The sequence below is a fragment of the Pyrus communis genome, chromosome 6 (assembly GCF_041283825.1).
Source record: "Pyrus communis isolate YQ-2024b chromosome 6, ASM4128382v1, whole genome shotgun sequence".
Lineage (NCBI taxonomy): Eukaryota > Viridiplantae > Streptophyta > Magnoliopsida > Rosales > Rosaceae > Pyrus > Pyrus communis.
The window spans coordinates 2017812-2151035 of record NC_142570.1 but is presented as its reverse complement, the minus strand read 5'-3'; the positions used below and the strand labels follow the sequence as shown (position 1 = coordinate 2151035).

General features: G+C 37.9%; 24 protein-coding genes, 1 non-coding gene and 1 pseudogene across 40 annotated transcripts; 13 read left to right on the top strand and 13 right to left on the bottom strand.

Annotated features, from left to right (window-relative positions):
- The first annotated feature begins 2848 nt into the window (after positions 1–2848).
- TRNAL-AAG (transfer RNA leucine (anticodon AAG)) lies at positions 2849–2929 on the top strand. The gene has a single exon. It is a non-coding gene; the product is annotated as a tRNA-Leu (tRNA).
- A 3759-nt stretch (positions 2930–6688) lies between these two features.
- On the top strand, positions 6689–10862 carry LOC137710648 (rhamnogalacturonan I rhamnosyltransferase 1). Its single transcript, XM_068449728.2, has 8 exons — positions 6689–7654; positions 8215–8282; positions 8394–8482; positions 8599–8764; positions 8886–9175; positions 9255–9459; positions 9554–9711; positions 10131–10862. Exons 1-8 carry the CDS (start codon positions 7282–7284, stop codon positions 10375–10377), a joined length of 1596 nt encoding a protein of 531 aa, XP_068305829.2. The 5' UTR covers positions 6689–7281; the 3' UTR covers positions 10378–10862.
- Positions 10863–14113: 3251 nt separating this feature from the next.
- LOC137710688 (transcription factor BIM1) lies at positions 14114–19942 on the bottom strand. Of its 7 annotated transcripts, none has more exons than XM_088695362.1 (13): positions 19760–19942; positions 19583–19659; positions 18922–19320; positions 18712–18800; positions 16621–17022; positions 16428–16497; positions 16164–16315; positions 15948–16056; positions 15680–15749; positions 15484–15579; positions 14932–15398; positions 14632–14761; positions 14114–14539 (listed from the first exon to the last, which is right to left on the bottom strand). In XM_088695362.1, exons 5-13 carry the CDS (start codon positions 16976–16978, stop codon positions 14435–14437), a joined length of 1557 nt encoding a protein of 518 aa, XP_088551488.1. In that variant the 5' UTR covers positions 16979–17022; positions 18712–18800; positions 18922–19320; positions 19583–19659; positions 19760–19942; the 3' UTR covers positions 14114–14434. The 7 variants fall into 7 exon arrangements, with proteins under 7 accessions (XP_088551488.1, XP_068305888.2, XP_088551486.1 ...); XM_068449787.2 differs by having other exon boundaries at positions 18712–18789; XM_088695360.1 differs by having other exon boundaries at positions 18712–18789; positions 18922–19316.
- A 10505-nt stretch (positions 19943–30447) lies between these two features.
- LOC137711256 (uncharacterized) lies at positions 30448–34656 on the bottom strand. Of its 2 annotated transcripts, XM_068450488.2 has the most exons (4): positions 34269–34656; positions 32411–33875; positions 31655–31949; positions 30448–31429 (listed from the first exon to the last, which is right to left on the bottom strand). In XM_068450488.2, the coding sequence occupies exons 1-3, from the start codon at positions 34602–34604 to the stop codon at positions 31690–31692; spliced, it is 2061 nt and encodes a 686-aa protein (XP_068306589.2). In that variant the 5' UTR covers positions 34605–34656; the 3' UTR covers positions 30448–31429; positions 31655–31689. The 2 variants fall into 2 exon arrangements, with proteins under 2 accessions (XP_068306589.2, XP_068306588.2); XM_068450487.2 differs by lacking the exon at positions 30448–31429 and having other exon boundaries at positions 31483–31949.
- A 3396-nt stretch (positions 34657–38052) lies between these two features.
- Positions 38053–39886, top strand: UGT89B1 (UDP-glucosyl transferase 89B1). The gene has a single exon (XM_068450303.2). It carries the CDS (start codon positions 38332–38334, stop codon positions 39841–39843), a length of 1512 nt encoding a protein of 503 aa, XP_068306404.2. The 5' UTR covers positions 38053–38331; the 3' UTR covers positions 39844–39886.
- A 2969-nt stretch (positions 39887–42855) lies between these two features.
- LOC148696108 (uncharacterized) lies at positions 42856–43583 on the bottom strand. Its single transcript, XM_088696145.1, has 2 exons — positions 43437–43583; positions 42856–43254 (listed from the first exon to the last, which is right to left on the bottom strand). The coding sequence occupies exons 1-2, from the start codon at positions 43581–43583 to the stop codon at positions 43015–43017; spliced, it is 387 nt and encodes a 128-aa protein (XP_088552271.1). The 3' UTR covers positions 42856–43014.
- Positions 43584–48452: 4869 nt separating this feature from the next.
- LOC137711673 (protein ENHANCER OF LHP1 1-like) lies at positions 48453–53237 on the top strand. The gene is made up of 12 exons (XM_068450935.2): positions 48453–48811; positions 49045–50162; positions 50265–50441; positions 50585–50698; positions 51020–51124; positions 51364–51498; positions 51593–51648; positions 51728–51830; positions 51908–52024; positions 52128–52254; positions 52362–52492; positions 52594–53237. Exons 1-12 carry the CDS (start codon positions 48529–48531, stop codon positions 53026–53028), a joined length of 2901 nt encoding a protein of 966 aa, XP_068307036.2. The 5' UTR covers positions 48453–48528; the 3' UTR covers positions 53029–53237.
- A 1451-nt stretch (positions 53238–54688) lies between these two features.
- LOC137710759 (uncharacterized) lies at positions 54689–56511 on the top strand. The gene has a single exon (XM_068449883.2). It carries the CDS (start codon positions 54763–54765, stop codon positions 56203–56205), a length of 1443 nt encoding a protein of 480 aa, XP_068305984.2. The 5' UTR covers positions 54689–54762; the 3' UTR covers positions 56206–56511.
- Positions 56512–59098: 2587 nt separating this feature from the next.
- On the top strand, positions 59099–59816 carry LOC137710231 (basic leucine zipper 43-like). Its single transcript, XM_068449167.2, has one exon. It carries the CDS (start codon positions 59208–59210, stop codon positions 59670–59672), a length of 465 nt encoding a protein of 154 aa, XP_068305268.2. The 5' UTR covers positions 59099–59207; the 3' UTR covers positions 59673–59816.
- A 124-nt stretch (positions 59817–59940) lies between these two features.
- Positions 59941–62824, bottom strand: LOC137709771 (uncharacterized). The gene is made up of 5 exons (XM_068448755.2): positions 62523–62824; positions 62294–62367; positions 60459–60562; positions 60325–60379; positions 59941–60240 (listed from the first exon to the last, which is right to left on the bottom strand). The coding sequence occupies exons 1-5, from the start codon at positions 62679–62681 to the stop codon at positions 60105–60107; spliced, it is 528 nt and encodes a 175-aa protein (XP_068304856.2). The 5' UTR covers positions 62682–62824; the 3' UTR covers positions 59941–60104.
- Positions 62825–64730: 1906 nt separating this feature from the next.
- LOC137711603 (Pentatricopeptide repeat (PPR) superfamily protein) lies at positions 64731–68396 on the bottom strand. The gene has a single exon (XM_068450859.2). The coding sequence runs from the start codon at positions 68316–68318 to the stop codon at positions 65385–65387; it is 2934 nt and encodes a 977-aa protein (XP_068306960.2). The 5' UTR covers positions 68319–68396; the 3' UTR covers positions 64731–65384.
- A 662-nt stretch (positions 68397–69058) lies between these two features.
- On the top strand, positions 69059–73577 carry LOC137710706 (serine protease SPPA, chloroplastic). Its single transcript, XM_068449808.2, has 13 exons — positions 69059–69517; positions 69636–69819; positions 69976–70113; positions 70203–70373; positions 70454–70557; positions 70972–71039; positions 71180–71346; positions 72076–72145; positions 72293–72447; positions 72615–72720; positions 72813–72900; positions 73000–73143; positions 73238–73577. Exons 1-13 carry the CDS (start codon positions 69110–69112, stop codon positions 73466–73468), a joined length of 2034 nt encoding a protein of 677 aa, XP_068305909.2. The 5' UTR covers positions 69059–69109; the 3' UTR covers positions 73469–73577.
- Positions 73578–75164: 1587 nt separating this feature from the next.
- Positions 75165–76355, bottom strand: LOC137710233 (uncharacterized). Its single transcript, XM_088696183.1, has 2 exons — positions 76127–76355; positions 75165–75751 (listed from the first exon to the last, which is right to left on the bottom strand). The coding sequence occupies exons 1-2, from the start codon at positions 76317–76319 to the stop codon at positions 75387–75389; spliced, it is 558 nt and encodes a 185-aa protein (XP_088552309.1). The 5' UTR covers positions 76320–76355; the 3' UTR covers positions 75165–75386.
- Positions 76356–80334: 3979 nt separating this feature from the next.
- On the top strand, positions 80335–82899 carry LOC137711013 (ceramide synthase 1 LOH3). Its single transcript, XM_068450204.2, has 6 exons — positions 80335–80629; positions 81304–81533; positions 81661–81816; positions 81918–82103; positions 82265–82449; positions 82663–82899. The coding sequence occupies exons 1-6, from the start codon at positions 80474–80476 to the stop codon at positions 82695–82697; spliced, it is 948 nt and encodes a 315-aa protein (XP_068306305.2). The 5' UTR covers positions 80335–80473; the 3' UTR covers positions 82698–82899.
- Positions 82900–83096: 197 nt separating this feature from the next.
- LOC137711011 (uncharacterized) lies at positions 83097–86606 on the bottom strand. Its single transcript, XM_068450203.2, has 6 exons — positions 86046–86606; positions 85388–85530; positions 85103–85246; positions 84399–84584; positions 84030–84154; positions 83097–83649 (listed from the first exon to the last, which is right to left on the bottom strand). Exons 1-6 carry the CDS (start codon positions 86257–86259, stop codon positions 83424–83426), a joined length of 1038 nt encoding a protein of 345 aa, XP_068306304.2. The 5' UTR covers positions 86260–86606; the 3' UTR covers positions 83097–83423.
- A 2072-nt stretch (positions 86607–88678) lies between these two features.
- LOC137711023 (agmatine deiminase) lies at positions 88679–93313 on the bottom strand. 3 transcript variants are annotated; one of them, XM_088695359.1, is made up of 11 exons: positions 93136–93286; positions 91770–91820; positions 91565–91678; positions 91388–91477; positions 91175–91259; positions 90957–91012; positions 90778–90856; positions 90195–90329; positions 89777–90009; positions 89429–89590; positions 88679–89321 (listed from the first exon to the last, which is right to left on the bottom strand). In XM_088695359.1, exons 1-11 carry the CDS (start codon positions 93220–93222, stop codon positions 89286–89288), a joined length of 1128 nt encoding a protein of 375 aa, XP_088551485.1. In that variant the 5' UTR covers positions 93223–93286; the 3' UTR covers positions 88679–89285. The 3 variants fall into 3 exon arrangements, with proteins under 3 accessions (XP_088551485.1, XP_088551484.1, XP_068306318.2); XM_088695358.1 differs by having other exon boundaries at positions 88679–89048; positions 93136–93284; XM_068450217.2 differs by lacking the exon at positions 91770–91820 and having other exon boundaries at positions 88679–89048; positions 93136–93313.
- A 3541-nt stretch (positions 93314–96854) lies between these two features.
- Positions 96855–101105, top strand: LOC137711611 (inorganic pyrophosphatase TTM1-like). Of its 3 annotated transcripts, none has more exons than XM_088695354.1 (11): positions 96855–97213; positions 97540–97905; positions 98241–98355; positions 98467–98662; positions 98746–98859; positions 98978–99151; positions 99831–100025; positions 100224–100346; positions 100416–100528; positions 100716–100767; positions 100856–101105. In XM_088695354.1, exons 2-11 carry the CDS (start codon positions 97566–97568, stop codon positions 100892–100894), a joined length of 1461 nt encoding a protein of 486 aa, XP_088551480.1. In that variant the 5' UTR covers positions 96855–97213; positions 97540–97565; the 3' UTR covers positions 100895–101105. The 3 variants fall into 3 exon arrangements, with proteins under 3 accessions (XP_088551480.1, XP_088551479.1, XP_088551478.1); XM_088695353.1 differs by having other exon boundaries at positions 96884–97213; positions 97550–97905; positions 100644–100767; XM_088695352.1 differs by having other exon boundaries at positions 96885–97213; positions 100644–100767.
- Positions 101106–101416: 311 nt separating this feature from the next.
- On the top strand, positions 101417–106354 carry LOC137710890 (inorganic pyrophosphatase TTM1). 2 transcript variants are annotated; one of them, XM_088695351.1, is made up of 12 exons: positions 101417–101544; positions 102118–102490; positions 102795–102909; positions 103021–103216; positions 103301–103414; positions 103538–103711; positions 104431–104625; positions 104840–104962; positions 105032–105144; positions 105332–105383; positions 105472–105744; positions 105838–106354. In XM_088695351.1, the coding sequence occupies exons 2-12, from the start codon at positions 102151–102153 to the stop codon at positions 106051–106053; spliced, it is 1911 nt and encodes a 636-aa protein (XP_088551477.1). In that variant the 5' UTR covers positions 101417–101544; positions 102118–102150; the 3' UTR covers positions 106054–106354. The 2 variants fall into 2 exon arrangements, with proteins under 2 accessions (XP_088551477.1, XP_068306147.2); XM_068450046.2 differs by having other exon boundaries at positions 105260–105383.
- A 157-nt stretch (positions 106355–106511) lies between these two features.
- LOC137711273 (H/ACA ribonucleoprotein complex subunit 2-like protein) lies at positions 106512–108203 on the bottom strand. The gene is made up of 4 exons (XM_068450506.2): positions 107973–108203; positions 107764–107833; positions 107074–107179; positions 106512–106870 (listed from the first exon to the last, which is right to left on the bottom strand). The coding sequence occupies exons 1-4, from the start codon at positions 108106–108108 to the stop codon at positions 106709–106711; spliced, it is 474 nt and encodes a 157-aa protein (XP_068306607.1). The 5' UTR covers positions 108109–108203; the 3' UTR covers positions 106512–106708.
- A 146-nt stretch (positions 108204–108349) lies between these two features.
- Positions 108350–113464, top strand: LOC137710292 (phenylalanine--tRNA ligase beta subunit, cytoplasmic). Of its 2 annotated transcripts, none has more exons than XM_068449224.2 (19): positions 108350–108521; positions 108636–108691; positions 108784–108890; positions 109055–109184; positions 109273–109388; positions 109848–109914; positions 110208–110249; positions 110362–110403; positions 110609–110685; positions 110894–111020; positions 111106–111273; positions 111458–111574; positions 111663–111782; positions 111893–112102; positions 112262–112369; positions 112480–112575; positions 112661–112744; positions 112896–112982; positions 113120–113464. In XM_068449224.2, exons 1-18 carry the CDS (start codon positions 108464–108466, stop codon positions 112962–112964), a joined length of 1794 nt encoding a protein of 597 aa, XP_068305325.2. In that variant the 5' UTR covers positions 108350–108463; the 3' UTR covers positions 112965–112982; positions 113120–113464. The 2 variants fall into 2 exon arrangements, with proteins under 2 accessions (XP_068305325.2, XP_088551476.1); XM_088695350.1 differs by having other exon boundaries at positions 108356–108521; positions 112896–113011.
- Positions 113465–113711: 247 nt separating this feature from the next.
- Positions 113712–116186, bottom strand: LOC137709878 (protein MIS12 homolog). Its single transcript, XM_088696157.1, has 6 exons — positions 116163–116186; positions 115283–115402; positions 115077–115172; positions 114837–114975; positions 114216–114353; positions 113712–114109 (listed from the first exon to the last, which is right to left on the bottom strand). Exons 1-6 carry the CDS (start codon positions 116184–116186, stop codon positions 114048–114050), a joined length of 579 nt encoding a protein of 192 aa, XP_088552283.1. The 3' UTR covers positions 113712–114047.
- On the top strand, positions 116044–118770 carry LOC137710480 (plant cysteine oxidase 3). Of its 2 annotated transcripts, XM_088695356.1 has the most exons (6): positions 116066–116302; positions 117224–117375; positions 117552–117708; positions 118015–118215; positions 118317–118435; positions 118526–118770. In XM_088695356.1, exons 1-6 carry the CDS (start codon positions 116185–116187, stop codon positions 118616–118618), a joined length of 840 nt encoding a protein of 279 aa, XP_088551482.1. In that variant the 5' UTR covers positions 116066–116184; the 3' UTR covers positions 118619–118770. The 2 variants fall into 2 exon arrangements, with proteins under 2 accessions (XP_088551483.1, XP_088551482.1); XM_088695357.1 differs by having other exon boundaries at positions 116044–116302; positions 118317–118770.
- A 139-nt stretch (positions 118771–118909) lies between these two features.
- Positions 118910–121896, bottom strand: LOC137710479 (enolase 1, chloroplastic). The gene is made up of 7 exons (XM_068449511.2): positions 121295–121896; positions 120563–120870; positions 120287–120441; positions 119876–120193; positions 119633–119779; positions 119494–119544; positions 118910–119365 (listed from the first exon to the last, which is right to left on the bottom strand). Exons 1-7 carry the CDS (start codon positions 121717–121719, stop codon positions 119300–119302), a joined length of 1470 nt encoding a protein of 489 aa, XP_068305612.2. The 5' UTR covers positions 121720–121896; the 3' UTR covers positions 118910–119299.
- Positions 121897–122972: 1076 nt separating this feature from the next.
- LOC137709668 (tetraspanin-11-like) lies at positions 122973–124840 on the top strand. The gene is made up of 2 exons (XM_068448654.2): positions 122973–123604; positions 124341–124840. Exons 1-2 carry the CDS (start codon positions 123101–123103, stop codon positions 124650–124652), a joined length of 816 nt encoding a protein of 271 aa, XP_068304755.2. The 5' UTR covers positions 122973–123100; the 3' UTR covers positions 124653–124840.
- A 629-nt stretch (positions 124841–125469) lies between these two features.
- LOC137710766 (protein CHAPERONE-LIKE PROTEIN OF POR1, chloroplastic) lies at positions 125470–127943 on the bottom strand. The gene is made up of 5 exons (XM_068449888.2): positions 127708–127943; positions 127531–127622; positions 126599–126981; positions 125822–125898; positions 125470–125743 (listed from the first exon to the last, which is right to left on the bottom strand). Exons 1-5 carry the CDS (start codon positions 127764–127766, stop codon positions 125593–125595), a joined length of 762 nt encoding a protein of 253 aa, XP_068305989.1. The 5' UTR covers positions 127767–127943; the 3' UTR covers positions 125470–125592.
- A 551-nt stretch (positions 127944–128494) lies between these two features.
- On the bottom strand, positions 128495–130682 carry LOC137709750 (calcium sensing receptor, chloroplastic-like; annotated as a pseudogene). The gene is made up of 5 exons (XR_015963328.1): positions 130378–130682; positions 130074–130277; positions 129228–129355; positions 128997–129128; positions 128495–128888 (listed from the first exon to the last, which is right to left on the bottom strand). The product of XR_015963328.1 is annotated as a calcium sensing receptor, chloroplastic-like (transcript).
- Between the last annotated feature and the right edge of the window lie 2542 nt (positions 130683–133224).

Sequence of the window (133224 nt, the reverse complement as noted above, 5' to 3'; positions counted from 1 at the left end):
AGCATGACATGACATACATACACCTCACCTACTTCTTTACCCACGAGTCCATGACCTACTCAACCAATCAACCGCCTGATCTTTAATAAATAAAAATATTAAGGGATTAATTGCTTTAATAATTTTCTGGCTGAGACAATTATTAAAAGTTCAATGCAATGGCAGCTAGTTAATTAAAAATTTCCCTTATTTTCTTACTATGATGTGACAGAGATTGGAATGCATCTAACATCAAACTGTTAATATTATTTTGACCCAAATATTAAAGTTTGTACCAATAAATAACCATACATATTAATTTCGTCAAATAATTAAGGGATTATTTTGCTCATTATTTTATTTATTATTATTAAATGATTATATTTTGAATTCATCTAATAATAATAAATAAGATGATAAATATTACAATTATTGAACGGTGGTGATAAAAAATACACTCAATAATTAAAGTTCTTTTTATTCTGTATGTATAGAAAAATATTATTGGGTTGGATGGATGTCTGTCACTATGTCATATTTCAAGGTAGAAATTAAGGACGTTAGGGATGAAAGTAATTTCGTATCCATACGTCCCCCACAGGCTATTATCTTAAGTACTATCAAACCTACGTACCAATAAATGGTTTAAATAGCATGACTAAACAAGTAAAAATGTTCTTGGGTGGATTAATTGGTAAATGTACTTTGTCCTTGGTAGATGATCTGATTGAATGCATGTTTTTTAGTTTGAAATAATCGATAGGTTGATGTTATTCATGCACTTATTTTTTACTTCTCGCACATTCTTTTCAATTTTCGAGTATCATATAAGATAAATTGAAGAAAATTAATGAACACAAATTAACAACAGAGTATAAAAAGTAAAAAAGAATATGCGAATAGTACTCCTCTAATTGATACTTATGAATGGTAAATGAATCCAAAAAGTAGCTAGGATGAATGCATGTTCGATTAGAGGATGTATGTAATTATGAATTACTAACTATTGCTCATTCTCTTTTTGTTCCTTCTACTTATTGGATTGGAATATATTGAAATAAGGGAGGTTTAATAAAACACTTTCGGTACTGTTCATTTTTAACAAAAAATCATATTTATACATTTCCCTGATACTATTCACTATACCTTTAAAAATGGCTTTTCATTAAAATGAAAGTTTTTTTGGACTTTTCGTTAGTTTTCCTTTGAAATAATCAAAACCCCTAAAGATGAAAAAAAGAAAGAGTAGAAAAAATCTCATCTGCATACGTGAATTGAACAATTACTGGGTACGGAGAGAAAAAATCCAAGGGGCTCATATGCGATGAGGGTATTTAAGTCTTTTGAAGTTCATTTTTGGCTAGATATGATACTTTTTATAAAAACTGATATTTTTGAATTTAAAGGTCAAATTTTGACTATATTTTGATAAATACTCAACAATAATTCAGATCGAATCCCCACATGAAATTAATGGCAGAATATAAAAAAATCAAGACAATAATTTAGATCGAATCCTCACATAAAACTTGGCAAAATAAAAATTCGTGCATTTAATTACAATTTCTCTCATCACAAGATAATATGTGACGTGATAAGTGTTAGCAAATACATGCAAGAGAGAAATTTTGAGAGTTTCCCTAGTAGCTATGAAACACGGTTGGATTGAGCGAAGTCAAACAAGAATAAAATATAGTGTATGTGAAGTCTCATATGTACATTAACAAAAAGTGTCTTACGAATGATGTGATCAGAGTGTCATACACAAGTGTTTCTCATAATACATCAAACAAATACTTTAGTAAAGTCTCACACCCAGTCGGATAGCGTGATAATATGAATGAATCTCATACTTTTGTAAAATGTATCGTGCAAATGATGTAATCAAAATGCATTTACACACGTTTTTCTCACTACATCAAGCAAATACGCATTCCTTAACTATTAAAGTTGCATGGCTTTTATTTTATTAATCGAGTGGTGTATTGAGCTGTGTTAGTAGCATAATGAAATTTTTTGGAATTGGATCCTCTCTGAGGCAATGCCTCGGGGTCCTACTGACCGGACAATAAGGACCGTTGGATTTTGATCGAATGGCTACAAACAGAGAGTCCCTTTAAAAGTTATAATAATTGTATTCATTAGATTAAAATCCAACGGCCCATGTTGTTCAGTCAGTAGGATCCCGAGGCATTGTTTATGAGAGCATCCAATTCCAAAAATTTCTACAAAGCTATGAAGCATGACATGATATACATACACCTCACCTACTTCTTTACCCATGAGTCCATGACCTACTCAACCAATCAACCGCCTGATCTTTAATAAATATAAATATTAAGGGATTAATTGCCTTGATAATTTTCTGGCTGAGACAATTATTAAAAGTTCAATGCAATGGCAGCTAATTAATTAAAAATTTCCCTTATTTTCTTACTATGATGTGACGGAGATTGGAATGCATCTAACATCAGACTGTTAATATTCGGAAATTCATTATTTTGACCCAAATATTAAAGTTTGTACCAATAAATAACCACACATATTAATTTCGTCAAATAATTAAGGGATTATTTTGCTCATTATTTTATTTATTATTATTAAATGATTATATTTTGAACTCATCTAATAATAATAAATAAGATGATAAATATTACAATTATTGAACGGTGATGATAAAAAATACACTCAATAATTAAAGTTCGTTTTATTCTGTATGTATAGAAAAATATTATTGGGTTGGATGGATGTCTGTCACTGTGTCATATTTCAAAGTAGAAATTAAGGACGTTAGGGATGAAAGTAATTTCGTATCCGATACGTCCCCCACAGGCTATTATCTTAAGTACTATCAAACCTACGTAACATAGTTGATATGGCCGAGTTGGTCTAAGGCGCCAGATTAAGGTTCTGGTCCGAAAGGGCGTGGGTTCAAATCCCACTGTCAACAAATGTATTTTGTGTTAAAAAAAAAAAAAAAATCAAACCTACGTACCAATAAATGGTTTAAATAGCATGACTAAACAGGTAAAAATGTTCTTGGGTGGATTAATTGGTACATGTACTTTGTCCTTGGTAGATGATCTGATTGAATGCATGTTTTTTAGTTTGAAATAATCAATAGGTTGATGTTATTTATGCACTCATTTTTTACCTCTCGTACATTTTTTTCAATTTTCGACTATCAGATAAGATAAATTGAAGATGATTAATGAACACAAATTAACAATAGAGTATAAAAGTAAAAAAGAATATGCGAATAGTACTCCTCTAATTGATACTCATGAATGGTAAATGAATCCAAAAAGTAGCTAGGATGAATGCATGTTCCATTAGAGGATGTATATAATTATGAATTACTAACTATTAAGGTTTTATTTCGAATAAAGGTATATTTTGATAAATTGATGTATGATACTGGAACGTTATCACGAGTTATAACAATTTCTCTTTTCAGCTAAATAAATTTATGGTTACAATAATGCAGTCACATTGTTTCACAAAAAAGTATGTGTAGTGCTAAAAACATTGTCACATGATATAACTTATTATTTATAATGTACCATAAAATATAAAATCATCATTCATTCTCATTATAACACATGGATTTGTAATACCACGTGATTGTATTACAATATAATATCATAATATTTCTGACATAAATTTATTACTAAATTGTTGGATATATATGTGTCATGTTGTGAATGTGAAAGATTACATTTCCTATTTAATAATCTCTATATGATTTTATTAGTGAAAGAAAATGTCAAAGTCATATAGATTGAGGTTTTAGATTGGTTTGCTAATTTTGGAAGTGGACTTGTCCCATTGGACTTTGCAAGCTTGACGTGAAGGAATGCACAAAACTTTGCCACATTATAAAATTGGAGCAATGTGCGCACCATGCCATTGCCACATCCAATTCATACATCATTTAAAAAATGGTGAGTCCACCACTCAAATGGTGGAAGAACTCGAACATGTCAACCACCTAAGAAATCTAAGTGCTAAATATATATATGGGCTCGTTTAAAGTGCTTTTAAAGTGAGCATAAGCATTTTTGATAGTTTTTTTTTTTTCAAAAGCACTTTAAGTGTTTTTTCATGATTCACTTTTGGTTTTTTTATTTTTTTATTTTTTATTTTACTAATAATTGGTTCCAAAAACATTTTTACCAAATTTGTTTTTACTCATTATGGAAGCACTTCTAAACAAATCCTATATATGTTAAATTGTAAGCTCAATAAGGTAGCTTTCTATTACTCTCTAGACAAGGAAATTTAACCACCACACTAAGCACCCATTAATTCCCATCCCACTTCTTTTATGCAACTTCATCATTGATCTAAAGACTAATGATATGTAATTTTTTTAGGGGTTGATTGTATGAGGAACTACCAAAATTTGAGATCTTATCACTTTATACAGTAGTGTGTGAGCGAGCACTAACAAATAAGTAAATTAATATGATACTGTTATTCACAATAATTCAATGATCTCGACTGTTTAAGTTTTAATCTATTGGTATATGATCGTTTTTGTTTAAGTTTTAGGTTAGTGGTATAGGATCATTTTTGTAAAAATTTCACTCGAATCATAAAATGAGTGGTTAGTGATTTAATAATGGATTAAGATTTTGAGCATTATTCCATGGATTCATGATGGTTTTGAGTGTATATTTTGATGGAAATCGACTATGCGAGGTTATGATATATTCAATGTATATGAGCTTTCTTTACCAGCCACCTTTGGGTGTTTACTGTTTTAGTCTCTGTGGATGATCTTTCTTCATAAATTGAAACCCTCTTATGTTATTTCATTTATGTACTTTTTGAGTCTATGTGGAGGATCTTTCTTCACTGCTCATTCTTTGTTTGTATAAATAGCGTTTTCTTTTTATATACCTATCATTTCTAAGACTATTTACTTTGTAATATGTCGGTTAGGACTTTGTTTTATTGATGTTCTCTATATTTGACAAAAAAAAAGTTCGTTCGAAACAACCCCACATATAGCATTTCTTCATTTCCATTGACCCATTTTATGCACATGTAATTCTATCAATTTAATATGTTACAAATTCTTTTCCTCTTAGAAAGATTCTCACACACCAACCCCAATTGGGAATTAACTAATAGATTAATCAAATACCAAATCATCTTGTTAATGTCGAATGATTCGCAGATAACTATTAAAAAAATATAAGAAACAATAAAATATATAGGAATTGTTATTAGTACTTAAAAAATCTCATTCTACACTCCAAACTTTCTATATTAGGGAATAAAAATACACCTATGAGGGATGTAGAATGAGATTTTTGAAGTGCTAATAACACTTCCCAATATATATTATATTGAACCAAATATAGCCTTCACAAATGAATTCGAATCAACCGCAAAGTTTTTTTGGGAGGAAATCAGCCCCAAAGCTTAATATTATTGCTCAAACAATTCCTATCACTAAAATAATTGTTCATTTTTCTTCAAAAGAAAAAAAAAACTGTTAATTAACTTAAATTTGTTTAGCAGTTTATTAAAATGTGAGTTAACTTTCTTTTTAAACGATAATTTAATTACAAAGAAAAGCCTCCAGGGCAATTAGATCCTATGAATGAAGTTCAATAACCATGCTCACTTCACTTGAGGAGGACGAAATTTTAAACATGATTATCTGTAGACGATTGCCCAGCAGAAGCTAAAGCATCCATAACGAAATTATCTATACTAAAGAGAGGGGATGAGCTTAGCCTCATAATGAACTAACAATAATGTAGTTCAAATTCGCCTTTGGCGAGATTCAAACTTAAGATATCTCACTTACTAGTGATGAAGAATATCATTAGACGGTAACTTTACATATGTTAATTAACTTTTTATTTTTAGGAAAATAATACTAACCTCTTTTTGGTAAAAATAAAATAAATATTTGCTTTCTAAAATGAATAAATACAAATCACTTGAAAGGCTCAAAGCATGGAGAAAATTAGATCCGCTGCGGCCTGTGGATCTCCCTTCACCAACAGTCCAACTCAACCAGGTGAGAGCGTGACAAACACGCCCAAATGGAATCCAGCCACGCTTCCCACCACCACGCAGCTGAAGTGCGCGTGAAACATCTACATCCCCCTCCACTGTACACTTGACAATGTACTTACACCCCCGTCGCATTCCGATTAGGATCGGGACCCACAGTCCCCCTCACCCATGCGTCTGTTTCGACACGTGTCCCGACACCCCCCTCGCAAGGTATCTACGTACAACCGGCCGTCTCCTCCGAAAACGACGTCGTGCCTGTCGCCGTTTACACGGCCGAACCGACACTCGGAGGGTGCAAAGCTGCTGCCACTGTACTTATCGCAAAAATACCGTCCCACGTCAGACAAACTGCAACCAACATAGTGATTAGAGCCCCCTAATCATAAAATTAAAAGCTTAAGCCTTAATTATTATTTCCGAGTGCGGGACCGGCGAGACGAGAGTTTCCAACTTCTCGCGATATATTGTCGGCGTCTTGGATGGGCGCGATCGAACCGGCGACAACGTAACCACCATCACCGTCTGATACGGAGCCACGATCCCGCCCACGACGTGTCAAGAACCGAGGGTCGGATCTGCGACACGTGTGCAGGACATAGTTGGGGTGGGGCCCGCCCGGACCGCCGTATGGCTGGCTGGAATTTATTGGAGGCTTTGGGCACTTTTAAGCAAATGTGTTAAGCACGGAAAAGCCCACTCGAACCGTCGGTGCACGTCACGCACGCCCGTCACGCGTTTTTTGTTCCTCTCTCTCTCTCTCTCTCTCTAAAATTGCTCGCACCACATCATATGATGGGATGACACCAGCACCACTGCCTGTCTTCTTCTTCTTCTTCCCTCTCTCCTCCGCCCCAATCTCTCTCGCCTCTTAAATCGCCGGCCGCCCGCGGCAAAAGCTCCGGCGACTGATCTCGCCGGAAAATTTAGACGGTGGATCTGGGAGGGGATTGCAGCTCGCATTTTGGGTTCCATTGTCCCGGGTCTGGAATTCGAGTGTCGCGGCAAAGATCGAAACTTTCGATTTTTTTTTTTTTTTTTGCTGTAATGAATTAGGGTTCTTGATGCCATTTTTGGAGGGAATCTTTGAGCGTGAGAGTTTTGGAGCAAATCTTTGAGGAATGTGGTGAGGATTTCGGGTCCGTTTTGGGGAAATCGGGTTCTCGAATCTTTGCTGGTTTCTATAAATAGCGGGGGGTCAAAAAAGGAAAGCCATTTTTTTGGATCCGGCATTGCCGAGACGCACCGTTTTGGGTCACTGCGTTGATGTTTGTAGGCGGAAGAGAGAATATACAGAGATTGATGTGCAAGGTGGAGAAGAAGGAGAGAAAGGGAGTGATGGGATTTAAGGTGTTGGGAGGCGGCGGAGGAGGAGGGGAAAAGTTAAAGAACTCGATGCTGGTCACGGCGGCGTCGTCGCCTTCGCCGTCGAGGTCGAAAATGAAGCTGTGGATGATCCGTGCGACTTCGTCGGTTTTGTTGTGGACGTGCATCGTGCAATTAACGGCTCTGGGGGATATGTGGGGTCCTAGGGTTTTGAAAGGGTGGCCTGCTTGTTTCTCTCTGGAGTCCGCCGCCGCCTCCTCCGTCTTGCAAGACAGGTTGCCTTCTCTTCCGGCCAGAGCTCTTCCGCCCAAGAGTGAGTGTGTTATTATTTTTTAATTTTCCAGGAATTTGGGGTTTTTATTTATTTATGTGGATTCTTGTATTTAATTGCTAATTACTCCAAATGGCAGTAGGGTTGTTTTGGATGATAATTTTATGATTGTTCTGCGGTTTTTTATTTTTTTTTTAAACCAACCCAAATCCTCACTTGTTGTGCGTAATGCAAACTAGTACTTGGAGAATTCTTGTGTCCCACCAAAGTTAATAGCTCAGCACCCGCTTTGGCTCCAAGAAATGAAATGCTGAAAGGTAGAAACTTGTAATTCAGAAAGCAGCTGGCTAGTTCAAAGTTAACTGATTTATACAGGCGGTTAACCGGTGTATTATGGTGATAGAGCTTGAACTACGATTGTAAATTTTCCTATGTTGATTGCGATATGGTTGAAAAGCCGATTCCTTTCCTATGGAATGTTAATTACAGTAGTCTGTAGCCTTTTAATAGCTGTCCTAACTTTGTATCTATTTATATTTTTCTTTGGTTTTGGATGCTTGTTGGATCGGCGTGTAATCTGAATTTGTTTTGTTCTCCATCAGGGGTTTATAAAAACAATGGTTACCTGATGGTATCATGCAATGGGGGACTCAATCAAATGAGAGCAGCGGTGAGTGGTTAGCAGCAGTTGACTTTGCATTTTAACAGGAATTCATCCCTGGTGATTAAGTTAGTGCATGCTTACCTGTTTCATTTTTTTCTCTTGGTGGTGGTTTTACAGATATGTGACATGGTTGCTATCGCAAGATACTTGAACGTCACTCTCATAGTCCCTGAACTCGACAAAACCTCCTTTTGGGCTGATCCCAGGTATGCCAATATAATTTCCTAACATTTTCAAGTTACTGATTTGTTTGAAACTGTAAAAGGAAGGCTAGTTTCTTCCACCCAATATTGAGAGTTCTTACCTTCTCTTGATATGACAGTGAATTCAAAGACATATTTGATGTGGATCATTTCATCACATCCTTGAGAGATGAGGTTCGCATATTGAAAGAGCTGCCTCCCAGGGTAAAGAGGAGAGTGGAGCTAGGAATGTTTTATACCATGCCACCTATTAGTTGGTCTGATATGTCTTATTATCGTAGACAGGTTAGTTGTTTGCATATTCTCTATAACTTAGCAGGAACTCTCTCTGGTGCAGCTCTTAAAACATTCATAAACCTCATCATAATTGACTGAAATAAAGTCCTTTCAAATTTGTTTCGTACAGATTCTTCCGCTGATACAAAAATACAAAGTTGTACATCTGAATAGAACTGATGCTCGACTTGCCAATAACGGACAACCTTTGGAGATTCAGAAACTTCGCTGCCGAGTTAATTTCAGTGCTCTGAGATTCACTTCTCAGATAGAGGAGTTGGGCAGAAGGGTTATCAGGCTTCTAAGGCAAAATGGTCCATTCCTTGTACTTCATCTTAGATATGAAATGGACATGTTGGCATTTTCTGGTTGTACTCAAGGTTGTAACATCGAGGAGGTGGAAGAGTTGACAAGAATGAGGTAACTTATGCTTGACACTCTATGGATAAAATTCGGTAAAAAAATTATTCTCTCTGTGATGGTTTCATTTTTTTGGCAGATATGCTTATCCCTGGTGGAAAGAGAAAATAATAAATTCTGACCTGAAAAGGAAAGATGGTTTCTGTCCTCTGACACCTGAAGAAACTGCTCTTACACTGAGTGCCCTTGACATTGACCGCGATATTCAGATTTATATCGCAGCTGGTGAAATCTATGGCGCAGAGAGGAGAATGGCAAGTCTTCGAGAGGCTTTTCCAAAATTGGTGAGTAGAAGATAGCTGAAGCCACCTATTTTGTATTTGTGTTACATTTTTTGTTTTCTGTTTTCACAAGTTGCCTTTGAATTTGTTCAAACAGGTCAGAAAAGAGACACTGTTGGAACCATCAGACCTTAGGTTCTTTCAAAACCACTCATCCCAAATGGCAGCATTGGATTATCTTGTCTCATTGGAGAGTGATATCTTCGTTCCCACATATGATGGAAACATGGCTAAAGTGGTTGAAGGCCATCGCAGGTACTTTATGCTTACAGTGTAGTTTTCATTTGTTCATAGCAGAAGTTATATGGCAAATTTTCAATGCATCTAGTGGATTTGTTTGGCTCCGATGGTTGGTTTTAAAACTTAAAACTCCACCCAGTTATTTGTCGTCCCAAATTGTCTCTTTTGAGGAGATGATCATTTGTGTACACACCTATGCACCAGTCAGACTTTGTTTTTACTGTGAAACAATTGCCAGTTTTGGAGTTTTAGTTTATCAACAGGTTCATATATTGGTATTGCTTGATATTTGTGATGAAGGGATGTATTTTTTACGTGATTTGCTTCATGCTATTTTCCTCAGATTTATTGTTACATGATCATCTGCCCTTATTTCTTGTTAATGGTGAAAAGTGTCGTCTAAAATTAAACATCGTTTGTTCATGATTCTTCAGGTTTCTTGGGTTCAAGAAGACAATCTTACTGGACAGAAGGCTTCTTGTTGATTTGATAGACCGGTACACTAGTGGGTCATTGAATTGGGATGAATTTTCATCTGCAGTAAAGGGAGCTCATGCAAATCGCATGGGGAAACCAACTAATAGGTTGATGATCCAAGACCGACCTAAAGAGGAGGACTATTTCTATGCCAACCCAGTAGAGTGTTTGCAACCATCAGATGATGAACTAAGTAGTACGTGATATACAACGTTACAAGATGTGTGACACTCATCCATGGTCTACAGTGTTGGCTGCTTTCCCGCACAGATCTGGAAGAAAAGTTGTCTACAGAGGTATGGCCATAACGAGCATTTTGTTCTGAAGAGGCGATGGAGATTGATGTAGTGAAGTAATCTTCAAGAGGAGCCCGAGAGGATGCACGTATGGTACGAGCTGTACGATGTCTTTTATCTTTTGTATAAGCCCTGAAATAATCCAACTAAATCATGTATAGAAAGCTACCCTGCCATTCAGGGTGAGAACGATCTTAAACTGCATTGTCTGTGGGGGTGGGGAAGAACATATATAGGTTTGGTTTTACTGGAACTGCAAAAAATCATCATCAAAAGGTCAAACCCCTTATTCCTTAAATTTTTTTTTTTTTGGTAATTTTTTTGTTCCTTTTAGATCAACGAAACCTATGGTATTGTGATTCTCTTAAGCATATTATATACTACATTCTGAAAGTTTTCTGCTTGCACAGATCATTGCCCTCTTACCCCCGTTTTGTAACGCCGGTCCCGGTCTGATTCAGAGAGAACGGCCACGGCCAGCCGGGATCCGATGATCATGTTCCTTTACACAAATCTCCACTAATTTACATGTTCCATAAGTGTTTTGATTTACTTGGAGATCAAGGTTCCATTTCCATGAAAATCTCATCTCACACGACCATGACAGGTCAAACATGTTTCTCTCATTACCATTTTGGTTAACAAATTTGTCCCAAAAATACTGGTTGGCGGAAGGATTTTTTGATCGGATTTGGAATTTGAGCAGAAAGAAAAGAGTATGATGGTTGGAATATTTTGATGTCAATTTAGATTTGGTTTCTTGCGGAGGGAAAGTGAATGGGGTCCTTTGGCATTCAATTATTTCTGTATAGAGAAAGGAGGTGATGCGGATAGGAGGCTAGGACAAATGAAAAAGCAGTTGATAACACTTTGGTTTTCCATGATCCCATACCACAACCACCACCACCAAAAAATGGTGTCATCATCTCACTTAATCGGAAAAAGAATTAGAGAATACCTTGTTTAACACAAAAGTGTCTTTATAATATTTCATCATTATTTGATTTAAACACTGTTACGTTGTCTTGTTTCCATTCCATAATATTATATATATATATATATATATATAGTTATACAATACAATATATAAATCATGATAGAGATGCTTGCACAAGAGTTATTCTGTGTTTTTCGTCTCTTATACAAATAATAATATTTTTATTTAGTTTCTTTGTTGAATTGTTGACGATCGTTCTCAGATTTGTACGATCCAGGAAATCCACGTACATAGTGAAGAAAGAGCTTTCTCTAGACTACCAAACCCTAAAATTCACTACTTGTGGTAGTAATTAAGGATTAATTTAATCACAGTTTAAGTTGCTTTCGCTCTACGTTACGATCACCAAGAATTAATACATGTGTTAGTTTCATGTAGGATAATATATAATACAAAAGTACTAACTAGGATATGCAGAAGCAACTTTACTTGTATTTCAAGTCAAGTAATAAAAGTGAGTGAGATATCATCATATACCCCTTGCTTGCTTGCTAGCTCATATATATTTTATATAATTTTTATAAATTACAGTTGGAATTACGATGCTCTTAGGTAATTGAAGTGAGAAATTGTGTTAAGATGATCCCTATGATGGTATTCACTCGATCCGATATTTAAACACCCGATCCAACCATTTCTTTACTAATTAAAATCTTAATTAAAGAATTTAATTGAAGAATCTCATCGATTATTGAATTTGATGTAAAATTTAAATTATTATATACGAAAATGCTAAAGGAACTCTCTTAAGAGCAAGTCCACCTCTCATTTGGAGGCTGGCACCCAAAAAAACCCACTCCATCCCACAAAATAGGACAGCCCAAAGTCCACCCCAGTCTCTAGGCCGACCCATAATGGACCGAGGGAGAAACCGGCCTATCTAACGTCATGCTGGCATCAGCGAATGCCTGATATTTTTTTTTTGCGTCAGGCGCTTGAGAAACACACGCACGTGGGCGCGCGTTGCAGACAACCAACAGATGACGAGCCCCATGCTGCAGGCGCACTAAAAGGGTGTGGGACATAGGCCACGTGGCGCATCTTCGACCGTTGGATTTCTAACGGCTAGCGTTCTGAACCATTGGATTTCTAACAGTTAAAAAATTTTGAATTTCAAACCCAACGGCTAGTCATGTAGCAACATCTGGACCGTCCGATTCCTAGATCAACGGTCCTGGATTTGAGGCCAAAAAACTTGAAATAAAAAAAAAAAGTCAGAATTCTTACTATTGGCCACGTGTCCAATTTTGGGCTGATGGATTTCAATCTTTTTCAAATCCAATGGTCCAGATTAATTAACTTAATAAAAATTGTTTTAAAATACAGAAAAATTAAAACAAAATTTATTATTATTTTCTACAAATACCTAATCATCATCTTCCACCTTACACCACATTTCAATATTTTCAACACTTTGAACCAAAGCTTTCATATATTTTTGTGTGCAAAAAATGGCTACTTGGACGGTCATTGAAGATGTTACATTGTGTGAATGCTGGGTTCAAATTACTCATGACTCGATTACGGGTAATGAGATGCAGCATCGAGAACTTTGGAGTAGAATTACTACTTTCGTATAATGACATGTGGCGTGACAAGATTAGTTAAAAATTCTATCCGAAATTAAAAATAAAATTATTTTTCTATTATTTTATAAAAAAATTTAATAATATTTTAATACGAATTGACCATACTTTAGGCCAGCTCATTTTTTAGGGGTGGAGATACATTTGACCAATTACTATTCATTGGGGTCAATTACTATTCATTTGAGTGGATTAAATGGATTTTGGGCCAATTCATTTTTTAGGGGTGAAGTTGTTCTAAAAGTGGGACTTTTCATGAACTCTCTGTCAACTCACGCTTTAATGTTAATTCCTGTATTAACATTATAAAATATTGTACAAAAAACATGAGGTGGTGAAAAATTCATGAAGAGTCCAACTTTTAAGAGAGTTCATGTAACATTTCTGCATTACATAATGCTAATACTTTCATGAAAATTTATTACATAAACTCATGGATCATGAGGTTACTTAAAATAATAAATATAGTTATTCATAACAAAGATTGGGCCCAAATCTGTTGAAGGTTAGAGGGGCTACGTTGGCATTCCTCTTGTTGAGTTGGCCCAAATAAGTTGAAGCAAAAGAGAGTCGAAGTTTCACATGTATCGACGTGAAATGATTTTCCGACACACTCCTTTTCCTTGTCCACATGTTTGCTTACTTATGTTGGTTGATTATTCTCTGATTTATTCCATCCAAAGCCCAGATGTAAATAGAGGTGTGCAAGGGAAAGAAAGGCATTGGTGAAATTCACTACCCTTCTGTATTCGACGTAATCTCGTATGCAAATTACTAATGGCGTGTACCAGGTGCCAGCCTGAGTGGTGACCGTTAAAATGTCTTATACAGATTCTAATGACGCTTAGCTTGTGCGGAAGTGTCGACATGAAGAGCAAAATAGGGCAACGGAGCTTGAGGGAGGTGGAATAGATGACCAGCTATATAATGAGATAAATACATTCTGGCGAGCACCCGTGCTGGAGTGAGTGGCTTTTTAACCGGCCCAATACAATCGGTTGCCACTTAGCCAGCACGAGAGAAGTTAACAAGAAATAAAAATTAGTCAATGTCAAGGAAAATTACAAGAAGAAAAAGCAACCTCAATTGAAAAATGCAAAAGCGGCTTCTCAGCATTAGAATGGACGCCTTAACAATAAGCGATGTTCTGTTTACACTCAAATCTCGTCTCTAAACACCAAAAACAATAAATAATATTTTGGTTGGGAAATCTATGGAATTTGGATCCCAACTTAACTAAATAAACTGTAAGTAACGAGAACTACATGTACATTGTACAATCAACCCCATACTTCATCAAAGGGGTTCCAAAAAAAAAAAAAAAAAAAGAATTAATTATATTTAAAAAATAATAATACATTAGGCTTAATTTGTCATATTAATTAGTTCCTGAATGTCTTGAGTTTCTTTTGGGCTTGTTCAGTTTCTTCACTGCTTGCAATTACAGAGTGCTTTTTTCCTAAAGTGCTTGTCGGAATCTCATTTTCCTGCAGAAGAATGCAGACAAAATTTAGCTGTGGTTGTTATACAAACTGAAATTCGATGCGTTTTATGGGACAGCTAGATGAACATGATATACCTTAATCGCGGATTTTGGTATAGGTGATCTTCTGTTTGCTCGCTTCCCTAGCTCGATTTTCACGGAGATACTGGCCTGTGACAAATCCACACCGGAACTTTGAAGGGCTTGTGTCAGCGTATTCAATAACCTGTCCAATGCCGAAATCCGCTCATGTTATTCACTCATAAATCTAGATGCATCTTCTAAGTAGAGCTTTCAGGGTTTACGGTTGGCACATTTTTGAAATAAGCTCAATAAACTCGAAACCAACATGGAAAGACCGATTGAATATGTAACTTAGAGCACAAGAAAACTCACCCTTGGGAGTAGGCACTTGAGATGTTAATTCGGCCGCCTTCAATTGTCAGCTCCTGTTCTTTTAGCTTATCCCTAGTGGCAGTACCATCAGGAGCGCACGATCTCGTCTGACATAACATAGATCGATGCTGAGATGTGTTCTCTGCATCAGATGGCAGTCTAGGTGGAATTGGAGGTACAGCAGCAGCGGCAGCACTACTCCTGACAGGAGCGAAGAAGTTCGGTTGCATTGACAAAGGAAAGGGCATCGATTTGCTTGTTATTCCAGGGTGGTGATCCACGGCTTTGAAGGTGGTTTCAGTACTTGTGTCGGATTCTACAGGGTTCTGTGCGCAGCTTCCAGGGATTGTCGGCAGGACAGAAGTAGGTTTCTCATCGAACTGTGCAGCAAACGGTAATGCAGGACCAGACACATTCATGCCTCGAGATTGATCACAGTAACTCTCCCTAAGCTTGTGATCGTTGATCTGTTTCCAGAAGAAAAACAAAGATATTAGTCTACTACTAGTTCATGGTAATGCCACAAAAGGATATAAGGGCCTGACTTCTTACCCAAGGCATCAATTTTGCTGGATCATGGTTCCATCCTTGGTATGGACCCTCGTACTTGTTTACTCGTTCCTGTAAAAACTGAATGTATTCGATAACCTGGGAAGTGAAAAGATAAAAACCCGGTCATTCAAAAATCGGAAGTGAAAGGTAAAGGAGGAGATAAATTACGACAATTAATAATTTACGTGCGGCGTACCCCTAATAAAAACGATGCCTTATCTCTCTTTTGATCACTGTGAGGAATGAGCTCTCTCAACATTTGGAATCTGCAAATAACTTTCAAGGGTCAATCTACAATAATGTTAGAAAACCTGCCAAGCAGCTGATCGTATGATTTTTATCATGTAAGAAGCTATTGCTTCGGATACATACGAAACTGGCTAAATTTTGGGATTCATCCTGGTTCTTGTAGCATTTCTTATTTCCAAAACATGAATTTTGTATTATATTGAAGAGAAACTTGCCTGTCATTTATTTTGCTTCTTCTTCGCTGCTCGGTGGCAGAATGTTTGGATCGCGGCGTGTTAGCCTTCTGATCAGAGCTCTTAACATCAACGTTTACCCTCAAATCGCCTTCAGAAACACACAAACTCTTCAGTGAAGATGAAAAAAAAAAAAAATAAAGGATAAGAATAGGGTAAAGAATTTCAAGTGAAATTTTATCTAACGAGGAGACGTACTCTTATATGTGGTGGTGGCATTGGTGGTAGTAGTAGAGGTCTCTTTTTTTAGAACAAACTCTTCTTCATCGTCAAGTTCGGCTTCCTGGGTACTACCCTTGGCGGCATACTTCATCATCTCCATGAAGCTCATGTTCTTCTGCCCAGATGACCTGTTGGCATTCCAATTATATGTATCAAAAACTGCATATATGATATCGAAATCAATAACACGGAGAGACGAAAGAAAAATAATATTAGAGTTCGAGATGGCTAGGGACTGACTGAGAACTGAAGCAGCTGCGATGATTGTTGGAAGATGACTGCGCAGGCCGCTCCGAAGAGGTCCATTGCCCTGTCAAAACCCCAGTAGCTGCCATGAGTTTCATTTCCATTTTTCGTTTCTTCTCATCACATTGGAATTTAAGGAACACAAATTATGCACCACATGCAAAAAATACAGATCAAGTTTAATTACCTCTCACGGTACCCAGGGGTCTTTCTCCCACAACATTCTCCTTCCCTCTCTTTCCCTTATTCTTTGCAGATTCTTCCCACAAAGTGAATCCACTTCCGGTGTGAGAACTACAGTTTGAGTTTTCGTCAACGTTTCTCTCGTTACTACTTGTTTGAGCGACTGTAAACACCGGCGATCCCTCTGGTTTCGGAACCCTTTGATTAAAATACGAAATGTGACTTATACTGTAAGTCCCAATCCCACCGGGGAGAATATGCTCCACGGAATTAGTCGGCTGCGCTGCCGCATGAGACGGTTGTTTTTCAGCGGTTGATATCTCAACTGAGGTTTCTTCCTTAGCAATGCATGGCTTTCCCATTCGTTCAAGTGGTCGTAAGAAATCATGTGTTTCAAGGTACCGTCCTGAAATTACATAAAACCAAAGGTAAGGTGTTGAAAATAGTGTAGCCCTAATCCAGATAAGCATTTGCAAATCTTGCTCTACTACCATATATTTTTCTCAAATTTTCTCCTAATAGGAAAATATTTGACTTTGGAAACTTCGTCATTGAATGATTATATATCATATTTGGACATAGGTAGTTGGCCGTTTCGTCATGACAATCTACTCTTTCGAGAGCTGGAAAGACTCAAAAAGACATTTCAGCCTCTCATAACCATCTTTGTATGATTCACAACACCAGTAATCGAACCATGATGGGCAATATGAAATATGGTCCTGAAATTCTTCTCAATTAACCACCGGACCACCCGGTGGTGAACATATATATTGTCAAACTTCAACATAGCCAAATTGCCTAGATTAGCTTACACACTCCATCTATCTTCAAATTCGAATCTTCATTCCCGTATTAGTTTATATTATAATAGAATATAACTCAAAATAACAAAACTGAAACATTCTGGATTCAGTTCTCATGATCCAGACAGTTTTTCAGATTCATTTCTCAGATCCAAGATTTTAAGAAAACATGTTTAAAAACTTTACGCACAAAAGATTTAATATAAAAATTAAACAAAAAACAATGAGTCGTCAACTTCACAGCCCACGTTTCATACCATGCACCTGCATCAGGCGTGGTATGCGACATGTCAAATGTCAAATCATTGCTAACTTCCATGGGTGGGTCCCATCAAGGACCCGACAACATCTCCATCTCGCGCCAATCTAAAGGTACCGATTGGTAAAGGCTAGCCCTTTCCTTTTGCGCATTTGCAGCCAATTTTAACTGTTTCAAGGCTGGCCCACCACATGCATGGCCCAGATTGTTAACAACCAGATCCACAGTTCAGTTGCGGTCACGTGCATGCATAATCGTGACCCTTTTATATTTGTCTAATTAAACAAACAAAATACGTATTTTCTCTCGCGTATTAATTTACACATGCAAATAATCGAAAAAAAAAAAAATAGAAAAATGATCTTGTGTAGGGATAAATAAATTTTTCAATAGGTCAGGAACACGTTGCGCTACATTACGTGTCATTATATAATTAGTTGAAAATATCTTTTTAAGTTTTTAATGAATTGTACTATCTATTGAAGAGGAGAAAGAAATTTGTGTTATGAAAGGTTAAGTGTTTCTTCTAGTCTTTAGTCTGTGTCATGCCTGAACTCTTTTTTTTTTTTTTTTCCAAAGTTCTGTAAGATGCAATTTTTGTTCTCAATATTCACGTTGGGTGTTAAATTGTTTGTATTTGGTTATCCGTTATACTATCTTATAGTATATTTAATAAAGCATCTAATAGTTAAAAAAAAAAAAATCAATTGTTAATAGTTATGTGAGAAGGTTAAAGCACGAGACAATAAATAATTAGCTATGCGCTTCTTAATTCGCCGCATCGAAGCAAAATAGAAAAACCATCTTGAAGAGAATTAAAGAATTTTATGTTACAACCTTGCTAATGTGACGGTATTTCGAATCTTATCGCAACTTGTCAAGTAAAAGAGCTCAAATATGCAATAATAACTAGCTTAAGATACACTACGATGGCATCTTGTTGTACCTAAATCTCGCGGTGTATACGAAGAATTATAGTTGTTTAAATATTTAAAAAATTAATATTAATATGAAAAAAAAGGAAGGGTACCTTGAGCAGGTGGTCTTGGATCTTGCTGGGCAACTGAATGAGCGTGGAGTGACAGAAAGTCATGCGTCGGTTTTCTTCCTGTACAAAAACTTTGAATTCAAGGTTAAGAATTAAAACACTTTTAATTCCCTTCCCATTTCCTAAAATTTCTTTCCAAAAAACAAAAAATTAAAAACGAAAACAAATATTTGTTTTCGAAAAATGAAATACCTTCGGTTCCGAACGGCCGAGGCTGCGGAAGCTCCATATCTGTACAGGCCGCCGAGCTGAGATATTATTTTCCCGGAAAATTTGTAATTTTAACGGAAAATTCAGTATCCAAACACTCCAAAATTCACCGGAGTTCAGTGAATTCCCGGATTAATGACACGGTGAGGTTGAAAGTTCTGTTCTTTTTTAAAAAATTCTCTCAGCTGCTTCAGCTTCACAGATTCGCGGGGAGCCTTCGAACACCTTCGAAGTTCAAAGGCACATTCGCTTTCGCTTTCAGAAGAGGAGAAGGAAAGAAAAATCCAAGCTTTGATTCGAATTTTCCGAATGCTTTTCGATATCAATTGCTTTGCTTCGCCTGCAAAGTTTCAATTTTCGGCACGAAATCGTCAGTTCTTCCTTGATTTATAATCGGAAAGCAAAAAAAAACCCATAAAATGAAAATTCCCCATATATATCAAGACGATTTGAAGCTTTCAACAATTTATAGAAGAAATCGTTCGAATCGTGTTTGCTTTCATCAGAGTAGTTTGGAATATGGTCTTTCACTGACGAAAAATAATTTTATTAAAAAATCAGGAGCTTGAGAATTACAAACCGATAACGATCCGAATAAAATTACGAAAAATTCAAATCAACCAAGGGAAGAAAAAATTCGAACCTTCAGTCTCTGCGATTTGAAAATTTCGAATTGTTACAGCAGCTTACGTAACGATTCAGCTCCAGAGTCGAATCTCACTGACGAAAAGTTCTTTGAATTCAGAGCTTGAAAAAGATCATACAGAAATGCATGAACCGAGAAAAATCGGCTCCGAAATTTCGAGCATGAAAATCTCACCTTTTCGGAAATTCTTATCAGCTCCTTCTCCTTCTTCAAATTTCAGATGACGAACAGTGCGCCGATAGTCGGTACTCTCTCTCTCTCTCTCTCTCCTCTCTTTCTCTCTCTAAAACTCCATTTCTCTCTCTCGGTGAGCTTGTGACCTCTTTGGCTGGAGATCTTTTATACAGTCTGCCATTCTTTGCTTTCTGTATTTTTATTGTTTGTTTTTGTTGTTTTCCGTTAGGTGAAACCCGCCGCTGGAATAACGACGTTACGGCGGGGTTGACGTCGTTAAGTAGTTGAAACGGAGGTTGATAGGGGTACTGTTTGATGGCCACTTGTCGCCGTTTAGTCTAACGGGCTAAGCGTTGTTTTTTAATTTTTAATTTTTAATTTATGGGTTCATTGAACTTGGATTATTTACTTTTTGGGTTGGAGTTTTTTATATTTTCGGCAATCCCGACTTTTATTTACTCTTTTTATGATTTGGCAATCCCGAGTAGTGTTCTGTCCGTTTGTCCACATACGAAAATAATCATAACTTTAATTTTCTTTTCAGAAAAGAGCATTTTTCTTTTTTAGTTATGAAAATAAAGGGTATTTTTGTTATAACTAGAAAAGAAATTTACGAATCACTTTATATTCCTATAACCATCTTCAACCCTTGACCTAAAATATAAAATTTTTAGTCAAAAAAATTTAGGTTTTAACACAGAAACAATTTTTTTGCTCCAATCCTTCTGGTCTAAAATTTTAACCCCAGATTATTAAAGAATGAATTTAGACTATTTTTTTTTTCTTAAAGTAACTTTTTTAAAATAAAAAATTATGTAGACTATCCTAATTTAATTTTATGAACATTTTAACCTTAAAATATTTAGATTCTGATAAATACTGAAAAATCACTAACCGATATTATGAAACTCGTTAAACACTATGAACAAATATGAAACAAATGAAAGATTTTTTTTAATTATTTTAACTGTTAGATTTAAATTGGACCGTTAATTTTTTTTTTTTTTTTTTACCGTTGAATTTCATCAAATTATATCTTAACCGTTGGATTCAATGAATATATAAATATAAAACTAAATAAAATATACATATAAGGTGGGCCAACCCCACTAATTCTGGGCTAAATTTGGCTTCCATTTGAGTTTTAGGTTTTAGTCCACATTTTAGCCTTGGGTTGGGTTGAGTTTTGGAGGGGAATAGAAGTGGAAATTTGAATTTTAGCCTAGGGTTGGAGAATGCCTAAGACCGATAGTTTGGCGAGTTGTTCATGACAGTAAAAATAAAGTAAGCTCAAATTATTTCTTGAAATTTTCTTCATGAAATATATTTTTTTGGATTTAGGTAGCTGGTTGTTGTACGTATCTGAGAATAATTGTCTGGATTCAAATTCATAATCTATTCTAACAAAGGATAATTGAGTGACTAGTTTCAGAAGTATACTAATCCTAGTATTGTACAAACAACAAATGTTGTGAATTCAACACCTTTTACTAACATGCATGTTTCCGCTTGCCTGAAAAAGCGAACGGGCGTGAAACTATTGAGAGGTGGTTGTGAAGAATAACATTAAGGGAGTTTATTACTGTTGCATTTTCTGACAAACAAGCTTGTGTTATATTGCGCCTGCATTCAAGGTGTCGATGCAAGAATGGTGGTTCAAATAGGTTAAGAACCGTAATTGGCATTGATGGAAATATAATTCTCCTCTTATACTTGTAGTCATGCAACATTGTACCGCAAATTTATTTTTAATCGATAAAAAATATCTTACATTTTTCAGAAAACATAATTATATATACCCAAATATACATCACAATTCATTAGATAAGTACACCGTACACCGTACATCGTCAAATGTTCTTAATTATTCTGAAATAATATTTTCACGGTATGAAACAGTGGCTGACTGTGGAGATAGGGTTAGGGCTTAATAAATCGCACGTGCACCAGGGGTTAGGGGGGGCAAAGACCAGAGAGAAAGGACAGGACTCTCTCCCTGCGTTTTTTGGGAGTTTGGAGCTCTTCACCAACCATAACTTGTGGCAGCACACGCTGATCAGAGAGAGATTTTTTAATGTGATCGAAACACAGAATAGTACGTTATATGTTACTATATAAATGATGAAATATATATGTTAAAAAATTAATAACTTGAATATTAAAATTTTCTTCAACTTATATAAAAATAAATAATATACCACTTGTGTTTCGATCATAATGAAAAATTTCTCTTGAACGGAAGGCATGCAAGTTATGCAGGACAGAACAGAAGCAAAAAATGGCCGAATCAGAAAAAGGAGAGTCACGTGATAGGGGTAAGCCGAGCGTCGACAAGGGAACAGTAGAATGTTGACCTCCGTTATCCCGAGATTTAATGCACACTTGAGTGATGATTAGTGGCACAAATCCCGATTATTTATCTAATGATATTGTTATTACTGCTACTCAGTCAGAGCTCACGAGTTTTTGAGAGAGACGGAGAGAGGATGTTGGTGGTAACGGAGGAAATGTCACGTGCCGGTCCACTCCGTCCTCGTGAGTTTCAGTCATTGATTTGGCTTTCCTGTGCCGGGAAACGCGGGACTTCTATCTGTGGGCCGTCGCATGCCACTTGCCGATGTACCCCATCCATGTTTTTTTGGTTTTCGGAGTAACTTACATGATTTACATTATATATGAGTATACCATTAATATAAAATTTGATGTCAATTATACAATATTTTGCCAAACAAAATGCTTACGTTATGAACGTAACGCCACGATAGTTGTTTATACTTGTCATATATGTCAAAGCTTTTAATAGAAGGGATCTTCATTTTTTTTAAATGAGGATTAGTTGTGGGCCCACACTACATCAAACTCTAATGATCCGAACCGTCTATTTTTCAAGTTGCACCTCTTAAATCATTATTGCAAAATATTAGTCAAATCAGAAATATTTGAGACATTTAATTGAGTTCTAAGAAATTGACGAACATTTTGTTTTATATGAAACTATGAAATTACATTGGAATAATTAAATAGGCAAATGGTTTCGAATTGAATTGAATTTTTGCAATAGTGATCTTTAAATTGAGACTTACAAAATAGACAGTTCAGATCGTTAAAGTTCAATATAGAGTGCGTCCCACAACTAATTCATATTTTCAAAAAAAAAAATGAGAATCATTTTCTTTAAAGGGCCTGCTCCTCAACATATGTCGAGATATGGGTTACATACATTCTTCATGACACCGTCATAAAGCTCAGTGCTAAAGATATTGAACAATGTGTCACTTTGTACCACGATCTAATGGTATTCTTTTTTATTGATAAATGAGAGGTTTAATGTTCGATTCTCACTAAATGCAAATTTGAACTATAATATTGATAGCACATTGTGAGGCTTAGTCCACTCCACTCGTTTAGTGCAGATAATATCGTTTGTTCAAAAAAATAAATATTGAACCACACACATATCTATTATTAGTGTATTATTATTTTTGTAAGTTGTGATAACGTTATATGATTTATACAGCCGACCACTTAGTGAAATAAAACTTTATTGTTTTTGTAAACCATGATAGCGCTCTGTGTAGATAAGTCCTCTCTCTTCTTCATCTTACACTCTAATTTTCCAAAGTTTTCTGCTTATACTTTCTATATTTTTCAGAAAATTATTACTCTACGTTTATAATCACTATAATTGTGCAATGGATGGGATTTCATCTGGAATCATCCATCTTTAAATGTTTCATTTTACAGTAATCACAAATAATTAAAGATTGTGTTCTTTAAAAATCAAATAAAATGTGTAATATGTTCTCGTGGATTCTTACTCGTCACATGTTCATGAAGAATCTTGATGTTAATTAATCAACGATTCAACAGCTTGGCATATATTAAAATTTGGAGAACATGGCTCTGAATTCACAAGTCGTACAAAAACAAAAATAAAAATTAATTGGTCGTACCATGCATGTTTCAAGTCGCGAAACTTTTATAAGTCCTGAAACTAGGCTTAAGAAATTTTTTGCACGACCTGTTAAGAACTTAAGATAACGGGTTTGACACGATTTAAAACCCGTTAAAACAACGAGTATAGCATGAAAACAACACCAACATGACAAACATGATTCATTTGCAGGGTCTAACCTAAACACAAGTCACGTGATGTATCAATTTAAGTGTTGTAATAAGTCGATTATAAGTTAGAATGTCTCATCTTTAGAACATATTAACAGAAAACAATTTAACTAATATAATAATATACATAATCGTGGTTCTGATACACTGAAAAATTCCACATTTAAATATTCCTTATTGTCATATATAGCCACCCTCCTCTCAACATATGGCACCGATGCTTCTATTCATCTAAATTATTTACAAAATAACATTTTCTGGATATATACCTCGAACCTGTCTTAATTAATTTAATATTTCTTTTAACTTGTGATTTGCCAAAATATATTGGATTTGATACATTTTTAGGGAACATGTTGTTCAGTAATAAGCCAAATGCCGTGTCAAGCAAGAATTAGATATGTTAAGTTATTTATTAATTATATGATTATGAATTGTCATGTGACGCCCACCCGAAAGCGGACCCAATAATTATAAGATGCTTGCAAACACTTGTTCTCTTCAAGTTAATTCCTTAATTATAACTAATTATTATTTAGTATTACTACCACTCATGTTTCCTAACACCATGCCATCATGTCCTAATTAGTCAAATATATTTTCATCTTTTGTTAACTATATCAAGAGGCATGGTGATGAATTAGGAGAGAAACCCGGACGCAAATATAGACTTAAAATGTAACACGACTGAAGGTTTGTCTTCAATTTGTTAATTAGCAGAGAGATGGACCAAAGGTATTGTCCTCAACTTGTTAATTACCACTTGCACAGTTCGAGAGGTATAAGATATTATCACAAAAGACTTTGGTATTAGTTGGAGTGGGGGAGGATATATTTAAACTCTTTTTCAGAGAAACGACTGATGTGAGATTTCAACATAAGGAGTGCCGGTTGTCGACTGCATGACGCACTCTCCCTCCTTCTTTGTTAGGGCTTCAGACCTTCAACGCAAGATAAACTTACACAAACAAAATTTGATTAATATATAGCAGTGTTGGAGTTTAAAATTAGTGTTCAATGCCCAATTCACATTTATGCTCCAAACTAGTGAAATCCGTTTTTTTGTTCCCTTTCATTAAAGTTATTGATGATTAACGAAGTGAAAATAGTAGATGTGTTGTATTTCTAAGACCACTAGAAGTTTTAGAAATTCCTCTTTTTTGTTTAAATTTTTTGCAGGAAACTTGAAACTTGTACTTTGTTTACATATATCAACAAGAACTAGACTCCAAAGGAAGTTCCACACGTGACCATCCCATGAATATAGGATAAAATTTTGTATGGACAAAAATTGAACCCCACATGTTGCATCACCTGCCCAAAGAGATGCAAATGCATCTAATGCTGCTATCTTATCTTACATCACCTGCGGTCCAATGTTTAGTTGATAATTGTTTTTATATTAAGCAACCCAATTAGTTAGCACATGAATTAGGTAGGGTGTGATAGATATTTATAATATAAATCATACTTGGGTGGAAGTTTACATGATGATTGACATTTCAGTTTCACACGATAATTTTGCGTATACGTACGGATCGTATATGTCATATCATATGCGATTTGTGTTGTTGTACCACGACAATAGAGGAGAAAACGTAGGTATGAGTCGTTAATCATGTTATATGTGTGACATCTCTATCATTGGTATGAGAGTCCATTTCCTTCAATCCTATGCTAGTTTCACTCGTGCGTGGGGTGTTGTAGTAAAAAAATTTTAGCAAAATTTCTCTTGTTGATAAGTACTATACTATACATCATATAATTAAACATATTAATTGAAAATTTTAGATTAAAGGGTTTTCTAGTATGTACTAGTGTATACTATACCCCGACATTTGCCACTATTCGATGATTTACTGTTGAATCCTTGAATGAAATGATTCAAGAACCACGGGAGAAAGCAACAACTAATAAAATAAGGGTATACAGTGTATTCACACACCCATTTTTACCTCTCACACATCATTGTTAATTTTTGTTCACTAATTTTCTTCAAATTATTCGATCACACGATCAGAAACTGAAAATGATGTAATAGAGATAAAACTGGGTGTGGATAGCACCACTACGCGTACAAGAAACCAAGTTGTAAATAAAAATACAGATAGGTAGATAAGGGTAATTAACACGATTAGGGTTTGGGACGATGATGGGCAGATGAGAGGGGGTAATGACTCCTGAGTGGCTCAACCGCTGCAAGGAAGATGTGACCGGAAAAGTGATGTGAGGTCGTTTTCACTTGCCGTCACAGAGGCAAAACCAGTGGCTTGGGGCCACCTGAGTTGACCCCCCACCTCACGTGCATCAGAATACCCTCGAAAGAAAGAACACCACCAACACAAACAGTAGCGCCACTGCCTTTGTTCACTTGCTTTTCTTAATTGCCTTGGCCCTTTCACCTTTTGGAATTTGGAGATGGAAGATGAGAGATGGGAGATGGACCAACCGAACTAAATCTGTCACCCTCCATCGGCTTTAATTTGGGTCCCATAATCCCCCATTAGTCTTGAACAAATCCCTAAAGTTCATGAAATATCTTCACACTTAGGGTTATACGGCATTAAAACTATTTATGTATCAAAAGTATAATTTTTTCAAATTATTATGGATTATATTTGTAATTAATTAGTGTCGGATTTCTATATAATAGGGATCGGTATAAACATACATATATTTTTTTATTATTTACACATCAATACTAGGAGTCATATATCTACATGATTTGACAAGAAAATACGATTAACAGCTCTCAATGAGAAAAAGTTTGAGGGACCCTTTGATAACCATTTTGTTTTCAGGTTTTACTTTTTTAGAAAACTGAAACCCGACTGTTGGATAACTACTTTTAGTGTTCAAAAAAATGAAAACTAAAAATCAAAAGGCGAAAACTACTTTCTTGAGTTTTTAAAGTTTGGCTTTCAGTTTCCATTTTTTTTTTTTTAAACTGAAAGTAATTACCAAATGAGTTTTCTATCCTTAGTAAGTTCTATACGATATGGCGGGGTTGATATATATGCTGAATTCTTAGGGTGCAATATTAGTTCATTTATTTTGAGATTTCTTTATAAATTAACAATTATCTATTACTAATTCAAGTGCTATAATAAATCCAACTTGAATACGAGTAATCTCGGACGTAAGCAACGAATATTAAATTGCTGTGACACAAATAATAATGTTGGTTATGTTATCCCATGAAGACCTTTAACCTATCATTGATCCTTCCGTTAAACAATTATAATACATGTCCAGATAGTGAAATTAATTATAGTAATCATATAAAATTAGAGGACCTATTACCCTAAACAATATATGATCACTTATTTGTGACCACGTCTTTATGCTAACCCTACCTCCACTAAATAACTTAAAAAAAAACAGTGATTAGAAACAACTTATAGAAAAAGTGGTTAAAGATTCCAATACATAATGACAGTACACTTGGTTCATGTACCAATTATACCGCCAATATTTTATTTATAAATTAGTTTTTTAATATAAATTTTATAGCAAGAACAAAGAAAAAATATTAGCCAAATCCAAAAGAATAGAAATCAAGATTGAAATCTCATTTTCCTATATATTAAATCGAAAGCTTTACCAATAATAGGTATGCTAATATAAAAATAAGCTAATTTTAAAAGAAAATAAAAGAAGAATCCGTGATTATGAACAAGTTTTCGATGTACTTCAACTTCGACCTCATGATGTTCTTATTCAATTTGAAAAAAGATATGCAAACTTTTGATTTAATTAATATATCATATAAGTACAGCATATTAACTCTGAACTCGTTTGGAAATGCTTTTAAAATGACTGAAAGCGCTTTAAAAAAAAATTAGATTCTAAAATCACTTGAAGTGCTTTTCATAATTCATTTACGTTTTTATTAAGAATTAGTTTTAAAACATTCATAAAAACCCTTTATATCATTTTAAAAGTAGTTCCAGACGAACTCTTTATCTTTTGCTCTCTCATTAATATTAAAGTCAAATTCATTAAACTAGAAGGGGGAGTTCAAAAAATCATGGGAAAATTGGGGGGCCTTTTGTTTATAGTAAGAGAGTGTTTCGGCGAAACATAGACATTCCCTTCTGAAGGAATCCGTTTAGGGATTAGTTAACAAATCATTTGTGCTTTGCCCCTGGCGTTTTAGGATAATTGGATTTTCCATTCCCTATTCCTCACAGCCTTTCTCACTGACATATTTGATTAAATTAATTAATATTTCTGCTTAATTAAATCATAGTATTAGGAAGCAACTAATTAGTTTTCTCCACGACTTTTACGGGCGTGGACGCGTGTCGGTATTACCGCGGAATACGCGCTCTATCACGTGATTGAAAACGTCTGCCTACCACATCGTCAGCCTCCCAAATCACGTGGCCAACTCACCCTTGCATTGTGGGTGGGCCCCCCACGCCACTATTACGCGATCCCGTTTCTTCTGTTTGAAAACAAAAAAAAAATATTGAGAAGACGGTTTTGGGATCGTCTGAAAAGCGGTTTCGGCATTCTCCTGTTAGTTGACGGCGTTAGCACTTCTCCCAAAACATGTTTTCTTAGGAAGCCATGCACAACACGATTTGGCAGAGAGATTTTTCAATGTGCTAAAAACACAAGCCGGTATATCAAGTGTCATAATACAAGTGGTTAGATTTTTTTTTTCCTTTTAATTTCCAATCACTTGAAATATAACACTTGGTATATCAAGTCGTGTTCCCATCACATTAAAAAACTTCTCATCTAGTAGGGTTGATGGAGTCTATACTGTACATAAATTTATTGTTCAATAAAAGTGACTTAGATTTACTGTTATTACTTATGAACTATTCAGAGAAACAAGCCAAGGCTCTACTTTCAACAACATCGACATTGTCTTTAACTTGGTAATTATTAGAGACACGAGCTAAAAGCCTACCTCCAACAACACTAATATTGTCAATAACTTGTTAATTACCACGTGCACAATCCTGTAGATGTGAGGTTTTATCACAAAAAACTTCAGTATTAGTTAGAGTGAGGTTAAGATATTTAAACTTTTCTTTCTTTCTTTCTTTGGCCGATGTGGGATATTTAACAAATTGTACATTATGACGCACTTCAAATTTTCATTATAACTTGGGTTAAACTTGGCACTGTAGTGATCTCGTTGTAGGGAAAAGCTATTAAGAGAACAAATTTTCTACACTTTGCAACGTCACTATAACATTCAAGACCAATAAAGTCACGCAAATGTAAAAATATGAAACATGTACACTTTATTTTATTGATATGAAATATCACGATGACGTATCGAGAATGTAAAGAAGTCATTTTTTCCCTTGGGGATATTTTTGGGCACGAGAAAACTGGGAAAGGCAGTTTTCGGTTGGTGGTGGGGAATCCTTTGTACTAGGCTTGCCCATGTGATACGCATACGTATGTTTTCGCAATGACGTGACGGGACCCCTACTCCCACTCAGCCAAAGAGAGCACGAGAACGAAACGAACGGCTAAGCACCACGCACGTGAGCAGGCCACCCCTCACGTGAGCCCATCCCCTGCCGTTCATGGTTCATCAATCCCTGCAGGCTCGTGCGGTGGGGACCCCAATCTCTCCCCACGCCTATCCCCTACTTCACCCGGCCCTTTTCTAACGCCGTCATACGCCGCCGCTACTGTCTGCTAACGTCGTTATGCTGGCGAAATACCTAATCAACCCCTTGGAGTTTTGCGTGACGTCATACGAGGAAGGAGCATGGCGGCATCACGCAGTGGCTTGGGATTTCATAGGTTTGGGAGGGCTACCCTATCTTAGGGCATAGGCCTACATATCTACGGCTCTCTCTCTCTCTCTGTAACACTGTTGGGTACGTGAGAGCACGTGGTAGCCGGTGGCGGGGTCCCTCTCTTTCTCGTGACGGTGTCACGTGGGGCCCGCGAATTACCCATCCCGGAAAAAACAAAAGAGGAAAAGGCGACAAATAGGGAGTGGGGGCATGTGCCTGCCTTTCCCGTGTGACCTGTCGTTAATGGGTTACGAAAGGGATGCGGTGGGTGACGTGGCGTGGTCACGTGGTGATTTCGCGTGTGGCTTTGCCTGGTCCTTGCGAATGCGACGCGGCCCCTGGAGAGGTGGGGGGTTTCCCCCGACAGAGTCAGATTTTTTTCGGAGCTAAACAAACTGAGCCTACGAATTAAAGAATTCAGACTGTTAAAATTTGATTTAATAATTACAATTATTATAATTTTTAAAAGGTTTCCTGTTTGTAATCGTTGGATCAAATTTCAATGGTTCAGATTCTTTGCTCAGAAAGCTCAGTTTATTTAGGTTCGAAAGGATCCGATTCCGTCCCCAACAACTGAGGGAAATAAATAAGCTTGGGATTCGCATGGAAGATCGGATGATTAGGGTTCCGAGGGTTTCGGTGTTGGGCAGCACTTGCCAGTGTTTTGAGCACATTGCGGGCTGTTGTGTGTTTGGATGTCACATGCTGCAATGCGAACCTTGATTGCCTAGTTATGAGGTTGGAAATTTGGATGGTGTTGCTACACACTCGTGATATGGGCACACTACGTGTCGATACTGACTAAGCTAGTATTCTCGACTTGTAGGAGAGAAACTTGAAAACTTCAGTACGAGCATCCAGACCGCGTGACTTGTCAACACACACCTAATCTTCGTATTTGCTTCCATCTAACTACTTTGTATTTGAGAAATTCTTGTGTACGTCAGAGAGTGGACTAGAGGAGAAACCAAGCGAACTGGAAGCTGTATGCCTCGACGCCAGGAAGAACATAGCATATTCGAACTTGACAAACTTTGAGGCCGAACAAGGAAACGAAGAGTTTCTGTTTGATATGGATTGTGAGAATGCTGGGATTCTTGATCCTTCACACGTTACGTCGAGTCGCTTCTTTGATCAGGTTTCGTATCCTTTTGGGTCTAACCGTCGAAACTTGCTCTCAAAGCAAGATGAGACTTTGGAAGAGGATGAAGATAGGGCTGAGGGAATCACTTCCCAGCCAAATTGGCATCCAACTGCTTCAAAATTGTCCATGCCCCCGAAAAGAACTGATGTGGATGGGAGAAGCCGGCTACAGCGAGCAGGTACTATCCCAGGAATCTGAAGAATGGAAATGATCAGTTACCAGCCTCAGCAAGCTTCGTGAAGGTTGCTGATATGTGCGAGGATGAATGGATTCTGTTTCTTGAAAAGTTCAGGGAGCTTCTTTACCCCACCCTTGGCAACCGAAGGTCTGCAACAATCGGGCAGAGACAGAGGCTCCGAACATCTTGCAGATTTTAACCTAATTCAACTTCTAGTCTGACATAGAAGAACGGAACCACAGAGGACAAGCTGCTATCAGTTTTCGTTAGGGAATTTGGGATTCTCTAATTTCTGCAGCATCGAAGAACGTCGTCATCAGCAGTAGAAGCAGCCTACGATATAGAAATGTAGATAGTTTCCGAATCAAGAAGATCCGGGATCAGCTGAAGTGCAGGAATAAAGATGAAATCGTGTTCTTCGTTTTCTGTTTTATGCTTGTAGCTTCCATCTGAGTATGGCAAGAAAACAGTAGTAGAAAACCAGAGAAAGTATAGACAGAAATGAGGAAAAGCAAATACAATATGGTTATATATATTCTGAAAGTAGTTTCTTTTAAGTTGGTCAGAGCAGGGCTCCCCGACTCCTTGCACCTGAGTTAAGATACTACTGCAAAATTACTCCACATTCCTGCTCTCCTATGGAATAAGATTCATCAATAAAATTTAGAAATTACTTTATTTGTGGCTGAACAGTGGCAGTTGGAACCGGTTAAGATGGAGCTTGGCTTAATTTTGCGGAACCAGCTGAACCACACAGAATAGAACTGACTACGCCTTTCACAAAACCATCAAAGCAAGCTCGACAAGAGTTTGGCATCGGACTGGGTTTGTGCGGTGGTTGAAACTGCTCAGTGTGGGGGCATTCTAAGCTAGGGAAGGAGTACATACCAGACTTTGAATGCTTTAAACCACAAGCGCCATAAATGGTATGCGTGGAAAGCCTTGCGATTTCCTTGAATGCATCAACTCCTGAAAAAACAAAAAGATTTCGAGTAAATTAGTTTACTCCTATTTCAAGTAACACGTTTGTTTCATCAAAAGGCAATCAAACAGTGAAAATGAGCCCAACTATTTCTGTTCAATTAACAATGCATTGCATTGTAAAATGCCTTTCCCTCATCGTACTCAAGTAACACAACATCGCTTTTCCCTTATCGTACTCAACATTCCATCATGCCAGCACTAGAGTCAATCAGAGACGAGAGCCAGGGTAATATCTGTCTACTATAAGAGCCAGGAAGTTGAAGGAATACTTGTCGTCAAAGTAATTCTTGGATGCTCCGGGAGTAAATATAAAAGCGGATGTCCTAAAATAGCGATAGTGTGCTTAAGTTTGTACTACCTGCCCTAGTTACTTGCAAACTATAGCATTAACCATGATACGTATATGTATATGGATCAAATATTAAACTAAGAAGTAAAAATCATACCTAATGGTTTGTCTTTGGTTAACATCTTCAAGTTCACCTTCACAACAGACGCGATTTCACTTTTGGCATCTTTTCTTGATTGGCCTTCCAAACAGCTCTCTCCCCGTCCAATATTTCTCTTCTGCGCGTCTAATTTACTGGAAGAAGTACTGATCGGTGGTTTGGCATAAAAAGAAGAAGGTGCTCCTTCATTTACTGAACAAGCAGACCTATTTTGCTCATGAATGATGTTTGCTGCAGCCTGCTTTATATGTCTAGCTGAAGGGCCTTCGCTAGGTGCGACTGCATCCTGAGGCGTAACCCTAAACTGCGTATCCTTTTCCAACTTTACAGGTTGATGTCTTATTGTTTCTTTTTCACGAGGACTGCATTTGTAGGACTCCTTTCCGGTTTTTCTCCGATCGCAGGCTCCAAGTTGTTGGCTTCTCAAAATATCAAAACTCGATGTTACATTTGTTGCTTCTTTTGAAGCACTTGACATCCTAGAAAGAAGTTTTGGGTGCTGAACGCCACTGCTGCTGCCAGTGTTTGTATGAACGTGCTGTTTCGACTTAATGTCACGTGTTCCACAACCAACTTGATTTATTGGTCGATAATACCCTGCGGAAGATGAGGATTGTGCTTGACTTGATTTACCAAAACAAGGATTTACAGTAGTTCGTTTTCTTGAATCATTTGTTGTGTTGACGGAACTGCCGCTGCACTTTTTACCAGCGTCCATTCTTGACTTTGCAATTTCCATCATTTTCCATGCTTTGTCGATATCATTTAAGCCACAGCTGTCTCGATTTCTCGGTTGTTGACCACTTGTGGAAGCTGAGGACTGTGTCTGGCCTGATCTTTCATGGATTACCACACCATTTTCAGGCTTTTGACTACTAATGCAGCCAGATTTAATTGAACTCGAAGAGAAGCTCAATGAACCACTTTGGATGGCATTCCAATTTTCACGGAGTTCTTGTACTCGAGTGCACACATAGCGACGGTGAACCAATGTTCTTGCACCTGATGCTGCAACACTTGGTAGTGTTTCTGCTGGCGTGGTAATTACTTCATCTGCGATACTGGTAGACCTGTCACGGACAACTGGAAGTGCAAAGTGGTTTGGAATTCTAGGGATTCTTGGGAGATATCTATTAGCCACTGAGCTATAACTACATGATTCTTGTACAATGTCAAAGGCCGATATATTTGGGTCGGATGGTCCTAAAAGATATTCATCGTCAGAATCAGAACTAGAATCAACATTGTCATCGTGTTCTCCCCTAATGGTAGTGCAGTCAAGGCAGAACCAATCACCTTCGGGCACGGTATTACCCAGTCCAACACAGTACGTATGAGCAGCTGAATCGCAAATATCGCAGAGCAACAGAAGATATTCATCTGCCATGCCGTGGCACACTTGACACGTAACTTCTTCGTAACGAAGAACTTGCCCAGCCATGTTACTAGATGGATGGTGAGCCTGCACATTACAACACAAGAACCAATGTGAGGGAAACATGAATTCGAAAAACGTCAAACGTTAGCAGCTGCAAACTTTAACATAAACTAGAAGTCTAGAACACAACCAATGTCAGAGAAACATAAACTACAGCACAACCAATGCGACATAAACTTAAATTTGAAAACACAAACAATGTGACAGAAACATAAATTTGAAAGAACACAGACTGATAGGAAGCTGCAAACTGTAAATTTACAACACCAACAATGTGACAGAAACACTAATCGAAAGTTAGCAAGCTGCAAACTTTAAGCACAAATTTTTTGAAATTCTAACCGTTCCAGAAAAGCCCAATTCGAAAAATACGAAACCCAGATTAGAAATACAATTAAATTGAAAAAGCATGAATACATGATCACAAGCAGGAATCTTGACGACTCGCTCGCGGGCAAAGACGCCGTCTTTCGGCGGCCGGCGAATGGTGGTGAAACTGCGGCGGCAGAGTGGGCAGCGCGACTCCTTCTTCGACCACTCCATAATGCAGAGAAAGCAGAAGTAGTGGTCGCAGCAATCGATTTCGCCTCTGATCACTTTGCCACCTTCCAGGAAGCAAATTGGGCATCGCTGAGAAGATGAATTTTCGGGTTCTTGGGGTTCGTGGGAAATTGGGTCCTCTTCGATTTTTGATTTTAGGGTTTTCCGCCGTTTGTTTGGGGGAGAAGACGGGCTGTCTGTGTCACCCGCCATTGGAGCTCTCTCTGCGCCAAATCTAAACGGAGTTGTGTTTGTTGGGGATATTCTTTATTTTGGTGGTGGAAATTCCTAAACGGGGTTGGAAAGTAAATGGGCCGGGCTTTAATCTAAGTTTTACCCAATCCACTTGAAAATTCTTGACCTATTGATTTGTTTTCTTTCCTGTTTCTTTCCACATAAGCACATGTTCACTTAAGAACATAAAACGAAGAATAGTGCTATTCACATATTCATATCTATGTCCGACAATTTTTTGTTAATTTTTTTCATTGATTTTCTTCAATTCACTCGACCCGATGGCAAAGAATTGTGAAAGGGTGTGGATACACTACCCAAAATGAATAGGAGATCTGTGGAGTTAGGAATAGGGAAAGTAAGGAAACGAAATCAATTAATAATTGATTACCCTCCTTAATTAATTTGATTCTCGATTTTCAATTATTTGAATAGTGGTAGGAGAAACTCATACTTTTCTGATTTCATGTGTGCTATAGGGCTTGTTGGGGAGTGATCTTGTGAGGACCATAATCACACTTTAGTAGAAAAACACTTCAATCTTATAGCTCATTTGAAAATGTTTTAAAAATTACTGAAAGCGTTTTTGGATAAAAAAATTTCCAACCGAGTCCTTATTCTTCACAAAACTAGTTGGAGTTTCTCAACAACCCCCCCCCCCCCCCCCCCAAAAAAAAAAAAAACAAAACACCCTAGAATTATACCATAATCACACAACAATAGAAAAACATTTTTTTTTTTGAAGTGTTTTTAAAATGATTGAAAACACTGTTAGTGAAATTTATATTGGGTTCCAAAAGCACTTTAAATATTTTTTTGGTTAAAAAAAAAAGAAAAAAAAAACCAAATATATGCTTCTTACAAGAAGCACTTGGGTTTTTACTAAATATTAGTTTCAAAAACATTTTCAACAAAAAAAGTTTCAGTCATTTTAAATACATTTCCAAATAAGCCCTTCATCATTATCACAAAAGAAATAAACAAGAATTTTATAAAATCATATGTATTACTATTAATGCATTGTATCTACGCATTGCAAATTCCTTATTCAAACATAACGTAATTTGTAGGAAGAAATTCGAGCTCAATTAGTATATATCACTTTGCCTCCTAAACCCAAATTGACTTTGGTCTACACATTTTTGTCGTTTTATTATTGTGTTTTCCTTTTCCCCAATATACTTTGTCCGTTTGAACTCACACCTTCATGCAAGGACTCAACTCCTTTCCACCACTGTAGTAAATGAACACTTACTTGTCCTTAATTTCTGTCATGAATCTTGCATGTTGTCAAAATTTTGTTGCGGAGTAGTTGGTTTCCTAGACACCAATACATCGAGCTTTCCTGGTTTGGTGAACAATAATCAACGGCGCATGAGGGTAGAGGCAGGTCAAGTTTCTCTTTGGTGGGCCAAAAATTCAATCAATTACGTGATTAATTTCACACTAATTCAACTTTATATGCAATTTTGTTTGCTTTTCAAATTAGGCAAAACAAGAACAAAGGAGGAGCCGAAAGGCCCCGTTGAAAAAATAAGTGATGGTGGAGTCGTTGCAAACTAAGAAAAACTAACCAGTGACGGAGCCATTAAGGAACTAGAATGGTCCCTAGCTGATTTCGCATTTTATTTTTCTTGCTACAGATGATGCTGATGCATATGACTCTAATACCTCATATTCTCTTTATTCCTCTTATCGCGTTGCAGTCTTCACTTCTACTTATTCTATTAATTTTTCTTTGGTTTTTACTTATATCTTAAAGATTTTCTTGCTTACTCTTTACCTCGTATTCAGGTTTTTGGATTTGTGCAATGTTTTTAGTTATCTTTATTGAATTTAGAGTCTTTCTATTTTTATGCAAATTACGCCAATCTCTAATGTTCTGAGTTCAAATTACCTAGGTTTGTGAAAGGTCTTCCTACATATCATGAAACTGACTCCGCCGCCGAAACTGACTAGTCATATGGTGTCCAAAAGATAGATCGGCTGAAACTATGAGGCCTCAATGGTGATCTTGCGTAGGACATGGGAGACCGTCACGGATGAGAGAAACCATCAGAATAAGCAATGTGGGAGAAGAAGGAAGCTTCACATAAAACAGTCCCGCTACATTCATGGGCAACAACCCCATGAACGTGAGTCTAAAAGTAGAGTGATGGTTCCAAGCTCCGTCAACGTTCAACTTTATAAGAGGGGATTGTGGGGCTAACCATGATAACGACCTCGGAGCGCGGCAGGCCCGTGAGAGGAAACTGTGGAAGATGGATTCTATTCACCTCGGCACCTCGCCAATGTTCCTCTTCTCGATTCCTCCTGTTCTTCATCTTCTCCGTTCAGAGGAAGAATCATATAAATGAAGAAAGAAAAACTTCAAGTCCCTCAGTGAGCTAGGATGGAAGTGGTGGAGGAGGCCCAATAATTGCTTCTTTTCCCCTTTTATCTGGTAGTTTTGCAGATGCTTACGAACGTGAATTATGTGACTACCAGTGTAAAAGGATAGGAGACCCATACCCCATTGGACATGTAAGAGCAAAAAGCTGATTAATTCCCACTCCTCTGCCTGTGAGCAGGTATTTTGAGACATTCAAGAAATTTGGAAGAATCTATTTGCTCAACACTCTAAAAAAATGAGAGTGATACTCAACACTCTATTTATTACGATTAGATAAATTTACATTTCAAGATATGTGTAGTGAATATACACAAATCACAAAATTTAAATTTATCTAACATACATAAGATGATGAGCATTATTATCATTTGAGCATGGTGAGAAAAATGCATCCATAAAAAAATTGCAAGAGTAAAAGAAATCATACAAAAAAAAAAAGCGTAATTAACAAAATTAATGAAAATCCATAACAAGAAATGATGATGAACTAATTGAAAAGCCCCTTAGCACTTATTAGTATTTTTCTTTACTTGTAAGTGAGAAGTCTTAGGTTTGATTGTCGCCAAAGACGAATTTGAACCACATTAATGTTATCTCATTGTGAAATTAAGCCCTCTACCTCTAATGAAGATAATATCGTTTGTTAAAAAAAATTGGCAATGACCCCCATCCCCTCTGCCTTTTGAGAAATTTTTTATTGTAATCGAAACACGAATGGTACACTATGTATTTTTATATAAGTAGGAAAAATTTTATTTTTTAAGTTATAACGTACTGCTTTCCTTCCTACCAATCCATCACCAGTCACCCCCTCTACCTTTTGAGAAATTTTTTTATTGTGACTGGAACACGAATGATACATTACGTATTTTAATATAAGTAGGGAAAATTTTATTTTTTAAGTTATTAACATTTTAACATACACATTTAACTATTTGTATAGTAACATGCAATGTACTACTCTGTATACCGATTACATTGAAAAATTACTCCTACCTTTTTGGCCTTTTCCATTCCATGCCAACCAGAATTTGCCAAAAAATTACTATTAACCAAACCTACCTCCTCACCTCCTCTCTACAACTTAAACAAAGCATTAACATTTTCTTCTCTGTATCAAATTGAATAAAAAACAAAAAATAAGAAAACTTACTATATTTCTACGTCTTAAAGAGTATCTATGCATCGATATATGGGTCCAGATCTCTCTTCCGGTCTTCCCTTCGTTGCTTTTTATAAAGAAAACCTACCTGGGTTTAACCCTAATTCAAATAATATTTTTGGAAAACCCAGCACAGATTCATCACGTCAACCATGAGTTCTGCCTCTTCAACCAAACCCCACGTCTTGGTGTTTCCATACCCAGCACAGGGTCACATGATCCCTCTCATCGACCTCACTCACCAACTCGTCAGTCGTGGACTCACCGTCACCGTCCTCGTCACCCCTAAAAACCTCCCTCTCGTCGACCCCCTCCTGTCCTCCTCCTCCTCCCAAAACCCTAATCCCATCGAAACCTTAGTCCTCCCTTTCCCTCCACACCCCTCCATCCCTGCCGGCATCGAGAACGTCAAGGATCTCCCCATCCCCTACTTCTCCGCCATGATGTGTGCCTTAGGCCAACTACACGACCCCCTCCTCCGCTGGTTCACCTCCCACCCCAACCCCCCCGTCGCCATCATCTCCGATATGTTCCTCGGCTGGACCCACCGCCTCGCAACGCAGCTGGGTATTCAGCGGCTCATATTCTCCTCCTCCGGCGCCTTTGCGCTTTCCATCGTCGACGCGCTCTGGGAACGCATGCCAAAGCGAGACGACCCAGAGGACCAAGACCAAGTTTTTGCATTTCCCCAAGTTCCTAATTCCCCGAAATACCCCTGGTGGCAGCTCTCCACCGTGTACCGCTCCTACGTGGAGGGCAACCCCGACTCGGAGTTCATCCGAGACGGATACAAAAGTAACAGGGCAAGTTGGGGACTCGTCGTCAACTCGTTCACCGAGTTGGAACGGGTTTATCTCGAGCATATCACAAAAGAGCTGGGTTACGATCGTGTGTGGGCAGTCGGACCGCTCCTCCCTCCCGACAGGGTTACAGATCACGTTGACAAGGATGACGAGTCCAGGCCCACGGAAATAAGGGGCGGATCCAGCGCAGTTTCTCTGGACCACATCAAGTTGTGGCTGGACGCGTGCGCAGAGGAGCACAAGGTGGTGTACGTGTGCTTCGGGAGTCAAGCGGTGTTGACCAACCATCAGATGGAAGCCGTCGCGTCGGGATTGGAGAAAAGCGGAGTCCGGTTTGTTTGGTCCGTCAAGGGACCCACAAAGGGACACGTGGAGGGAGATTATGGCGTAGTGCCGGCAGGGTTTGAGAATCGGACGGCAGGGAGAGGGCTGGTGATCAGAGGGTGGGCCCCGCAGGTTTTTATATTGAGTCACCGAGCCGTGGGTGCGTTCCTGACTCACTGCGGGTGGAACTCGGTTCTGGAATCGGTGGTGGCAGGCGTGCCGATGCTGGCGTGGCCAAGGGGGGCTGACCAATTTTGCAACGCTACGTTGCTCGTGGACCAGCTGAAAGTTGGGGTCAGGGTGTGCGAGGGCGCGAGTACAGTCCCTGACTCGGACGAGTTGGCACGAGTGCTGGCGGAATCGGTGAGTGGGGACTGGGCTGAGAAGGCTCGAGCCGCGGGGTTGCGGGAGGCGGCGCGTCAGGCTATAAAAGAAGGTGGGAGTTCGGTGAACGAGTTGGATCGTTTGGTATGCCAACTTTGTGCGTTGGAAATTCCGGCGAGTAGTAATTTGCAATCCATGCGAAATGGAAATTGAACGAGTATTATTTATGATAATAATAAAAAGAAATTATTACAAATTTTGCTTGTGGGTTTCCTTGTTAATTAGTGATTTTGAAATTATTGCAAATTATGGCAAAAAATATAAGAGAATTTTAACGAAAAGTTTTCGGTAATGTTCATTTTAAAGAAAAATCATATTTTTACACTAAAAAATTAATTCTGGTATTAGTCACTTGATCTTTTATTTTGTTCTTATCGTTAAAACTCAAAGTTTTTAAACTTTTTTCATTAATTTTCTTACAATATAACTTATAAATGCGGTGGTAGAGGTTGCGTTACGTCAATTTTCTGTATGGAATGTAGGGTCCAAAATTGTACATCTATTTATATGGTGATTTGGACAATTCCGAGCTAGCTAGCCTCCAGTCATATTGGCTTGGAACGTTTTGAACATTAACGTAATGTTATATGTTTCAACGTATCTGCATGATATTGCGTTATTAATTTCGACGTTAACATTCCGAAAAATGCATGCAAGGTTTTTTATGCCCACAATTGAGTAGAGGGCAAGAGATAATCAAACTTATTAAAAGACAAACTTCTCAAAGAATTATCACGTTTACGTAAAGGAACATCTCTTATTACGTTTTTTAATGGGACATTAAAAAACTTATTGAAAGACAAACTTCTCAAAAAGCTTAATAAGTTTGTCTTTTAATTTTGAAGTTTGATTGTTATTTAGTACTACGATCTATTGATATTCTTTTTCACTTGTACGTGAGAAGTCTTAGGTTTGATTGTTACAAAGGCGAATTTGAATTACATTATTACTAGCCTATTGTGAGACTAAACATATCTCATCCCTTACTGTAGATAATATCGTTTTTTTCAAAAAAAAAAAATTGAATTTTACCCATATCCCACATAATCAAACTTATTAAAAGACAAACTTCTCAAAAAATTCATAATAATTTCAAACAAAGAAAACGCTTGATGTCACACATTCTTATATCTATCTGCCACATGCGAAAGACATATATAACCATGACATTAAAATATTTTTGATTAGTCGCAAGTTGATTTTGAAATTAGTAATTTACATTTTACTTTGGTTTCTAATAATGAAAATCAATAAAATTTATCTTTGAGTTTGTCCATCGTAATGTTGGTTCTTCCATAAAAAATCTGTCAATATCGTTGTTAATTGGAGGGGTTTGTTTAATAAAAATATCTTTACAAAGGTGGTCATGTGGATGACTTAACGAGGATATTAACAAAATTTTTACGAAATGACCAAAATAATTTACTATGAACAAACTTCTTCTTGTCAAGAACCAGAATCAAAAGTTAAGTCAATCGAAAAAACCTTTGCAATTTTTTTAGTTAGATAGTACTTCTGGTGAGTGGAGATTATTTTGATTACATTTATAAAGTTAAGTCAATCGAAAAAACCTTTGCAATATTAACATGACTTAACTGTGACCACACAAATATGAGGGAATGAGAAGAGCACCCAAACAAGAGGGCAGACGATCTGCCTCCTATTTATATTACTTGATTCATTCATATATCAGCCAGCCAAATGTAGTAAATAATAGTTAACTATGTGATAAAATAAGAAAGGGTTTTTTTTTTAATTACAAATGGTCCATGAAATTGATCAAACTCATTATTTTGGTCTCTCACTTCCAAAATCAATCAATGTTGTCCTTGACATTCACTACCCTTGACATTCACTACCGCACATCAATTTGGTCATTCTGTTAAGATTATGTCAACTATTATGTGAGTTTGTATGTTGGACCCACAAATCCAATGAAATGGTGACACGTGGATTTACACAAAATAAGGGTTTTTATCGCAAATGATCCTTGACATTTATCTGACTTCTCATTTTGGTTCCTGAGTTAAAAAAATCGATAAATTTGGTCCCTAACTTTCAATACCGTACGCCAATTTAGTCCTTCTATTAAAGTTTCGTCAATATTTTTGTCCCACTAATCCAAGCATATAGTGTCACGTGGATTAACTACAAGAAACTTTTTTTTTTTAAATTTAAAACTAAAAATCAAAACTAAAAGAAAAAATAGTCATCGTCGTTTTCATTAGGGTATGCTAAAGAAAAGGAAAGCACTATGACACCACTAAAGTACTTAGCCTGCTGAACTCATTCCTCATTCTCTCTAGTCGGTTATACTCTTATCAAATTTGAATTGAATTTGGATTCGATTTTATCGAATTCAGATCGAATTTTTTTTTTTTTCAATTTGGGGTTGTGAGATGTGAGAAAAATGCCATCACGAAATACTTGTTCATTGGTTCACTCTTAAAAAATTAGTTTCTTGTACTTAATCCACATGGAGCCATATGTTGGATTAATGGGACCACATCAGCACGCAAACGAAAAATATGGATGAAATTCTAACGGAATGACTAAATTCTAACGGAATGACTAAATTCTAACGAAAAATATGGACCACATCAGGGACCAAATTTATCAATTTTTGAAATTCAAGAACCAAAATGAGGAGTTGGATCAATGTCAGGGACCATTTGCGATAAGAACCTTTATTTTGTGTATATCCACGTGTCATCATTTCATTGGATATGTGGGTCCCACATACAAACAAACTAAATAGTTGACGAAATCTTAACGAAATGACCACATTGATGTGGGGTAGTGAATGTCAGGGACGACATTGTTTGATTTTGAAAGTGAGGGATTGAAATGATGAGTTTGATCAATCTCAGGGATTATTTGTGATAAAAACCCAATAACAAATGAGAAGAAAGAATTCTTTATATTTGTTTTTATTTTATATACGAATCGATACTGAAGGATAAAGGAATTCGAATGTGAGACCTCAAGTACAATTACGTTCTTCACTAACTGAGACAAATTAACGAAGTTGATTTTGGATGGCTTGTGAAACTCGAACATTGATATAAACCTATTGCGAAGATCCATACATACAAGTATGATATATTCCAAACTTGTCTCTCTATCAAAAATGCTTACATAACCGGAAATTGTAGCCTTGAAAAAGAAAAAAAAAAAAAGCACATACAAAATAGTAGCTCTGTGGAAAACCTAGCTAAAACACGAAACAATGAAGAGTATAACAAAACTTTGTGCCCTAAAACTAAATTCAAGCCGCCGCCGGCGTCTCCACCGGCCAGTGCTCTCTAGCTCTTCGATCCTTACTTAGTTATTCTTAGGCGGATGAAGTTTTGGGACATGGTAGTCAGCATTGAAAGGTATAAAACGAGCTATTTTAACCTTCACATGACCACGACTACTTGTACTTATCAATCTACGTTCTCCATTACTTTTCAACAGTTCCTCTCTTACCATTCCCAGATTCCTTTCTGTCACTATTTTCCTCGCCAGAATTCTTGTATCTTCAACTTCTTCCACAGCAGCAGGAACGCCGTCGTAAATTTCCTGAAAACGTAGTAGTTTTTCTTAGAACTGTAAAGATGCTGAATTTGTAGGACACACACTATGCTTATAGTGATGCATTTCACTTCCTCTTCTCCCTGTGCATATTAATGGTTATTTTTGGCTTTTGAATTGATAATCAAAGGATAATCAAATGACAGAAAATAAACAAGAAGCTAGTGTACCTTTTCAACATCGACGAGGCTGCTTCTCAGCACCACTAAACGACCAGTTTCATCAGCAGCCAGCACTACTTTGCTCATAGCTATATATTGTATTAGATGTATAAAACAAAATACAGGTACAAAGGTAATTAGCTTTAAAGACGCCATTTTTAAGTTCCTATCAAACTTGAACAGCTAGAAGAACCCTAGTGATGAAAGGGAAGGTCGATATATAAAGATTGTTGGAGCAATTTTAGAAAATATGAAAAATAATAATATAATTCCTAATGATAATAATCATAAAGAAATTCACAACATCAATTATATATGAGATTAATATAAACAACTAGAGAAAAAGTTAGAATAACTGACAAACTTGGAGATTGAGGCTTGCATAAATGCAATGTCCTAAAGATAGAATTTTGCCCCTACTCTTGTGCTTGTAGTTCGGTAGGCGTCCATCTCCCAGGATTCAACAATTTATAATCCGAAGTCAAAGCACTTCAATCTTCGGACTCTGGTGAACTTTATATATTCCATATTCTCAAGACATGACTCGGAATTTGACAAACGAAGCATGAGAGAAATAAAGTGGGGAAACCCTATTTCTCAAGAGTAAAAATTAACTCTAATTTTCTATATTTATTACCAATGGTTTCATGGGTTTATATAGAATCCAATTTCTACTTATCAAAGAGATGTAACTTTTCATCTATAAGTATACATCACTTATCAAGGGAATACAACTAAACAACATAACCTTTCTAAGAAATTGGTTAACAATATTTTTCATTCAATTATTAAAATTATATACTATAATATATAATATATAATATATAATTTCCAACAAAGATCACCAAACCAAGGTCAAACCGTCAAAGTAGCAAAGCTACGGGCCTACGGCTAGTACCAGTCAACACTTTGCCTTTCTTTTCTCCATGATAAAATATGATTACGGAGTTTTTGACAGAGGTAGAGTTACCTGGGAAAAAGGGTCGATCTGTCTGCCGCCATGCATGCAACGAGGAGTGATAGGAGCATATTTAGGCGACTTACTTAGCTTGTTTTCGTGCATTTATGTTGTTAATTCATAGTTGTTTTAGTATTTTAAAACATTTTCGTATGTTTTTAGGTTCTAATGGCAAAGGGAGCAATAAAGTGCATTCTGAGGCTATTTGGAGCATTTTTGGGCATGGATTGGATAGCTTAACCATGGAGCAAAGAGGATGGACGAAATTGAAGACAAGAGGAGCTAGGAAAGGCTATAAATCTGGTGGAAGAAGTTCTATTCCAATGAAGATAAGGAAGAAGCAAGAAACAATGAACCTTATACAACCTTATCCAAACCTTATCTTATCCTATCCTAGAAACCTTATCCTATCCTAACTCTAACATTATCCTATTCTATCCTATCCAAATCAGATTGGGACTTAAACCTAGCTAATTAGGGGGAATAAATTACACATCTAAACACCTATTTCAGTTTCTAGAAGACTTATCCATACCAATGCCGCAAAACACCATTCCTTGTAGGTTTAGGAATCACAATCCTTTTCCTACTCTTATATCACATGTCCTAGGCCCTTTAGGATTAGGAATATGCCTTAAACACAGTTTCTAGAACACCTTATCCTATCCCTACATGTGTGCCGCACCTAGCCTTCTAGAACTCCCTAAATCCTAGCCGAAATTCCTATTCCCAATCCCACTTGATTTCTGCCTTGAATTGACCCTTTTTCAATAGGATTAGGCAATCCTTTTCCTTCACTAAGTGTGCCAAACTAGCCTATATAAGTAGCCCTTGCCGCACCAATTAGTCCACCACCCCTTCACACAACATTCATACATTCATTCATCCACCCTTTGCCGTGACCTTGCAACCACCCATCCATCATTCCCCTACTTCCACACCTCCATCCCAACCTCCATACACCACCATCAACCCTTGCCGCACCACCATACATACCTAAATCCATCCAAAACCCAGAAAATCATCCACAAACCCACCATAGACCTTGTGCCGTGACTTAGCAAGGAAAAGGAGAAGGAAGACCAAGCCTTGGGCGTTTGTGCATTCGAGTTGGAGTGTTGGACGTTTCTAGGTGTAATCCATCCTTTAATTTCAATGTTTAAATCTATGTTGCTTTGTTTTGTCATGAACATGAGAGGCTAAACTCGTTTTAGCCTAGGGATGCTTTGAAACCATGATTACAATTATAATATGAGTTGATTAAGTCCAGTTGTGATTTCATAAATTGTGAACGCAATTTACTTAACCGTTTGATGGATAACTTATTCTTGTATGTTTATTAGGGAGGCCTACTTAATTTGCATGCTTGAATTTGGGGCTAGAATATAAGGGTGTTTCACATAATCGTTACAAACTTATATTCACAAGTAGTTAAGGTTGTTTTCACAATCATGTTAAGTAAATTCCTAGCATGCGTATCATGATGTCATAGTTACAAGTGTTTTGTCAATACTTATGATTTCCATTGAACGTAATGATCTTTGACATTATCTCTATTATGATGTCATGTAGGGGACGTTTTGAAGAATGCTTTGGGTTGTTGTATGATGTCATCCAATCCACTAACTTAAGGGAAATCTGAGGGTTAATTAGTGATGTCACGGTTAATCTGGGGTGTTGAGGTTCATGGTTTATCGGAAAAACAACTGGAAATCAATTTATGTTAGAAAGTATCATGTGTGGAGAAGTATCCCTTGGCTATCCCATCATCCATTAGTTTTTCTTAAATTCGTCCAAAATCTGTTTTAAAGTTTTAAGTTACTTGTTTTCTTTTAAATTCGTCCAAAATCAAAACCCCCTTTCTTATTTGTTCCAAATATGTCCAAAAGAGTCTTTTTGAGTCTTTAGAGTCAAAACCAAGTGTATTTTTTGTCCAAATTAAGTCCTAGAGTCTAAATTGAGTCTTTTTGGTTGTTTTAAGTTGTTTTGAGTCTTTAAAGTTTGTTTTTGGTCATATAAGTTAGTAAGAGTCTTGTGAGGTCCTTTAAAGTGTTTTAAAGCATATTTTCACATCTTTGAGTCAATTTTCATTAGATTAGCAATCCCTCCTAATCCCCGGCCTAGAACGATCCCTACTTATAACTATACTACAATTGTCAAAAAGAGGTTTAATTTGAGTGCTATCTTTTATCACATTAAGGAGGTTTCTTTTCCTGGCCAACATTGGCCGCATACAAATTAAACCTAGGGTTTCCAACTTTATAGTAATTTTAATTAGTTCTAGACCCTCCTCCCCATGTGTCATTCTGTCCTGGGGTAAATTAAATTAACATGCATGGTGAAATTTGAGGTGGAGTTTGAGATGGAAGCACATGCTTCTCATTTGACCAAGTTGCAAACTTGTTGGTTTGGTACATTTTGAAGTGTGAAGAGAAGGGCAACTTGTTGGTTTGGTACATTTTGAAGTGTGAAGAGAAGGGATGAGCATTATCTCCGGATTCTCACATCTTAGCCGTTTATCGTACATCGTGTAGTCAGTTTTCGTTAGATATTATTTGTGTTTATTTTAAATAAAAAAATTAAAAATGATTTCTGACTATACCATGTACAATGAACGGCTAGGATATGAGGATCTCTAAAATCTCATAATTTGAATTTGGATGAATTCCAAAGGCTGCTTGAGCAAGTCCGCATGTGAGATTTGACTGATTTTATAAGGTTCCCCACCCCCAAAGTAGAGCCATCAACGGTAAAGAAATGGGTTCAAACTTGAAACACCATGGTATGCATGGGCGTGAAAACGTTTACATTCCCATAGATTTAGGAATTTGAGATATGTAACAGTCGGTGAATCAGTTAATGCAACAATTCATTCATCAAACTTACTTAGTACGGAATGTATTTATATTATCTGTTTTCTTAAACGGCTACGTGAACATAGAGAAATGTTAATCATTATGGGGTGGCTTAGTGGTTGGGGACGGAATTCTAGACCAATATTCTACATGTTTTGTCCTGTGTTCGATTTCTGACGCTGTTGAATCACACAATGGTGACTAGAAGAAGGCTAAAATGCCTAAATAAGTCTTCTTAGCCCTTGAAAAGTTAGAATGACGTAACGAAGCCACTAACTAGTTTCCTTTAAAAAAATAATAAATAACAAAGAAGAACGACGAAATACAAACTTTGTGATGCAAGAGTTATTTGGCTAAGAAAATCATGTCACTCTTATCTTTAATATATAACTTATATTTTTCACATTCAAGCAGTATGTGTTACTTGCTAAACTTTATAATCATGGTCACCTGTTACCAACCTTGGCCTACATATGTATCATCTTTCAACGAACACAATTATACATATTATGCATCATTATTTAATTAGACTCTAATGTATCTCAGTAACTCGTAGGAAATGCCCCAATAACCAAATCATTTTATGCAGATTATGTTCCTACCGACAGAGAGAGCTAAGACCAAAGAGAGAGGGGTTGGGTAGAGTCAAAAGATGAGGTAGTGATGGGACAAAGATTCTCTCGTGGGGATACATGGATCAATCATTTGTGTCCGTTTATCATACATCATGCGATTAGAAATAAGTTTAAATTTTAAATTGAATATAAATAGTACCTAATGAAAACTAACCTCACAATGTACGATGAACGGACACAATTAATTGATCATTCGAATCTCCACAAAGAGGTGTTTGAAATTGTGTAAAGAAAAAAAGCTTCCTTTCTTTTTTCATTTATGCAAATCAGTTTGATACATACGCAAAATTAGTCAACAAAAAACACAAAATTACTTATGCACATGTATCGAACTGTAATCCGAAAATATACTAACATTTACTTACTTTTAATAAGTCAAATATATTAGGGAGAAGAAAAAGTTGAAGAAAAAACGTCCGCATTTGGGTGGGCTGGTGGGCTTTTTACTGGGTAAGATCGAACTGAGATATTTTCTAAAGCCCATAATCAAAGCCCAAAAACAGCAAAAATCTTGAATCTTACCCGCCAAACCTAAACCCCCATTTTCCCGCCAAAACCCACACTGCCTTTTCCTCTCAATTAGTTTCTCACGCAAAATTAAACAAATCCATCGAAATCCGAATCCGAGTTTCCGTCGGTCCGCACGCAGAGCCATGAAGATCCGAACGTTGAAGCTTCGAGAGGCCCACATGCCCACGAGCAGCGGCGGCGGGCCGTCGTACTGCTCGGTGTTGTGGGACCAGAAAGCCTACCACGTGGTGACGGCCTCCTCCTCCGACCCCACAATCGCTATCCACGACTCTCTTCTGCTGTCCAGCCCTCCGAAGCTCCTCCGCCACCACCGCGATGGTGTCACGGCTCTCGCTCTCAGCCCCAACTCCACCTGCCTCGCCTCCGGCTCCGTCGACCACTCCGTCAAGCTCTACAAGTTTCCAGGTCATTTTCTCCCTTCCATTTCTCTTGATATTTGGATTTTGGGGGTTTTGCAAAAATTGGTTTTTTCGATTTGTTCGATTTTTGTTTGAATTTGATCAATGAGCAAAATTAACTTTGGTAGTTTCAATTTGATATGTGAAATTGCTGGAATTAAAAGGGGTTATTGTTAATTTCTCTGTGTTATTGCTCTCAAATGTTAATTTGTGATTAATTTTATAATTAAACTTTGTTAGGTGGAGAATTTCAGACTAATATAACCCGATTCACCCTGCCAATACGCGCCCTGGCGTTTAACAAATCCGGCACCCTATTGGCAGCTGCTGGTGATGATGAAGGCGTTAAGCTTATTAACACAGTTGATGGTTCAATTTCAAGAGTTCTCAAAGGACACAAAGGACCTGTGACCGGCTTGGGTTTCGATCCCCTCAGCGAATACTTGGCCTCTATTGATTCCACTGGGACTGTTATATATTGGGAACTTTCATCTGGGACCACATTGCATACCCTTAAAGGGGTAGCTCCTAACTCGGGTTTCGATCACTCCATCATGAATGTACTTAGCTGGAGTCCTGATGGTGACAAGTTAGCCGTGCCGGGGTTGAGAAATGATGTGGTGGTTTATGATAGAGACACAGCTGAAAAGCTGTTTTCGTTGAGAGGTGATCACACGCAGCCTATTTGTTCCTTGGCTTGGTCGCCTAACGGAAAATACATGGCTACTTCTGGTTTGGATAAGCAGGTTCTCATCTGGGATGTTGATCGGAAGCAGGACATTGACAGGCAGAACTTTGATGAGAGAATATGTTGCTTGGCGTGGAAGCCAATTGGCAATGCACTGGCTGTTATTGATTGTATGGGCAAGTATGGTGTGTGGGATTCGGTGACTCCTTCATCAATGAAGTCTCCCACTGAAGATGTTCCCAATCTACAGTCTAAGAACAGCAATGGGCTACTTTTGTTTGACGAAGAGGAGGGTCAGGAGCTTAGCACTTCTGGCAGTTTAAGTGATGTTGGTGAAGATAGTATTGGGGAATCCAAGCCACCTAGCAGGAAGAGGCCGCACAAGCACACTGCATATGAGGATGATTTGGAAGAGGATGGTTTTGATGGCTTTAGGTTGATACCAAATGTTGAGTTGGAGTCCCGTAAAAAAGCACGGCGTAAACACAGTGAAAATGCTGATAATGAGAATGAGGGAGTAAGCAACAAAATGACATCAATTAGATCGAAAATGCAGGTGGCATTCCAGCCTGGTGCTACTCCTTTGCAGCCCGGAAAAAGGCGCTTTCTGTGCTATAACATGCTTGGCTCCATAACTACAATTGAACATGATGGGTTCTCCCATATTGAGGTAACCTATGGCATAAGTCATCAAACTCTCACTCGTAAGTGTTGCTTTTGTTAGCCACGAGTGCCTTTATATTGTACTTACATTTAAGTGTGTGCGATGCAGATAGATTTTCATGATACAAGTCGAGGCCCAAGAGTTCCATCAATGAATGATCATTTTGGTTTTACAATGGCTTCACTTAATGAGAATGGAAGCGTTTTTGCAAATCCATGCAAGGGCGAAAAGCACATGAGTACTCTCATGTATCGCCCATTCAGTAGCTGGGCGAATAATAGTGAGGTTAGATTATTCCCCTTTAAAATTATGTATTCATGCTGTATTCTGGTGTGGTAAGTTATACACGCACACCTTGAATTATTTAACTGCCTACACATGGTGAATACGAGAACTTTTGTATATGCTGATGTGTGATGCAAATCCAGTGGTCTATGCGATTGGAAGGGGAAGAAGTGAAGGTTGTGGCACTTGGTACAGCTTGGGTGGCAGCAATTACGAGTCTTAACTTCCTTCGCATTTTCACTGACAGTGGTTTGCAGGTATGCTGATATACTTCAAATCTTATTTCTCTTGTAGGTTAATTAAGTTATTCTTGGGGAGTGGGATTGTTAAGTTATTTATAGCTGTCTCTTTAGCAGTGATCTCTCTACAAATTTAATACATTGTACACTAGGAACTGCTTTAGCAATGACCCTTCATATATTTAGCGTAAAACGGCCAGGAACTTGTTGGAGTGATTGAGGTTAACTATGTAAATTAGTTGATGCATCGCACTTTTGATTTGAAGTTACTCTAAATTGTTGACGGTAGTGAGCTTAGTTTCCGGAGACTTCTGTTTTTCTGAATTCATTTCATTTCAGAAACATGTTCTCTCCCTTGATGGACCTGTCGTGACCGCATCAGGCTTCAAGGATGAGCTTGCGATTGTCACTCATGCTTCTGATTGTCTCCCCTCAAATGAGCAGGTCTGATTTTCAAGTTATTATCAATATTATGTTTGTACACTGATATGTTAGGGCTTTTCTTACAGAATTCACCATTTCGATTTGAGATATGTAGATTTATAAGTCCAGAAGTGCATAAGTTTTAAATAAATTTGATCAATTATCCTCCACTCCTTCTGGCTGATGGTTTGCACTCGTTATCTGAAACTATTTTACTTTGCTGATATAAAATTGTTTTTTTTTTCTTGTGAAACATGCAGATACTTGAATTTAGAGTATTCAACATAACTAAGGGGAGCGAGCCTCTCAGAGGACGGCTGCCACTGACTCCTGGTTCACATTTAACATGGTTTGGATTTAGTGAAGAAGGGCAATTAAGCTCCTATGATTCCAAGGTATGTTCACTCTATTTTCAAGTTATTCGATTACCATGATTAAGAAACCACTTTTGAGATTGGATATGAGTCGTTTTCTTTATTCTTTCCATAGGGAGCGATGAGAGTTTTTACAAGCCAATATGGCGGCAGTTGGCTCCCACTCTTCAGGTTCAAGATTCTTCTGTTAAAGAATATATATGGAATGCTTCTCTAAACAAGAATCTATAACAAATAATCTATTATGCAGTGCTAGCAAAGAGAAGAAGTCAAATGAAAACTATTGGGTGGTTGGGTTGAATGCAAGCAAATTGTTTTGTATAGTTTGCAAAAGTCCTGACTTATACCCCCAAGTAAGGACTGCTCGCCACCTCCTTCCTCTCAGATGTTTCCCGTGTTAATATTATCTTGACCATCCTACTTTTTTCAGGTGATGCCGAAGCCAGTCCTCACTCCGCTAAATTTTTCGTTCCCTCTAGCGTCCTCTGATCTAGGTGCAGAAGCCCTTGAAAATGAGTTTATACTAAACAACATGCACCTTGTACAGGTTTGTCCTTTCACTCTGCTCACCTCATAATGTTTATGCCTGCTTTCTGCCTGTTCTACCTGCTGCTGGTGAATGCCTCGGACGCTTACATGTATGTTTACAGATTCAAAAGCAAATAGAAGAAGTGGGCGCTGCTGGTTTGGACACCACTTCACTTGACGATGAGGCTTTCAATACAGAAGCAGCTCAAGATAGATGCATCTTAAAGCTTATTGCGTCCTGCTGCAACGGTGGGTCTTTTACATTTTATTGCAACATCTGGCCTCCGAATCGGATAATCTTGGTTCTTGATTAAAATTATTAAGTGCTAATATGCTTGCTTGTGGGGCAATTTCAGGAGATAAGCTTGTGAGAGCGACTGAACTCGTGAAGCTTCTGTCCCTCGAAAAATCAGTAAGGGGTGCAATTAAGCTTGTCACTGTTCTGAAGCTCCCTAACTTGGCTGAAAGGTTCAACAGCATACTGGAGGTAAGGTTTCAAATTCCAAACTATGAGTCTGCATATTGCAAACCAATCCGGTTTCCACTTCCACCGTGCGGTTCCTTATGATCTTTCATGTCTTCTAACAGGAAAGGTTGCTCAACGAGAGTAAAAGAACCACGGAAACCACTTTCCCTACGTCAAACTGCAACGCATCTTTCATCACGGATGACATTGCAGCCGGAAAGAAAGTGATCTCTACCGAGCAAAGTAAGTTGTCAGGAAACGGCATTCCATTATCAACACCAAAACTGTCTGCTCCCTTGTTTGCCAAGAAAGCGAAAACGCAAGAACCTAAAGCTGGAACAGAGAAAACAGACGAAAAGCAAACTGCAACGGCGGATGATGATGTTGGGAAAGTAAAAACGACAGAGGCGAAAAACGCCACGGAGGTGAACAACAATGCAGGAGAGATGAAGAAGGTAGGGGAAGTGTCTGAGGTATCAAATGATCAAGAAAAAGTGAAGAAGGCAGAAGCACCACGACGAGCATCTAATCCATTCATGAAGAAATTAATTAAGTAGATTAAGTTCCTCTTAGTTCCCTAATTACAAGGAGCTTAGAGTTTGATTAGCATTAGTAGTAAAGTAATCCGACCCAGAAAACTTGTTTCAAAGTGTTATTTTTCCCTTACCTTGGCTTTTTCTATCTGCCTAGTGTGCTATGTAATTATGTTAACAAATCAAAGCTTTTAGTTTTTAATTTAGAAGTATTTGTTGATTTGCCTCTTGAATTTGTATGGAGTTGCCAATTTTCTCTCTGAACTTTAATTTTAGTTGAGTACCCCCTTAAACTTTTATAATTAGCCAATTTCTCTCTTGAACTATAATTTTAGCTGATTATCCCACTCAACTTTTATAAATGGCAAATTCCCTCCTTGGCTTTAGATTTTAAAAACTTTCATTCAAATTTTCATCCATCTAATTTTTCATCATTTTTGCCTTCATACAGGTGTAATTTGTTGTTTCTGTGATCAAGATAGAGGAAAATTAGATGAAATTTTTTAAAATCTACCATCAGGGGAGAATTTGGCTATTTATAAAAGTTCAAGGGAGAAATCAGCTAATTATAAAAGTTTAAGGGGGTAATCGGCTACAATTAAAATTCAGGATGAAATTGACCTCTCCATACAAGTTTAGATGACAAATCGACAAATTTGCTTTTAATTTATTATTTCATTTTGAATAATAAACCATAAACTAACTTTAGCTATTGGGCCTAGACCTTGTTATGGGCCTAAGAAGCAAATTAAAGTATCCGGTCCATGCCCAAAGAAAATTGCTTGTTTACCACATGATTCAAATTGTTAATTAAATGCATTGCACCAAATATTTCATAAAAAATTGAAATGATGAGCTTCACAGTTAACAATCTCTCGTGTGGGCATGTCAAACAGATGGTGTTTTGTATTGTTTTTGTATCATACTTGTTATCTTAACAAGTGATTTTGTGTAACCCTGCTATCTTAACGGGTTCTTAATAGGTGTCGACTCAATTCGTTAATGGGTCGTGATGTTTCATGCCATGTTAACTGGTAATGCAAGAAATTATCATGTCTAATGTTTAAATATGACAAACAATATCGTATTGGGTTATTAATGGGTGAACTTATAAACCCAACTCGTTAAGGGGTTCTTAACGATGACTCGACCTAACTCGTTAACAGGTTGAACTAAAAGATGTTATTTTCGTGTTAGGTTAATGGGTCGTGTAAAAAATTGTCAATTACTCTTGTTATATGCTACTCAATTTAAAGAACTTTGAGCTCACTTCTTATCAAATTTTCTTTTTTACATGATATTCTAGATTATTGTAATCTACAACGAGAGAGAGTTTCGAATTCAATCCCACTTCTTATTGTTCGATTAACCTTTATTTTTTTCTTCGAAATTAACTGAATTAACATATTATTGTAAAGTTATAAACTAACGCTATCATTTATAAAAAAAAGAAAATATTTAAATCCACTAACGTTATCGTTCATAAAATAAAAAGATTAATTTATAGTCACTTGTCAAGTTGGAAATTTTCAATTCCAAATATTGAATGTGCGAAATCAGAGAGTGACAAACAGCCAAACACATCTCCCCCTCACGTTCCGGAAAACAAAAAAGGTTAAAAAATGAGGGGTGATCTCGTCATTTCATCGTCGGCAGATGACAAACTTTTAAAACCCCAAATTTCCTACCACAGAAAATCGAAGCGCAAAAACCAGAGAGAAACGACGAAACCGAAACCCTTGAGAAAACCAAAACGACATGTCGATGGCGGAGGTCACCTTCTTCCACCTCCACGACCCAGACGACGAGCCTCCCCACCTCACCTACCGCGCCCACCGCGACTTCGACCTCGACCTCTACTTCTCCGATCCCGATTTCCCGTCCTCCGATCGCTCCCTCCGCGCTCCCCGCATCGTCACCGTCCGTGAAGATGAATCCGACGACCCCGACGGCGACATCTTCTCCCAGTACCAATCCACGGTCCACGTCATCCGCAACGACACCGTCTCGGGGGAGCCCAATTCCGCATCCAACCGGATCGACACATCCGGTTTGCTGGACCGGCGCGAGAACCAGGTCAATTTCGTCATGGATCTGTTCCAGCAGCGGGTCGAGCAGTCGTCTCAGGTAACCGCTCGCAGTCCTCTTTTGGTTTATGAAGATATTGACGAGGAGGATCGTAGTTTTGGGGTTATTGAGTCGAATTGCGATGTGGGTATGGAGGGTTTGGACCTCGATTTGAGCTTAGGGTTAGGGTCGGGATTGGATTTTGGGCATTGTTTGGATGGGGATGGGATTGATGATCCCGGGGAGGAGGATTTCTTTGTGGGGAGGAGGGTTTGTGGGTCTGAATTTGGTGAGGAAACTTCCAATTTAAGTAGGGCTGATGATGATACTTACGAGAATTGCGTGAGGCTGGTTGAGGTTGGGACCGATTCGGAGGACGATGAGAACGGGGTTATCGGGATTGATTTGAATTCCGGGGATGAGTATGGCGCGGAGGATCATGTCCATGGAGAGAATGATGGTGATATGAGCATCCCGCTACGTTGGGATTCGCTTATTTTGGAGGACCATAGGGAAAGTAATGAAGATTTCGAGTGGGAGGAAGTTGACGGAGGGGTTGATGAGAGAGAGGTCTTCACTATGTTTATTGCTCCTGACAATGAGGAATCAGGACCGGTGGCAATTTCAGTTTCGGCAATGATGGCACAAGAAGAGGAAGTTAGTGTGGAGAGATATGAGCATTCGGAAAGTTTGGAATGGGAAGTTTTGTTGAATTCCAATACTTGGGACATTAATCCAGATGTTGCACCTTATCCAGACGATGACTATATTCACACTGCAGAATATGATTTGTTGTTTGGTCAATTCTCTGAGAACGAGAATGTGACAACAGGCAGGCCTCCGGCTGCCAACGCTGTGGTTGAAAGTCTCCCATCCGTAGTTTTAACTCAGGAGGATGTGGAAAAGGGAAATGCACTCTGTGCTGTTTGCAAGGATGAGATGAAATCGGGGGAACAAGCAAAGCAGCTACCTTGCACACATCGGTACCATGGTGACTGCATTGTGCCGTGGCTACGCATAAGGAACACCTGTCCTGTTTGTCGACATGAATTGCCCACCGATGATGCTACCTACGAGCGTAGAAGGAACCAAAGGCTTGCTCGTGGGTCGAACAATGGTCAGGCACTCTTTTGAGATCTTTCTTCGGCAACCTACGAGCGTAGAAGGAACCAAAGACTTGCTCGTGGGTCGAACAATGGTCAGGCACTCTTTTGAGATCTTTCTTCGGCATTAGGTTTTCGAAAATGTAGATACTGCTGTGGTACATGATGCTTTGTTATGTTTTGATGGGAGTATTTATGGTTAGATTACTTTTCATGGCTGTCTTGTTAATTTTTTCTACCAGCTTATACATTTTTTGTTATGCTTGTTCCTGTTGGAGGATGATTGTCAAGCAAATATGTAATAATATTATGGTGGGTACTAATTTTTCGTCTTGTATTCTTTCTTGTTGTGTGCTCTTTTTCTTTTACGTTACAAGCGATAATTTACGCTAAATTCATTTAAATATGAAAGTGAAGATTGAAATTTAAGTGTAGAGGGGTAAGCACACTTCTCTAGTCAACTTCTTTATGTTAAATTCATTTAAATATGAAAGTGAAGATTTAAATTTAAGTGCAGATGGGTAAGCACACTTCTCTAGCCAACTTCGGATGTGTTGTGTGTTGTTTTCTTTTAACCCCCTTAGATTTGAAGGCATAAATCAACACACTTGGAGAATGTTCATGGTTTAGGGTGGTAGATACCTCTTGTTCATTTTTTTTATTTATTAACTTTTCTTTGATTGGAAAAAGAAAAAGTATATTTTATTAATAGAAAGTTAAGCATATTTAGGGTAAAAGTGAACAAGCAGTTCACCAAATGCAAAACAAACAATCAAACAAAATTAATTAATTAATCAAGAAATAAATTAAGACAAACAATAAAACAAAATTAATTAATCAACAAAAAAATTAAGTATAAAAGAAGAGGAAGACAATTTTAGGAATGTTCAAGCAAAGTTGGTGGTGAAGACACCTATCCAATATTTCATTGCAGGTGTAGAAATCAGATTATTGGATAAACCAATTTTATCTATTTATTTTGTTTTGACTTTTTAGTTAAAATGGTTCATGATATTAACATAACTCTTCATTTTGATCCCTTACAATGAAAATCGATAGAAGTGGTCTATGAGTTTGTCCATCGTATATCATTTTAGTCATACCTGAAAAATCTCTCAATATCCTCATTAAATTGTTACGTGAAAGACCATGTGATCACCCTTTAAAGGGTAGTTTTGTCAAACCACTTCACTTAATGAGGATCCAGACTTTTAATGTAATGACCAAAATAATTTATAGTAGACAAACTCATGGATCACATATATTGATTTTCAATATCATGGACCAAAGTGAGGAGTTATGTCAACCTCATAAACCATTTTGGCTAAAAAATCTTTTGGTTTTCCCTCTCTCATGCAAAAATAGCTCATTATAAACACAAAACGAAAAATTTGTGTATACGTGTCAAATTGTAATTCGCAGTAAGCAAGAATGGACACTTTCAAAGGAAGAAGCTAATTATCTTCCGGAATCTTATCTCACTACGTCCCTTTCCATATCTTCTCGCTTGCCAATTTTAGTAAAAGTGTTTAAGCACGCGACTTGGTGATTATGTAGATTAAGCAGATGTTAATGATAGTCAATACATTGGATTAAGTTTGAAATTTATATGAAGTGTTCAACTACAAATCTTATGAAAATTGTTTGTAAATCTAACAATTTTAGCAAAAGGAGGATGGTGATGCCCATGATTTGCACATTGTTTTGTTTCTGTTTCTGTCGGAAACGTTTGTTTGTTTCCTATTAATAACTTCACGCATTTGTGCATAATTAAACTCATGAAAGAAACCACGCTTAATGGTTGAGGACGAATTCCAGGCCTGTAGTTTACATGACACATTTTAGATTTGATTCTTGACGCTGGTGAATTATACGATGGTGGTCATGGGAAGATTAAATTGCCTTGTGAGTGTTCCCAACCTACCGAAAAATGAACTAAACTGCCGTGACGAAACCACTAGCTGGTTCCTTAAAAAAAAAAGAAAAAAACTCGTGAAAGAACTGTTTTTTCGCAAAATTCCCTTTGTTTCCAAATTAGGGTTATTTTTGTGGATAGTGCCTTGTAGTGGCATAGCTTTGCATCCTTAAATACCATGGAAAAGACAATATTTAATCAATTGGAATTCATTAAGTCAAACTTTATGTATGAGCTTTCTCAATCAAAATTATTGGTATATACGACATAAATAAATCTTAGAAACAACCTACACATGATCAGTTGGTCTAGCGACACTCAGTTTTTACTTGATTAGAAAAAGTCGAAAGTACGGCTCACAAGAATGCAAGGGTGAAATATATGAGCTTGATACCAAGTTTGGATCTATTTTAGCACATATATGTCGCCCCAACTAGGTTAACCCACCTATAATAAGGAAAACACGTCGGTTCACAAGGTTTTGAGGTTCGAGACTCAAGGTTTGTGTACAAGGTCCATAGTATAGACCACGCCTAATTATATTTGTCGTAAGTTCAATACCAAATTGTGACCTGAACTTTTATTATTATGTAATATATCTTTATAAATATACTATCAAACCTAGAAGCAACCAAAAGATCTTAAGAACTAACCTTGAAAACCTTCCGGTCTATAAACCTTTCCATTTCATGAGTTCACTTGTCTTCATGAACTCACCCTTCACCTTACATTTTTAGCAAATCCTAATTTCTCTGTTCATCACATTCCCGGCGAGACGTCGGAAGCAAGTAACGTAAGATTAAGACATCCACATGAGCAAATTGAGGTGATCATCCACTCTAAATCTTTCCATAATCTCACCTGCCTTCCCGAAAATCGGCATAATCTCCAGGTCCAGGTCTTGCCTTCAGATGTTGATATGAATGTGTAAAGACAAAAAAATGTTAAACTTCTTAAAATACATGACAAGGAGAAGCTTAATCTCAATTAATTTCTGATTACGTGAAAGTCAAGAAATGTTGTGTATATATAGATGCTAGAAGCTCACTAAAAAATTGCTCTAACCCTTTTGAATTTACTCTCTGCACCTCCTAGTCACCCAAAGATTCTTCTTCTTCATGGATCTAAATGAATCCATGCCGATCTACCTGACCCGATTCTTCCCTATCTCTCATATCCATGTTCCAAACCCTGATTTCTCAGCAACCACCTCATCTCTTGGCAACGAAGCCGCCTTCGATGAAGCAGGGGAGCAGGACATGAACTACGAAAGAAAGCTCAAGAGAATGATATCCAACAGGGAGTCTGCAAGGAGGTCGCGAATGCGTAAGAAGAAGCAGATTGAAGAGCTGCAGTATCAGGTGGATCAGCTCCATTCTACCAATCGCCAGCTCTCGGAGAAGCTCATCCAACTGTTAGAAGGCAACCAACAGATCCTCCAGGAGAATGCTCAGCTGAAGGAGAGAGTCTCTTCCCTTCAAATCATCCATGCCGATCTCATTACACCTCTGAGGATTGAGGGAGATGTCACCGTTAACACAAATGGCAATCAGCTTACAGCCAAAGATTCAAGCACGCCATGATTGCATCCCTACCATGGAGAATTCGGCTTTGTTCCATCCAGTACAGGGTTTCAGCAGTATTGATGCACACAATGTTATCGTTCTACAAGTAAACACGGTCAAAGATACACGAGTTTAAGAGGTCTGATGTAATTTGTCAGCGATCTGCATACATACGATGTTATCATTCTGTAAATGTCATCGATACGATCTGCATCCATACGATCTTATCAATAAGATGGCAGGTATCTGACCATTTTCGGTGCAAAAGGCATAAATTGACAATAGATACAAGAAACTTCTTAACAACTTGATTGGAGATTTTCAAAATTTTTGGGTCCATGTACTCGAGTCATTTGTTAGCGTGCATCAGAACATTTGTTTATGATACAATATGATACAAATAGGCCCTGAAAATCGAAAAAAAAAAAAACAAAACAAAGAAAACTATCATCAACCACTCTTCTTTACCAGGTGCTTCCCGTTTGAGATGGCAGGCGAGGTTTCTGCTGTAGCGGTAAAAGTTGAAAAGCTGTTCTGTTCTTCAAGAAACTGGACCGGGTCTGCATATGAGAGGGTGCGAGGCCATCTAGACATAGAGGAACGAAACATGATTAGCTTCGGAAATAGCATAGGAAATTCAGTTAGAACAACAAGGTTCAGTATACTGTACCTGCTTGACTTTATAACCTGATCATGTATTGTCACACTCTCATCAAAGATGTCGCCTGCAAGAACGAAGCAAAATAAATTCTGAATGATACTTAAAATGTATTCTGCATCATAAATTAAGAAAACGTTGCACACCTCCAAATAGGTTTGTTTTTGAGAAGTATTTTGCAGTCAACCAACGGCTATAGTCAGCTTCATATTTCTTGAACTTCTCTCTGTGGCTCGCGCTATGGAGGTCGCTAACACAAACAAAGGTCATAGTTTAACATCCAGGTGCTAGGCACTGGTTCAAATTCATGATATAACATGCAAGAGAAGTTAAGGTTCATTTTAAGCATGAAATATAACTGAGTAGCTAAGAGTAAGTAATAGCCGGCAGCAGCGGAAAACTTTCCGCTAAGCTTGCAGCAAGAGGAGAGCCGAATATGAAGAAGGCATCGGTAGGAGCAAACTATAACAATGACAATTATAAATCTAGGGCAGGGAAAGAGTGATCCAAAAACAATGCGGTGTTATGTTAAAAACTAATTACAAAGACTCACAATAACATGTTACAACAGCCCTAGCATCCCAACCACTGGTTATAAAAATAACCTGATACGTGATAGTCCTAGCCCTTAAAAATACTGAAAAACTCATATGTGACATGCATTTTGAAAAAACGGAGCTCATAAATGGTAGATCAACCAGGCATCAGTAAGCCCTTCGGATGCTCCTGCACACACAAAGACCTTCTGCTTATGAAAACCCGTCACCAACCATTATCAATTCCAAGAAATTACGATTACAGGGAGAAGAAATAAAGAAAAAAGCACCATGTAATGGGCATGTGAGCTTCTAGATGGAATTCACATATGGTCTTCATTTTTAACAAAAGGGAAGACAGGTAAATGATGCCATCTACATGTGCTGCTTCGGAGGTCAGAGGATGTTCGGGTATCATTATGCAAACAAAGGAACCTCCTCAGTCTAATTTAAGATATGTATCGTAGTAGCTTCTTACAATGAAGTGGTTAATAACGTCGATAGAGACTTCAGATGGCTAAATTTCGACAACTATGGACTGCTACATTACTACAGTTGTAATTACGGAGACTTGTGGTTGATAAAGACTACCGTTTCCCTTTGTTTACGTGCAGATGAAAAGCAGAGAGCAAGGCTTAGAGCTTAGAAGTGTAAGCTAGTGTAAGGCCGGGAAATTTAAATTCAGAAAATGGGAAGAATTAACCCATGAAAATCAACCAAATAGAATGTAGCACCACTTTGTTTCAATCAGGAAACCATTAAAACACACGAGCATACTAAAGGGCAGAAGATGAGAGAGTCTGAGACGAGTTTCACAACTTAATTTTCAAAGTAATAGAAACCACTCTAACTACCCAGTCTACTGTACAAATAACTAAAATCGATCAATTGCATTACAGAATACCATGTCAAAATGATCCACACAAGATCCATTCATCGATCAATCTTTAAGCCACAATTATTTGTAACTAAAACATGGTTCATATGCTCTCTGCAGAGATTTGAGCCGTCCCTAAACAATCTATTAAAATTTCGAAACTCAAGACTACTTAAACCCAACCGGTTTAAGTAATTCGCTCTTTATTTGCTTTTACCTGGAAACAAATTCACACACACACGCCTAGCAAAATATAAATGACAAACACATAAACAAACACAAGTGAAGTCTGTGAAGAGATGCTACCAAAAACCAAACTTACAAGTTAAAACAGATAACCAGTAGAGCAAATTACATACACCGACACGCAAGATTTCATCTTTTTCACTAGAATTGAATCTACAGGGCAAAATAAATACCAAAAAAATTGAAAAATAATTACTAAAAAGAGAGAATAATGGCATGGTAATTGCAAAATACATTCCTGAACATGTAAAGTTGAAAATTTGAAATGTTCAAACAAAAAACAGAAGCGAAAAATCGGAAAAGAAAGGAAAGAGATACTCACTCAAAATATCCAGAAATAATACCAGGCTTCTTCTCCTCGGCATCTAGAACTCCATTGTTGACTCCAGCTTCAACCTTCAACGTATTTAAAATACGAAATGGAAAAAACCCATAAGAAATCATTACACAAACCATTTGTATACATACATATATATATATCTGTATGTGTGTGTGTATATATACAGATATATGTATATAAAGAGAGAGATGAGGAAAGAGAGAAAAAAAACCTGTGGATTTGGAGGAGAGTGAGAGATGGGTTGAGTGGCGGAGTTATCAGAGCTGGAAGCAGAGGGGGATGGCGACGCCGGAGACGACGGAGACGGCAGGCTCGCCATTTCCACAATTATTTTGCTGCTACTGCTAACAGCTAACAGCTGACAAACCATAACAAGCGAAAAAAATCGAGGCTTTCAAAGTTTTTCTGCTTCTCAATCTCTGCAGTCATTTTCTTTACTTTTCTTTACTATTTATTTATTATTTTATTATTTTAGTTTTATTTCAGCGAGGGATCGGCATTGCGGACCCGAAAGCCAAGGTTGTCAAAATCTCGTTTGGATATGGATAACGAGAGAGGATCCTCGCAAATAAGATTTCGGAAATTTTCAAATCATATTCGTTTATTGTAGATTGTTTAGTCAATTTTTGTTAAGTATTGTTCATATTCAATTTTAAATATAAAATTTTACAATAATTTATGATCACACAATATACGATGAATAACTATCATTAAAGGACTGAAAGGATAACCATGAAGATCCACACTTTTTAAATCGGATGAGATGTAACCTTTTGCTTTAGCATTTGTTTGCTCTGAAACCGTCTTGGATACTCATTTAACACTTTAAACTATTAAAAATATAACTTTTTGCTTTATATAGAAATTCTTTTTTCTTAGTTGTTCAAATTTAAGAGGTTTTTTGGTATGTTTTATTTTAACATAAAAAACCAGAAAAGAGATAGGTCATTGGGTTTTGTCCTCTTGAATATGTACTTTGAAACAAAAGTCAAATTGATGGTGCGGAACCTTAACTATAAATTATCGGAAGTTTTAATCTTTGTAAGCTTGTGTGGATTAGGCAGTTAGAACAATGCGTTTGTCGCCTTTTATTCGAATCCGAAAACCCTTCATCGTGTATGAGTTATTAATCTAAAATACGGTACTAATGTATATGTTATAATTTAAATAAATTGATAACACAGCGTGACAATTGAACGGAAAAATTATTCCATATGTAACAAGGTCTATAAATATTGATCTTCAACTTCAGATTCAATTTGCTATGATAACATTTTTGCAGCAATTTAACAACAACAAAGAGAATTTCAAATTTTTTATAAAAGCTGAGTCTTGCAACATTTTCCTTAACTTTTATGTAAGATATTTTCTTAAAGTTCTGCTCGGTGGGTGAATAAAGATCCGATCTCCATGCACGCAAAATGAGGAGGACTCGACACATGCAAAACGAGGTAGATTCTGTGCACGCATAACGAGATAACCCAGATGCACGTAAAACAAGGTGTGCTCCACTTACAAAAAAAACAAGACGGGCTTTGTGCACACAAAACAAGGGCTCAATGCATGTATAACAAGGCGGGCTTGGCGCACAAAAAAAATGACACGGAAAATGAGACGGACTCTACATGCAAAACAAGGCAAATCCGAGTGCATAGAAAATAAGGCAGGCTTCGCTTACAGAAAACTAGATAGGCTTCTGTCATGTTAAATGAGGCGGTCTTGACACACGAAAAAAATAGCTTGCAAAACGAGGTGCACTCCGCGCAAGCAAATCGAGGCGGGCTCTGCTCATATAAAATGAGATAGCCTTTTGCACATGCGAAACAAGGCGAGCTCATGACGAAAAATTCAGCCCATAAGACGAGATGGGCTCAATGCACGAAAAATGAGGCACAAAAAACGAGACAGGCTTTTGCCATGCAAAATGAGGCGAGCTCAGTGCACAAAGAAAATTGGCACGCAAAATGAGGCATAGTGTGCATGAAAAACGAAGCGGGACGCAAAATATTTTCCTTAATTGGGACGCACAATGTTTTCTAAAGCTAAAAATTTAATTATTTCACAAAAACTGTGAGTTATAACCACATTATTCCAATCGATTTTGAGAACTTTTACAACATTTATTATAAGCCAAATTTAGAGTCATTCTACTCACACCATATGTTTCCTAAAATTAATTTAGGACATTTCCAAGATTTTGGATACCTACAAATCTCTTTGGGGGCCGCTATTAGTTTATTTTTTATATTTTTCAACTTCAAAAATCAATGAAAAATAGTTTCGAGCCCTAATAAGGGATAAAATTACATCTAATTGTCTTGCAACATTTTCATTAATTTCCACACAAAATATTTCCTAAAACTAAAAATTTCAATTTTTTCACAAAAACTATGAGTTATAATCCACATTTTCCAATCGATTTTGAGAACTTCTACAAGATTCATTATAAACCAAAATATTCCAAATATTTTCGACACCTACAAATCTCTTTGGGAGCCTTGCTATTAGTTTATATTATTTTTCTATTTTTTCAACTTTAAAAATCAATAAAAATAGTTTTGAGACCTAACAAACAGTAGGATCATGTCCAAAGGTCTTGCAACATTTTCGTTAACTCATACGCAAAATGTTTCCTAAAACTAAAAATTTCATTTTTTTACAACTGTGAGTTATAACCCACGTTTTCCAATGAATTTTGAGGATTTTCACAAGAATCAATATAACCCAAAATTTGAGTCATTCTAGTCGCATTAGTTTTGCACAAAGTCCTCCAAATACTTCATGTCTTTTCGTAAAGCCTCTTTCCAAGTCTTCCTAAGTCTTCTTCTATCCCTTTTGCCTTGAGCTTCTATCTCATCAACTCTGATACTTGAGCATTTATAGGCCATTGGTTCACATATCCACACCACCTTAACCCATTTTCTCTCATCTATATTCAATTCTGACGACTCCCAATTTACCTCGGATACCCTTGCTCTTAATCCTGTCATTTCTTGTGTCCCCAAACATTCGGATCTCCGCTACACCAACTTCTTTTCTTCTCATGCATTCGGAAATCAGTTTCCCTCCTGATTTACCAATAATCTCCACAAGAACAAAGGCCATGTTTGAAATGATGGAAGCGCTTATTATCTCTCATAATAATCTCCCTTTCAACAACTTTCGATATCAGCTTAGCTGCATTATGGCAATCCACACAAATCCGCAGATTTTTGCAGACTCTCAATGTTGTTCTACTTCTACTCGTCTTCAACAAACCGAATGAAATCGCAAGCTTCTCGCTATGTCCCCGTAGTATTTCAACCTTCTCGTCTTCTCCTAGTTCATGAAGCACACAGCCTGTGTCGGGTTTGTATCCGAATTCACTTATCTTTTCCTCTAACCTTGCCCACATTTTCTTGATCTCTCCAGACTCTGGCAGAGATGTGTCGCCAACAACAAAGCTGTAAACTTGCCCTCCGACTTCAATCCAGCTGCGTCCGGCATCTTTCTGAAGGCCAGTCTCCTTCATCTTTCGCCGCACGTGTCTCACACTATCCCATTTACCTGATGCGGCATACAAGTTAGACAGCAGCACGTAATTTTCCGCCTTTTCAGGCTCTACGTCTAACAATTTTTCAGCGATTTTCTGCCCCATGTCCAAATTATTATGACTCCTACAGGAACTAAGCAATGAGCTCCACATTCTAGTATCTGGCTCCTCCGGCATCTCATGTATGAGGTTTAAAGCTTCCTCCAACCGGCCAGCCCGGCCAAGCATGTCCACCACACATGCATAATGCTCTAGTTTCGGCTCTATTTTGTACAAGCTTTGCATCTGGTTGAAATATTCTATCCCCTCCTTAACCAACCCAGCATGGCTACATGCAGTTAAAATTCCGATAAACGTAAAGCCATCAGGCTTCTGGCCAAAACTTAGCATTTCTCTGAAGAGCTCTAAAGCCTTGTTTCCATGTCCATGAATTCCGTATCCTGCAATTATAACGTTCCATGAAGCCACATCCTTCTTGGTTAACCGGTCAAAAACTCTATGAGATTGTTCGATGCAGCCACTTTTTGCATACATATCTACGAGAGAGCAACCAACAAAAAGGTCTTCTGTGAGGCAAGCTTTCAAAGCGAAACAATGCAGCTCTTTTCCTGAACGCAAAGCTGACAGCTGTGAACAAGCCCCAAACATGCTCATTGTTGCAATTGCACAAGGTAGGATTTCATCAGACAGCATTTGGCGAAAGAGATCAAGGGCTTTGTCAGGAAGTCCAACCTGAGTGTAACCGGCGATCATTGCATTCCAAGACACTCTAATTTTCGATTCTGTCCTATCAAATAATACTCTTGCAGATGATAATTTACCACAATGGATGTAAAGGGACTGTAATGAAATACCAATGAATGAATCCACTTCTAACCCATTACGTAGCACAAATCCATGAATCTCTCTCCCATGTTGAAGATGTTTCAGGTGGGCACAAGCTAAAAGGAGGCTACCGATGCTAAACTCGTCAGGATCCAAGCCTGAATATTTCATTTGAAGGTACAAATCTAAAGCTTTGTATGGATCTCCATTTTGGGCACAGCCACCAATAACCGCGTTCCAGGAGCCCACTGTCTTCGTCTCAATACCATGAAAAACCAGTTCAGCGGAATTTAGTGACCCACATTTCGTGTACGCTGCAACAAAAGCATTGGCTACCAGTTCATCATATATAAACCCATGTCTGAATGAATAAGCATGAAGTTCTTTCAAGCTCAAAAGTTCCGACTCCTCCAAACAAGCCGGTAACACATTCAGTATGGTGACCTCATTCACCTTCACTTTCTCCCCTTCCATCTGCATTTTTCGCAAAAGACCAAACGTGCCACATACATCCCCTTCTCTAGAAAAACCTCCTATGACGGAATTCCAAGAAACCACATTTTTCTTGTCATTCTTGTCAAACAAGACTTGAGCTTCAACTGAGTACCCACATTTCGAGTACATGTCCGCCAACGCATTATTCACCATTAATTCCTGGTTCAGCCCCAATTTCACTGCCAAACTATGAATCATCATCCCCATATTTACTTCTCCGTTCCCAGCACACAAAGGCAATACAGTCACCAACGTAGCAACATCCGGTACTAGAGCTTCATCACCCTCTAAAATCTTCCCCAACAAACTATAACTCTCATGATCCAATCCATTCTCCGAGAACCCGCATATCATCGAATTCCAAGAAACCAAATTCTTCTCAGGCATTATCTCGAACACTTTAGCTGCATCCTCAACCGACCCGCATTTCCCATACATTGCAATCAACGCATTGCCCACAAACACATCCGAAATCAATCCCATCTTCTCAGCCATCCCATGAACAACCTGTCCCAAACCCACGTCTGAAATCCCCCCACAGGCCTTAAAAACACAGGGAAAAGTAAAATTATCGGGTTTAAACTCCGTAACGCTGATCAACTCAACAAACACATCAATGGCATCAACAAAAAGCTCGTTTCTTGCATACCCACTAACAAGTGCATTCCACTGGAACAAGTTCTTCCTCTTCAGCCCGTCGAAAACTGAGCGGGAATCCAAAGGAGAACCGCACATTGCATACATGGTAATGATGCGTGTGTTGAGAACAAAGTCATTGCTGAAAAGGGTCGACGCGGAGACCAAGTTGTGGATTTTGCGTCCGGTTTCAACGTCCTTGCGGCGCCCGCAGGCCTGTAACAAGGCTCCCATGGCGTCTTTCCCTTGCTGTGAACTGGAAATTGCATCGTGAGAGTGTGCTTGAAGAAGGGTCAGAGCCTCCGAGAGGTTTCCGGCGTCACAGAGATTGTTGAAGTCTTGGAGGAAAGTGAGAGAGTCTGTTTGGTGGTGGTGGTGGTGGGCGGTTGTCTGTGCGGCGGAGAGAGAAGAAAGTGGTTTTGGTTTTGGAGGGAAGATTGGGCGGAGGAAGTGTTTGACTTTAGGTGTGGGCCGAGAATGGCATGAGAGTGGTGGTGGTGCCACTGCCACAGAAGCCATGGTTGAGATGCTTGTTCGTTCGGAGAGGATAAGAAATTGGCCATTTTAGTGTCACCGTCGAACTATTTACTCATTGGGCCGATAAGGGACTAATAAAACTCCAAAAACAAAAACATCGTTGATAAGGTAATGCTAAGGAAATTAAATTTAAACATAAAATTTTGAAAATTGAAGGACATGAAAGTTGGTGATTAGTTTGTAAATTTAGTATTCCTAACATTACTTCCTCAGAAAATAATATTCACACGGAAATCACTCTTCATGCCAGAAAAAAAAAATATCGTTCTTACTTATTGAGCTAGTAATCTAGTAAGTTTTTTTCAAACAACATTGATGAGAAAGTTGTTGGAGAGGTTGTATTATCCGAATAACGCAGAAACTAACGGAAATTTTAATTTTAAGTTTAATTCTTAACAAAATATACTACAGTAGTTTCAATTCAAATTTTATTACCACACGAACTATCTTTTGAATACTCCCCCGCTACGATAACCATTTATCTAACTAAATCAAAATAATAATAAAAAAGAAAAACTAATGAAAAAAATTTGAGAATTTTGAGTTTTAACAATAATGACAAAATAAAGAGTATAATGAATAGTACCAAGATTGATTTTTTAGTGTAAAAATATAATTTTTTCTTAAATGAAAGCGCCAGGATACGACACGTCGTGAAAAGCCACAAGTGGTGACGTGGACAAAATTTAACCCTTGCCATCCTCTTCAAATTTCGTTCCTTCCATTCTTCTTCATTTCTTCTCAGTCCTCACAGTTGCGGTGAGCTGAGAGGGATGTCGAAGCTCATCATCCTCCACACTTCCTACCACCTCACCCCAATCCACCGCCGCGCCTGCAACTCCGTCGTTTCGCCCTCTCTCTTCACTCCCTCCTCCCTCCGCTCCCAATGCCTCCGTCCCCAATCCATCTCTCCCTCTCCCCCTCTTTCTCTGCGGAGCATTTCAGCTCGCGCCTTCGACTCGTCGTCGCCGGAGACCAAGGAAGAAGAATTGAAGGAGAGCGATGGCGAGATTGTAAATAAAACCACAACAGCAGACACCAAGGAATATCCGAGCGGCGAGTTTCAGTTCGAGAAGGCGAGCGCGTGGAAGAGCTTCGTCGTCAAGCTCCGCATGCTCATTGCCTTCCCTTGGCAGCGCGTCAAGAAAGGCAGCGTCTTCACCATCAAATTGCGCGGCCAGGTTTTGCCTTTTTTCGAATTTTACGTTATTTGTGCTGCGTTTTTGGGATTGCATTCGAAAAAAACATTTTTCTTTGTGCCTTTGTCCTAAATTAATTATTTTCATTGGCGTTTTTCAGGTGTCTGATCAGCTGAAGAGTCGATTTTCGAGTGGACTTTCGCTGCCTCAAATTTGTGAGAATTTGATGAAAGCAGCGTACGATCCTCGAATTTCCGGTGTCTATCTCCAAATTGAAAGTTTGAATTGTGGCTGGGGCAAAGTCGAAGAAATCCGAAGACATATCTTGGATTTCAAGAAATCAGGTTTTTTTTTTTTTTTTTTTTTGGTGAATTATTGTTAATTTTGGTTATGTTTTTGTAAGTGTGCCTGCCTCCTTGCGCCCGAGTTATTAGAGTAGTTTAGAATATCGCTCTGTCAAATAGAAAAAACTTGATCATATGGACATTTAACTGTTGCAGGTAAATTTGTTGTGGCCTATGTACCGGCTTGCGGAGAGAAAGAGTATTACCTTGCTAGTGCGTGCCAAGAGATATATGCACCTCCAAGTGCTTACTTTTCTTTGTTTGGGCTCACCGTTCAGTCCTCGTTCGTAAGAGGTCAGTTTCCCCGAAATCCGTTGTTTCTGTTGTGGGAAATTGCTTATTCATTAGCTCATGTTGCAGGGAATTCTCATACTCTCTTTCAGGTGTTCTTGAGAAAGTTGGAATCGAGCCACAAGTGGAAAGGATTGGTAAATACAAAAGTGCCGGTGATCAACTTGCGCGCACGACCATGTCCGAAGAGAATTGTGAGATGCTGACAGCATTGCTTGATAATATATATGGGAATTGGCTGGATGTGATTTCTTCCACAAGAGGTGCTTTGTAATTTGATGTTTGACAAACTTTCAAGTCTTTAAGTTTAAGTAACCGATGGACTTCTGAAAATTTTCTACAGGAAAGAAAAGAGAAGATATCGAGAATTTCATTAATGAAGGAGTCTACCAAGTAGAAAAATTGAAAGAAGAAGGCTGGATCACAAACATACAATATGATGACGAGGTACGGAGTTCTGGTTCCCTTTGATTTGGGGTTGACGTTTGATGTATGTTAAGAAATAATCAAAATTAATACCATATGTTGGGAATCTTAGATACTTGGAAGGCTTAGAAGGTTGTTTCAGTGTGTTTCGGATCCAGACATTTTAAAATGTAACATATTTCGAGAAATTTGAGAGTTTTTTAAAGATCAGTTTAGCCCTTCAAGTTTGTCAGGGTATATTGAAGTCCTATGGCCTGGTAATTACCTTAGTTTATTTATGACATACAAACATACATTCAATTGTTCTTCCAGTGTTATATTCTATCTTATGATATGTTAATTATAAGTGTTATGTTGTCCGTATTTTGATATTGAAGTCCCATAGTTTGCCTGCAAAACAGCATTCATCGTATCAATAATAGTCATCCCTTGCAGGTTATTTCAATGCTGAAGGAAAGACTTGGAGTGCAAAAAGAAAAAACTCTTCCTATGGTCGATTACAGGTAGTCAACTTTCATATTGGTGGCCTTCAATTGCTTGTATTTTGTTGTCCACTAGATGCTCCGTATGCGTGTGTATAACCATCCTCCCTCACCCTCCCTCACCCTCCTTTCCCATTCCTTCTTTTTCGTTATTAAAACAGGAAATACTCAAAGGTTCAGCAATGGACTGTTGGATTATCAGGCGGTAAAGACAAGATAGCCATAATTAGAGCATCAGGTAGCATTAGTCGTGTACAAGGCGGTTTAAGTCTTCCTGGTTCTAGTATTATAGGGGAACAGTTCATTGAGAAGATACGCACTGTGAGAGGTATGGTGACTATGGTCTATCGTATAGAAGTTTATTTTCTTAACGTGGTGTCCTTTATTTTGGTATATTTTCAGAGGCTTTATAAAAGATACAGGATGTGGATGTACTATTATCTACGAGATAATTGTGTGTTTTGAATTTATATTTACTAGTGTCAGTCATACATTATGGTTTATCATGTGTTGTGTTGTTCACCTATGTGGAAGTTTTCAAGATGGGAGTGAATATTTGGGTTCTAGATATTTACATGTAAGTTAAGATCTGATTAAGTGATTGTGTTGAGAAATCTTCTTAGGCGAATATATGAACTCAACAATGCGTTGCCTAAATGAAATGGGAAGAAAGGGAGATTGATACCGTGATGAACATATAGGGGCCCAATCAATAAATGAATTACGAAAGGAAAAGAATTATGGAACATCAAGACTTGGCTCTTTGCTATTTAAGATAGTGGATGGTTGTTTGCTTATTTAGTACTTACATGCGTCTCTAACACTACTTATATGAAGTAACTCAATGAACAGAGATAAAATTGTTCAGTTTACTTGCAATATCATATAATTTATAGAAAGCGGTGGCATGTGTAAAGAAAGAAAAAGCATTACAAGACCAATAAGGGGCAGTTGTGTACTTTGTGGTTGCTGAATATGAAACCTTTCAGCACTGGTTATTGGTATCATTTCTGTTATAATTATTTTACCCGTCTTGTTGATGTTCTTCCCATTCCAGAATCGAAAAGATATAAGGCCGCTATTATTCGAATTGACAGCCCTGGAGGTGATGCCCTTGCTTCTGATTTGTAAGTGCAAGTATATTTTCGCTTAATTTCATTTGTAAACGGCCATTATTGTTGATTGTAAATTGCTTCTGTACAAAAGGAAGTGTGCATTTGTGTGTCTCCGTGCACACAATTAACTAGTTAGGCTGATGTTTTTATGATGGGCAGGATGTGGAGGGAAATCAGACTTTTGGCTGCATCAAAACCTGTCATTGCATCAATGTCTGATGTGGCAGCAAGTGGAGGATACTATATGGCAATGGCAGCAGACGCCATTGTTGCAGAAAATCTAACCTTAACGGGTTCCATTGGGGTTGTGACAGGTGAGTTTGAATTTATACAGGTTCCTACACTGCGGCCCCATTTTGACCTATATCATATAACCACTCTGGTAAAAAACATGTAAACTGACACGAATCTAAATGCATAAAAATTACTTCATATTTGCGTGATATCTTTTTATGAATTTGGATATTAACTTTCTTTGCAGGGAAGTTTAACCTGGGAAAACTGTATGAGAAGATTGGCTTCAACAAAGAAATTATATCAAGGGGAAAATATGCTGAAGTTCTTGCAGCTGAACAACGATCCTTCAGGTAAACAGATTCGTTGCCTAGAGTATCTGTTCTGTCCTGTATTTCTACAAATGGCAAAATTTTGAAACCCAAACTTTTCGTTTCCAATACAGACCAGAAGAAGCAGAAATCTTTGCTAAGTCTGCACAGAATGCATATAAGCAATTTCGAGACAAGGCAGCTCTTTCCAGATCGATGACCGTATGCTGGTCAATTCATTCTTTGTTTCAGCTTCATGGACTAGCATTTCCTTCTGGTAACTTGAAATCTAAAAGTGTCCCTATGTTGTTGTCTTGGCAGGTAGATAAAATGGAGGAGGTTGCACAAGGGAGAGTTTGGACTGGTAACGATGCAGCTTCACGGGGTTTAGTTGATGCTATTGGCGGACTTTCTTGCGCTGTCGCAATAGCAAAGCTCAAGGCAAATATACCCCAAGACAAACAGGTGTGGAAATCAACAAAACATGCTGGGTATTAACTTTGAGTGTGTGATCCTTTCTTTGAGATGTTCATGAACAGCTGTGCATGTGTGGTGTCAGGTTGCACTCGTGGAGCTTGCAAGACCCTCGCCGACACTGCCAGAAATTTTAAGTGGCATAGGAGCTAGTTTGGTTGGAGTGGATAGAACAATGAAGGAAGTGCTGCAGGAGTTGACGTTTTCCGACGGAGTCCAAGCCCGGATGGAGGGAATCATGTTTCAGAGACTGGAGGGAGCTTCTCAGGCCAACCCCATCTTCTCTTTGTTCAAAGATTACTTTGGCTCCCTCTAAACCGTATGATTAGCTTCCCCTCCTTTTTTTTAATCTTCTGGGAGGGTTCAAATTGCATTTTGCTGTAAAGTGATCTTATATCTTCATCTTGTTAAAAAAATTATACATACATACATACATATATATATATATATATATATATATATATATTTGTTAGCAAATTGTACATCGATCTAGCACAGGTTCAAGCTATACAAATTTGAAGAGTTTTTAATATTTTTTTTAATTTTAATTTTTGTTCAATATTGGTTATCCTTATCTTAATTTTTTAGAAAAACTAATGAAAAGGGCTTGAAAACTTTGAGTTTTAACGATAAGTACAAAATAAAGGGTAAAGTGAATAGTACTAGGATTGTCTTTTTAGTGTAAAAATGTGGTTTTTCGTTAAAGTGAATCGTACCGCGAATTTTTCGTTAAAACTCTTTAATTTTTTCTGTTCTCCTGCATGAATATTGTTTTGTGAACAATATTTTTAGTTTTGAGTTTTCGTAGTCCGTTTTCGGCCCGATGAGCAAATAGTTGGATGAGGATGAGGGAGAGAGAAGTAAGAGAGAGAGAGACCAAGGTAGGAAGTAGGATAGCGAGAAAGTGATGGAGGAAAGAGAGAGAAACTGGTGAAGAAAAAAAAGGGGGGAGAATTTTACTTCGGGAAAGAAACATGGTAAATACTATCACCTTTCAATTATAGTGAGGTAAAATTGTAAATGTAAAATGAAAAACCTTATTTATTATGATATTCGATACATGCAATCCTCATGACTGTTAAAGCCAACACACCGTGATCATTACTTAAGAAAAGTAATAAACACATTTTTTTCTCTTTCCACGCACTAATGTAATCGTCTTTAACCTTCTCTTTTATTTTCGTTTTATTTATATAAACTGATGACTACAAATTAAATAAAAACATGGGAGGAAAAAAAAAAGGTTTAATTATGAAAGAAATGCCTTTCTAAATTAACTTTTCCAGGGCCCGCAGAAAACTTTTAAAACTTAAGCAGGAAAAAAACAAGGCAAACGTTTGGAATTTCCGAGGAAATGGCTTAAATGCAGAACTGTATCAAGGATCTAACGGCTAAAAATCCCGTGACGGTATTAAAAATTCCCACATACAGTACCTTAACAGCAACCTGAAAATATAATCCTATGCATTTGGCGTTAACAGAAACCCCATGAAACATGCTGGTCTATATTTGGAAGTGTCAACTTACCATATTCTGTTCTTTGGTCAGATGATACGGCTATAAATTAACTACTCACCAACTTACTATCCTTTTGTAATTCCGCCAACCACACTTTTTAACTCCTTTTGCTTTTGTATAAGAAATTTTTTCCAGTGCCGAAAACGTGATTCGGTATATCAAGTAGTATAATATAAGTGGTTGAATACTTACAAATAAATTTACATTTTTGTATCAGGCTGTGTAAAAAATTTCAACCAGTTTTGTATGGAGAATGTCTTTGGTTTGGTTATAATTCTACTAAATTCACCGTGTTCTACTATTTACAGGACGTCATTCTTGAGTATTCGCTTGATTTGAGTTGGATATGAAGGCCCAAGTGTTTCAATAAACTTATCTCGTTCCGTCTCATCAAGCGAATTCTCAAACAATAGTTCTGAAAGCCAATCCGCGCATCTAATTTCTCACAACTTATGGATTAATACAAGCATATTAATCCTAGTTATCTAATAAAATAAACAATAATACTTGATTAATTTATTCAATATATGCTTACACCAAAAAGTTAATTTGATATTGAAACCATAGTCATAAAAGTAAATTGCACCCCAATTTTTCTTAACTGAGATACAATTAATCAGCTACAAAATAATAATAATTAGCTGATGATTAAGAACAACAAAAAACCTCTAGTTTTAATTTTTCCTTCCCCAAAATACCCCTTTCCGGTTGACCTCTCATCGTTTCTTGCCATGAATCAGCAGTGCCTTCTCTTTCTTCTCCTCCTTCTTTCTCCTTCCACCTCTGGTTTGCTTCTCCTTCTCTGGTTTTTTCTTGCCCTTTTTCTCAGCTGCCACCCTCTCTTTTCCACATGGACGGCCGTGATGATGACTCGGACCGGAGGATGCATCAGAGACCATTGAATCATCACTCTCTTCATCCTTACGATGACCACCATAATTTTTTCCACCATCATCATCTTCTTCTTGATGCATGCCACCGTCGTTTTCGCCTTCGAAGTGGGAGCCAATGTACATCGTCCAACCGGACTCACTGCTGTGGCATTCCTCCACACCTCCAAACACTTTTCCAGACTCCATAACTGAATCAACAGAAACCAAAACAGGGGAAAACAGAGTAAAAGCAGAGTAAAACAGAGGAAAACAGAGGAAAGCACAGTGAAAACAGAACTAAGAGTTTTTATTGTAACTCGTGGATTATATCTTTCTCTTCAACCAACTGTGTCTAGGACTCAAACCCTCCCCTCTCCCGTTAGTTTAGCTCAGAGTATTTGTTAAAGAGAAAAGAGAGAGAAAGCAAAGCTTACCAATCTCACATTTGAGAGCAACACCCCAAAAGCCAGAAGCACTTCTCTCCCTCTACTTATACAAAAAGCCAATAATCTGGCTGCAATAACTGTGAGTGCTACTACCACACTGCCTGGAAATCTAAATACCAATAAATTCTACTTTTTTACCGAGCAGAAAGACAGCTAGCAAGCTAGAAGCTGCTGCCAGTGAAAGTGAAATACTCCACCCTGCACACCAAAGCTTAAAGCTTTTGCCTTCTCCCTTGAATTTGAAAGGACATTGGTGGTTGCTCTCACTAGGGCTCATTGGGTTTCTCTCTCCACGTGTCCTTACTATTATCAAGGGAAAGAGGAGGGGCATAAATGCAGATACGGAACAAAGAAAACAGAGTAAGAGAATAATATTATATGAGTTCCATACATGGTGTTTTTAATAGGGATACAATAGGACCTATTCACTACCTCATTTAGCTTTCACAACTTGAATTAAAATCCCTACTTGTCTTTCAAAAAGGTATATCAATTTTTGAGTATATGAAATATGTTTACCGTTGTAGCATTCTGGTTTAATAATACGTTATCACGTGAAAGAAAAATTTACAAATAACAATGTATTAAAAAATTAGATGTCACGTGACAGTGCATTAGTGTTATTTAAGTTCTTTTCCCACTCTATAATGACAAGAATATGCGAAGTTAAAGTGGTTGTGTCATAAATGGATCACGCATCTTTACGTGTTTTAACTTTCTTATAGTTGAAGGATAAGTTTAGGATCGTGTTTCACGTGATAACGAATAAGTTCCTTGTAAATTCTTCTCTCTTTGAAAAGATAAGAATTTGCAAAAGCTAAGGTGTCTTTATCTTAAACGTGTTTTTACTTTCCATCGTCTGCGAAGTTTGGAAGAACATCACATTAGCATCTCCGTTTCGTGCGAGTTCTATCTTGGAGTCGTAGGGTTTTATTGGATAAAGAGATAGGAACTAGTCAAAATTCTGTTTCTGCTAGGGGCTGCGATGCTCTCCGCCAAAATTGATTGTGTTTGACGATGTGTGTCTCCTAAAAGCAAAGATTATGTTTTTTTTAGGGGTTTTTTGAAATGGATCTAAAGTAATTAAAAATTAGACCTATTTCAAAAGTTAAAATTCATTAAAAATTAGACCTATTTCAAAAGTTAAAATTCATTAAAAATTAGACCTATTTCAAAAGGTAGTCTATAAAATTAGACCTATTTCAAATTTTCCTTTTTTTGTATAGACAAGGATTGTCTACCCTCCCACTTCCAGTGCCCTCTTGTTTTGTATGGTTACGATTAAGCCACGTCAACATTTTATGTAGTTTTTTTTTAATAGAGATAATAAGACAAAAATAAATAGTAATATAAAATGTTGACGTGACATAACCATAACCACACAAACAGAGGGCATCGGAAGTGGGAGGACAGACAGTCCTTGTCCTTTTTGTATTGGTATTGGGGGAAGAGAAGAAAACAGAACACATGTCCTAATCTAACAACTCAATAATCCCAATATGCAATCCAGCTTGCTAATTAGTTTATGTTAATTCAATATATAATAATATTATTTTTAAATCGAACGATCTTTATTAACTCATTTCACCGACCAATCTTATAAAAAAAACAAAAGCTTCCATCTCTCTTTCACACAAACTAAAAACTCGAATTTTCTAATCCTTAGATTCATAAACTCCAGACACCAAAATCCGAAGAGAATCCAAATTCCGTCAACCCTAGCACCCTAATATTGTAACACTTATGTTGTATATTCATGCATGCTGCCGTAAATATTGAAATTTCACTTCAACTTAAAGAAAAGTAGTGAAGAAACCGTGTGCTTGTCTTGCTATTTATTGCTCTGCTTCTGTGTTTGCTGTACTGCTTTTGCAAGGAGGTAAGTATTTTTTTTTTTTTTTTTTTGGACAATGCAAGGAGGTAAGTTTGGATGGGTGAATTTATAGTGATCGATCGGACAGATATCTTCCACAGGTAAAAAGTAATATTTACTTCTGTATTAATTTCTTGAAATGATAGACATTGTTACAGTCTCAGATGAGATGAGCTGGTGACATTATGAATGTGCAAACCCTAGAAGCCAATGGTACAAAGGCAAGAGCCAGAAGAACTTCCTTACAACCAGAAAAAGTATTCTCGTCAGATTCTTTTTTAGGGGATCCTAGATATTCTGTGATCATAACCGTTCATCGTACATCATACGGTTAGTTTTCATTAGGTACTACTTATATTTAATTTTAAATTTTAAATCTTGAAATGATTTCTGACCGCACGATGTATAATGAATAGTCATGATCACATGATTCCCAGGAAAAGGATTTTCCTTACAACCGGAGGATTTGAGACCCATTTCAAATATCTATGTTCGAAAGCCAAAGATCAGGAGATTCGGATTGTTGATTTTGTAATGCGGCTTGCATTAGTCCTCCCACTGGACCATGTTATAAATTAAGAATCTGAATCTCTCTCTTCAATAGCCCGAATCTCCTAATTCTTACACTTCAAATAAATTCAAAGAGAATCCTGACTCCAACAGAATGACTCTAAGACCAAAACTCATAATGACTCTAAAACGATATCTCAAATCAACCATGCATTGTAATATAAAACGCGTTTCTGAACATCTCTTGTGCGTAATTGAATGACATCATCTGGTTGTTGATAAGTACTCCTTCTCGTGTAATACATAACACTTGGACATATAATTGACAATTCGTGTGACGGTGGGCCCTCTTTCGTGAGGAAAGGGCAAGAACAAAACGAAGTTAAAAGAGTTTAAATACAGGTTGGTTTGGGCCACACCATGACCCCTATACTGTTGACCAAGATTTTTGGCTGTTTCCCACTTCCAATATCTCTGCAGTGGCTGGAATGGAACGTCCACTATTTGGACTCGCAAACGGATAATGATTGTCCCGTTTGTGTCATTTTCGTTTCAGATCTATTAATTTAACGAGTTGTGTTGTCTCAAAATTATTATCTAAACGGGTTTTGATTAGGTGACTCGATAACAAACTAATTTGTTAATAAATCGTGTCGTTTTGTGTGGAGTTAACTGGATATGCAAGAAATTTCATGCCTAATGTTTAGATCTGGCAAACGATATCTTATCGGATTCTTAACGGGTGATCAGATAATGACTAGACTCGTTAATGAATTTTTAACGATTGACTCCAATAAACGATCCGACTCGTTAACGGATTAACCCGAAACATGTTTTTTTTGTATCATTCCGTATCAGGTTAACATATTGTGTAAGAGATTGTCAAGTTTGCACTATTATCATACCCCATATATATATGTGTTCATCTATATGTATGTATGTATACACATATATGATATGAGGAGGAAACATGGGTGAGGGCCATCGGCCCATGTATAATGGTAGTATTCTAGCTGCTTGTCCTATAGAGGTGATCACCTCACGATTTGCTTCTCCCTTGTCTTCATTGTGTTTTTGCAATGGGGACAATGTTGTCTAAAGCTGGTTTGCGTGTGTGTTCTTGTATTATTAGCACAGAATATTCTGATAATACGTTTGTGTTATACAAATTCATTTCAGTTACCAGAAAAAAAATTTTTATAAACGCTAGGGGTTTCTCAAGGTTAATTTGACGAGTGCATGTACGCACTTTGTGCCAACATAAATTTTATCTTTGAAAATCTAACGGTCCTCGATTACTCAGTTTAAACCACTGAATCAAATTCAGTAGTCAAATGTCATTTAGTACTATGGTCTAGTAGTTTTTCTCTTCACTCGTAAGTAAGAGTTCTTAGATTCGATTCTCGTCAAATGTGAATTTGAATCATATTATTGCTAGCCCATTGTGAGGTTAAGCGGCTTAAGCCCATCCCTCCCATTTAGTGTAGATAATATTGTTTGTTAAAAAAAATTAAAATTCAATATTCAAATATGTATTAGAGGTAGTCACTATGCACTGTCACTAACTTGGCTACAACCTGGTCTATTGTGATGACGTAAGCTATTAGCCTTCTAATAAAGAAAGATCTTTCTTTCAATTAAGAAATAGTTTCAACCGCGTTAACTATCCATTATATGTTTGCCACATTTTCAATGTCCATCTACCTAATATACGCTAGCTACATGATGAATTGGTAATAAGAGAGTATCACTACTTGTTGTGACATTGAGTGTGCATTGGAAAAAATAATATATAATTCATTTGGGCCAATTAGATTGTTTACTTAAATGGGCCAACGTTTCCAAATTTCACAAAACGAGGTCCGCGACTTTGCAGTGGACCGCCCATGGATAATCCAAACCGGGTTATCTAAGACTGCATGACCCGATTAAATATGTACCGTTAAAAACCGTTGAAGTTTTTTGCGTACGGTTTCAAAAGTCAATTGCCTTTAATCTATATTCCACTTCCACCAATACGACGCCTTCCGGCGACACTACCGATCCTCCTCCGCCGCCGCCGCCTCCTCCTCTGCCTCCGCCTCTTCAAACTCTTGGGTTTGATGGAGGAAATAATGGGTCTGTCTGGAATCAGTGATTTGGTCAAACTCAACTGGGAGGAGGAGTCGTACCCAGTGCCCAATGACTTCTTTGTCCTCCCCTTGTTCGTTCTTCTCTTCCCGTCACTCAGGCTTTTCCTGGACATTTTCGTCTTTGAGGTACAACTCTTTGCAGCTCTCGAGTTTATCGGACGATTTAATTTCAGGGTACTATGGAATGGAACTAGTTTTGCACTTTGTTATTATTTGTGGGAAGTGTATATATGATTAAATTTCAATTTCATTCACTTGATGCTGCTTTCCTTTTTATCAATAAATGTCGTTCATGAGATTTGAACTCGTGACATGCTTCAATAAAGCGGAGACTAAGTGCCACTAGACCAGATGATCACGTGCATTACCTTGATGTTATTTTAGTACCATCAAATTGTAGAAAATGGTAACAAAATTGGATCTCAGGCTGCGTTGGTAACATTTGCAGTTTAAAGTTGTGATCTTTTCACTTTGATTTGGTTGAGTTTTTATTCTTGTATTGTCATTCATGAAAGCTGTGATCTTTCGCGGTTGCTTGCAATCCCACATTCCAATTTGTTGTGTAAAGACAAATATCATGTCGAAATTATTAGTCATAGGGAAATGCTAAGCTTGGAAAATCTCTTTTCGTATCAAACTATGAAGAATGCAAATCTCACCATCTGAAGCTTTTCGTCGATATAATGTTGATCCACATTACGTGTTTCATTGCTTGTGAGGGTTTATATACTTTGGTAGACTTGAAAATTATGGTCCTTATCAGTTTGAGTTGTACTTTTTGTTGTTATTTTTTATGGCAGAGATTAGCAAAGCGCCTTTTGTTTGGAAAGAAGTATGCATCGCTGAATGTTGAGACACGTGATAATCGGAAGAAAGTTAATAAATTCAAAGAGTCGGCATTCAAATGTGTTTATTTTTTCACTGCGGAGCTTTTGGCTCTATATGTTACGTACGATGAGCCTTGGTTCTCTAAAACCAGATATTTCTGGGTAGGGCCTGGCAATCAGATTTGGCCCGACCAGAAAACCAAGTTCGTCTCTTAACTCAGTTTAGACATCAGGTTTTGTTTACTTTGATGTCTGATGATATGTGTAATTTTGCTCTACAATCAATTGCCTTTTGCATCTCATCTGGCCTGACAGATTTCCTATTGGCAGATTAAAATTGAAGGGGCTTTACATGTATTCCGCTGGATTCTACATCTACTCCGCCTTTGCTTTGGTGTTTTGGGAAACACGGCGTTCTGACTTTGTAGTGTCAATGTCTCATCATTTAGCAACTACGATTTTAATTGTGGCGTCTTACATATTCAAGTAAGTTTTAAAGCATGTCAACTTGCTTCTTCGCTTTTTTCTTATGCAGGCTAGCCTCTATCTTTTCGTGTGTCTTAATTATCTGTTTTGTCCCTCTGCAGGTTTTCTCGAGTAGGCTCGGTCATTTTAGCTCTCCATGAAGGATCTGATGTGTTTTTAGAAATTGCAAAGTTGTCAAAATATTGTGGCTTTGAAATGCTTGCCGGCATTGCTTTTGTTAGTTTTGTTCTCTCTTGGACAGTACTACGTCTTATTTACTTTCCATTCTGGATAATATGGAGTACCAGGTTAGTTAAACGTGCAGAGAGAATTTTTCTGTTTTCCCTTCGGCGTTAACATTGGCATAGAGATTATATCATATACTTATTGAATTTCCTTGTTAAATGACGCTTTTTTCTCATGATATCGTATACAGAGATTAATTTTTGGTTCCATTTGTTTCTGGCAGCTATGAAGCTCTTCTGACCTTGGACAAGGAGAAGCACATAGTGGATGGATCTATATACTATTACTTGTTTAATACTCTTCTAATTGGCTTGCTCTTTTGTCATATTTATTGGTGGAAGCTGATGGTTCGGATGCTCGTGAAGCAAATTCAGGCTAGAGGGAAAGTTGATGACGATGTTCGATCTGGTAACAAGTTCTTCTATTGACAGTTTTATAAGTCGGACATATACCTTACTTGCATAGGGGAAAACGGTAATTGAAAAATTGGATTACCTGCACGAAACCATGACAGCAACTGGCCGGAAAAAAAAATGATTCAAGGGTTTTAGGGATTTGTCCATTTTCAAACTAATGTCAAATGTTTTAACCCGCTCACTCTACCTTTCCTGTTTACCGCAGATTCTGAAGGCGAGGATGATGAACACGAGGACTGACAGTAAAAAGACAGTTCAAACTCAAGTGAGGTGCCTATGTATTCTTTAGACTACACTGAAAAGATTGTCAAACAATTTTTATGAGATCCATATCATGTCCTTCAAACAGGCAGGTTTCGTATTCACACGAGCAACCTTGTATGTTGTGATTCTTAAAGAAATGTGCTTATAGAAAGGCATTGAGCCTGTGGAAAATTGAGAATGTGTATGCGTTGTTGATATCTGAACACAGTTGAGCGTTCTACCTCCGTAGGTCATGAAAGATCGATTACGATAAAATTAGTTTCGTTCGAGTTGTAGTTGTACTATGAACGAGTTCTTGGTTTAGTCGTATTTATCTTCCCAATAATTGAAGAAGTTCCAAGTTCGAATAAGTAATTAAACTTGCTGCTCGCTTAATGAATCGAAATTATTGTATTGTAACTAATCGAAAGAATTCGAGTCAAGGGAGACAAGCAGTTTGATAACTTACAAGTGCAAAATCAAACAGTTGAGACAGGAGCACGATAACAATAAACGAATGCACAAACTGCTAATCCTACAGCAAAAAAGTAAGAAGTATGTAATACTGGAGGAGCTGCTATAAACTCAGTTGCCCTATTAACCCCTTGAGTACAAAAGAAAACGCACGACGTCCATCCGACTTCAAGGACCTCTGCCGAAATGTGCAATGTCGACATGTGCGGAGGAAGTTCGTTTTCATACTTTCTTTCCTTCCATATTATCTCACTTGGAGAACTTGGCGATCAACTTGTCCACGTGAATTAGGATATCGTCAATGCGAGGACGGACTGCAGCCTGCGGCTGAAGCATCCATGTGATAAACTGGTGAAGAGCATCTGGATATGGAGGATTAGGTCCGGCTGGCCACTTTATCTGCACATTGACTATGGCCAATTGTAGGCTTCCTCCAGATTCGCCGAGTGCATATTCAAAAGGAGACATTCCGTACCTGTTAAATAAAAATCGGGCATCAGAACTGAGAAAAAAAATAGTAACAGCAGCTAACTAGAGGCACAGTTTTGCTTCCATGGCAGACGAGAATGATGCTGATCATGGTACTGAATGAGTATTTGGCAGTAAGCCGTTACTATGCGAGATAACAGAATGATATTATGTATATTCAATATCTTAATAGCCTTCACAAGCACGCAACAAAGGTGTCACATCCATGCCAGATACTGTTATGTATACGTATACATACACTTTAAAACAGTTCCTTAAACAACGCAGCATAAAACGTTCACTACTGCGGCAGAAGGTAGACGATCAATACGATTTTCAAACTTCAGAGCTATAATAGTAAGTTCAAGAAGAAGGTTCAGTACTCACAGTATTGCATACAAAGTGCATCCTAATGACCATACATCAGTTCTTTCATCAATATCGGCTTGGCTTGGGCAATCCCACAACTCTGGAGCTCGAAATGGTGCCGAGCAATGCTCAGACGCCCATTCCTACATAACAAGCGAGTTAAATCACTTCAATTTTTTTTTCATCTAAAAGTTACCAGATGAGAAAACTAAACATTAAAGAGGTGTCTTTCTTTGAAGACATTAAACCAATTGAAATCAAAGAGATACAAATACGCAACATCAGATTGCATTAAGCATACTGAACAAAAAAATATTAGTTACTATTTCAAAAAATAAAATTTAAAAATACTTTTAGAAAAATCCAAAATGATTTCAAAATATATACCTGCAACTGTAGTGCCTCTGTACGAGAGCGAATTTGCCTCCTCGCAGGTCGAGCACTGCCAAAATCCATCAATATTGCAAGAGGTGATTGTCCTTTTCTATGGGTTATCAGAACGTTACCAGGTTTGATATCATTATGTGCATATGGTGGATCGAAAGTGTGCATATGCTTGAGTCCTGCACAAAGCTGTAACATTGTTTTTTCTAGGTTAGAATGCTTTTGATGCTTCTAAATATGTTTTACCAACAAAATATATCACTGTGGGACATAAAAAAGCAATTGGAATATGACACATCAATTGCCCCGGAACTTGGTAGCATTGCTGAAGGCTTTTAGACCAGTTATATTATATATAGATTGCTTAATAAAAAGTTAACATGCTGTAACGTTGTTTATGGCGTTACTGAAGGCTTCTTTAAAAAGTTTTAAATGCATCACACAATCTACAGTTTCTTGAGCAGAAAACAGCAAAGACTTTTAATTTGATATCAAACACTGCACCTCAGTAATAAAGAAAGTCACATTGAGAGCTAAACTGTTGCACAATGTACAGTTAATCACTAACATTTCGATGTTGAGCGGTATCATCCCATCATTAGTTCAGATATCATCCCATCATTAGTTCAGATTGACATTCCCTTCTTTCGGAAGTGTAACAGTTTCAAGTTAAAAGGGAAAAAATGCGAGATGAAATATTCATTCACCTGCCGGAATATTTGAAGAACATCTGAGGTGGAAAAGAACTCCTTTTTAGCTTTCATAGTCTTGGCATTGTCCAGTAATGTTCCATCCAGATGAACGGGAAATAACAAGTATGCTTCATGGTTCCAAGATTGTTCTTGTGTAGTCTGTCAGCCAAAGAGAGTATTATAGATGAATCAATTGCAAAACCGAAAGCAATGATAAAATTGACGGAAGGCTCCCATTCCGGGAAGAAAAAACCTAAAGTATTGTATACGCCATATGAAACTTAGTATTCCAGATTTAACCTTAACGGCAATAATGGCATGATCAAGAAGTGGAAGCAGATTGGGATGACTGAACAGCGATGAAACACGGATCTCCTCCTTCACCAACTCCAACTGCTCACTATTCTGAATGAGAACTTTTTTCATAGCATAAGTTCCATCATCTGCGAAAGAATAGAGTACAACCAAGCTGTAATAATTTCCGAAATTGAATTGCAAACCGATCAATCGCCGGAGCATCAGTCAAGCATAAACAGTAAGAACATGAAGGCCAAATCACAAATGCATTCATCACTGGAAGGTCGAAACAATGCCATAGGCTCAGATCAAACATTAATATTACCAAAGAATCGATGCATGCTACCACTCAACACATTCGAAGAACAAAAGAGTCACACTTTAAACTCAATTCAGCAAATTCAATGGCCAAATCACCATTGCTCCCCCCCTCAGAGAATCAAAACCAATAATTTCAGATTCATATATCCATATGACCCAGATCACTAATTCCTCAAAGATACAGACTTCAACCATTTTCAATTCAAATCAGTGCAACCCAGATCACAAAATCCAAAACAGTTCACAACCCAGATCACAAAATCCAAAACAGCTCACTACCCAGATCCCAAATTCTCACAAACACATCAAAAAAATCAACAAACCCCATAAATTGAATCACCTGAGACGTGAGAGGAATCCTTGAATTTCTTGGCGAGGCCGCCACCGCCGGAGGAGGAGGAATCGGCGACCACCTCCTTGACCAAAAACACATAGGCGAACCCACCTTCCCCGAGCTGCCTCACGATCTTGAACCGATTCTCGTTGATCCACACGTCGCCTCCGCCGTTCACGGCGTCGTACAGAGCTCCTAAACCAGAGAATGTGCACCCCATCTGGTATACTCGTTATTCAGCTGTTGATCCTCTCTCTCCCTCTCTCTCTCTCGAATAAATAAACAAATAAATCCAGAAACCAAAAAAGTGAAGCTTTCAAAAACGGAATCGTGTTTTCGAAAACGGATTCGGAAGAACTGAGGAGTTCATGTCAATCAGTCAATGGAGGAGGAGGATGGTAATGAGAAGGAGCTTGAGTGTCATTTGGGATTCGTGTTTTCTATCTGTTGAAGGTTTTAATTTGGCGATGGATCTCTCAAATTACAAATCTGAGCCTCACATGACACATGGATGCATTTTTTGGGTTCTTGAGTCACTCTCACTTCCCCTCCATTTCTTTCTGTTATGTCGTACCAAAAGCCACCCTTCAATATAAATAAATTTTAATTTTTTTTAAGAAATTGAATAATTTGATTTTCTTTTTGTCAAATCTCAATCACTTAAATAATCATTTTTCGCACGTGATTAAAGTTCTAAAAGGCGTTAGCTGCTAGTTGAGTGGCGGTCATGAGCTTAACACTTAAACGGAAAGTACTAGAACATATTAAAAATATTAAGAACAAGCATATAATGAATCTTCATCAAAGTATTTAAAAAGTTTCTTACAATTTGTAGAAAAAAATAAAATACAAAATGAACTATGTGAGAATCGCAACCTAGTCGGTCTAGGCATGTAGGCGCCCGCCTAGGCAAGTTTAGCCATCATTTCTTATTTTTTAAACACCTAAGTATTAATCGGAGAGGTAATCAACCGCCTAGATTAGGCTTAGCCGGCTCTAAATAGGGTTTTTTAAAACATTGCATGTGGTTGGCTTTTGGTTTTTTATCTCGTCAAATTTTTAACCACATGTCATTAATATTTAATTTTTTAGCCAACTTTTGTCCAAACATGTTTTTTTTTTTTTTAAAGATAATCGAGAATTACATCCTTATAGTGTATCTTTATTTTTTTTTTCAAAATCGATTAGTAAAGTATGTTCTTGCATCATCGAGGTTCCTTCAAAAAAACAATTTGAGTCAAGAGAAACCATGTCCATAATTCACATTTTTGGTTTTTGCTGAAAACTGTTAATGTCTTTCTTCTCGATATAAAGATTTTGAATCATTAACCATTCGAATTTTTATAATCATAAAACAATGTATGACAAAAACAACATTATCATTCCATTACCCATGTCTTAAAGATAATAAGTGAACTCGTCACAATGGTTAAGAGAGTTTTATGCATGTTGAACGTTGGTGTTACATGCATCATTTAGAACATATTTGGTGTCACTCAGTACTACGATCTGGTGGTATTCTTCTTCACTTGGAAGTGAGAGGTCTTAGGTTTAAATCGCGTAAATGAAGAATTCGATACTAAATTAGGTTGTCCATTGTATGACTTTACCAAACTCCCCATCTTTATGATGAGTTTGTCCCTATACATGATAGTACGGTACTGCGATGGACCATCGATTAGTCAACTGTCTGACTGGAGATAAACCTACTTTCTTCCAACTACCAACTTCTAAATTCCAACCGACAACTCAAAAGTTAAAATTAAGCCATATTACCACAGTAAAAAATTTATTTACGGTGAAACTTGGGTGCCAAGTTTACATCACTTTGGCTCCTGTTACCCTCAGCTGGCCAAGTTTAGATTTTGCAGGTAGGCAAAACCAGTTTCTTACTGATATGATAGTTGAATGCTGTATGCTGGGTACAAAAGGGTGTCTGTCAACGGAAAGATTTCACGAAAAAGTGAAAAAATTTCGAGCTGCCGATAACGTAAAACCTGCTGGAGCTACCGATCCTAAACCGATCAACTTAGATCATCTTTAACCTTTGGGCTAAAATCTAAAATTTTTAACCCAAAAGTAGTTTTTTTTCTCCAACCCTTATGGCCTAAATTTTTTAGCCTGAGATTATTAAAGAATAAATTTATGCTAATTTTTTCTTTAAAAAAAAAAAAAAATTATGTACACTATCATAACTTAATTTTATAAACATTTTAATCTTAAAATATTTAAATTCCGATATATATTGAAAAATCACTAAATTTGGATGAGTTTTGAGTTAAATAATTTTTTTAATTATTTTAACCATTAGATTTAAATTTGGACCATTAGATCTTTTTTTACCGTTATATTTGATTATATTCGATCTCAACCATTTGATTCAATAAATCCTGAAAAACATGGCCATGTGGATGGGTTCTCGCTGTTGGTGCTGACACCATTTTCTAGGCTAAATCCTGGAGGAAATTTGACTTTTACCTTTTAGCCCACATATTTAGCATGGATTGGATTGGGTTGGGTTTTTTTTTGGGGGGGGGGGGGGGGGGGGGAATAAAACCTAAAAAATAACTTTTAGTCGAGGGTTGAGTTTGGTCTTAGATGTTTCCCAGTGCTTGTAGGCTGTTTCCGAAGATGCAATGTATAAATGTTATGCAACTCGATTAAACAAATCTCTTCGTAGCAGTATTAGTACGCACCAAAACTCCATCAACGACAGTTATGATAACTTCTTTGTCTCTGGGTCTAGGCACTTTATTACCTTGTACTTCGGAGGCTTGTAAGCCAAACGCTGTAACATTAGAACGAAGTGGAGACTAGCGGTCTCCGCTTGATTGAGTCCCCCTGGACCCGAAACACATAGAACTGATGAATCAAGCTGTCTGCACCATTCTATGTACGAAAGGAATCATGGTTGACGATACTGAGCGGAACGCATGGTTGTTGCTGAGTAATGCAATGTATATTTCCACCCGCCAGAACAATCTCCCTTGCGCCTTCAATTCTTACCACCTGACCCACCGGACATTGAAATGCTTGTTCAGCGACAGAAAAAAGCGGCAGAAACAAACACCGGTAAATATAAAAGAAGATGAATCCATTTTCATCTACAAACTGTGTAAAACCCGTCGTTGTTTCCCATAGCGTTGAAAAGAGACCGCTTCCTATCATATTATGTTCGCTTTCACAACGATACTAAGCCTAGCACAGCATACGCTAATGATACGTTTTACAGTCTCGCGATTGCAGCTAGTAAAAATCACAGGGTGAGTGAGGCTTTATGATCTGCAGGTCCAAGAAGTTCAAACCTTTGAACGATTGAACTAGGTATACGACTATATCTAAAGTGTATATGAAGATGCTGGAGAAAATAAAAAATAAATTCAGCTTACTTCATGGTTTGGGAAGGTTTTGGATAGGACGCGAACAGCCTCATCATCCCATTTCTGGTCCCCGAATTGGGGTGCAATGATTGCTCCATTTGCAATGTAGAAATTTACATATGAAGCAGCAAGTCTCATGCCTGCAAGTCTCGGTTTAGCTTCGCACTCCTCCTGTAGGGACATTGAACACCGGAAATAAAAAGATGCACCAAGGCATTTTTTAAAAAGTCATCCACAACGAAACAACGAGACTAAATCAACATTTTCAGACGTAAATTAGCCTTTAGCTGAATGTATCCAGACTTGGTTAAAGCAACATGAAGGGTGAACCGTGTCTGCAGTTTGTACAATGTTTACCTGAAAAAGTCCGGCAGCCTCTCTCTCTGTCATATACAGCGGCCCTGGTACGTGAAGTTTTATTATTTCTAATTTCCTACCCTTGGCATCAGTAGTATTGGAGAGAACAGAAACGGCTTCTACAGCTCTTTCATACTGAGGATCCGTTTCATCATCAGTCCACGACAACAAAACCACACCAGGCTTTGCAAAACAGCACAGACTGTCGATGTGACCATTAGTATCATCGTCTCCTGTCAAGGATTTTTGTAGGTAGTTTAGGTTTCAATAAAAGTAGGCGGCCTAAATTATATCTACCATATGCATATGCAGACTTATCATGTAACGTAAATCATTGCAAGGGGAAGGAAAAATGAGCATCAAGAACAACGAGCATTTCACGTAAGATAGTAAGTTAGAAACCAAGTAGAATTCTTACCGTATAATCCACGAGGCAACCAAATGATTTTTGTCACTCCGAGATATGCCTTAAGTTGATCCTCTATTTGCTCCTTGGTCAAATGTGGGTTTCTGTTTTTATTTAACAGGCACTCCTCGGTGGTGAGGCAAGTCCCTGAAGGAAGAAAACAGGTGCTGATTAGATCATAAAGATTACAACTACATACTGGCAGAAAGAATGAGTTTTCGTAAATGGCAATTTTTTGTGCCGAAAAGAAAAGTATACAGGGTTCTGAACTTTTACGAGATGAGGCACATGGTAGTACAAATCATAAGCAGCCATCGCCAATTTTTGTCGTATAAGAATAAAGAATAACGAAAAAGGGAGAGATACAAGGTGAAGTCTAAAGTGGGTGCAAATGCCAATCAATCAAAAGCAAGGGTTTTTGATACAGAAACAAGAAAGAACAGATTACAACAACGACCAGAGTCTCCCATCATTTATGATTCAAACAGTTTCAAGGCATGGAATGGATCCGGAAGTAACTCTGCTGCCGGTGAAAGCCAATTCATAAAGAGTCAAGAACTTTCCAAATGCTAAGATAAGCTTAAAATTTTGTTACCTTCTCCATCGACATGGATGCTTCCACCTTCGAGAATCATGGAGTGTTGAAACCTTGGAAGCTTCCCAATTTCCAGGATCTGCAGAGTATGAGTGTTCAGAAAACCATTAAGCAGTGTCACAAAGAACAAAGTTACACGTCATGTTCAATCAAACGATGATCTATTTAGTTACTCTAACCTTTTGTGCCACAAGAAGATCATGACTCCAATCTTGATAACAACCATCATCAATGCCTATAAACAAGAATAAGTCCACGTAAAGTGCAGCGATGAGTAAACATTAAAGCAACGACATTATACCCTGAAAACATCGAAGTTTCCAACAATATTTTTGTATTGTTCAAGAAAACATTATAGTGTTCCGTTGCTTGCAAATTGATGAAATTATAAACCTACCTCCCCAACTGTTGAAATTCCAATCAATACCAGCAACCTTTGCCTCTTGCGTACCAGAACAAGATGCACTTTTTCCTACGACAAACTAACGAAAATAGAAAAAGATTAGGACTGTAAGAAAAATAATGTTTCTAAGGTAAAATATAAGATCATAGTATCCTGCTAAGGAAGATCTCATCAGAACTTAAAAATGAGTCGAAGGAAGAAGCTCATGGTCGGTCCTGTATCACGAAACCAAGAATCATTCAAACTCATCTCGATAACCCTGACATTTTCTGGTAGCTGACTTCGTGCATTTGCCCACTGAGAGTAATAAATTCAATTAAATCTTATATGAGAATAATATAAGTGACTAGTAGAGATACCAAGGACTTTCCAAATTATACCAACCTGATTGGCACTCGCGCAGACAGTCACAGGCTCAAACTTTGAGATTGCAGATGCCACCTTCTTAAACACCTGTTGAGCAGGCACTGCATTGTCTCTCCAGTTATCCGGGCGTTCCTATAATTCACAACGAAGCTTAATTATCACAAGAAGATGAAGCTTTTTATGAGACAGAATGCTGAGATGAAAACAGAAGTAAGATCAACACCTCCATGAAACGAAAAATGTGAAGACCGAGGACAATGAGCGACTGTGGTACCTAAATAAGAGAACCAAGCCCCAACGGAATGGAAATATACAACAAAGATCACTAGATGCACCTAAAATCAATGATAGAAGAGTAGTATATCGAGCATTCATTGGCAGAAACAGGAAATTCTGTGTTCCTGATATGAATACTGAGCAGCACAAGCCCCAAATCCCAAGTAAATATAGATACTAGACCTGTTACCACGAGGGGAAAACTTAGAATTCATATAAAACGCTAAGAAAACACCTCTCAGCATTTTCGGGATAGCGCTGAATTATCCTGCTTTCTTATAACTAACATAGAGCAAGCAAAAATCTGTACTCGAAAATCGGCTTCCTCCTAATAACTTGCAACCTATGATATCACAACTGCATCAAATGAGCAACAATAAGAGACATATCAATGGAATTGGCAGGGCTTCACATACACCTTAGCACGACAAAAAGTGTGATCCCAAGAGTATTTTCGAGATAGCGCTGAATTATCCCACATTCTTATAACTAACATAGAGCAAGCAAAAATCTGTACTCAAAAATCGACTCCCTCCTAATAACTTGCAACCTATGATATCACAACTGCATCAAATGAGCAACAATAAGAGGACATATCAATGGAATTGGCAGGGCTTCACATACACCTTAGCACGACAAAAAGCGTGATCCCAAGAGTATTTTCGAGATAGCGCCGAATTATCCCACATTCTTATAACTAACATAGAGCAAGCAAAAATCTGTACTCGAAAATCGACTCCCTCCTAATAACTTGCAGCCCATGATATCACAACTGCATCAAATGAGCAACAACAAGAGGACATATCAATGGAATTGGCAGGGCTTCAAATACACCTTAGCACGACAAAAAGTGCGAGCCCAAGAGTATTTTCGAGATAGCGCTGAATTATCCCACATTCTTATAACTAACATAGAGCAAGCACAATCTGTACTCGAAAATTGACTCCCTCCTAATAACTTGCAGCCCATGATATCACAACTGCATCAAATGAGCAACAACAAGAGGACATATCGATGGAATTGGCCGGGCTTCACATACACTGTAGCACGACAAAAAGCGTGATCCCAAGCCAACAAGGCTCTTGCTTTGCGAGGGTCGGAGGAAACGGCTATGAAATTTTGTATTTTTCAAAAACATGAAGCACAAACAAAGTACAGAAAACACAGATTCCGAAGACCCCATCAACCACAAGACGCAGAACAACATAGAGAATAATTCTACTACATAAAGATGCAAAATTGAAGAAACCCAATTAAGGCACGTGCGGTTATTTAGATGGTAATTAAATGGAAACAGAAGGGTTAATACTTACAGGCCATCCAATCCAGCACTGGGAATGGGGTTCCCACTCTGCAGGCATGTAGTATCCATGGACAGCCGGCGTGCCTTCCATCTTCATCTCCCTTTCTCTCTCTCTACTTTCTCTCTTTTGTTACTCTCTCTGAAGTGAGGTCTTCTGTCTTCACTTATATAAAGCACAACGACTGGGTTTGTCAGTCAAACTTTATGGAAACCAACAACTTCATTTAACAAATATTATACACAAACAAACAAATGTATACATATATAATATTTTTGTGTGTGTATATTATATGAAAATATAAACAAAAATTAGCGTCTTACAGCTAGATATTAGCAGAAGAAATTCACGGAATTTAAAACAAATGAATCTGAGCCGCTTAAATTGTAATGTATGAGAGTTGGACTAAAGTAACATCTTTCTAGGCAACTTGTACTTTGGCGGGTAGAGATGGCAAATCAACTCATTGGGTTGTTAATGGGTACCCGCTAAAGATCTGTTTAATTTGATATCCCCATAATATAGAAGTAAGATTGGTAGTGGTGATGATGGTGCAAAGTAAAATCAAACTAAATGAGTCTTAATATTCATTAACAACCCAATGAATTAATTTGTCATCTCAACAATTGGATGTGTCAAATTTGGTACCATGAACAAATTTATAAACAATATACTAACTTTATCTTCTTTTAACGACGAGTCTATGTTTTAGAGTGTAACGTGCACCCAACTCTAAGGAATGCGATTAAAACAAAAAATCTACAAGGTAAACGACGTGTGCGTGAAAATAAGAAAACTTTTTTGTGTTTCACAGGTTGTGATATTTTCAGGATTTCCCATTTTTATTCCTATGAAAAATGCAAGTTCTTGCATTTCTTCCCTGTAGGAACTTGCTTACCTACACTCTCCATCGATGTGGTAATTTTGTTTTTTTTTTTAATTAACATAAAGTTCAGGGGGAGATTGATTACTTTCACCAATAGCGTCAGGCCATACTCATAACCTTGAACATGAATGACTTACGCGTGATACCTAATTGCCAGCTGCTGTTAGTATGTATTTATGTAAGAATTTATAGATCAAACACCAAGAAGGATGGTTGATAGCTAGACTTTAATCTTGTTCAGGCGATACACAAGGCAAAGACCTTACCAACTGAGCCAACCTCTGTTGGCATTTTGCTCTGCCATTTGATCACTAAGGTTGAATTTCGTTCATGCTCACGAGTGGGTCTTGCAATCAAGCTCTCGTTAGCCTTTGCCCTCGAGGGTCAATCTCCGTTTGACCACAGAAAACTTTTGCAAGACACGTTAATATATTATCAATTTGGAATACTTCTACCGTAATATATCAGTGGCACAAAACTAAGTTTTTTCTTTTTTTTTTGGAAATTGGAATAACTTTTCCAGGGAAAATATGCCACAACAGTACAAAGAAGCCTACACCAAGGTAAGCAACTGTAGACCAACAAAAAAAAACCAAACAGCAAAAGGGGTTAAAGAGTGAAGATGCTAGAACCGAGTTTGCGCATCGCCCCCTCCCCTGCCATAAAAGATTAAGGGGGACAAGGCAATCCATCCTTATTTAAAACAAAAATCAACGAAGATGGAGGTCGATTGACCCAAGTTACATTACACATCTCCGTATTACTACGCGACGCTAACCTGTCGGCCTCCAAATTGGCCGATCTTGGGACCTAAGACCAGCGACAGCCTTGGAAAGAGTTCCCTGGCCTTAAAACTTTTGCCAAGGTAGGAAATGTTTCCCATCTGCTAGATTCCAACGAAGTTGATAATGAAGAAATTGAGTCCTTAAAATCAGATTCAACGATCACCCACTGATGTCCTAAAGCAAGAGCGAGTTCACAACCCCTCAAAATAGCAATAGTCTCCGCAGTTGCCACATTAGGAGCCTGGATTGCATACTGAGCTGAAGCTACAAACCAGCCTTCTACATCACGCATCACAATCCCCATGAAGCCATCCCTTGTCGACAGCTTCCAACTTGCATCAACGTTGACCTTCAAATAGGGATGAGACGAGCAGGACCAATGCTCCACTAGAGCAGCTGTACAGGAAGCAATCACCAATGGTGGAGAAGCCCTATGAGCTTCAAAGAAAACAACTGCATAATTTGATATAACAAGGAGAACCTGGGTAGGATGGATATCTTTTTTATTGAACAAAAAATTGCATCTAGCTTTCTATATGTGCCAACAAGTAAAAGCTACATGAGAAAGCAAAAAACTTTGATCCGCCTTACACCCAAACTGCCACGATGCAATGGAATGAAGTCAATCCGCCCATGAAGTAACCCCATTGCTATCCACTTTATAATTAAGCACACCACCAAACTATATAGTTTCCACCCATTGGCATAATAACAAGAGATGTTCAACAAACCTAGCATGACAATTGCAAATGGGACACATTGGTGAGGGAGCAGATTTCTTTTTAAATAAATTCTCCATTGTGGCCAGAGCTCCATACAATGTTCTCCACATAAAATTACGAAGCTTTAGCGGGGTGTTTAACTTCCAAACAAACTTCCAAATTTGGCTCGAGGAAAAAGTGGAAGATGAGGGATGCCCACCCCTTGGGAAGCAGTGCCGTGACCTAGCCTAATGGTACCCATATTTAACCAAATACAAACCATTCTTTGTGGATGGCCAGACAAGTCTATCATTCCGCCAAGGATCCCCAAGATGCATCTCCAGAATAGCTTCCTACTCCGCCACTGATAAGAATGGTTGAAGAGAATTAATGTCCCACTCTCGGGAAAAAGGGTTAATGAAAGAGGCCACCCGAGTGTCCTTAGTAACCAACACCATTCCACCTGGCGGGGGATGACCCAACGGCAAGGAAGGAAGCCACCTATCCATCCACAACCACATAGTACACCCATCCATAATTTGCCAATGGAATCTCTGCAATAACAAATCTCGGCCCACCAAAAGACTGGTCCAAGCCCAAGAAGCCCGGCTGCCCCGTTTAGCCTCAAAGAAAGAGCAGTGCGGAAAGTATCTAGCTTTTAGGACCAAAGCCCACAAGGAATTTGGGTAATGAATCAGCCGCCAACATTGTTTAGCAAGCAAAACATCATTAAAATCACTAAAGTTCCTGAAGCCCATACCTCAATCCTGCTTGGTAGACCCAAAATATGTTTGGACACCCAATGAATTTTCCGCTCTCCACCCATTTGTCCCCACCAAAACCCTAATAATAAAGAGTCCAGTTCATTACACAACGCCGCATGAAACTTAAATAAACTCATTGGATATGCTGGAATTGCTTGAGCAACCGTTTTTATTAACACCTCTTTGCCCGCTTGAGAAAGAGTGCTTTGCTTCCACCCTTGTATTTTCCTCATAATCCTAACCTTAACACACGCTAAACCCCTCTGCTTTGAACGACCCCACATTGCAGGAACACCAATGTAAGTCTCCAGATCAGAAACCACTGGCATATTAAGAACACCTTCCAACTCCTTTGACATGTCCACCGCAGTATTGGAACTGAAGAAAGCACACGATTTTTGAAGGTTAACTGCTTGGCCCAAAGCCGTACAGTAGTCATTAATTATTTTAACCAGATGGCAACAATTCGAGCGATTTGCCTTCAGAAAAATAAGTGTGTCATCAGCAAAGAAAATATGAAATATAACCGGACCATGCGAGTTCATCCTCACCCCTGCCAAAAACTTCTGATGTACCGCCATTTGTATTATCCGAGAGAGAACATCACTAACTAATAAGAACAAATATGGAGATAAAGAATCACCTTGTCTGAGGCCTCTTGATGGAGTGGCACAAAACTGAGTTGAAAAAGAAAGAAGAACTAATTCCAAACTTGTACACATCAACGAGTTTATCCATTCTTTTCTGAGGAATTTTTGCATCCGATTTCTTCTCGCGCGTACCTCTCAGGCTCAAGCAATCGTCGCCATGTGGCGTCATATTTTTACATAAATATCCATCGGCACAATCTGACAAGAATTATAGCAACAAGGTATAAATTTCCCAGAAATTCGAAGAACTCAGAGAAAGCAGTTGCAGCAGCTGTGACTTCTATTTTTTTCTCTCTTGAAAAAGGTGTCAGTATATTGTTAGTTATTAACTTGATGTTTAAGCATGGACATTTGTGAATTTCCAGGTTTACGGTTTTGCAATTTTATTACTTGTTTGATCCTTGTTCTATTTTTTCTCTTGAAAAATGTTGATCACTCTGACTCGATCAAAATTTCGAAGTTTCCAAATTTATGCGATTTTAATTTCTTGATGATTTATTCACGTGGGAAATCTGCATTTTTTTTTTAATTTCGTTTTTGCATTTCTGTAATTTTGGCTGCTGGGAAGGATTTCTTGGATGCTAATTTATCAATGGATTGTTAACTATTAACTAAAAGTTCAACTTGTAGGAAATAACAGAGATTTTGAGCTCTAAATGGCCCAAGATACAAGTTCTGGCGCTGAATCACGGCGGCCACGTTCTGGTCTGTTGCGGGATCAGGTTCAGCTTGTGAAAAGAAAGGACTGTGATCGATACGAGATTGTCCAAATTCCAGATGTCCTATCATTTGAGAAAGGTTTCTTCATAGTAATTCGGGCGTGTCAGCTGTTGGCTCAAAAGAATGAGGGGATAATACTAGTTGGAGTGGCAGGCCCCTCTGGAGCTGGTAAAACTGTTTTCACTGATAAAGTGCTCAACTTCATGCCCAACATTGCTATTATTACAATGGACAACTACAATGATGCTAGTCGAATCATCGATGGAAACTTTGATGGTAAGAATCTCATTTTTGAGTCCATCAAACGTCTGTTTGATTTGATCGTTATAAACTTTCAACTCCATTTTGTACAGTAAGGATCTGTTTAATTTTTCCTGTTATCAAAATTTCACATATTTTCAATGATTATTCTTTGTTGGTCATTGTGTTCTTTACTTTGTTTCCAAGATTGCTCACTTCCTTGTTTACAGTTTTCCTGAAAGGTTTGTACTTCTGCTGTCTTCCTCCGTTGTCATATCTGAATCCTTTTGTTCGATTATTGATCATTGAATAAGTGATTTCACATATGAGAGTCATGGTTGAACTCTTATTGTCATAATGTTTTGGAACAGATCCACGCCTGACAGATTATGATGCATTGCTTGAAAACATACACGACTTAAAGGCATGCAATCCTGTTCAGGTTCCAATATATGATTTCAAGACGAGCTCCCGCATAGGGTACAGGTAGTGCATCTCGGCATGATGTGGTAATGCTTTGCCACATACATAACATGATAGCTTTCATTTTCTTCTGATTCTGTTGTATATTGATGATCATTCTGGTGCTTCTAACAGAACAGTAGAGGCCCCTAGCTCCCGTATTGTGATCATTGAGGGCATATATGCTTTAAGTGAGAAATTGCGACCTTTGCTAGATCTTCGTGTATCTATAACTGGTGGAGTTCACTTTGACCTTGTAAAGCGGGTTTTAAGGGACATTCATCGTGCTGGCCAAGGGCCTGAAGAAATTATCCATCAAATTTGTGAAACAGTTACCCCCTTATCCCATGTTAGAAAATTTTCGTTATGAGTACAAAATATTTATGGTGGTTCTCATCCAGAATTTTGGTACAGGTGTATCCTATGTACAAGGCCTTTATCGAGCCAGACCTTCAGACAGCACATATAAAAATCACCAACAAGTTTAATCCCTTCACTGGTTTTCAGAACCCTATTTATATTTTAAAGGTTGACTGGTAAATTTTCTTGTTTTGTTAAAACATTTTCTCCAGTTTGCTTGTTTTAAACAATATGTAATTGCTTACTTTTTTGACTGCTTCACTGAGATTTTTTTTACTTATTGCAGTCAACAAAGGAAGTGACAGTGGATCAAATCAAGGCTGTTATATCGGAAGATCACAAAGAAAGAACAGAAGAAACTTATGACATATATCTTTTACCACCAGGTGAAGATCCTGAAGCGTGTCAGTCGTATCTAAGGATGAGGAACAGAGATGGCAAATACAATCTCATGTTTGAGGTTCGACATCTGTAAACTGAAGTTCCTAAGAGATATTATATGCATTTGACTTTATCCTATCAGTGTCATTGCCTACATGTATTTTGGAGTTGTTTTCATCATTGATCAACAGAAAGAAATGAATCTACAAAAGGTTTATTTTCAGGATTGCTAAGATATGAGAAAGACATCTCAGACTACAAAAGGTTTCCACACTACAATGGATACTAACCCTCTTCTTGGAAGCATTTGATATTTCTTCAACTAAAGCTACTCTTTTCATTTATTTCTTTCCCTAAGATTTTACCTACTTGTGGAGTTGAAAATTTTGGGTCATGAGGTGCACCCGTTATTCCTGTGTCCATTGAAATAACAATTTAAATGTGTCTTTCCATTTCAGTCAGGAACCTTGGTGTTTTTCTTAGTGAAATGAATTTCTGATTCTATATATAAATAAGCTTGATATCATCTGGATTACGGATTAAGGAAAAGATTTGAAGATTGTGACGTGGGGATTTTGACGGGAGCACATTCTTACATGGTTGTATTTTAATTACATGGTGTCGCAGGTGAAAATTCGTATTAATTTGTGTGTAGGATTTCTGCTGATATGTGCTTGGTGGTGGATTGTTGCGTCCAAATATCATAGTTTGTTCTTCCAGAGTAGGATCTCTGACTAGTTTTATCTCCTCGCTCTCAGGAGTGGGTTACAGATAGTCCCTTCATAATATCGCCCAGAATAACTTTTGAAGTTAGCGTACGCCTGCTTGGAGGTCTCATGGCCTTGGGGTATACAATTGCATCCATCTTGAAACGAAGCAGCCATATCTTCTGTGACGACAAGGTTTGTGTGAAAGTTGATTGGTTGGAGCAACTTAATCGTCAATATGTTCAGGTATCATGCCACACATACTTTTTTCAGATTATATTGAAATTGGTGATACCTATAAATTGATAATTTTTATAATACTTAAAGAATCGGCCTGTGCTGTTCTTCATGTCAGATGTTTATTTCTGGAAACGAAAACAAGACTTGTTTGCTTTTAGGTGAATTTTGCAAAGCTTAGCACTAACTTACTGAACTGGCTTGAAGGTGCAAGGAAAGGAGCGGTTAAATGTTAAAGATATTGCACAGAAGCTCGGCCTGGATGGTTCATATGTTCCTCGTACTTACATCGAACAAATTCAGCTGGAGAAACTTGTAAATGATGTTATGGTATGACTCACTCTCAACTGATCATGCATTGTCATGTTTGTGTGTTGTCCTGATGTGATCAATCTACAGGCCTTGCCAGATGATTTGAAGTCAAAGCTCAGCATAGAGGATGATTTCGTTTCGAGCCCTAAGGAAGCACTTTCCCGAGCTTCAGCAGATAGGAGAAGCAAGTATCTCAACCGGTAATTTTCATCTTCAGCTGTTCTTTCCGGAATTGAAAGGATAATGAATTATCATCCATCTGATCATGCTTGTATGTACTGATTGGTTTCTTTAACATCATATTTCACTGGGCAGGGGTATATCACAGTCTTACTCAAATCAAAGGGACAAGACTTTGTCCAAGCTAACCAAACTTGCTGTTAACAGTAGAAGGTTTGATGGAAGAAACCCGGAATCACCTGCAGCAATTTCGAACCAGGTGAGGTACCCCATTTTTCGAATATTCCTGTTGATGGCACATAACTATGAAATTGTTTCACCAACAATTTTGCGTTGGATTATTTCAGGGAGTTATTACTCAACTTTCAGAACAAATTTCAAAGTAAGATGCCGAGTCCCATGACCATGAGGATTCATCGGAATATTCTTCATCACCTTGGGTTTCAAATATGAAACTCAAAGTCATTGGTCGATTTCAATCTCAACTCGATGTCGGCTAGAAAAACCATTTCATCGTTCTTATTATTAAATAAAAATTTAATATGACTTTTGAATAAAATTCAAAATTTTAAACTCATTATTATTATTATTTTTTAATATATTATCAATTTAGAATACCCTCACCATAAAATATAAATAAATAAGTCACTTTCTACTTTTTGGCAAAGGCGGAAAATCACTCATTTATTTTTCACTGAAAATCAGTGGCCCAAAAATAAAGGTCAAAAAGAAACAAGAATCTAATTCCAAACTTGTACAGTCCAAATCAACGGTGGTCTTTTCAGGTCAGTACCTAATCCAACGGCTGTTTTTGTAATTACGAAGTTACACCCGAGTTTATCCATTTTTTTTCTGAGGAATTTTTGCATCAGACTCAACCAATCGTCGCCATGTGGCGGCAGATTTTTACATAAATATCCATCGGCGCTATCCGACAAGAATTATAGCAACAAGGTATAAATGTCCCGGAAACTCCCAGAACTCAAGAGAAAGCAGTTGCAGCAGCTGTGGCTTCTATTTTTCTCTCTTGAAAAAGGTCTGAACTCTGATCATTCTGTCTCGATCAAATCTTACATAGTTTTCAGCTTTTTGCGATTTTAATTTCTGGGTTACTGTTCTTTGATAATTTCCTCATCTGGGCAATCTCCAATTTTCGTTTGTATTTTCATCTGGGAGGAGCTCTTGAATGCTAATTAATCAATGTTAGTATATTGTTAGTTATTAACTTGATGCTTAAGCATGGACATTTGCGAATTTCCAGGTTTACAGTTTTGCAATTTTATTACTTGTTTGATTCTTGTTCTATTTCTCTCTTGAAGAATGTTGATCACCCTGACTCGATCAAAATTTCGAAGTTTCCAAATTTATGCTATTTTAATTTCTTGACAATTTATTCACGGGGGAAATCTGCATTTTTTATCTTGATTTTGATTTCGTTTTTGCGTTTCTGTAATTTTGGCTGCTGGGAAGGATTTCTTGAATGCTAATTTATCAATGGATTGTTAATTATTAACATAATGTTCAACTATGTACATTTATGAATTTCCGTGTTCAAAATTCTGCAATTTCAGAATTAAATGTTGCTTTTGCTATTTGTTGCATCGTGCAGTGTGTAGGAAATAACAGAGATTTTGAGCTCTAAATGGCTCAAGATACAAGTTCTGGCGCTGAATCGCCGCGGCCACGTTCTGGTCTGTTGCGGGATCAGGTTCAGCTTGTGAAAAGAAAGGACTGTGATCGATATGAGATTGTCCAAATTCCAGATGTCCTGTCATTTGAGAAAGGTTTCTTTATAGTAATTCGGGCGTGTCAGCAGTTGGCTCAAAAGAATGAGGGGATAATACTAGTTGGAGTGGCAGGCCCTTCTGGAGCTGGTAAAACTGTTTTCACTGAGAAAGTGCTCAACTTCATGCCCAGCATTGCTGTTATTACAATGGACAACTACAATGACGCTAGTCGAATCATCGATGGAAACTATGATGGTAAGAATCTCATTTTTGAGTCCATCAAACATCTGTTTGATTTGATCCTTATAAACTAACAACTCCATTTTGTATCAAATTTCACATATTTTCAATGATTATTCTTTGTTGGTCATTGTGTTCTTTACTTTGTTTCCAAGATTGCTCACTTCCTTGTTTATAGTTTTCCTGAAAGGTTTGTACTTCTGCTGTCTTCCTCCGTTGTCATATCTGAATCCTTTTGTTCGATTATTGATCATTGAATAAGTGATTTCACATCTGAGAGTCATGGTTGAACTCTTATTGTTGTAATGTTTTGGAACAGATCCACGCCTGACAGATTATGATACATTGCTTGAAAACATACATGACTTAAAGGCAGGCAATCCTGTTCAGGTTCCAATATATGATTTCAAGACGAGCTCCTGCATAGGGTACAGGTAGTGCATCTCTGCATGATGTGAAAATGCTTTGCCACATACATAACATGATAGCTTTCATTTTCTTCTGATTCTGTTGTATATTGATGATCATTCCGGTGCTTCTAACAGAACAGTAGAGGCCCCTAGCTCCCGTATTGTGATCATTGAGGGCATATATGCTTTAAGTGAGAAATTGCGACCTTTGCTAGATCTTCGTGTATCTATTACTGGTGGAGTTCACTTTGACCTTGTAAAGCGGGTTTTAAGGGACATTCAACGTGCTGGCCAAGAGCCTGAAGAAATTATCCATCAAATTTCTGAAACGGTTGCCCCTTTATCCTGTGTTAGAAAATTTTCGTTATGAGTACAAAAGATTTATGGTGGTTCTCATCCAGAATTTTTGGCACAGGTGTATCCTATGTACAAGGCCTTTATTGAGCCAGATCTTCAGACAGCACATATAAAAATCACCAACAAGTTTAATCCCTTTGCTGGTTTTCAGAACCCTAGTTATATTTTAAAGGTTGACTACTAAATTTTCTTGTTTTGGCAAAACATTTTCTCCAGTTTGCTTGTTTCAAACAATGTGTAATTGCTTACTTTTTTTGATTGCTTCACTGAGATTTTTTTTTTTTACTTATCGCAGTCAACAAAGGAAGTGACAGTGGATCAAATCAAGGCCGTTATATCGGAAGATCACAAAGAAAGAACAGAAGAAACTTATGACATATATCTTTTACCACCAGGTGAAGATCCTGAAGCGTGTCAGTCGTATCTAAGGATGAGGAACAGAGATGGCAAATACAATCTCATGTTTGAGGTTCGACATCTGTAAACTGAAGTTCTTAAATGATATATACGATTTGACTTTATCCTTCCAGTGTTATTGCCTACATATTTATCGGAGTTGTTTTCATCATTGATCAATGGCAAAGAAATGAATCTACAAAGGTTTATCTTCAGGATTGCTTAGATATGAGAAAACATCTCAGACCTCAAAATCTTCATTAATGTGATCCTGTTTCCCACTTGTTTTCTTTTCACAAATGTGTGAGCTACAATGCATACTAACCCTCTTCTTGGAAGCATTTGATATTTCTTCACCTAAAGCTACCCTTTTCATTTATTTCTTTCCCTAAGATTTTACCTACTTGTGGAGTTGAAAAGTTTGGGTCATGAGGTGCACCCGTTATTCCTTTGTCCATTGCAATAACAATTTAAATGTGTCTTTCCATTTCAGTCAGGACCCTTGCTGTTTTTCTTAGTGAAATGAATTTCTGATTCTATATATAAATAAGCATGATTTCATCTGGATTACGGATTAAGGAAAAGATTTGAAGATTGTGACATGGGGATTTTGATGGGAGCACATTCTTACATGGTTGTATTTTAATTACATGGTGTTGAAGGTGAAAATTTGTATTAATTTGTGTGTAGGATTCTGCTGATAAGTGCTTGGTGGTGGATTGTTGCGTCCAAATATCATAGTTTGTTCTTCCAGAGTAGGATCTCTGACTAGCTTTATCTCCTCTCTCTCAGGAGTGGGTTACAGATAGTCCCTTCATAATATCGCCAAGAATAACTTTTGAAGTTAGCGTACGCCTGCTTGGAGGTCTCATGGCCTTGGGGTATACAATTGCATCCATCTTGAAACGAAGCAGCCATATCTTCTGTGACGACAAGGTTTGCGTGAAAACTGATTGGTTGGAGCAACTTAATCGTCAATATGTTCAGGTATCATGCCACACATACTTTTTTCAGATTATATTGAAATTGGTGATTCCTATTTGTTTTTCAAACTATAAATTGATAATTTTTATAATACTTAAAGAATCGGCCTGTGCTGTTCTTCATGTCAGATGTTCATTTCTGGAAACGAAAACAAGACTTGTTTGCTTTTAGGTGAATTTTGCAAAGCTTAGCACTAACTTACTGAACTTGCTTGAAGGTGCAAGGAAAGGATCGGTTATATGTTAAAGATATTGCACAGAAGCTTGGCCTGGATGGTTCATATGTTCCTCGTACTTACATCGAACAAATTCAGCTGGAGAAACTTGTAAATGATGTTATGGTATGACTCACTCTCAACTGATCATGCATTGTCATGTTTGTGTGTTGTCCTGATGTGATCAATCTACAGGCCTTGCCAGATGATTTGAAGTCAAAGCTCAGCATAGAGGATGATTTCGTTTCGAGCCCTAAGGAAGCACTTTCCCGAGCTTCAGCAGATAGGAGAAGCAAGTATCTCAACCGGTAATTTTCATCTTCAGCTGTTCTTTCCGGAATTGAAAGGATAATGAATTATCATCCATCTGATCATGCTTGTATGTACTGATTGGTTTCTTTAACATCATATTTCACTGGGCAGGGGTATATCACAGTCTTACTCAAATCAAAGGGACAAGACTTTGTCCAAGCTAACCAAACTTGCTGTTAACAGTAGAAGGTTTGATGGAAGAAACCCGGAATCACCTGCAGCAATTTCGAACCAGGTGAGGTACCCCATTTTTCGAATATTCCTGTTGATGGCACATAACTATGAAATTGTTTCACCAACAATTTTGCGTTGGATTATTTCAGGGAGTTATTACTCAACTTTCAGAACAAATTTCTACGCTGAATGAGAGGATGGATGAGTTTACATCCCGTGTTGAAGAGGTGAACTCCAAGATACCACTCAGAAGAGTTTCAGCAAGCCAGCAAAATTTGGCTCTGCCGGCCGAAGCCTGCAATGGATCCGGACCAACTTCTCTTTTTGTTACTAGCTTGAGTAATGGCTCGTTGGGAGGAACGCTACTGCCCAATTCTTTGTCGTCCTCACAGTTGGTCAAGGATTCACCACTGATGGAAGAGGTATTTAAAATACACTTGTGGTGACATATTGATCTATCCTCTGTTCTCTTTCCTTCTGTTTGCATATTTGGTTACTTGGTGCACACTCAACAGATACTAGCCATAACACGAGGTCAACGGCAGATCATGCACCAAATAGACAATTTGAGCAATCTTCTGCGGGAGTATACGGCAGAGAGGTTTCGCCAAGGAAGAACAGATACTACTGGAAGAATGCCTGATATCGAATCAGTTGTCCCACTTGTTCTTGCTTTGGCAATGGGCGGTTTAGGTGTCTTCTTCTTCAGGAGTCTGACTTCCCCAAAATAATTGTGTCAAGCAGCTAACTTTCGGCATAGAATCTGCTATAAACATGTTTGTATAAACCCATGCTGTATTCCAAATAAGGGTAGCCTGCCTGTGTGATGGAAGGAGGCAAATATAGTTTCTAGGTTTATGCTGGCGTGGTCGGCCAATGTTGTAAATAGTTGGTATACTGTATACGGGAAGAGGGATTCAAACTTGTTGCAACGGGCGGGCGACAACGGTCTGGCCACCGCTTGCATATCCCCTTCTGTTTTGCTTGATATCTTGTATTCTGCATAGAAATGGAAGATCTGGCAATTCATAATTTCATTTGGTTCTTATATTTCGACTTTTAATCCGAGCGTTTGGACGCACACGGTCGAAGTTGAGTTAATTCATCCAAGTGTTAGCTCCAAAAGGAGTTTAATTTATCAGGGGCAGATCAAATGTATATAACAAATGCAGAATATATAAGGACAGAATAACTCAGAACCCGTATCGCCGGCTAAATTATGATCTCATATCTAATCCAACTCCGCTTAACGTTCAACTTCAGTAGTTACACAAAACAAGCACATTCTAAAATTTTCTAAAACGAAGTACAACGGCAGGCATTCAGAGGCCACAAAAAGAAAAAACCTCAAATAAGATGGTACAAGGGCAAGTTTTTTCCCAGCCTTCAGAAAAGGTTGGCGTGAAGTTCTTTGACCTCTCCTACAACTTCGTCGTAATTTTCCTTTATTTTATCTTCATCCTCTTGGGAGAGTGCCCCCTTGTTAGGCTTGGTTGTCACCAGGACACAGCAAGTTGGCCTCTTGGTGGCACCGGCATTTGCAAGATCCTGGAGACGAGATTCACAATACTAGCATTAGAGCGTTTTTTATCAATGAACCCGATAGGTGATAACGTTAATGAATGCTCAGATATTGAATAATATAATGTATAATGTGCAATGAATTGATAAAGTAAATTTCCAAAACTATAAGGAACAGAAAGTACATGTTGAACAATATGGTGAAGAAAGATAGTGTTGAGTAAACTTACTTCTTTTGAAGGCACGTAAACATATGGAATTTCAGCCTCTTCACATAAGATTGGAACATGAGTGATCACATCAATAGGCGAAATGTTCCCAGCTATAACACAAAACCTGCACTCCAGCACACGTTACACAAAAAATCATTAAAACATTCATACAGTAACTCGAGTGCAATCTATATGCTAAGCCGCTTATATCTCTAGGAACTTATAAACTAATGATTCCATTTGAGCAACCATCTATGATCCAAGAAATGCATAGATCAACTAGAGCTAGCAGATGAAGCCGAATTTTTGCAACAGATAAATACATTGATCATGCGATATCTACAGTACAAAGATTTCCAATTAAGTTCCTACTCTCCCAATAAGTTTACTCCAAAACACTTCCCTCAATACTCATAATGTAGCCTTCTAAATCACATTAAAATTCGATAAGTCGACCGCAATGTCTTACTAAACCATTTTTCTGCACTACATTCCAAGTGAAGAAAAGCAAACGAAAACCTCAAATCTACTAACAAAGTTGCGTCCTTTCCAATTCAATCTACGAACAAAGGTGTGTCCTTTCCAATTCAATCTACTAATGAAGGTGTGTCCTTTCCAATTCAATACAGTTTTTCAACAATAAAATCGATTTCCCAATACAAATTAGCATGGTAAAAAGATAAAATCGAAAAAAAAAAAAAAACTGACCCCTTTTGGCCACGCCTTATGCTTTTCACCACTTCCTTGACTCCCCTCTTCAAGCATTTGTGCTCAGCAGCTACAGGAAAAATAACAATATCATCAAACTTTCACCCATATGCAAAATATCTATATACACATTATATACACGCATATATTCAAACACATTTATACAGGCATTATTATACGTATATCCGTATGTATGTATGCGTGTATACCTTTACGGACGAGCTTGAGTGTTCGTTTGCAGAGCTTCTTTCCGGCGAGCGGTTTGGCTACCGGAGCGAGAGCCTGCAGCTTCTTCTTCTCCCTCTCCTTCTGCGCTGACTTCTCTACTTCGCTATCGCTTCCCATCTCTCTCTCTCCTCCTCTCTTTTCTCTCTAAGATTTCTGGAGACTGGGATTTTTCACTCTCTTCCGAGTCTCGCAGAAACGCCAATGGCGATTAGGGTTTTATACATTTTATTGCAAGGGTTTAAGGAATTATGGGCCTCGGGGTGGCCTCGAACAATGGACATATTTGGGCTGTAACCCAATAGAGACACCTATGAGGCCCAATATAAATAATCCAGTAGGCCCAAAGAAAAATAAAAACAGGCATACCATCGGAAAAGTCCGAAGCTTAGGGTTTTGCGTATCTCTCTTGCGCTGGCAGTCTCTGCGTAAGAGCTATCATCGGAGAGAGACTCAGAGTCCTCAAACGTCCGCCATGCCTACCGTCGGCGTCGGCCGCGATCGTCTGTATGCAGCTCTAGGAAAAACATACAGTGAGCTCTCTCTCTCTCTCTCTCTCTCTCTCTCTCTCCATTTAATCGATGCATTTACCTGTGAATTCCGAAATTCACACTTTCTCTCTGCGGTGTTGGATTTGAATCTGACAGCTCAGGAGGAGTTCGAGGAGTTATGCTTCGACTTCGGCATCGAGCTCGATGACGTTGTAAGCAGTTTTTACAGTCTCTAATCTTTGTTTAATTTAATTTAATTTTTGCTTAATTTATCTGATTTATCGTGATTATTGTGTGTTTGTAGACAACTGAGAAAGCAATTATTCGGAAAGAGAAACATTTGGATGATGAAGGCGGCAAAGGCGACGAAGACGAAGAAGTTATCTACAAAATCGAAGTTCCGGCGAATAGGTACGTTGTTATTTTTCGATTTCTTTTTCTGTGTTGAATTACGAGTTTACTAATGTTTGTTTGATTTGAAACTAGAATTTACTTAATCGGATTGGTTTTGTGAATTGATGTCTTATCATACTCCATGGGTTTTAGTACAATGTTGTTGTTTGATTTGTATGTAGATACGATTTGCTTTGCCTCGAAGGGATTGCTCAATCGCTGCGTGTTTTCAATGGGCAAGAGGACATTCCAACGTATAAGTTGGCGAACATTAGTAAGGAGTCGATGATTAAAATGCATGTGAAATCAGAGGTAACTATATTACGGGAAAGGAATATTGTAGGTGGTTTTAGTTGATGGTGATATTGGTGAGCTTACAAAGGCGTCTATCTGCTTGCAGACTTCTTCCATACGCCCCTTTGTTGTCTGTGCTGTTTTAAGAGGTGTAACATTTGATGAAGCGAGTTATAACAGCTTCATTGATCTCCAAGACAAGCTCCATCAAAATATCTGCCGGTAATCTTTTCTGACTCATAGATTTGATTCTGCCGGTAATCTATTCTGACTCATAGATTTGATTTTTGATTTAGTTTGGCATGTTCTCATTTGTGCCAATCTCATTTGTATTATGTTCCACGCCTATTTCTTGGAGTAGGCCAATCCATCTGATCTTAAGGACCCTTTGATGAATCCTTGTTTCTTTTCTCGTCTTGCTATGCTGTATTGGAGCGGCTTAGGATATAAATCACTTCAAGTTTATCATAGAAACGGATGACTCAGTTTAAGCTAGATTAAGATAAGAGTATAAAAAATCAGAGTATTTCATTAATTAATTTAAATGCTTGAAGGGTAGGAATAGCAAGACAAATCAGACTGAATGCATCAACTTACGATAAGAGCTAATGCTGGTCATTTGTCCAAGGATCGTCCGTGGTTTTTCAGCTCTAGTGTTTACACCTGTTGTCTATTTTACAGGCGAAGAACCCTAGTTGCCATTGGGACTCATGACTTGGACACATTACAAGCCCCTTTCACATATGAAGTGAGCTTTTGAAACTTGTTCACTTTGCTACATTATTATATCCTGGATTTCTTTTACGAAGGTTCATTTGGTTTTGGATTTTATTGTAAAATTATGGTAATGGTTTAGATTCTTTATTGAAACTTATGGTTCTTGGAATGAAAAGTAGAAATTTCTGTCTTAAGCAAAGATTTCTTGGTACAGCATGCATTTCAATGAAAGTATTTTCATGTTCTTTTTTGATTGTTAATTGTACTTTTTCACGCACACAATCCAATACTACTTGTGGCTTACAATTCTCTTTCCATGTTCAGGCTTTGCCACCTTCAAGCATAAATTTTGTGCCTTTGAAACAGGTTATTCTTTAAATTTTATGCTATTGTCAATTAGTTGTAAATTTAGTAACAACTCTGATTCTTTAAATAGTTTGTTAGCACTAATATCATGTTGTTTTGATTTTTACATTAGGTGAAGAACTTCAGAGCAGATGAGCTCATGGAATTTTATAAAGTGAGTTCCTAACTGGGTGGTTCTTAATTTTATCTTCTTTTTCCCCTTTTTGGGGATGGGTTATAGTTTGTCCAAACCAAACAACAAATAGAATTTTAGAAACCATTTCCATAATAGCTAATTTGCACAAATCTTTTCCATAATTTCCTTTTTACCATGACCTAGTAATATCGTGATCCATGTTTTTACCATTGTATTCTCGCAGTCGGATTTGAAGCTGAAGAAGTTCTTGCACATAATAGAGAACTCGCCTGTGTTTCCTGTTTTATATGATCACAAGAGGTATGATATTTTCTTTCTCATACATCGATTATTTTGACATTTCTCATCATCTTTTAACTACCTCCTCCCCTTTTCCTAGTGTTGTAAAGAGCTTACTTTGTTGGGATTTTTTCAATGACTGCTTGTGTAACATAGTGTTGATAACTATATATATATGGCTTTGTATTTCTTTAAATCTTGATAAGTGATATTCCGTTTATTTTGGCAGAACTGTTTTGTCTTTGCCGCCCATTATTAATAGTGCACATTCAGCAATCACATTAAAGACAAAGAATGTTTTCGTAGAATGTACAGCCACTGATTTGACAAAAGCCAAGATTGTTCTGAACACAATAGTAAGAACCTGAAGTTTTATAATGCATTATTTCCTAGTTTTTGGTTCACGTGTCAGTGGACGATGGCATAACCTTTTTCCTTTAGGTAACGGCATTTTCAGCATATTGCGAAAGGAAATTTGAGATTGAACCAGTTGAAGTGTTATATTCTGATGGAAGCTCACATGTTTATCCTGATTTATCCATCTACAACATGCATGTTTCTCTATCTTATGTCAATAGTTATGCTGGAGTATCTTTGGAAGCAAAAGAGGTATATCAATAACCGCATGTTACTTTTTCCATTTTCATTCTTTAATATTGCTTACTGCATCCAATAATGTTTTTATTTGTGTAATCATATGTTGCAGGAATAATGCTGTTTTCATGAAGTATAGCAGATTTAGTTGATATACTGCATCCTTTTGCTTTTCTCATCATTCTTAATTATTGTGTAGGTTACTGGTCTGTTGAAGAGGATGCAATTGCATGCTGAGCAATCTAAATCTGACAATATTACTGTATCTGTACCTCCAACCAGAAGTGACATTCTTCACCCTTGTGATGTTGTGGAGGTATAATTAGTCATGGCGATCTCACTGGCTTAATAAACCAAACTCTTTTCCCCTTTTTTCTTGACATAGTATACTCTTTTGTGTTTAGGATGTTGCAATTGCATATGGATACAATAATATTCCAATGAGAAAGCATATTCCAACGAGTGAGCCTGTTTCTTTGAAGCCACTAGCCTTGAATGAGTTCACTGAACTCATCAGATCGGAGGTTTGTAATAAAGATTTGTCAGTTGATACATAACAGTTTTAAGTTGTACCTTATACTTAATGGAAGTGTGGCTTATTCTAATTTCTTTTGTGTTGCTTCAAACTTGTTAGATTGCAATGAATGGGTTTACAGAGGTCTTGACATTCATATTGGGCTCGTGGAAAGAAAACTTCCCAATGTTAAGATGTAAAGATGACAAATCGAAGGCTGTGGTCATTGGTAATCCCCGCTCATCTGATTGTGAGCTTGTCAGAACGAGTCTGATGCCTGGCATTTTGAAAACTGTTAATAACAACAAAGATCATCCGAAGCCCATAAAGGTTTATGTGTTACAAAGTTATCTTCTACAATATATTTTCTCTTCTGGGGTTACACTTTTTTTTCCCTTTTCTGATAAGTTATTGAAGGAATTATAGCAAGGATGGATATAACTCTTTTTACATTGTAACTTTTCATTTTTTTATTTTATTTTGTTATAGATTTTCGAAGTGGGTGATATAGTACTATTGGATGAGAAGACAGATGTTGGTGCAAGAAATCGTTGCCAACTAGCAGCTCTGTACTGCGGTGCTACGTCTGGGTTAGAGGTACAATACTTAATATCCTGGTGCATACTGTTGGTTTGTCCTACTTTAGAACCTAGTGACATTTACGAATAATAATTAGATATTGCTTACCTTTGCTTTCTGATCTGCAGTTGATACATGGCCTGGTGGACAGAATTATGGAAGCGGTTGGGGCTTCTTTTGTTCCTCTTGGTGACAATACAGGATACTTCATTGAGACTTCAGATGTGAGTATATCTTTTACTTTTGTCTTTTGCTAGCTCTTTTGGGTTGGTATGGATGATTTACATGTAATTTTGACATGTCCTGAAGGATCCCGAGTTTCTTCCGGGGAGACAAGCGAGCATCATCTATAAAGGGAAGCGCATTGGAGTTTTTGGCATTTTACATCCTGAGGTACATATCGGAACTTAATTTTTTGACAAGGCTATAGCTACGGATTAGATTCTGTACTATATGTATAAACTTTCCCCATTCCTGCTTTGAGTTAATCGCGATTGATAGTCGATTTCTACCACCTTAATTGTGTATTTTTGTGTCTTTTCAGGTGTTAAACAACTTTGACATTCCTGATCCGTGCTCCTATGTAGAACTTAACGTTGAGAGCTTGTTGTAGGTCTCTATAACAACAAATGTAAGATTCGTCTTTCATTCTTCGCATGGGTTTGTACTTTTTTAAATTAAGATCTTCCCCTCTTCTTCTCTTGCATTGCATGCGCATCTGCTTTGCCGAGCTCATTTTCGTAACTCTTGTTTTTGGTAAAATTGCAGGTACATTTGTCTGGCACCTAGTTGCAGCTGACTACTGTAAAAGAGATGGTCATTCTTCTGCACGAAGGATTTAATACAAATGCAGGTACATTTATCTAAAAACACCGATTGTAAGATGCATTCATAGTTTCATACAAGCTACTATTTGTTGCCAAACCGTAACGTTGAGTAGAAATCTCTTATTCTCCCTTTAACTTTTGGGTACGGATGGCTACTGGTTTTGCATCGTCGTGTTTTATTTCGGTTTACCATCAAATTTTTCGGGTGACTCTGCCGAGTGCAGTTGTGTACTGAATGTTAAAGAGAGTTGGAAGCTTGTCATTTATTTAAATTATTTTACACGTATTTTTCATCCTCTTTTATTTAGTCTACAATTAGCGTCACATATATACCTTTCCCCTCAGCCTTCTCACTCCCTAAGGAATGAAAGCCCACATCTGTCCACAAAACTGGATTTTTACCACGTGCGACCATCAAACCAGAGACCAAAGCAGGGCTCGACAGAAGGGAAAGTATCATATGACTTGTTAAGATTCACTTGTAGTTTGCCGATTTCGGATTTTTGTTTATCAAACCGGATCGGATGGCCGCAGAAATCAACGGGAATAAGGAAGTTTGGGGATGCATCCGATAAGAATTGCTAGAGTTTTATCTGGTCGGACAAATATTGAGTTTCATAAAATGGTGGAGAGCCTACTACATTGCTGCAGCCTTTTCTTTCCATCGATGTTTTTTTACCAGGTTTTTCATTTAATCAGAATGGTGTCTCGTCGTGAATATTAAGAAGGAAACTTTAACGAAAAACTTTATGTACTATTCATTTTAATGAAAAATCAAGAAAGTTCACAAGTTTTTCACAAACGACTAAAGATTCTTCCAAGATCTTCCAACCTCGTATCCGAGAAACCTACAAAAATAGGCATGAAGCTCACATGTTTTTCATATGAGCTATAAACGCTTCAAGATCTTCCAACTTAGCATTACAGAAGCCTGCAAAACAGAGTATAACGTTACAAAATATGGAACTCCAACGCCCTAAAACAAGTTCGACTTGCAAGGTCACTAGTTAAACACGAACATACTCCGTAGCTATTACCTCTGCGACTTTCCATCACAGACCGGTCTCTGTGCTCGTTGTTAATCCAACCGATCTTAAGGCGTTCGGATTCTTCCATCTTTTCGGTCTGCAACTTGCCCACTTCCATCCGAAGTTCTGATGCTGTTTTCACCATCTCTGCATCAACCCGTAATCTACTGAACCTTTCGTCTTTACAATGCTTCAAACCGTAGCTCGAGATACAAACTTTTGAATGACTAAATGCATGTAATTTCCTAGCACATTACCAAATGCAGATTTGTCTGCAAAACATATATAAATGTGGAGCGACGAAAGAAAGGAATAAGTTGTAATGCGGGCACCATCGGCAACCTAGCAGCTAGAAAGTTCAAATTTCCAGGTCAGAGTACTAATGCTGGCGTTAAAGTGGGGTCGACTATATGAATTTTAGAGCACCATCGTGTTCAGTTTTGCGTCAAGTCTTCCATTATATTGGACAAACATTTAAACATAGTAACTTCGTTGAAGGTTTCAGACACAAGACGGGGAAAAAAGCATAGGGAAATATGTAAATCCGTGTTTCCCAATATCATGAGTGAAAAATGGGTGCTAAAAAACTGTAAATTTATACATATTTGGAGGAAGCATTTAGTTACTTACCCTGGAACATCTCATGGTAAGAGTTTAGGTCATATTGTTGCAAGGTCGCATTGACAAGCGCAGAACAACGATCTCTGGAAGCAGACTGTCCTTCTAACGATTGGATCTCTCGATTCAGCGCAGCATTCTCCTTACCAGCCTGCGCACGTATTCCATCGAAGATATGTCAATCAGGACGTCAAGGAGTTCACAATTTCATGCAGACAAGATATATTCTTGCAACTTTAGTATCGCATTTACCTCAGTAAGTTCATTCCTCAACAAATCCAGCTCGGCATCCAGGTCTGCGTCAACGATTGCATTTTGACATAAAGAAGCGTCGACAGGTGGTCCATCCTAGAAAATAACTTTCTTTAGACAACAAATTGTACAAGTTTACAGAACGGAACAATCGGAGTGTGGATAAAAACATAACTGAAAGCATCAATAAACTGAAAAGAACGTACATCCTTGGCCGGGTCGAACCCCTCTGGAACTTGAAAAACGTAGTCAAGGCAGTACTGCTCCCAGACGGCCAGCTTCTTATCAAGATCTGATTGAACCTTTTTGCGGATGATATCAACACCCTACAGAGGAATAAACGAACAAATAAACAAACAAGTAAACCCCACAGGGGATGATCGAAAAAGATTGCATCTTCTTACTAAGTTCGAATACGAAGATTATAATCCTCAATCAATTTTCTTTTGGAGGGCGAGCCTTGGCGCAACGGAAAAATTGCTACTTTGTCACCCAAAGGTCACGGGTTCAAGTTTCTTTTGTGATCCTCAATCAATTTTCTTTTGTTCTAAAATAATCAAATGTGTTGACAAATACTCTCACTCAAACAAAACAAAGCAAAGAAGTTCATAGAATTTGTGAAAGGAGAAACCTTGGAATTATGAAATAAATTGACGGAAATACAGTTTAGTTTACCAACAATGGAATACCAAATTTAATTTGAGAGCAACTCGACTCGCTGGAACAAAAAGACGGAAATAGATTTTCTTCAGATCTCTTTCACCTAATCTTCCTCATCGAACAATCCAGACTTTTGAAATTTGATCCAACGGCTAAAGTTATTATAACTTTTAAAGTGGGCTCGTGTTTTTAGCCGTTTAATCAAATTTCAAGGGTTCGAATTGTTTGATGAGGAGAATTAAGTAGAAAGGATCCGAAGATTATCTATTTTCGCTAAAGACCCCTACATTCGTACATTCTGCAACACAAACTTTTCTCGCTCCCAAATTTTCTGTAATTCGTGAGTGGCCACCAGAACGTTTCCAAAATTTCAGAAAGCTACATATAAGATGCGGACGTTTTTACAAAAAAGGGACCCAATTTTACTGCGTTTCGAAGCCACACAAGCATGGCGAGGAAGAGCTCGAAAGTTCAGGCTCTCTACGAGCTCTGCCAAACGGTATTCACGCCGTCAGGGTGTCCTCCCCCTTCTTCTCCGGCTATCAATAAGCTCCGTTCTGTCCTCGGTACCTTCCCATAAGTTCTTCTTTTTCAAATTTTAATTAAATTGTTCATCTGATACGTAATTTATTAAAAGTTTGGAACTTTGAAATTGGGTTTGCTTGTTTTGGTGGTGTAATTGAAGAATTGAGTAACATATTTTGTGGGGTTTTGGTGAATTGTAAGAATATATAGAATTTTTCACTAATTACAGTCCAAAGTAACCTTTTTTCAGAATTAACCGAGTTTACCTCATGATGGAGGAATGTCCAGCATTGAATCTGATATATAATTTAGCAGTGAGAATTTGCCTGCAAAGCATGTTTGTGTGATATAATGCGTGCATTGTTGGTCTTGGAAGTGCGATTTCAGCTCTAAAAGAAAGATTTTAAATCCAAAGTGCTAACTTTGTTGCTGGTTTGCTTATCGGGGTGAAATCGGGTTGGATCAAGAATCGCATTTCTTTCGTCTTCTCGCCATTTGCAGCGAAGTTGCAATTGTTTTTCCTTTTTTTGATGATATAGTCTTGGTTGATAGGGCTTTGTTGCTTATTGATACTTGAGACCGACGCTACCACTGATATAGATTTGCATATACCGGTGTATGTGGAACAGGAAGCAGCTTGGTTTAGTTTACATAAGGAATGTGGAATGTCTCATTGGTTAATTAATTGACAATAATGTCTTTGCTTTTGTCTTTTGCTGTCGCATACGTTATGTTAATAAATGTGTATTTTATGCACATTAGTCGGATTCCTGCTTAAAACACGCATGAACCCGAAAGATCTTGAGGCCTAACTCAAGAGTGATGACAGTTTCAGTTCCTTCATAACAAATAGAAGACCAGGATACTCAATGTCTCAAATATAATTCACCGTTCCTATACGGTATGGATACACCATATGATAGTATTTGTCTTAATTTTCTGATATTCTTTTGAATTCACAGATGCGATGTCTCCTACTGATGTTGGGCTTAAAGAGGAAAATCAGGATGATGATCGAGGGCTTGGTTTTGTTGGACTTGACCAACTAAAAAGAGTTTCTCGGTGGGCTCAACCAATAACGTACTTGGATATGTATGAAGGTGATAGTTTTACGGTAAGCATATTAAGTTACCATTCGATAAGGAATTTTGGTTCTTCGTTATATTCAAAGCTCTCTGAAGTTTACGGTAAGCATAATAAGTTACCATTCGATAAGGAATTTTGGTTCTTCGTTATATTCAAAGCTCTCTGAAGTTTATACTCTCACTTTGAGCAAATGATTTTATGCAGATGTGTATATTCTGTTTTCCTACTTCCTCAGTTATTCCGCTTCATGACCATCCTGAAATGACTGTTTTTAGCAAAGTTCTTTATGGCTCTTTGCACGTGAGATCTTATGATTGGGTTGAGCCTGCCCAGGAGATCAAGGGACCAAATTACTTCCCAGGTCTGCTTTTTCATGCAATTTTCAGTACATACTTACAACGATGATTATCAATATACATTGAGCACGTCGAATGATCAGAGTTTCTACTGTCGTTTCTGATTGTCCTTTATTTGTTAAGAAAATATAGTAGACAGTGAGCATGGCGAATGATCTGAGTTTCTAGGGTTACAAATGGCGGTTGTAGTGATTTCAAGAAGCTAGGTTTCATGAGAGATATACAACCGTATGCGATGCTCATGATTTTCATGCTTCAAGGGCTTAAATACGGGAGAACTAATGAGATTATGAAATTGCTCTCCAATGTAGTAAGATTGGCGAAGCTGGCAGTTGACAAGGTTTTAACAGCACCATGTGGGACATCAGTTTTGTATCCAAGGAGTGGGGGCAATCTGCATAATTTCATGGCGGTCACTCCTTGTGCTGTTCTTGACATTCTCACTCCTCCTTACAGAGAAGATGCAGGCAGAAAATGTACCTACTACCGTGACTACCCGTATACTGCCTTTGGTAAGTAACTTTGATTTCTACTTAGGGTTTTCTTTCCTTCGTGAACTTAATCCGCATGAATAGAAAAACTGATGAGTTTAGTGGTCTGCTGAAAACTGCAGCTACAGAAAACGGAATTAAAATAAAGGATGGTAGAGAAGAGGACTATGCATGGCTTGCTGAGACAGAACCAGATAATCTTTATATGCGCTTGGGAAATTACACAGGGCCGTCTATTCAGGTTTAACTCTTACCCGTATCATTAGTGATGATCACTAAATGAGCTCATGCTTCTTGTTGTGTTTGGTTTGGCTTTGAAACCCTAGAAAAGGCATTCCATTGCGGTTGGCCACAGAAGGCTAACAACAAGGTACCTAAGGCACCAAGAAGCGAATTGAGAAAAGAGCGTGTTGTTAGACGATGATGTCAAGTTTATTGAGTCAAGTCATCCCGTAGTCCCCCTCCTTGTTTGCTTGTGTTAGCCTTCATAACTAACTCGGCGAAGTTGTGATTGTGATGATTGCAATTTGCTACAGCAGTTATTTTGAATGCATCAAAGGATCTTGATTAATATTAGCGATTAGTGAAGCTCTCTGTTTGAGTTTATGTTCGTGATGCTATGTTGTGCCATTCAAACATGGTCACGTCCACACTCGAAAACACATCACAGGACACTCCTCCGATGGTTAATGCTGTTGTTACAATGACAAAGCGATTTGGGAACTCAAAACACTTTCAAAGGTAAATGATGTTATGCCTCTAAAACATTGCAAGATTTAGTCGACAAGTTGAAATATAATACAGTACATTACATTACAATGCCACACAAGAACTACCAAGTTGAACTGGATGCCTGTCGTTTGACCGGTTCCATATAAACTCATGAAGATGATTGATCGAGACCAGCAACTTCTTTATTGACCGAGATGTTTGGATTGAAGACGAAGAAGCCCGGTGTCCTATGCCCAGAATTCGGCACTTGGAACTACCCTAATGACACCTAACTTGATAACCTCTATAAAAATTTGTGTAGATTTTCCAGGAAATCTGAATTGGATGGATGCTCAGATGACTTGGATGAATGATCTGATAAAAATTTCGAAGCTTACGGAGATCTGAAAGCTTCGCCAGCATAACGCACATTGCCGAGTTCCTCTTCAATACGCAGAAGCTGCATCCAAATCAAAACACAGATAAAGAGAGAATTTCAGTCACTTCAATTCTAACGCTTTGTACACATTCAGGAAATCAAGTCATAAGTTGATGGTGTTGGGGGTATGGAATCGTTCCAGTTTTTACCTGATTGTACTTGGCCAACCGCTCACTCCGGCAGGGAGCTCCGGTCTTGATCTATACGGAACAAAATGAAATCCGTCAACTTCGTGTACAAATGAAGTCGAACAATAGAGAGCATAGTTATAGGACTTAGCCAACAAACCTGTCCACTGGCCAAACCAACGGAAAGATCAGCGATAAAGTTATCTTCAGTTTCTCCACTCCGGTGGCTAACCATGACACCCCAACCTGCAGCTTTCGCGTCGAGTGCTGCCTGAATAGATTCAGTTATTGTGCCAATCTGGTTGACCTGCAATTCAGAGGAAGAAGATGAGCTCGATCAAGATACTCAAATCACAAGGTTGTTACCATTTAACGGAAAACAATTGCGATTAAAAATGCTTGCCTTTAGAAGTAAACCATTGCATGCCTTCTTCTGAATGGCTTCAGCAATTTTTGTTGGATTTGTGACCAATAAGTCATCTCCGACGAGTTGGATATCAACAGAGGACTGAAGTGAAGACCACGAGCTCCAATCATCTTGGTCGAATGGATCTTCAATAGACACAATCGGGAATTCCTTAATGAACTCCTTGTACAGCTCGCCAAGGTTCGGAGGAGAGAGCACATGGGCTCCGTCATTTGGTTGTTTCTTAAAGTTGAGATCGTATTTCCCTTCTTTAGTGAGAAATTCTGAGGCTGCAACATCCATTCCGATTTTGATCTGCATCATTGACATTGCTGTGAGTCCACATAACACATTACCATAAGTTCATTTGCAAGAGAAAAAGAATGCCAACGCCTACTACGGTCCTACCTTTCCGGTGTAACCAGCCTTTTCGATAGCATCAATGAGCAAAACCAGTCCCTCCCTGTTATCCTGCACATTGGGAGCAAACCCCCCTTCATCTCCAACATTGCAAGCATCCTGTCCATATTTCGCCTTGATAATTCCCTTTAGTGTATGGTAAACTGTTCCGTGCAAATACATAACACTTTATCAATTATCAACGGTTCAAAAACGCTGAAAACTCACTAATCGATAACAAGTCAAGCGTTCAAAGGCCGGAAATGAATAACAAATCTGACTAACCTTCACTACCCATGCGGAGTGCCTCAGCGAACGAGGATGCACCCACGGGCAAGATCATAAACTCCTGCATTGCCAGATTATTTCCAGCATGGCTGCCTCCATTGATCACATTGAAAGCAGGGACTGGCATAACGAGCTCCTTTATTCCCGACACTTCCTGGATGTGCTTGTACAATGGCACTCCCTTTGCTCCTGCTCCCGCTCTACACACGCTCAGAGATACTCCCAAAATGGCATTGGCCCCCAGTTTCGACTTGTTTGGGGTTCCATCGATTTCCAGCATAAGTGCATCGACCTCATTTTGATTTCTTGGAAAAATGAAACAAAGAGCAAAAATTTCAGAACTTCACACAACAAATACGCCTCAACAATTCATATAAACATAATCAAACAGCTTCTGGAACGGCTAAAAGTGCTTTCAGGCAGCCAAAAATGCTTCAGACACCGTTTGAAAGGACAAATCCCTGTGCTTTCTTGAAAAGCACTTGAATTTTTAGTGAAGGTTCCGACATGCTTCTAACAAAATCACTTGGAGCAAGAGCACTTATAAGCATAAGTGCCTACGATAGAAGTCCCCGATGGGCTTCCTAACGGTCCCTTAGTAAATTTTTCTTTAACTTTACCAAAATTAGTGAACTTTTTCTAACATCTATTGCTAAACTATTACTAAACAGAATTAAGAAATGGGTTAACTATAAGAGTGATTAAATAAAATGATTAAGCTTAATTAACCTGACATCGACGCCAATGAGCTTGGGTCCCAAAATCTCATTGATATTCTTCACAGCAGTGAGCACACCTTTCCCGCCGTAGACCGCTTTGTCACCGTCCCTGAGCTCCAACGCCTCGTAGATTCCGGTAGAAGCGCCACTGGGCACGGCCGATCGATACAGATCGTCGGTGACCAGATCAACCTCGACGGTCGGATTGCCCCTGCTATCAATGATCTGCCTCGCCTTCACCGACTTGACCTTGTACTCCTTGGCGACCTTGGAGGCCGCGGTGGGCGCGACGGCGACTGAGCATTGGACGGAGCCTGAACGACGCCGGGCCGGGCAGGGGACCACGGTGGGGAGCTGCTGGGGTCTGGGTTGGGGTTTGGAGGAGAGGAAGGGGTTTTGGAGGAGGTTGGTGGTGGGCTGGGTAGCTAGAGCCATGTTTAAATTTCGAGAGAGAGAGACTTTTAGAGAGAGAAAAGTGTTTGGAGGGTGAGAAAGTTTTGGGGGTAGAGATTTAAAGTGGTGAGAAGGTGTGGGAAAATCCGTCGAGGAGGCGATGAATATAATGTATGTGGGTTGGTTGGTTGGTTGGTTGCTGGTGTCGTTTGGACGTTGAGACTGAAGCAGCCAGCTTTGGGAGGGGAAGGTAGAGGGCTGTGCGTCACGTGCGTGCGTGCGCGCGTGGGTTCTGTTGCGAGGTGGCATGCGGGGCCCGTTTAACTACTTTAAATATTTTGGGTCCTGCTCAACTTAAATTTGGACTTTTGAGCCCAAGCCGAAAAATAAGTTGGTAAGGCATTGATCAGCTTATGGGCCACAACCCAATATAATGAGGGTAAAGTTGTAATTATCTCTCTTTGAAACTAAGGATAAAATAAACAAAATTTCTCCAAGAGAAAAATATTTTATCTGCTACCTCAAGAGAAACTTACATAAAATGAGTTGTGTACTCTAGATTTTTTACTAACCCTTGTTCTCTTTTCACCCCAGATAATCCAAGTCCCAAAAGTAATAGAGGATACTCTAACAACCAGTGGCGGATGTACAATAGGACTAAGGTAATCCCAAATTCTTAAGATCATCTGGAGTACGAGAGATATATATGTAAAGGTCTTCCGATGACCTTTTGAATGTTTGGTGCATGTCACTTTTGTTGTTGTTGTTTTGTGCTCTGTTTCTATTAAAAACTTGAACCTTTAATACTGAGACTCCCAATAGTCGAATCCTGACAACACCACCTAAAGTACAAAAATATCTAATACAAGCAAAAATTTACTTTCATTTATGCATAGAAAATAATTATGTAAAAAATATTTGAAATTTCCACGTTGGTTCACGTCGCACTATCAAACCGTCTCCCTCTAAACAGTAGGCGTTCTTCACTACGTGCCTGACTCAGTTTTACACATCCCTTTCAAATTTTGGACTCCCAGGGTTAACCGCAACGGTAAACACGACGTGTCCTATGTATCGTCTCGACACGTGTTGCCTCCACTTTCGAAAACGCGCAAACGGACTCGATGCAACGTGAGAATCCCAAATCCGTAAATAATTCGAAAACCGAGTCCCATTCGGAGACACCCATTCAAAATCAAAAAACCAAAAATTGCAACCGTTTACGTCGTATTAAACTCCTATAAAACAGTTACTTAAACAGATAAGCGTACACACAAAAAACGAGTCCTCCTTTCCCTTGCCTCTCTTCGTTTCTCATTGTTTGTTTTCAGTTTTCAAAAGAAACAAGCACCGTCGAATCGAGAATTAGGGTTTCTTGTTTTTCATCATTTCGTTTTCAGTTTTCAGAATACCATTACCAACAATGTTTCGCGTAAGCAACGCGGTGGTGGGGATCTTGAACTTCCTCTTCCTCCTCCTCGGCCTCGCCTCCATCGGGGCCGGGATCTACTTCCAAATCCACGGCGGCACCCACTGCCAAAAAGTTCTCCAAACTCCGCTCATCATCGGCGGCATCTTCTTCTGCGTGGTGTCCCTTCTAGGGCTCATCGGCTCCTGCTGCCGACTCAACTCTCTCCTCTACATCTACTTAATCGTTGTCTTCGTGGTCATCATCGGGCTCATCGTGTTCACCGTGTTCGCCATTCTCGTGACGAACAAGGGGATAGGGCAGGTGGTTTCCGGGAGAGGGTACAAGGAGTACAAGAGCGGGGACTTCTCGCACTGGATGCAGCATTACGTGGTGAATGATAAGAACTGGGGTCCCATCAAGAGTTGCTTGATCGATGCGCAGATTTGCAAGAGTCTTGGCGGCGACGTTCATGAATCCCAGGCTGAATTCTACAAGAAAAACTTGTCTCCTATACAGGTTAGTTATTTTTCGCGATTTTTAATTTTAATTTATTAATTAACTTAATTATTTAATTATATCATTTTAGGTCTGATTCAATACGTATATATACACATATATATTCTCGATCAAAAAAAATATATCAGTAGTGTCACTGGGTCACTATTGAAGTTGATTAGATTAGTGATTGTTTTGGCGAATACGCTCTGTAATTATATAGAATTTAGAGTAAAGTTGCCTATCATTTGTCAAAAAATAATTAGAGTAATATTTATGGCCTGCAGAAAACTGCGGTAAGATTTAATTAGGATAAAAGGGGGTTTAGTCGTATTTGTTTTACATCCATATTTACAAAATTGTTACAAAATGTTTATTAATTAATCACCATTTTGTTTTTGGATTTGTTTATTTATTTTGGTTGATTACTCCAAAATTAACTCAATAAATTATTATAAAGAGTTCGAGTCCGACCATATAATCAAATAAATGAGTAACTAATTTTTTTTTATGTTTTTGCTTCACATATATTATCAATTTAAAAGTCGTGATTTGTATTTATTTTAGTAATACCACGACAATAGCGTAAGTCGTTCGTTGAATGAAAAAATTAATTTGGATTTTGGTTTACATTTTGGATTGCATGCACTGTTAGGGTTTGAGCGTCTACGTTGCGTTACGTACTGATGTGTTCTTAATCAATGATTTTTGCTCATAAAATTTGCACTAACTAATCAAATGTTTATACGATGATCAGTCTGGTTGCTGCAAGCCGCCGTCCTACTGCGGATTCGAGTACAAGAACGCGACGTTCTGGGAAGTTCCCAAAAAAGGGCTTGCAGTCGGAGACAGCGACTGCAAAACGTGGAGCAACGACCAGAAGAAGCTGTGCTACGAGTGCGAGTCGTGCAAGGGAGGAGTGCTGGCAAACATCAGGAAGCAGTGGAGGAACTTGGCCATATTTAACGGGTGTGTTATTGTATTGGTGATTCTCATCTACTGCGTCGGCTGCTGTGCTACCAAGAACAATCGCTTCAGCACTTACAACAAATTTAGAGGCGGCGCTTGATTTGATTAGCTTAATTATGATAGATAATCCATCCCAGCTGTAGTATTAGTTCATACTAATTCAATTATTTTAGTTATTTCAGATGTTGTTTATCATCGTGTAGGATTGATCCTAGCTATCTAGGTGCGTGTAGTGCTGTTGTTTACATTTTTAAGTACTTATTTGATTAGTAAATTACTTAATTAGTACATGCTTGGTTTGTTCACGTGAAAGAGTCTTTTAATTTGATGCATACGCCAAAAAAAGAAATCAATGATGGATATGGATAAGGGGTAAAATGCAAACTTCACCCTTTTATCGGTGAGATATAGGAAAATAAATAAAAAATAAATTTTCGTCGAATGCAATCGATGTCAATATATCTATTGATATTTCTATAAATTTGCATACCAATATGCAGTTAAACGAACATTACACATTCCTTAGTTGCTGGGGACGAGCAATCTTTATCCCTATAGTTCAGGGTGAGAAAGTCCCTTATATAGGCATGAGAACTCATATTATTGATGTTATCCACACCGTTTGTTTTTATGTGGCAACCATTTTGATGCTATCCACACCGTCTATTTTTTTTATGGCTGATGATAATGGGTTTCTCTCTCCAAATTAAACCAAATCTGCCCATATTCGGGCCCAATATAACAAGACCCGGCCGAGTAGGCTATTTACGTCTTGAATCCCGGCTTTCCCTTTCTCGGATGAAAAAGAGATGGAAGGTGGATACTGGATAGACGGGTTTATCCTCAAAAGTGAATCGCACGTCTCTCACACACGATGCCAATTGACGAAAAATTGGGTCAAATCTAGCGTTAGGGAGTAAATTGAAGTGGCAGACTTGTAATTCATTAAAACGAAACATTCAAGCCTTGGCTCAGTTCACAACTATCAGAAAAATGTGAATTCTAAACGATGGAAACCTGATAAAATAATTTGAGTTCTACTACTTGAGAAAGGTACAAGCAAGAAACAAGAACAGATAAACTACGAGTGAGGTTGCAAGTTCAAGGGTCCAAGTCGGGTGTAACAGCATTGATGGAATATTCGGGACCAAAACCGAACCGCATACCCAACCAGTGACGAGAGCTCCAAGTCTGCAAAAGGGGAAAGGTGTAAGTAACGAGAAGAGTGGGGGAAGAAGGCAGACAACTATGGCTACCGTCCAAACTTACCCAAAAATGGAAGCTCTGGCCAAGCTCTTTGTCTTCTCGTTGAGGAAATAGATGCAAGCTGCCAAGGATACCGCCACCTGTAGTAACAAATATTTCGATTGATTGCAAGTTCCCAAAAAAGGGGTACCAACAGCGTAATCTATTTTCTGAGTACTTGTATGCAAATTATAGTGTTTTAATCAAATATCAACAAAGAGGAAGGGTGCATTTATCTAGTACGAATCTATGATAGAAAAGCATGGAAGGATGGAGATACGGGAGAAAAACGACATAAAGATACCAATGTTGGATTCAGCAAAAGAAGGTAGGCATTTGCTGTGTACGTCGAGAAAGGTCTATCTAAAGTCTAATTGTGTCAGCAAGGCATGCTTCACAAAGAGACTGCCACAATGCCACTACCATATTCTATTCCAAACCGTTGGGGCTCATCATATGATGAGAGCAACTCAATCAAAGATATCATCCACATTGTGAACAAACGAAGATGTTTCATGAAAGGCTTAAACGATCTAAGAATAGCACAGCAAAAAAAAAAAACAATGTCTAACTAGAGAGTAGAGTTCTGCCCCAAACTTGCACAAATCAGTCACAAATAAAACAAGTTTTAAATCGACGCTTCCAATAAGGGATGCACTAAGGACAAGCCAATATTAGCCTACGCATGCAATTACTATGACCGAAGGTTTCACTTGGATAACAGAAAATGGCATCAGGTGTGATTAAAAGATACAAGGCCATTCGAGCATTGTCAATCACAACAGAAAATTTGGAACAAACCTGAAATGCAGGTCCACCTTCAGCTGAGTTCATGATACTCCAGCCACCCATGAACGCAAAGAGGAACAATCTTCTAAAGATAACTTCAACAGGTGGAACTTCCACAAAATTGAGCAAGTTCTTAACCCATGGCGGAGACTCTTCAACTTTCTTTTTTAACTTGCTCTTCAAATTAATTTTTGTTTTCTTCCTCTGCCAGAAGCTGGTCATCAGGATTTTCTCAAAAGCAGCTTCAATTGATTCTTCGCTTCTTTCATGTCCAGCATACTGTTGTAAGAGAAAATTGCGCGATCCCCAAATTTCTTCCTCAGACGCATCATAGGTCACACCAAGACGTTTATACGGATCCCAAACACTGATTCTAGGGAATTTTGGAGCATTACCTACAGAGGCAACAAAAATGGGAAATGAGCAAAGGGGAGCCGTCTACTTATCCAGGAGGAACTCTCAAGGCAGATATATTAAACCACTAAGCACTGGTACTACATATCCAACGTAAGTTTGTGTCTTTCGATGGACACACAACTATTTGAAGCTCGCGTTTTAATCATTCACCACATAGCACAATGGATAGCTGCCAATTCATCCGATGGACGACAAAGAGCGGAGTGACACACACAACTACTTGAATTTCGATGCTCACAAAAACTTTGCTTGCCAATTGCCATCAACTAAATTTGAACTAGCAGAAGCAAAAGTTTGTGTCTTTTATCCTTACTACAAAAGACGGTTCAGATCGTTAAAATACATTACAAAGTGGGCACCACAAAAATGTGTCAAAAGTTGTGTAAAAAAAATTGGTGCCACGAATCTGCCCCATCCTACAATCTAAATTCTAAGTCTTAGGCAACAAATGAATAACAAAAATTCCCCAAATTACAATAAAAAGAGCTAAAAACTTTAACTTGGAGAAAGATTGAAATGAACTTTACCTCCATAAGACGTATCAGCAGCAGCAGCACATCTAGGAGCTCGTACAGCGGAACAACAAGTTCGCAGCTTCTTCGAATTTTCGAGAAATTTACTGCAAGAAAATAGACAAATCAATAGATATAACAACATATATATACATATCAACAGAGAGAGAGAGAGAGAGAGAGAGAGAGTACAGTTTGGGGCCGAGGAAAGTGGTGGTGAAATTGGGGAAGGAGACGGAGAGGGAGGCCATGATTTTTTTGCTGGGGGAAGTCTGCGAACGGAGAAAACCCTAATCCGAATGGTGGTTTGACGTCATGGAAACAGCCTCCGAAGCTGCAACTCAAACGGGGCTTTTGGTGGTGGCTGGGGATGGAAGAGGAAGAACGATATCCGCTGCCTTGTCTATTTCAACAGAGTAAGCCGACCCCTACTACCTTTGTATTACTAATACTAAGCGCAGTGCGCACCCCTTGTTTGGCTTATTTACATCAATGCCCTCAAATCTCAATTTTAGTCTCACTATACTTCTTGTAACTAAAAATGTGTCACTTAACCACTTAGTACCACGGTCTAGTGGTATTCCTCTTCATTTATAAGTGAGAGATCTTAAATTCGATTATGATCAAAGACGAATTTGAACCCTCCCCTTAGTGTAGATAATATCGATTGTTTAACAAAAAAAATATATATGTCACTTAACATCCAAAAATCAGCTTTGCGTCTCACATTACCTTATAAATCTTGATTTTGATGGCAATAAAACTTTGAGGCGCTTCAATTTCAAGAATGATCCAAACATGCTAGATCTAGAAAGGCACTTCAAAATGCATTACTTATCACATCATCAAATTATTTTCGTTACGCACTTCAAAATAGTATTCAAATAATTATTAAATATCATCGTCTGTATTAAAATTATTACACGCTCCGATTGATTTATATCTCATATGATTAAAAGTATTTTTCTTGCGCCCAAAGTTTTGAGTTTGATTCCTCTTCATCAATATCGTTTGTAAAAATAAAAAATAAAAAACTAGAATATATAGAGGTCAGAATTGAATTACAAAATAGACCTGCTAACATCGATCAAAGAAAAACACAAGAAATGATTTAGAAGCTACTCAGTCGGATCCAGGAAGAAGCTTTCGACCAGACTCTGCGGATGTGGTGGTTGTGCCAAAACGTCTAGCCGCTGCTGGGACGACTGTTGATGGCGAAAGGACCTCGGCGAAAGATAAATTGTACGAATCTGCGTCTAAACGGCTCTGTAACCATCCCTTGCTTCCTGAGAACCCATCTGCTACTGTCCAACGGTTCTTAAAGTCTATAGACTAGTTAGTGCTCTTGCAACTATTCTTCCTAATCCGAGTACCTATTTACGCGAAACAAAAACAAGAACAAAAGTAATGTCGTAATTTAGCTACTTAATATGATCCGGTAGTAAATTTTAAGAGTTGGAGGTTAATACGAAAGAACTCACGAGTCCAGCATCATGATGCTGGAGCCTTTGTTAACTCTCTTGAGGTAAGAATTCTTGAGAGCTGCTATCTCTGCCTCTACTTTCTTCGCGTTTCTGACGAGGCCTCTCAATTTGTTCCGTAGTTCTTCCAAACTGGATAGAAAAACTATTAGAGGCGAAGAAGAGTTCATAAATGGGATGCAGAAAGGGTACAAATTAGAGGGTTGAGGATGCCTGGGAGAAGTTACTCACGGAATGGCAATCATTTTGCTTTTGGTGCTCGATGGTAGGTGGGGAATGCCAGCATTGTCCTTGTCCTTCTCTGGTCGAATATCAATCAGAAGGTAATTCTTTGTTGATATAAGGAGGAGTAAGCGAACCTAGAGTTAGTACAACACAAAACCATAGCATATTTAGTCCATATGAACCAAAACTTGCAATCTCAATCCGCTTTATATCTTCTAAATGTAAGTACTCGAATTTGAAACTGATCGATATGGTGCATAAATGCAAGTTCTACAAGCTATTTCAAGCAGGAGATATCACTGTTTATTGTTGTTTCAAATATGTGCACCCTTTTACATACATGAAGCAATTCCATTTCGTAATAAGCTTATATACCTGACGTAGTGAACCTAAAACAACTACATTTCCGAAAATTTTCAAGTTTTAGGAAATGAACACTACACACCATGTAAGCATTTTAAAAATAATCATGTACGTGAAATCGAAAGTTCACCAAAACAGTCACTGCCATTATGAACCTAAAGCAACTATATTTAGTGGGGTCTGTATCTCGTTTGGTTAAGAGCATTCTCCCTTGTATCCAAGGTCCGAGTTCGAATCCCCCCTCCCTTAATATCTCTTATACAAAGGAAAAACAACTACATTTGAAAAATTACTAGGTCTTAGAAACGAAAATTGCATTGCTTATAGATATCCAACAGTCAGGTACCCGAAATCAAATCTCAGTTCGAAGTTCGAACCACCTTGTGATTGCATGTGTAGTTATGCTCTGAAATCAAGCAATTCATTGAGCTTTTTACTAAATTGCGGGTAGATTATTGCAAGTAGCAACTGAATTGTTAAAGTAAAAACCTTTGCAGCACTTAGAACAGGCTGCATGGATGCTTCTTGGGCAATCTTGCCGAAGAAGCAATCTTCATCTCCGGCCTGTTTCGCAATCGGCAACGCCACATCAATGCCGGGCTTCACTGCATTCAGAACAGATTCCAGAGCATGCGCCGTGCGGTCGAAAACTGTCGAACCCACTTGCTGTATCTGATCAATCGTCTGCTCCACCTGCCAATTCATGCAACAAAACCAGAAAGATCAGAACTTTGAAGTTTGAACAATTGGCGGCAAACCCAATTCAAAGAAAACAACTTTATACAGTTCTTACTTCAGTGAGTGACGAGACAATCTGGTCCTTGGAGAGGCTGAAAGCTTTGGCTTCAATGGGGGAGGTGAAAAGGCCTAAAAGGAAGATTGTGGTTGATGTTGGTAGGGAAACAGAGGTGGGTCTAAATTTGGGTGGCTTGAGAGGAAGTTTAGGTGGAGGCAGGGAGGGTCTTGGGGTGGCGGAAGCTCTGATGGCCATCTCCACCGCCATCTTTGCCACCTCTCTCCCTCAGTCTGAGTGGCAGATGATGAGTGAGTTTTGTCCGCATTTCTTTTTTTGGATGGATCAGAAAGATTTATTGTGTGATGAGAAATCAGTGGACAACATAAGGAACTTTTGGCCAGTGATGCAATGGCTGTCCGCAGTGGAGTATCCCCCTACGAATCCCCTCTCATTTTCTTTCCTACTCTTTCATTTTTTCTGTCTTTCTCTCAATGTAAGATGTTGACGTGACTTTTAAATCCATCTGCAATTAACTAATGATGTCCTACGTGACTTACATTGTAATAACTATTTAAGTAAAAGACCGGGAATATGATCCTCTCCTCTCTTCTTCTCTCTCACTTTCTTTTTCTCTAAGTATTACCAAGGCAATACCCAACTAACTAGTATAGCTTGTCAAATACGGGTATAATATCAATAATAACCAAAATTTAACACTCAATTTTTTAAATGTCATTTTGTATAAAAACTTTCAAATATATATAAATAAAAACTCACTTAAATGGACGTAAATATCCACAAAATTGAAAACCAAATAAATATAAATGGCAAAACCCTCACCCCCATTGTTGAGAGCAGCATTTTCACACACACTCACCCTGTTGTTTAGTTTTGATTGGTTTGTGAGGTCTGGTATAATTCAGAACTTGCTAATAGGAATTACAGATTAATTAGATTTGCGAGTAATAGAAGCTGGAATTAAATTGGAAAGATCCTCTTGTGAAAACTGCTCTTGTTTTAAATCTCTGTTCTCCAACAAATTTAAGAGAAATTCGTAAGCATAATTAAATTGAAATTTGATTTCAATGAGTTAGAAACCTCAACTAATATCATGTATGCTAAGATGATTGTACACAGCATATTCTACCGGGACGATATTGTATCAACTGTAGCGATTGAATTTCAGACATAAGCGGCAAATTTTCAAGTCTGTACTCAATTAGTTGACACAACACCCGCAACTGCTCCATCACATTTACCAACTCCCCTTGCGTCCTCACACTTTGTTCAACGATATTGAGCAGATCTATTCAAGTGTTTTTTATTTCATGGGTATTTAGGTCTATTCACATGAGTTTTTTGCTATATTTGAAATTTTTTATAAAATATGACATTTATGAAATTAAACGTTAAATTTTGGCTAATATTAATAAATACTCGGTATTATAATACTCGCAAAATGTGTGTGAGTATTGTTCGGCCATCTCTTAAAAAATATGTTGAAAATATTTTGATATAACTAATTAATTTTTTTCTTCGCAGACTTTTTTCAATTGTGCATAAAAATACGGATAGGTTACGTGTATTTTTTTTACTAAATATGAAAAGAAAATAAAACCACAAACTCAAAGGCCTTGTTTGATCGCTAGGATCGGATAGAAATGGCTAGGTTAAAGATATATGCAGTGTGCATTCTTATAAGTTGCCAAATCCATATTTGGAGAAGTGGAGGAAGATAGCTATGCCAATACTCGCTGATATTGGGCTACAAAATGGAAGTTGAAGAACTATAACTCATGTGTAAACTATCAACTCATATGTATGTATGTATGAATGTATGTATGTATGTACGTATGTATGTATGTATGTATGTATGTAACGGATCAGTTTTATGGTTGCAAACTTCCAACCATACAAAACGAGGCTAATCTACCATAATAATTCCGAAGATCGAGTTTTCAATACTTTTAGTTGCAGAAGTTAGCTAATTTTCAAATTTGAGGTGAACCTTGTAAATTTAGCACCAAAATCTATGTGTCCTAAACCACGTCTTCAAATGCAGCAAAGCTTGAGATAGAGGGAGAGTGGTTCTTGTCTTTCCTGATATGGAGAAAAAAATTGGGTCAAGGGAAAAGGCCGTTTTGGAATTTTATCAATAATCTGTTTGTGTAGACGGAGATTCGGTGGCTTTTAAATCTTAGATAAGGAATTACAAAGAGGAAACTATAGCAATAGTCCTTCAATTTTAACTTAATTGGAATAATGGTCTTCTAACTTAAAATGTGTGACTATTAGTTCATTAACTCATCAAAACATGCAACTATAGTGTTTTTCGTCAACTCTGTTAAAACTTTCATCAAAATAAGTCACGTACCATGCACATAATCTTTACACCATGACTCATTTTGACGAAAGTTCTGATAAAGTTGATGAAAGGAATTGCACGTTTTGATAAATCAAGAGACCATTGCTACTATTTTCTCAGGTACAAAATAAATATTACATGACTAATCATACCACACAAATGCGAAAATAGACATATAATTACATACAATTAGTAACACGTAAAGTTTTATTTGAGAAAAAATAAACACATTATATACATCCGGTGAAACCTAAAAATTCTTTCCGAGAGTGACAAAGTACGCTAAGAATCCAACAATAAAGCTGAAGATTCTGATTATTTTGCAGAAGACAACAATTCTTCGCAGGGATATATTCAAATTTTGAATAAAAATAAAACCAAAAGAAGCAGAGAGCTTGTGCATCGTTTATGTGACAAGTGCCAAACTTTTAGTCTTTTTAATTTCGAGTATACTGGCAGTGTGAATATAAATTAGAATCAAACGCTGGCTCTGTTTGGATTTTGGTCTTTTGAGGTGTGTTTTTTGTTTCCTGGTAATT

Excerpts from the sequence above, each read along its gene's own strand:
- LOC137710648 (XM_068449728.2), top strand. The coding sequence starts at position 7,282 with ATGTTTGTAGGCGGAAGAGAGAATATACAGAGATTGATGTGCAAGGTG. Across the intron at positions 8,283-8,393 it reads TCAATCAAATGAGAGCAGCG|ATATGTGACATGGTTGCTAT; the intron begins GTGAGTGGTTAG and ends GTGGTTTTACAG. Across the intron at positions 9,460-9,553 it reads GAGAGGCTTTTCCAAAATTG|GTCAGAAAAGAGACACTGTT; the intron begins GTGAGTAGAAGA and ends TTGTTCAAACAG.
- LOC137710688 (XM_068449787.2), bottom strand. The coding sequence starts at position 18,958 with ATGGAGCTTCCGCAGCCTCGGCCGTTCGGAACCGAAG. Across the intron at positions 16,057-16,163 it reads TGCCACCACCACATATAAGA|GCGATTTGAGGGTAAACGTT; the intron begins GTACGTCTCCTC and ends GTGTTTCTGAAG. Across the intron at positions 15,399-15,483 it reads CAGCAAAATTGATGCCTTGG|ATCAACGATCACAAGCTTAG; the intron begins GTAAGAAGTCAG and ends TTCTGGAAACAG.
- LOC137711256 (XM_068450488.2), bottom strand. The coding sequence starts at position 34,604 with ATGGCGGGTGACACAGACAGCCCGTCTTCTCCCCCAAACAAACGGCGG. Across the intron at positions 33,876-34,268 it reads AGATTCCTGCTTGTGATCAT|GCTCACCATCCATCTAGTAA; the intron begins GTATTCATGCTT and ends TGTAATGTGCAG. Across the intron at positions 31,950-32,410 it reads AACCAAAGACAAACCATTAG|GAGTTGATGCATTCAAGGAA; the intron begins GTATGATTTTTA and ends TTGTTTTTTCAG.
- UGT89B1 (XM_068450303.2), top strand. The coding sequence starts at position 38,332 with ATGAGTTCTGCCTCTTCAACCAAACCCCACGTCTTGGTGTTTCCATAC.
- LOC148696108 (XM_088696145.1), bottom strand. The coding sequence starts at position 43,583 with ATGGCGTCTTTAAAGCTAATTACCTTTGTACCTGTATTTTGTTTTATA. Across the intron at positions 43,255-43,436 it reads GCCTCGTCGATGTTGAAAAG|GAAATTTACGACGGCGTTCC; the intron begins GTACACTAGCTT and ends CTACGTTTTCAG.
- LOC137711673 (XM_068450935.2), top strand. The coding sequence starts at position 48,529 with ATGAAGATCCGAACGTTGAAGCTTCGAGAGGCCCACATGCCCACGAGC. Across the intron at positions 48,812-49,044 it reads CAAGCTCTACAAGTTTCCAG|GTGGAGAATTTCAGACTAAT; the intron begins GTCATTTTCTCC and ends AAACTTTGTTAG. Across the intron at positions 51,125-51,363 it reads GTCTCCCCTCAAATGAGCAG|ATACTTGAATTTAGAGTATT; the intron begins GTCTGATTTTCA and ends TGAAACATGCAG.
- LOC137710759 (XM_068449883.2), top strand. The coding sequence starts at position 54,763 with ATGTCGATGGCGGAGGTCACCTTCTTCCACCTCCACGACCCAGACGAC.
- LOC137710231 (XM_068449167.2), top strand. The coding sequence starts at position 59,208 with ATGGATCTAAATGAATCCATGCCGATCTACCTGACCCGATTCTTCCCT.
- LOC137709771 (XM_068448755.2), bottom strand. The coding sequence starts at position 62,681 with ATGGTTTGTCAGCTGTTAGCTGTTAGCAGTAGCAGCAAAATAATTGTG. Across the intron at positions 60,563-62,293 it reads ATTATTTCTGGATATTTTGA|CGACCTCCATAGCGCGAGCC; the intron begins GTGAGTATCTCT and ends TGTTTGTGTTAG. Across the intron at positions 60,380-60,458 it reads AAAAACAAACCTATTTGGAG|GCGACATCTTTGATGAGAGT; the intron begins GTGTGCAACGTT and ends TCGTTCTTGCAG.
- LOC137711603 (XM_068450859.2), bottom strand. The coding sequence starts at position 68,318 with ATGGCTTCTGTGGCAGTGGCACCACCACCACTCTCATGCCATTCTCGG.
- LOC137710706 (XM_068449808.2), top strand. The coding sequence starts at position 69,110 with ATGTCGAAGCTCATCATCCTCCACACTTCCTACCACCTCACCCCAATC. Across the intron at positions 69,518-69,635 it reads CCATCAAATTGCGCGGCCAG|GTGTCTGATCAGCTGAAGAG; the intron begins GTTTTGCCTTTT and ends GGCGTTTTTCAG. Across the intron at positions 73,144-73,237 it reads ATATACCCCAAGACAAACAG|GTTGCACTCGTGGAGCTTGC; the intron begins GTGTGGAAATCA and ends GTGTGGTGTCAG.
- LOC137710233 (XM_088696183.1), bottom strand. The coding sequence starts at position 76,319 with ATGCCCCTCCTCTTTCCCTTGATAATAGTAAGGACACGTGGAGAGAGA. Across the intron at positions 75,752-76,126 it reads GCTAGCTGTCTTTCTGCTCG|TTATGGAGTCTGGAAAAGTG; the intron begins GTAAAAAAGTAG and ends CTGTTGATTCAG.
- LOC137711013 (XM_068450204.2), top strand. The coding sequence starts at position 80,474 with ATGGAGGAAATAATGGGTCTGTCTGGAATCAGTGATTTGGTCAAACTC. Across the intron at positions 81,534-81,660 it reads TGGCCCGACCAGAAAACCAA|ATTAAAATTGAAGGGGCTTT; the intron begins GTTCGTCTCTTA and ends TCCTATTGGCAG. Across the intron at positions 82,450-82,662 it reads TGATGACGATGTTCGATCTG|ATTCTGAAGGCGAGGATGAT; the intron begins GTAACAAGTTCT and ends TGTTTACCGCAG.
- LOC137711011 (XM_068450203.2), bottom strand. The coding sequence starts at position 86,259 with ATGGGGTGCACATTCTCTGGTTTAGGAGCTCTGTACGACGCCGTGAAC. Across the intron at positions 85,531-86,045 it reads GGATTCCTCTCACGTCTCAG|ATGATGGAACTTATGCTATG; the intron begins GTGATTCAATTT and ends ATTCTTTCGCAG. Across the intron at positions 85,247-85,387 it reads ATGCCATTATTGCCGTTAAG|ACTACACAAGAACAATCTTG; the intron begins GTTAAATCTGGA and ends TTTGGCTGACAG.
- LOC137711023 (XM_088695358.1), bottom strand. The coding sequence starts at position 93,222 with ATGAAGATGGAAGGCACGCCGGCTGTCCATGGATACTACATGCCTGCA. Across the intron at positions 90,330-90,777 it reads CATCCATGTCGATGGAGAAG|GGACTTGCCTCACCACCGAG; the intron begins GTAACAAAATTT and ends TTCTTCCTTCAG. Across the intron at positions 89,591-89,776 it reads AGGCTGCCGGACTTTTTCAG|GAGGAGTGCGAAGCTAAACC; the intron begins GTAAACATTGTA and ends ATGTCCCTACAG.
- LOC137711611 (XM_088695353.1), top strand. The coding sequence starts at position 97,566 with ATGGCCCAAGATACAAGTTCTGGCGCTGAATCACGGCGGCCACGTTCT. Across the intron at positions 98,860-98,977 it reads ACCCTATTTATATTTTAAAG|TCAACAAAGGAAGTGACAGT; the intron begins GTTGACTGGTAA and ends TACTTATTGCAG. Across the intron at positions 100,768-100,855 it reads CTGCAGCAATTTCGAACCAG|GGAGTTATTACTCAACTTTC; the intron begins GTGAGGTACCCC and ends GGATTATTTCAG.
- LOC137710890 (XM_068450046.2), top strand. The coding sequence starts at position 102,151 with ATGGCTCAAGATACAAGTTCTGGCGCTGAATCGCCGCGGCCACGTTCT. Across the intron at positions 103,217-103,300 it reads TCCATCAAATTTCTGAAACG|GTGTATCCTATGTACAAGGC; the intron begins GTTGCCCCTTTA and ends TTTTTGGCACAG. Across the intron at positions 104,626-104,839 it reads TTAATCGTCAATATGTTCAG|GTGCAAGGAAAGGATCGGTT; the intron begins GTATCATGCCAC and ends ACTTGCTTGAAG.
- LOC137711273 (XM_068450506.2), bottom strand. The coding sequence starts at position 108,108 with ATGGGAAGCGATAGCGAAGTAGAGAAGTCAGCGCAGAAGGAGAGGGAG. Across the intron at positions 107,834-107,972 it reads ACTCAAGCTCGTCCGTAAAG|CTGCTGAGCACAAATGCTTG; the intron begins GTATACACGCAT and ends TTTTTCCTGTAG. Across the intron at positions 107,180-107,763 it reads ATAAGGCGTGGCCAAAAGGG|GTTTTGTGTTATAGCTGGGA; the intron begins GTCAGTTTTTTT and ends GCTGGAGTGCAG.
- LOC137710292 (XM_068449224.2), top strand. The coding sequence starts at position 108,464 with ATGCCTACCGTCGGCGTCGGCCGCGATCGTCTGTATGCAGCTCTAGGA. Across the intron at positions 109,185-109,272 it reads AAATGCATGTGAAATCAGAG|ACTTCTTCCATACGCCCCTT; the intron begins GTAACTATATTA and ends ATCTGCTTGCAG. Across the intron at positions 112,370-112,479 it reads GTGCTACGTCTGGGTTAGAG|TTGATACATGGCCTGGTGGA; the intron begins GTACAATACTTA and ends TCTGATCTGCAG.
- LOC137710480 (XM_088695356.1), top strand. The coding sequence starts at position 116,185 with ATGGCGAGGAAGAGCTCGAAAGTTCAGGCTCTCTACGAGCTCTGCCAA. Across the intron at positions 117,376-117,551 it reads ATGAAGGTGATAGTTTTACG|ATGTGTATATTCTGTTTTCC; the intron begins GTAAGCATATTA and ends GATTTTATGCAG. Across the intron at positions 118,436-118,525 it reads ACACAGGGCCGTCTATTCAG|GCATTCCATTGCGGTTGGCC; the intron begins GTTTAACTCTTA and ends ACCCTAGAAAAG.
- LOC137709878 (XM_088696157.1), bottom strand. The coding sequence starts at position 116,186 with ATGCTTGTGTGGCTTCGAAACGCA. Across the intron at positions 115,403-116,162 it reads TTGTGTGGCTTCGAAACGCA|GGTGTTGATATCATCCGCAA; the intron begins GTAAAATTGGGT and ends ATTCCTCTGTAG. Across the intron at positions 114,354-114,836 it reads TTACCATGAGATGTTCCAGG|AGATGGTGAAAACAGCATCA; the intron begins GTAAGTAACTAA and ends GGGTTGATGCAG.
- LOC137710479 (XM_068449511.2), bottom strand. The coding sequence starts at position 121,719 with ATGGCTCTAGCTACCCAGCCCACCACCAACCTCCTCCAAAACCCCTTC. Across the intron at positions 119,780-119,875 it reads GCAATGGTTTACTTCTAAAG|GTCAACCAGATTGGCACAAT; the intron begins GCAAGCATTTTT and ends TCTGAATTGCAG. Across the intron at positions 119,545-119,632 it reads TTGGTTTGGCCAGTGGACAG|ATCAAGACCGGAGCTCCCTG; the intron begins GTTTGTTGGCTA and ends TGTTCCGTATAG.
- LOC137709668 (XM_068448654.2), top strand. The coding sequence starts at position 123,101 with ATGTTTCGCGTAAGCAACGCGGTGGTGGGGATCTTGAACTTCCTCTTC. Across the intron at positions 123,605-124,340 it reads AAAACTTGTCTCCTATACAG|TCTGGTTGCTGCAAGCCGCC; the intron begins GTTAGTTATTTT and ends TACGATGATCAG.
- LOC137710766 (XM_068449888.2), bottom strand. The coding sequence starts at position 127,766 with ATGGCCTCCCTCTCCGTCTCCTTCCCCAATTTCACCACCACTTTCCTC. Across the intron at positions 127,623-127,707 it reads ACTTTCCTCGGCCCCAAACT|TAAATTTCTCGAAAATTCGA; the intron begins GTACTCTCTCTC and ends ATTTTCTTGCAG. Across the intron at positions 125,899-126,598 it reads AAGGTGGACCTGCATTTCAG|GTGGCGGTATCCTTGGCAGC; the intron begins GTTTGTTCCAAA and ends TTGTTACTACAG.